The sequence below is a fragment of the Leiobunum rupestre genome, chromosome 7 (genome assembly GCF_980474605.1).
Source record: "Leiobunum rupestre chromosome 7, qqLeiRupe1.1.hap1, whole genome shotgun sequence".
NCBI classification, from domain to species: Eukaryota; Metazoa; Arthropoda; class Arachnida; order Opiliones; family Sclerosomatidae; genus Leiobunum; species Leiobunum rupestre.
In genome coordinates this window covers 47608803-47726133 of record NC_143390.1, presented here as the reverse complement: position 1 = coordinate 47726133, position 117331 = coordinate 47608803, and the positions used below count along the sequence as shown (strand labels likewise).

The 117331-nt window shown below is 36.4% G+C and overlaps 7 protein-coding genes and 1 pseudogene across 11 annotated transcripts; 5 read left to right on the top strand and 3 right to left on the bottom strand.

The window, feature by feature from the left end:
* The first annotated feature begins 1322 nt into the window (after window positions 1–1322).
* Window positions 1323–21366, top strand: LOC149936555 (calcium-activated chloride channel regulator 3A-1-like). 2 transcript variants are annotated; one of them, XM_090181414.1, is made up of 7 exons: window positions 1323–1521; window positions 7599–7883; window positions 10160–10387; window positions 16545–16809; window positions 19036–19221; window positions 19976–20269; window positions 20684–21366. In XM_090181414.1, the coding sequence occupies exons 1-7, from the start codon at window positions 1366–1368 to the stop codon at window positions 21148–21150; spliced, it is 1881 nt and encodes a 626-aa protein (XP_090037540.1). In that variant the 5' UTR covers window positions 1323–1365; the 3' UTR covers window positions 21151–21366. The 2 variants fall into 2 exon arrangements, with proteins under 2 accessions (XP_090037540.1, XP_090037541.1); XM_090181415.1 differs by lacking the exon at window positions 19976–20269.
* Window positions 18173–18275, top strand: LOC149936556 (U2 spliceosomal RNA; annotated as a pseudogene).
* Window positions 21367–55334: 33968 nt separating the features above from the next.
* LOC149936554 (cytoplasmic dynein 2 intermediate chain 1) lies at window positions 55335–58396 on the top strand. The gene has a single exon (XM_090181615.1). It carries the CDS (start codon window positions 55477–55479, stop codon window positions 58324–58326), a length of 2850 nt encoding a protein of 949 aa, XP_090037741.1. The 5' UTR covers window positions 55335–55476; the 3' UTR covers window positions 58327–58396.
* Window positions 58397–58441: 45 nt separating this feature from the next.
* On the bottom strand, window positions 58442–59258 carry RpS12 (ribosomal protein S12). Its single transcript, XM_090181616.1, has 4 exons — window positions 59170–59258; window positions 59006–59066; window positions 58601–58940; window positions 58442–58540 (listed from the first exon to the last, which is right to left on the bottom strand). Exons 2-4 carry the CDS (start codon window positions 59020–59022, stop codon window positions 58475–58477), a joined length of 423 nt encoding a protein of 140 aa, XP_090037742.1. The 5' UTR covers window positions 59023–59066; window positions 59170–59258; the 3' UTR covers window positions 58442–58474.
* An 8472-nt stretch (window positions 59259–67730) lies between these two features.
* On the bottom strand, window positions 67731–75382 carry LOC149936552 (neurensin-1-like). 2 transcript variants are annotated; one of them, XM_090181377.1, is made up of 3 exons: window positions 75242–75382; window positions 68844–69071; window positions 67731–68575 (listed from the first exon to the last, which is right to left on the bottom strand). In XM_090181377.1, exons 1-3 carry the CDS (start codon window positions 75377–75379, stop codon window positions 67943–67945), a joined length of 999 nt encoding a protein of 332 aa, XP_090037503.1. In that variant the 5' UTR covers window positions 75380–75382; the 3' UTR covers window positions 67731–67942. The 2 variants fall into 2 exon arrangements, with proteins under 2 accessions (XP_090037503.1, XP_090037504.1); XM_090181378.1 differs by lacking the exon at window positions 75242–75382 and adding an exon at window positions 70753–70834.
* A 24268-nt stretch (window positions 75383–99650) lies between these two features.
* Window positions 99651–102175, top strand: MFS18 (major facilitator superfamily transporter 18). The gene is made up of 12 exons (XM_090180955.1): window positions 99651–99875; window positions 100045–100171; window positions 100233–100452; window positions 100516–100615; window positions 100687–100760; window positions 100842–100980; window positions 101130–101226; window positions 101300–101387; window positions 101454–101488; window positions 101566–101737; window positions 101810–101839; window positions 101900–102175. The coding sequence occupies exons 1-12, from the start codon at window positions 99838–99840 to the stop codon at window positions 102064–102066; spliced, it is 1287 nt and encodes a 428-aa protein (XP_090037081.1). The 5' UTR covers window positions 99651–99837; the 3' UTR covers window positions 102067–102175.
* On the bottom strand, window positions 102156–104817 carry Elp3 (elongator complex protein 3). The gene is made up of 13 exons (XM_090180954.1): window positions 104683–104817; window positions 104424–104526; window positions 104276–104366; window positions 104160–104207; window positions 104022–104092; window positions 103898–103961; window positions 103527–103831; window positions 103254–103461; window positions 102987–103180; window positions 102763–102919; window positions 102528–102700; window positions 102410–102464; window positions 102156–102351 (listed from the first exon to the last, which is right to left on the bottom strand). The coding sequence occupies exons 1-13, from the start codon at window positions 104702–104704 to the stop codon at window positions 102196–102198; spliced, it is 1647 nt and encodes a 548-aa protein (XP_090037080.1). The 5' UTR covers window positions 104705–104817; the 3' UTR covers window positions 102156–102195.
* A 1212-nt stretch (window positions 104818–106029) lies between these two features.
* On the top strand, window positions 106030–106942 carry bc10 (BLCAP apoptosis inducing factor bc10). 3 transcript variants are annotated; one of them, XM_090152899.1, is made up of 3 exons: window positions 106030–106066; window positions 106210–106293; window positions 106367–106942. In XM_090152899.1, exon 3 carries the CDS (start codon window positions 106405–106407, stop codon window positions 106654–106656), a length of 252 nt encoding a protein of 83 aa, XP_090009025.1. In that variant the 5' UTR covers window positions 106030–106066; window positions 106210–106293; window positions 106367–106404; the 3' UTR covers window positions 106657–106942. The 3 variants fall into 3 exon arrangements, with proteins under 3 accessions (XP_090009025.1, XP_090009027.1, XP_090009026.1); XM_090152901.1 differs by having other exon boundaries at window positions 106064–106082; XM_090152900.1 differs by lacking the exon at window positions 106030–106066 and having other exon boundaries at window positions 106094–106293.
* Window positions 106943–117331: the final 10389 nt, after the last annotated feature.

The following is a 117331-nucleotide window of genomic DNA, read 5'->3' as shown; positions in this document are numbered from 1 at the left end:
GTTATCAATAGCGACAAACTGGAAAATACAACGACAACTGAACCCGCTTTCCACATTGTTCGTTTCGCCGGCAGAAGAATTGTTTTAGTCCTGGATGTCTCTGGGAGTATGAGTGTTAGAATGATTCTGATAAATGTTCAAAGCGTTAACTCCGAGGGGTCGGACATTTACCAAAATCCCGTACACTTTGTCTAAAATCGCAAAATCTTTTAACTCTCTCTATGGTAAATTAACATTGAATTCCCAAAATCACTTCAACAAGTAATGATAAAATCGACAAAATCTCTACGAAATCCCGAAATCCCGTACAAAATAATGGCAAGTGTCCGACCCCTCGGTTAACTCTTACGTGAAACTAATGGACGCTAGGGACGGTTCGCCGACGAGAAAACCGGAGAAGATTCGTCGATAACGGGCTGTTCCGGGTGTTCTTGGCAGCCAGGGAAACGTCATTAAATGGTAATAAAAGGGGCGTGGGTAAAACTAAGAGGCGGAATCTGTTCAAACTTCACCGTGACACTGGCGAAAAGGGGGAAATGTGGCGTGATCTAGTTCAAAGAAAGTCCACCTATGGCGCTGCCGAAGAACGCCAAAGATACTGGCTTTAGTGTCAACTTTCCCGGTGCAGTTTGATTCGGTTCTGCCACGTGGTTTTCTGAATGCCACTTTTGTTGTCCTTGAAGTAAATCGCGTTAAGAGTCTATTCAAAACCGAAAACTAGAGAGGTTGCGTATTAACAGCTACTAACGTAAGGACCTTTTATGGTACGTAGGGGTCTGATGGATGAAAGCTATAAAAGGTTAAAGGCCACGCGAGAGAATTGCTGGGAGGTGAGGGAATTGCTAGGAGGAGACGGATTTTCTAAAACTCTTTTTCGGTCAGGGAAAAGCAACCTGTAACCTAGGAGCAACAAACACGAGGAGAACGCAGCATGCAGTGTTGTATACAAATTTCATTGGACGAGCCTTTACGCTGAACGGTTTACGGGCGGGGGGGGGGGAGACAATTTCAAAATTTTCCTCTTCCGACGGCAGCAGGCGCTAAATCTTTAACCAATGAAAACTGTACACAAGAAAATGCACGACTTTTTACGGGTTGCGTTCTCCTTGTGTGGGGTGCTGTGTTTGTTGCTCCTAGGTTTAACTGAATGGTTTCTGTTTTAATTACTAAATTTAGGAGGGGGGAGGTAAAAAGCGTGTAGGGGTTGGTCACGAGATACAAAATCTACGCCCGCGAAATCGTCTCTAGTTTCATGACTGTAAGGTCCTGATGCGTTTCTGTTGTTGCGTGTAGGGGGATAGAATAAAGAAGTTGGCAAGAGCCGCTGCTCGCTTTATAACAGACCTAATTCCTTGGAACGTGTCGATGGCCATGGTGAAATTTGATACGAGCGCTGAAGAGCTGGTTGGTTTGATAAAAATCAAAAATGAAACGGACAGAAAGCGCCTTTCGGATGCCATCCCGAGGAAAGTGGACGCTGATGGCACAAACCTTACGTCTGGAATACAAAAGGCTTTGAATGTACTTTTTTCTTGCTTTTCGATTCCAAGTGGCGGCGGTAGGATTATGTTAGGTGTTGGCGACCGAAAGCTATCGTTACGCCCTTTATTGGGTGTCCTTAAAAACTAGATATGTAGCGTAATGGCCGATGGTAGGCCTATTGCCGTTGTTTTCGAAAAGCGTAGCGTAAGAAAATTTTATTGTATTATATTTTATTATATTTTCATTTTATAATAATTTTGTTTTGTGTTTCCTCCCCGGTAACACAGAACAATTAAGATTCCCAGATTTGGACATTTGCCCTCTCTTTTCACAATAGCAGACGCTAGATCATAGGCCCAGCCTCGGAAGAGCGTGACGCCTTAGTGTCACCTTCAAATAGGCTTCGTGTTTCGTTTACATATTTGTCACGGGTATCGCCGCCTACTGACCGATTTCGAATGTATGAAAGGCTGAAAGCTTTCTGCAATCTGCTCGTTCTTAATTCTTTCTGTACAATCGAAAGTTTCAGCGTAGACATATTTAAATACAAAAGTCGTCGTCGACGCCAGTACACTAATATATTTGGGTAATTATTTCTGAAATCGACAGGGTTTGTTGCTCGATAGTGGCGGATTTCAACCAATTTTTTTTTGTGGGTTTATATAGCACTCGTATGGAAATGTATGAAGCACGCGGGCCCTAATTGAAAAATTTCAAAAGTTATGAATTTTTAAAATTTGACTTTTTTGAATAGATTTTGCGCACTGTCTTCATATTATATTGAATATCTCAATTGGTATTGGTTTTTTAAATACGAAATTTGGTATCCCAGGCTAAAAGGACCATCTAAAGTCGATTTTGAGGTACATTTTTTTATAGATGTTATAGGTTTTGCAATATGAGCTCATTAGGGGGGTAGTACTTGATGTTTGATTCAGAAAAAGGGTCAACTGGAAATTCATTAAATATTTTAGCTAAAAGCCACTTATAGAGAGAAAATATATGTTAAAATAAAATTGATGGTATCTCGATTATTAAGGTCAAAATATTTTTTTTTAATTTTAAGGTTTATTCATTTTCACACAAAATATTGCTAATAAATTAAACACAAGGTAGGACTTATCATTTATTTACACAAAAAGGGTGTGCTCCAAAATTGATGACATTTTATATTAAACATCTCGGCGCACGTATATTGCTTACCGAAAAATTTTGTGGAGGTGAAATAAAAATTACTAAAAAATTATTTAAGGTGAAACAATACATTCAATAAATAGTTTTTTTTTCTATTTTGAGAAAACCGAGAAGACTTTCTTCGAACATTCTTCATCAAAATAATAGTGTCTTCCCCTAGGGCACGTTGGACGTTTAACCTCGCACGGAATTTGACTCTTTGAAATATAGTGTTCGTCTTTTCTATTTGGCCAAAAATAGGAACTCTGAAAAAATTTCACCAGAGACTCTTCGTATTCTTCATTTGTTTCCAGAATTAACCCAAAATATAACTTCTCGTCTAAAGTAGTCGCGACATACTGCCCAGGGAGGAAGTCTGGTCGTACATCTGATTCGGAGATTTCATCGGAATTCATCGCCAGAGAGACGCGATATTTTTTGTTCTGTTTTACTAATTAGAATGAAAGAGTGATGGCGACGTGTTCCTTGAACAGTTTTAGCCTTCTCCATTCGGGTTTTAATTTTTTCTGCGTGTAAATCGATGTCAGCTTTTGAAACGAAAAATAATGTCATTCCCGTTATATTTTTATTAGCCCAGTTGTATAGATCCAATGGTGTAAGGATCTGTTCGGTGACAGTTTTTTGTAAACTTGCACTTGAATGTATTGTTTCACCTTTAATAATTTTTCAGTAATTTTTATTTCACCTCCACAAAATTTTTCGGTAAACAATATACGTGCGCCGAGATGTTTAATATAAAATTTCATCAATTTTGGAGCACACCCTTTTTGTGTAAATAAATGATAAGTCCTACCTTGTGTTTAATTTATTAGCAATATTTTGTGTGAAAATGAATAAACCTTAAAATTTAAAAGCATTATTTTGACCTTAATAATCGAGATACCATCAATTTTATTTTAACGTATATTTTCTCTCTATAAGTAGGCTTTTAGCTAAAATATTTAATGACTTTCCAGTTGACCCTTTTTCTGAATCAAACATCAAGTACTACCCCCCTAATGAGCTCATATTGCAAAAACTATAACATCTATAAAAAAATTGACCTCAAAATCGACTTTAGATGGTCCTTTTAGCCTGGGATACCAAATTTCGTATTTAAAAAACCAATACCAATATAATATGAAGACAGTGCGCAAAATCTATTCAAAAAAGTCAAATTTGAAAAATTCATAACTATTGAAATTTTTCAATTAGGGCCCGCGTGCTTCATACATTTCCATACGAGTGCTATATAAACCCACAAAAAAGTTTGGTTGAAATCCGCCACTATCGAGCAACAAACCCTGTCGATTTCAGAAATAATTACCCATTTTCTAAATTATGGACCCTTAATAATTTTCTACTTTTTTAATAAATGCGGTCCGACCAATGTACTCGGAGATTTCCTTTTCGGGAGCCACTTCTCCTTAATGGGCACCCAGGAGAAATGAAAAGTAGACTATACTCGGTGTAAACTATCTCTGACGCCGCCACTTCCGGCGATTCTCTTAACCCAACCATGCTTAATAGAGTTCTGGTTGTTCAGCTCCGTTGTTGAAACGTAGGTTTTTCAGAGGCTACTAGGTGGCGACCATAACCGAGGGACTCCGGGGATGAATTGGCACCGCTATAGTCAGGCGGGCCTAATACTAACGAGGAGACGACCCGAGGTGGTTCTCACCGATTTGGTTCAAAGTTGGGGAATTGTTAGACCTAGATGTAACATGAAACCCGTTAAAGGGAAAAGTTACGCTGGGCTTCCCTTTTGCCATGGCAACCAAAAATGTTTTTGACAACATAAAATAAGAAAAAGTTTATGTAATATAACATGCGAAAATGACAAATTCTAAGGGTCCCCCTGTGCAAAACTTCAATAAATCAAAAAAAAAATATTTAAAAAAAAATTAAAAAAGTAGTAAAATTAACATTTTTGGATTACTTTGGACAAATTGGGGGAATAAAAACCATTTTGGGTGAACTCGAGCTAATTTGAATAAATAATTCGAAACTTTAGGTATAAAATAAAATATTTGTAAAACTTATGCCGTGATAACTGCCATATTTTTCGCCGATAAATCTTAAAATTTCTTCATTACATTATCTGAACGATGTAAACAGAATTTTAGATTTCGATAGAAAAACGACGCCATTTTATAAAATGGCGTATACAAATATAAATCATGGTGCAATAAGTTAGGTAATTTGTATCCGATTAACCTAAGATTTTCTACGTTACATTATCTGCCCGAATGAATTCGTACTATAGATTTTTATAGAAATCCGACACCATTTTGGAAAATGGCGGATATCAATAAAACTCATCGTGCGATAAGTTCCGTAAATATTCGTCGATTAATCAGAAATTTTCTACGTTTCATTATCTGCCCGAGTTAATTAGACCAATGGGTTTTCCAATAATAATCCGACGCCATTTTGAAATATGGTGGATATAAATATAACTTATGATGCGATAACTGCCGAAATTATTTGTCGATTTACGTGAAATTTTCTACATTACATTATCTGACCGAATAAATAAGCCCCTTACACTGTGATAGAAATATGACGCCATTTTACAAAATGGCAGATATCAATATCTCATAATGCGATAACTGTCGAAATTATTTGTCCAATTACTTGAATTTTTCTACTTTACATTACCTATTAAAGATAATAAATACTATTAATTTTAATAAAATTCAAGGCCATTTTGGAAAATGGTGGATGTCATATAAGTTCCGTAATTATTCGACGATAAATCTGAATTTTTCTGTTTCAATAAATGATCGAATAAATAAGTCCTTTCTATTTTGAAAGAATTCCGAAGCAAAATGGTGCATGTCTGAGAAGTTCCGTAATTATTCGTCAACCATTCTGAAATTTTCTATTTCTGACCAAGTAAATTAGTCCTATTTCTTTTGAGAGAAATACGCCGTTTTTCAAAATAACGCACATCAATGTATCCCTTGGTGGGATAAATTCTGTATTGTTATTGTTAAAAAATATAGGAAACTTCATATAAAATGGGTTAATTTTAATACATTTCGGCAAAATCCAATAATATTGGGTAAGCTCTTATATCATTGGATTAATAGAAAATAATTATGGTTAAATTTATCATTTAGGCAAAATTTAGGTAAATTGAAATATTATTAAATTAGTTCAATTGGCATTGTAGAATTATTGGTAATTCGGGATATTATTGGTAATTCAGAAAATGATTGTAATTCAGGAAATTTTGGGTAATTTGGAAAATTATTTGTTATTTGGGAAATAATAGTTGATTTTATAAAATGTCTTTACGCTTGCCCAGCTTGTTGAAATGTTGCCCTGGAATAGTTCAGCCAATGCCTAAGAATGAGTTCATAAGCTCTTTAGTGGGAGAGAAAACGGATCCACAGCTGAAGCGGGGAGGCAACATTTCAACAAGATGGCCAAGGTTATTTTATAAAAAGAACTATTGGTAATTTGGGAAATAATTCATAATTTGGGAAATAATTCATAATTTGGGAAATAATTGGTAATTTGGGAATTTATTGGTAATTTGGGAAATAATTGGTAATTTGGGAAATAATTGGTAATTTGGGAAATAATTTGTTATTATGGAAATTATTGGTAATTCTTGAAACTAATGGTAATTCTTGGTATATTCCCATTCGACCGAATTCAATATGTTTCCGAAATATAGATTTATCGGCGAAAAAATATGGCAGTTATCACGGCATATGTTTTACAAATATTTTATTTTAAACCTAAAGTTTCGAATTATTTATTCAAATTAGCTCGAGTTCACCCAAAATGGTTTTTATTCCCCCTATTTGTCCAAAGTAATCCAAAAATGTTAATTTTATTACTTTTTTATTTTATTTTTAAATAATTTATTTTTGATTTATTGAAGTTTTGCACAGGGGACCCTTAGAATTTGTCATTTTCGCATGTTATTTTACTTTTTCTTATTTTATGTTGTCAAAAACATTTTTGGTTGCCATGGCAAAACGGAAGGACAGCGTAACTTTTCCCTTTAACGGGTTTCATGTTACATCTAGGTCTAACAATACCCCAACTTTGAACCAAATCGGTGAGAACCACCTCGGGTCGTCTCCTTGTAAGTTTATTCGTCTACAGCGCCCTCTATTGCAGATAAATCGAATCTCGTGAAAACAATGGTAGGGTCTATTAATTATGTAAATAATTTAAGAAATAAAATTTAGAAAATACATAAATATTTTCAGTAAACATTTAATTAAAATTACGGATATCTTTACTCAATGTAAAGTTAATAAATAGATGATGCGCCCGCGCAATTACGTTAAAAAAGGGGAATTTGGGGAAAGCCTACAGAGTTTCAAATAGGCGCTTAAATAAATCTAATTCATCTTCCCAGGAAATCACTAAAAGGTAATATTTCCGAGAGCCAGGACCCGCAAGGTATTGATTATTATAGTGCTTGTGGAAATAATGGAAACTTTTCACCTGTAAACAGAACGTCAAAATATGTCAAAAAAGCTACCTGTTTAAAAAGGAACGCCATGGGGAACCCTTGTCGCTGTCATAAAGGTGAAAAATGTCAATTCTTTTTTGCAAGCACTATATAAACAGTGACTTGCAGGTCCTGGCTCTTGGAAATATTACATCTTGGCGATTTCTTGGGAGGATGATTTATTGAAGCGTCTATTGTAATTAGTGAAAACAACTGAAACTTTCAGCACAGAAACATTTAAATCCAAAAGTCGTCTGCTATTTCATCACGAGTATTAAAGTAGATGATGCTATACGAAAATATTAATAAGAAACGGTGCATGTCCTGGGTTTGTTTAAAAGTCTGAACACCCGTCTGTTGCGAAGGAAAGCGCGCCCTCATTTTTACGCGGGACGTTTCACAAGGAGCTGGTCAACCATTTGTACTCTAATAACCCTGCTCTTTACTAATTTGAATCCTTAAGATTTTAGAAAAAAACGGTACCACAGAAGGAGCGACGATAATTCTCATCACGGATGGAGAATACAAAAATATTGACAAAATAATTGTACCGATTACAAAAGCCAAGGTTATAGTGAATACCATCGCTATAGGAGCGACCACGTCACAAATATTGGACAGTTTGGCACTTGCGACTGGCGGACGGAGTTTTTATTTCCCAGACTCAACAGAGGAAACCATCGGCTTGGATGTCGCCTTCCAGTCCTCCATTACTTCCCAAGTAGACGTTGAACTTCAACCAATTATTGTAAGACAAGTAGTATAAAACAGAATTTCACATAAGGAAGAAGATATTTACTCTGACTATGTTGAAGATGGCGCTATGAAACATTAAGGTTTTCCCCCTTCATTTCAATAACGGTGTGCGACGCACGCTCGATCGCACGAGTTAATTGAAGCGTGCCACGAGCATTCATAGTGTGCCGTTAATAAATACAAGCGGGAAAGTGTTTTACAGTGGCTTCATATTCAGCAGAGTCGGAGTATAAATTTTCCACAGTGTGTCAATTCCCTATTTTCCGCGTGTTCAATTCTTGTATTGTATTGAGTGCGGTAGACAATCCAAGTACTTCAACCCCTAAATCTATAAAGTCGGGTTTAAGCGATAAATTGAAAAATCCGCTTAACCCAAATGTTAGACAACTTATTTGTGTCCATTTGTACATGTCAAGATGTTCAAACGTTTGAGCCGACTAATTAACACAGAGACATAGGACGTGACAGCAAGTTTACTCATCATCAAAGCAGGTCCTACATTTGACTGCCTGTTGAGTTGGCAATGTGCTGTTAACAGACCAGTTACTAATACCAGTGTTATTCAACTTTAGGAGGTTAGATTACTGATATTTTCAGTAAAAACCAACCATACCAGTTTGGCAGTACATTCGACGCGATAATGAATCTTAGAACCATCGGTGAACCTCGTCGTCATAGATAGTGAGCGCGCTCAGGAAGCCATGATAGGACGTTGAACCTTCGCGTGATAATTTGTTTTTAAGTCACGTATTTTCTCGCTAGACGTCAATTCAAAGTTTTTGCAATTATCTAGACTAAAGGCACACTTATGAAACCTAATTAAAGAATGCGGATGTAAGAAGGAACTTTCGCCGATAGTGGCGATACTGTAGTAGTCTTGTCGATGCGTGTTTAAAAAAAAACATGCATCTTCTACTCAGAGAACCTATAGCTCGGTCATGCCATTAGCGGCGAAAGTTCCTTCTTACATCCCCATTATGCTAAGACCATATGTAACATAATCACTCATAAGTATGCTTCTGTATAACATTTCCATAGAAAAATTTCATGAAACCTTGAGCATACAACAAGCGGACCCCAAAATGCGAAAGAAAATTATAATTCGTGACCTTTTGAAAAAGTTACCAGGAAAATAAAATCTTATGATCTCGAAGCAAGAGCTAAACTTATAGATTGGCAAAATCAGACAAGCATGAGGATGTCTCACTAACTTCGGTTTCCCATCAGTAAATTTTATGACGCATATTTCGACATGGAGTTGAAAGTGACGTAACATTGCATTATCAAGGTTTCATTAAAGAAAATATTTTTATGCCACACTTATGAGTGATTATGTGACATATATGCTAAGACAGGAGACATGACTAGGAGTTGACAGCGGTTGCCGCGGTGAATGGACCCCGGCGTCGTGAACACAAAAACCCGTTTTTAGTCTTACACGAACCGTATAGGCTCTTTTAAGACTCGTGGTCTCGCTCCGTTGTCGGGCGTCCGCCGCCGCCGCCGCCGTAGGCATGACACGGCACGGTAGAAATCATACTAAACTTAGAAGAATCCTAGCACGCGATTGCGAATAACAGCCACGCGAGGAAATCAGCCTCTAGAAGTAACAATCAAAAGCTAGATTCTAGAAGAATCTTCCTACAACTCTTAGAGAGGACGCGGGAATCGTCATTACGTCTAGACTGGCGCTGGGGTAGAGCTGTACCACGAAATGGCTGGGGAGAGGACGCGGGAATCGTCACTACGTTTAGAGTTTAGACTGGCGCTGGGGAATAGTAGTTTAATAAATATATGTACACTCAAATAAATCGTCGTGCTTATTTATTTTTGGCTCAGTTTAACTCACAAACTCGATACAGTAAGCTCGTGTAAGACTATTATTTGGGTCACGTGACCCACTTGTTCCCAATAACCCCCGCTTTCTACCCACCCCTCGAATTTTCTCTCTGCCGTTTCCTTTTATTCTTGGCCGTCGCGTGAGATACTTAATTACTATCAACAGTGGCGGCTCTAAAACCCAGTCAGAACTGGTTTTTTCTTCCCACAATACTCGCTAGAGAACGCCACTAAAATATTTCATCTTGGGTCCGTCTCCGAGACTGGAGATACCAAGGTTTGGGGGGTAAAAGTTAGAGAAGGGAAAGACACGTTTTTCGTTAACAGCGCGCAATGGGAAAATCGCCCGGCTGTGAACTCCTAGTCATGTCTCCTGCTAAGACTAATAGTATTTGATTGATATACAACTTTTTCTTCAAAACCTCCGAGATTGTTGAAGAAACGGTAAACGTATCTACGGTCGCAATAGTCAAAGACCTCGTCGTCGACAAAGAACTCGGGAAGAACACTGTCTTCACTTTCATAGGGTCCGATTTGAACAGTACTGAAATAAGTTTGAAGTCTCCAACGGGAAAGCGGTACTTCGAAAACTCCTCAAGTTCCGACGTCGATTTGAAAATCAAGAAACGGAAGAAGTTCGTGTTTCCACAAGCGGGGGTGACTCCTTTAGTCAAGAAGATGAATTGTATAGCCATGAATATAGAACGTCTCTGTCGTATGACGCTCTAAATGCCTCTCTCCAATTAGCCTGTGCAGTTTACATGGCGGCCAATGCTAGAAGTTCATACACTGCTGGATTTTTGTCTGCTAAGCGGACGATTTGTTGTTTATACAAAACAGTGTCTGCTTAGCAAACTAAAGCTACGTTCTCACGTAAGCGCTAGAAAACGGTTTGAATCGGGTAAAATCATTTAGCTTGGTTCAAACCTCAAAGACTATATAAAGCTAGTCTTTGGTTCAAACATAGAGGAATAGCCCTGGAGTGGTATTGATAGTTCTGATTGGGCTAAGCACTGACGTTCCTCTTCAGAAATCGCGTAAAGGGGGATGTAGAAACGGCGGGGGGGGGGGTATGTCGAGGTAGACTTTTATCTATTCATACATTCCAACAAAGGCAGCGCGATCATGGCGCGATCTACCGGTTAGGGTTTGAATTCTTTAAAAAGTCTACCTCGACTTCCCCCCCCCTTCCCCCCCCGCCTCGAACTGGCACTACGCTGTCGGATTTAGCGCCTTCTTTCCTTTCCCCTCCTCTACTATTCCTCCATGGTTCAAACAACTTCTACGAAACGTTTTGAATCGATATCAAGGCAAAGTGTGAAAGATATAAGCTTCGAGCTTAATAAAATCACACCATCTGCAGCAATTCCTGTCACCTAAAAGTGTGAGGAATTTGAGGAAATAGCAGATGACGTTCAGATTTAAATGTTTCTAGGCTGAAACCTTCAGCTGTTATCGAGGTAATTGAGAATGAGCAGGCAGCTTTCACACACACTCTAAGAATTTGGGGTGTTGATTCAAACCTTTTTAACACTATTTGTACACTTTTTCATGAATCGAAATTTAACACTGCTAGGAGCGTTTTATTACACAAATCAAACCCCGTATTAACACCTTCAAGATTTTTGTCTTAAAAATACGGTGTAAAAAATGAGATTTCAAACTCCTTTTCCACACTATTTAAACACTGTTTTATCATTCTTTGTTTGTGACACAAAATATTGCCAATAACCGTGTAATAACACACCTTTAAATAGTCATTTTGCAACTTGTAAGCTTTAAATCATACCTTTAAAGTGGTTAATACACCCATTTCAAGAGTAAAATCACACCCGTGAAGGAGTTAAAAGTAACCTTTAGAGGTGTAAATAAGCCATTTTAAAGAATAAAATAACACTCTTAAAGGTGTAAATTCGCACTTCAAAGATAAAAATTGCACCTGATGAGAGTTGAATCACACCTCAAGAGGTGTAAATAGGTTCGTATAAAGAGTAAAATCACACTTTTAAAGGTGTAAAATCAGACTTTCAAAGGTGGAAAATCAGACTTTCACTTGGTAAGAGATAAATAACACCTATAAAGGTGTTAAAATGCCTTTTTGAAAGGTACATTCCACCTACAAGAGCTCAATAACAATTTTAAGGGTGTTACTATGTCATTTTTGTAGTATTCTAAAAACCTTTAATTAGTTAAAAAACCATAGAAAAAAGTTTTGCAGTTTACCGCACGACAAACCGGGCACAGCGGTAAAATTATGCAGACAATTTACAAAAACGTTAAGTATAGCTTAAGCAACGCCACAATGAACATGCTTTGCCTAAGACGAAATTTTAACTGCGACAAAGAGCAATTATGCCCGGGTGTTTTATACCGAAAACCAAGCGCGACAAAAAGTATTCTTATCTGCTAAAAAACAGAAGGACAGAGAGATAAAATATGCATAAAAAACTACTGATTATTGATAGCTTAAGAACAAATAAGGCCTTCATCTCATTTTTCTTAAGTTATCACCCTCTATGAAAATATTACTTAAGCCTGGTTTCACACGCGACGGAAAATATGCCGGAAAGACGATAATAAACGCGGAGCTGAAAATTGATTCCCATTCGATATACCGCTAACGTTCAACTTTACGCTGCTAGTTTTCCGTCGAGTGTGAAACCAGCTTTAGGCGTAATGGCTGATCGTCTTGGACCAGGTGCTGTTGTATAGAATTCATGGATGTTGATATGCTTTGCGCGATGGGGAAATTCGGGGTTATGGATCATTTCATTGGCCCAGGCGTTGTAGATTTAATATTGTTATTTAACTATTAAAAATGGCGTATTAACACTTTTAAAGGTGTGATTTAACTCTTTAAAATGGCTTATTAAAGTTTTTAAAGGTGTGATTTCACTCTTAATAAAGGGCTTATTAACACTTTTAAAGGTATGATTTAACTCTAACAAAAGGGTGTATTAACACTTTTAAAGGTGTGATTTAACTCTAACAAAAGGGCGTATTAACACTTTTAAAGGTGTGATTTCACTCTTAATAAAGGGCTTATTAACACTTTTAAAGGTGTGATTTCACTCTTAATAAAGGGCGTATTAACTCTTTTAAAGGTATGATTTAACTCTAACAAAAGGGCGTATTAACACTTTTAAAGGTGTGATTTAACTCTAACAAAAGGGCGTATTAACACTTTTAAAGGTGTGATTTCACTCTTAATAAAGGGTTTATTAACACTTTTAAAGGTGTGATTTAACTCTAACAAAAGGGCGTATTAACACTTAAAGGTGTGATTTCACTCTTAATAAAGGGCTTATTAACACTTTTAAAGGTGTGATTTCACTCTTAATAAAGGGCGTATTAACACTTTTAAAGGTATGATTTAACTCTAACAAAAGGGCGTATTAACACTTTTAAAGGTGTGATTTAACTCTAACAAAAGGGCGTATTAACACTTTTAAAGGTGTGATTTCACTCTTTATAAAGGGCTTATTAACACTTTTAAAGGTATGATTTAACTCTAACAAAAGGGCGTATTAACACTTTTAAAGGTGTGATTTAACTCTAACAAAAGGGCGTATTAACACTTTTAAAGGTGTGATTTCACTCTTTATAAAGGGCTTATTAACACTTTTAAAGGTATGATTTAACTCTAACAAAAGGGCGTATTAACACTTTTAAAGGTGTGATTTAACTCTAACAAAAGGGCGTATTAACACTTTTAAAGGTGTGATTTCACTCTTAATAAAGGGCTTATTAACACTTTTAAAGGTGTGATTTCACTCTTAATAAAGGGCGTATTAACACTTTTAAAGGTGTGATTTAACTCTAACAAAAGGGCGTATTAACACTTTTAAAGGTGTGATTTCACTCTTAATAAAGGGTTTATTAACACTTTTAAAGGTGTGATTTAACTCTTAATAAAGGGCTTATTAACACTTTTAAAGGTATGATTTAACTCTAACAAAAGGGCGTATTAACACTTTTAAAGGTGTGATTTAACTCTAACAAAAGGGCGTATTAACACTTAAAGGTGTGATTTCACTCTTAATAAAGGGCTTATTAACACTTTTAAAGGTGTGATTTCACTCTTAATAAAGGGCGTATTAACACTTTTAAAGGTATGACTTAACTCTAACAAAAGGGCGTATTAACACTTTTAAAGGTGTGATTTAACTCTAACAAAAGGGCGTATTAACACTTTTAAAGGTGTGATTTCACTCTTTATAAAGGGCTTATTAACACTTTTAAAGGTATGATTTAACTCTAACAAAAGGGCGTATTAACACTTTTAAAGGTGTGATTTAACTCTAACAAAAGGGCGTATTAACACTTTTAAAGGTGTGATTTAACTCTAACAAAAGGGCGTATTAACACTTTTAAAGGTGTGATTTCACTCTTTATAAAGGGCTTATTAACACTTTTAAAGGTATGATTTAACTCTAACAAAAGGGCGTATTAACACTTTTAAAGGTGTGATTTAACTCTAACAAAAGGGCGTATTAACACTTTTAAAGGTGTGATTTCACTCTTTATAAAGGGCTTATTAACACTTTTAAAGGTATGATTTAACTCTATCAAAAGGGCGTATTAACACTTTTAAAGGTGTGATTTAACTCTAACAAAAGGGCGTATTAACACTTTTAAAGGTGTGATTTCACTCTTAATAAAGGGCGTATTAACACTTTTAAAGGTGTGATTTCACTCTTAATAAAGGGCGTATTAACACTTTTAAAGGTGTGATTTCACTCTTAATAAAGGGCGTATTAATGCTTAAAAGATGCGTCATTACTGATTGAAAGTGCGTTTACATGTTATTGGATTTATTGTTTCACGAACTGTGGAGAGTGTTTAAAACCGGTTTAATTGTTTGGTTAAGGTGTTGAATCTGGGTTGGACTTATCAAATTGAGTGGAAATGGTGTTAGAACGGTGTGAAATTAATCGCAATTTCTTGGAATGTTTCTCTTATTTAAACATTTGTATAGTGTTGTCACACTCTTTTAACACCTTTAAAAAGTTGCTCCGTTTTGGAAGTGTTAAAACGGTGTGAATGAGGTGTAACACTTTCTTAACACCTTTTAAACACCCCTATTTCTTAGGGTGCATTTGTTTTAAACTCGATCAAAATTTAAATTACGAACGAAGCCTAAATCCAAATCTATACTCATGGATGTACAGTATATGCATCAATTCACGCAAGAATGAATTGATGTACCTAAGATAATGGAGTATTGGTCTCTGTGGCCACTTTAGCATACTTCTTACCGTAAGTTCGTCCGTTTTTAATCACACCGCGTAAGCGTATGGCGATAGTCTATCTGAAAGAGTGTATCTAAAAATCTAAAAGGGACCAATAGTCGCTACAAAGTATTCAAGAGTTTCTGCAGTTCCATATTCTTAGGTACCTGAATTTGTTTTTGGTAAAACCAAAAATAAAAAGAAATGATAGAAAGAACCTTTCTATACTTGGGAATAGGACCCGGCCAACTATGGTGGATGTACGAGAAGTATGGGGTCCCAGAAGCCCGCCACACTCACGGTAGTTGACGTGGTCGCTCGTCGGCATATATAATCAAAGTACGATAACTTATACTTTGAACGTAGCTAAAAGTGCTAGTTATTATATTAGACAGTTTCAGCAGTGATGTGCGCCCGCACGAATGTTTTCTACATAGTCTAACACTAATTACCTTTGTTAGGGCGTTCATAGTTCGGCAACGGGGGGGCATTTGCGGGTGCCCAGTCAGCAGCTTATGAAAATGCAAACCGCGAACATTGAGTTCAAAATTTTCCAGACCGTATTTTGGTTGTCACCGACTTTTGAGGAGTAGAAAGTGTAGCCAGGCTTGGAAATAAGGTTGTTTTTTTAAACTGGTCCATGCAAAAAGTGACCCCCGCCCCATTTATTTTTCTACTGGTCCAATAGCATTTTGGCCTCTGTTGTATGGCTGTCTGTCATTCGCCCTCTTATTATGAATTTATTTATTATTATGACTAGTTTCATTCTCACCTAAGTTGACCTAACACTATTACGAAGGCTAATAGATTGTTCAGAAACTAATAGAAAAGTTGAAAGACTCTCCTCGATCATCTTACCTAGTTTAAAGTAACGTTTAGAGCGAATATTTGCTTTTGCTAGGAGTGTATAACCAAATGTTTAAGGAACTAAAATTGCTTGAAAACCTGAATTATTAAACTGGTCCCTCCTCAATTTAAAAAAACGCATTAAAAAACTAGTCCAAGCAAATAATAAACTGGTTTTTGACTAGGGGACCACCGTTATTTCCAAGCCTGAGTGTAGCACTAATGCTCTGCCCTTGACAAATAGTTCAAGGTGTAGAGTAAATTTATACACCAGAACAACCGAGTAGTTTCATTTAGCGTAATACGTTTACACTTTTTGTTCCAGAACAAACGAAAAGTATCCACCTTATTTAGTCAAAATTTGTATCTATATTATGTACGAAAGAGCATCCAAATTTAAAATCGAGGCTTGGTAAATTAAAATCGTAATCATTATATTTATGTTATTTAACATACTTTCACTGACGATATTAATCAAACCTTTTTCTGCAATTTAATGTCTTTCTGGGGTTCATTCGTCTTCTGCTTATTGAAATGCCGGAAACCAGAGTTCCAACGTCAGCCAATTTTTTTCAATATTCGCGCGCACACAATTTGATGAGCTGCTGAAACTGTCTATGGCCTCAAACTCCGGAAATAAAGCTTGAGAAATCCCTAAATATGATTGGAGGAAATTTCTATCATTTCTATTTACTGTTGGTAGAGGAACTTTAAAATCTTATTTATTGGTTTTGAAGACTGGCACGTGGCTAGTAGTTTTCAAGGCTAACCGTACAGTGAATGTCTCTGTTAGCCTGAAGTCGGAAGTCAACGATCCCAATGATCAACCTATTCGAGCTTCATCTTGGTTCGACAAGTCCAACATAACCTACCCTGCCCATCTTAAGGTTTTGGCTAGAATCACGAAAGGCTACAACGCCGTGTTGAACGCTACAGTTAAAACCACTATCTACAGACCAGTTGGGGCAAGCGTTGAAGTACAACTACGAGACAACGGGGCCGGTAAGTGATAAAAATTACAGCAACTACAACTTTTTTTAGGAAATGTTTATGGTTTTAAAAACTTCAAATGTCTATAGATATTCCCATAGTACTCTATAAGTTTTCGAGCTATCCCATCTAGTCATTACAAAAATATGTCTATTGAAAACCCGAGTTTTATCTCTATTAATTTTCCGGGTTTTTTAATGGTTTTTCTTTGGCTTTTTAATATATTTTCTTTAGCTATTTCGGTCAATTTGCTATAACAAAAGATCATTTTGAGTTTTATCTCTATAGTTTTCCTTGGTTTTTAATACTTTTCCTAGGTTATTTTAATGGTTTATCGTTGGCTTTTTAGTAGATTTTATTTCGATATTTGAGTTAATTTCTGAACCTTTTATTAAAGTTATTTATATAGATTTACTAAATGTTTTTAAAAAACTTCACTGGTAATTATAGTTCAATTTCTATAGAATTTACTGTGTTTTTTGTTGTTAAAACACCAGTTTTTCACGGGTATATAGTAAAATTGGCCGTTTTTTAAACAGCAATTATTCATTTGTAAATTTAGTGGAATTTCTACACGCGATTTACCAATTGTTTTTTTTAGAAAACAGCATAAGTAACCGGGTAGCGGGTTCCAGATTTGGCTTGTTGAAATATACATTGCATAAACTGTATGAGCATGATCCTTTAAACACATTATTCGCCTACTTACACGTATCACAACTAACGGAAGAAACGATAATTAATAGCAAAGACCAGTTACTTATTATGTTGCAGACAGTGTGATGCTTTTCAAGAAAATACCCTCAACTTTACGAAATTAAGCAATAAGGTGCATTTAATTGACTATGCACAGTGTTACCGGTCATAGCGTATAAATAGTCTCTGACTACAAGTTGTCGGTCTCTACCGCAAGATATGATATCCAAGTCTCAAGGTCTCATTCGGAATATATGGTCACTTGGGTCTCCAAATCGCCACCGGAAGAACTATTCTCCAAGTCTGTTCTGCAGGTCTGCCGGAAAGTCTGGTCGCCAGGAAGATCATCTTCTGACGGTTTCTGATATCTAATTTCCACTTTGTTCTGGTAACAAGTCTCCGGTCTTTCATCTTAACTGAAAGTCTTGTTTTCTGGTTATTCATTAATGGTTTTTCTAAGTGAAATTTAATTTAATATTTGAAACCGTTTCGATTATTAATAGACTTTGGATCTTCTTAAAAATCAAGCCGGCGAAGGAGATTGTTCAGGCCTAGTATTTCGTATGAAATGTGGATGCCACAGTTCGCCACATATGACGTAATTTTTTATATCTTTTGCATTTTACCGTTTGCATAAATTGAATCATTTGTTATGAATATGAATATCTCAAACTTAATGTCAGCTTCTCGGCCTTTTGGCTACGATCAAAGTGTAGTATCTGTTTTCTAAATACTCTCAATTAGGTTCACTCGGATGTTATTTGTTGTGGCATCTACCCCAAGTTAATCTGAGTTAATCTGAGCTCCTCTGCAAGCTTTAAAGAGAGTTTTCGTAAAAGTAAATTATAATATTCAAAGAATTCTATAACAAACTCTAAAATAATTCTATAAATAAAGCTATAAGAACTCTAATAAAATTCGAAAGTTATACTATAGATATTCTATTCAGTTTTTCTATAGAAACAACAAAGAAAAACCTTTAGTGTTCTAAGATATTGTTAAGAACATCTTTCGATGGGTTATAATGTTTCCTGAAATAACATTCGGTAAATTCTATAGATTTTCTACTATAATTAACAGTTAAAAATTGGTGTTTTCTAAAACACAAATAAGCCCATTCTATAGAATTGCCACTATTTAAAATTGAAAAATTTATATTAAAAAAAACAATCGGTAAATTCTATAGAAATTTCACTATATTTACCAGTACAAAAGTGTTTGTTTCCTCAAAAACCAATCAGATAATTCTATAGAGAAAACTTTAAAAGGGTTTTTTTACAGAAAATTGACCCAAATTTCTAAAGAAAACCCATTGAAAAACCAAGGAAAAGATATAGAGATGCGACTTTTGAAGCCCTTAATTCAGGTGGCCGGGTTACAATGCGTAGGAGGGTGGTGGCAAGCCCTGCATGCCACGAGATCGAGCCAACAGCTCCCTACACTAACTATTACCGTTAACCTCAACAAGTTTTTATTGAAGGGGAAACTGCTCTACTAATGTCTGATGAAAAATCTTGTTTCAATTTACTCCTTCATGATTAGGAGCTGATGTTATCAAAAACGATGGAATATACACTTGCTTTTTCATGGCGTTCTCCGGCAATGGTCCCTACTTCGCCGTTACTACAGTGGTCAACGATGGCCAAGCTCGAATAAAGATCTCCGGGCCCAATTTCTACGGGAAAGTTTCAGGAGCGCCACCGATACCGAAAGCACCTATAAATTTCGGTAAAAAAATATTGTTACTGCAAGAACATAATGGAAATCTAAGAAGAAAGTTTCGCCGCTAGTGGCGTCACCGAGCTAGAGGTTCTGTAAGAAGATGGCCCGTGTTTTTCGTTTTAAAAGCATACGTTGTCAAGACTTCCAACGGAATAAATTATTATTTGCAAGTCTACCAATTGAATAAATGCAGTTTGTCAAGACTACCAATGGAATAAATGCATTTTGTCAAGACTACCAATGGAATAAATGCATTTTGTCAAGACTACCAATGGAATAAATACCTTTTGTTAAGACTATCAATGGAATAAATGTATTTTGTCAAGACTACTAATGGAATAATCAGCTTATATAACCTCTAGCTCTGTCACGCCACTATAGCGGCGAAAGTTTCTTCCTAGATCCTTATTGGAATTTTCAGTTTACATAGATCCACGTAGCGACCAAAGTGAGAAGTACATAAACATTGAACAACCTTTTCCATGCTTGACCTCGAGCTTGAAAAACTTCAACTGCCTAGAATTAGAAGCGAGCCACCAGCCTTAGGTTTACCGTCAAAACTCAAAACGCTCCTACCGTTTAACTACGGAAACCGCACGAATGAATGAACAGGCCTCGGAGGTCCATTGTGTTGTGGAAGTCTACTTAGCAGATGAAAATAAATCAGTTTATGAGGCTCTCGCGTTGGTCGATACGTGTAAAATGATAAGTCTAATTGAATTGTCGCTACCGTTTGATTTCATTTGAACTTTTCTTTCAGGAAAGCCTCCCAAATCGGAGTTTGACTTGAGCGACTTCAGACAAGTGAATGAAATAATTCCCGAAGCTGAGATTGTGACTAACGCAACCGGAAAATTCACCAGAAGCGTGGATTTGGGAAATTTCCAACTGGTTAATTTTGATAACGACAAGCGAGATGCCACAAAACCTAATAGGGTGACCGACTTGGAAGTTGTCCATATTTCGGAGGCTTTACGTCTCCATGGCAGACTTGAGGTCAGAGCTGTCACACTTATTTGGACTGCGGCTGGTGATGACCTTGACGAAGGAATGGGTAATAAAAGAAGGCTAATAAAAAATAACAGGAGTTCATCGAGACCGGATTATTCAACTCTCCTTTCGTGCGAGGGGCTGATCACTCCCCGTAATCGGTGTACAGGCCTGTAGCTTTGACTGCACTAAAATGATTACGTAAATGAGTACAGATTTAGCACTACCAAAGGCTGTACTCATTTTCATAATTATGTAATCGGTGTACAGATTTTCAGAGAGTGGTTAGCCCCTCGCTTTCGTGGTAGTCTTGACAATAAATATTTTTCACAATGGTAGCCTTGGCAACAAGTATTTATTTGATTAGTAGCCTTGACATCACTCTAATTACTGTAGTTATTTTTTAATATAAAAAGTTGAATACTCTTGGAATTAATAATAAGAGCTATTAAATAAATTCAATATATTTTACTTTCAGCGACTTCAGTGGATATTAGAGGTACTCTTAACGGAACCAGGTTTTTCTCCAATTTCGATAACGAGCGTCAGTTGCCTGTGGATACAGTCATGTTGGAAGGTGGTCACCGTCAAACGGCGATATGCTGGTTTACCATGCAATGGAACTCAACTGAAGGACGTAAAGTTGATTTGTATTTCGCTTTGAGAACCGTCGATAAGGCTGGCAATAAGGCCGTTGTATCGAACATTGTGACGGGACATCTTGGCTATACCACGTATGAAGAAACAAGCACTGCTACCTCAACAGAAGAAATTACCATAACCACACGATCTTTGGAAGACAATAGTAGCCATCAACTACCCTTATCCATAACGCCCACTCTACGCGCTGGACCAGGAGTTATCGTGGGCCTGGTATTTATTTCTTTATTAGGGCTTGGCCTCCTCATAGCTATTGTCTTCTATCGCCAAGTACAGCAGGAATGAGAGTGGGCAAATGGTTGGGGTCCTATCTCTGGATTTACTAGAAAAATATTGTATATCTCTTGAAGTATTTAGAAAGTGGACAGTAACCTCGTAAGTCGCGTATACTCCTGATGTTTCAAAATATGTTTTGGAAGAACAAGATTGTGCAAGGCGAAATACATCAAATACGCGATTCACGATATTAACGTTAACTTTTTAAAATCTGGTGAAAAAATACTGTACATATCTATTAAGTACAGTAAAAACTATTTACACGGAGTAGCAGCCCCCTTGATTTCCACATTTAATCCGCGTAAAGAAATTTTCTGAAATCATTACACATGATTTACAAATAAGTAATTCGCCTTATGCAGGCATGGCTGGATTAATCATAAAAGCAAAACCAGTACGTGCTCAGGGTATCAAGGAAAGGGGACTCCACAGAAATGTCGCACTGTCAGATTTACTTTGAACTGGTTGGTATAAGGTTAAAAAACCTTGATTTTTCCCAGGTTTAAACGGGGTTGAGTTTTTCTCCCGGGGTTTTTCTAGATTTAAACTGGGTGAAAACCAACTGTTTGACCACGCTTTTTATCTATTTTCGTTGACTTTTTATTCAAGATATTAACAGCAACTAAACTGATTTTCTTACCAAATTCTTAATTGAAAACCACTAGTATCGTTAAAGTTATAAATAAATTATTAAAATATTTAAATTTCACTTTTGTTTACTTATGGTCAGTTTCATTTAATTTCCATCATACCAAACACCGCTATTTCCGTTTGCGTTTCTATGACTGTTTTGGCAGGTTTTTTCGGAATTTTCAACATTTCACCATATAGTTCAAAACTGCAAGTGGTGTATAAGAAAACACCAAATTTTATGCTCTTGGGACCTCTAATGGTTTAATCCGGCCTTCTATGCGCTGTAATTTTACATTTTACATTGGAAGGTACAAGATTTCTATGGCCAAGATTTCTCTCGTAGGATCACATACTTCCTGAATGACCGAACGAAGCGAGGTCTACTATTAGGCACGAAACCTTTTTTTGCCGCTCTTCTGATGAGTGTGAAAGTAATAGATGCATTGGGTATTAACCTAGCTGATTATTATTATTAATATTATTATTATTATTAAGAAATTCAGTCGCACCGACACATTCCGATATTAATTTCTCTAAGCATTCTGAGTCAGAATTTAATATGCCGGTGCACCTAGGCTTACGGATCATCCCCTATCATCGGTGGTGTCATCATAGTGCCCTGCGCAAGCATCCAAAGCCCGTACGGGTGACCAACAGCAAATGATCCCGGATATGAAAAGAGAACGGGTCTTCAAGTCTGGCATGAACGACTTGGACACCAAGATAAGAGTCACGTAGTGGCAACGTTGAAAAGACGAAGCAACGAAACCAGGAGAACGAAATAATTCCGACCTGAGGACCATCACCGACACCATCTATGAAGGGCAAGCGCTATTACTCTATCTTTAAGGATGAATATTCTGGTATACGAGTCTCATATTTCTTGACGAAGAAATCGACAGTCGTCGAACATTTTAAAGATTTCCTGGCCTTTGTGCAGAAACTATCAGTACATAGTTCGAGAACTGGTCACTGGTAACGGCACAGAGTACATCAATGAGAAGAAACCAGTCGAAGAAGGCTTATAAGAGACTTCTTGTCGGGTACGAAAGCGATGCCGACGGATATAGTCTACGTTTCCGGACGGCCCGCACCGGGTGCCACCCGTATGGGGCCGTTTTGGGGTGACACCCGACCGTGAAAAAAATTTAATTTATAAAAAACATTTTTTTCACATTTTGACTAGAAAGTAGCACACCATGATATCCGCACCGGGTGTCACCTATGCTAGCTACGCCACTGGTTCCGGAGCTTGATGATGTCAGATTTAATTCAGAACGGTGCATCATTGACTCGTATTCGCCTACCTCTAATGACCTGTCGAGTCAGGGCGAGCTGGTTTTCAACTCTGAAGACATCATTAACTATGGTGAGAAGTTATCCGATCCCATCAATGATGACTGCGCCGAAGGTTCCAGCGAAGGCGAGGAGACATACGACGCTACTGATCCCGATCGCCAAGAATCAAAAGGCGTGGAATTCAGACCGTCCATTTACCTCTAGAAGAACAAGAAGGTGGGGCGGCGGAGTGGTTAGCACTTGCGCCTCGCAGCAAGAGGAGCCGGGTTCGATCCCAGCTTTGGGCACTGAAAACTCGGAACAACTTCTTCCGCGTTGAGTTTTCAAGTTATCTCCCCAATGATTGAAGGGGTTTTCCCAAGAGCTCTTCGGTTTCCCCTTTCATAAAAACTTGTTGAGGTTATGGTTAACGGTAATAGTTAATGTAGCATGAAGGGCTTGCCACCACCCTCCTACGCATTGTAACTCGGCCACCTGAATTAATGGCTTTAAAAGTCGCTTGATGACTTAGGTCTAAGGTGGTGCCTTGGGAATTAGCCTAGCTGATTATTATATAAGCTGCCAGACCAGTTCTAAGAGATCGTTCAAAGATAAAGAAAGTCTTCCTGATCTGTGATGCATTGCCACGAACAGCCGAAGAAGCTCGTACAAGTATCGATTCCGCTAAGTGCCCGAAGGCGATGAATTATCGTTCATGAACGAAGTGATCGAATCTCATCAAGGGCGTAAAGTCATTGGGAACAGATTAGTGGTTCGCATTAAGAGGAATGAAAGATGGAACCAGTGTCAAACTTAAAGCGAGACTCGTAGAAAGAGGTCGATTACGATGAAACCTTTGTTGCAGACGTTCAGAATCATTCTCAGCGTTGTTGCCCAGAAACGACTCTATCTTAAGCAATTCGGCGTAAGGAGTGCATTTCTACATGGAAAACTACCAGAAGAAATCTAAAGGAAACACCAGATAGTTTGGACGATAACAGCGGAAGAGTATGGTAATTCCGGTAATGCTAATATGGTCTAAAGCAATCGCCACGCGGTTGGAACGAGCGAATTGACAAAGTTCTAAAACACTTAGGTTTCAAACCCGCGGATCAAGATTATTGCCTATATATTTACTCAAAAGGAGAAGTATCCCTAGTCCTCGTACTCTTCATCGACGATGGTCTTATCGCTGGAAATACTGCTAAAGTTGTCGATGATTTTCTCCTTCGATTCATCAAAGATTTTGAGACAGTAACTTCAGCATACCTTGGCATCAGAATTGATTTCACAAAAGATGGCTCAATATTCCTGCATTTGAGCGCCTATATTGAAAACGTTCTGGAAAGATTCAATATGGTTAAACTGTAAACCTGTTGAGACGCCAGCCATTGCCCCAGACACGAGTGAAGAAGGTCGAGTAAAGTTAGAGTCAGCGACGATATACACTTCAGACATAGGAAGTCTTCGCTACGTAGCCCTGGGCACACGACCGGACATCGAGTTCACCGTCAATCGAGCATCACAATCTATGGAAAAACCAACTGTATCTGATTGGAACGCCGTCAAACGTATTCTCCGGTACCATGTGTCTCTTTTTCAATGCTGATCATACTACAACGACAATTCCCTAGTGCTAGGAAGATTACGGTGGTTGCGAAAAGACTCGACGTTCAACTTCCGGGATAGTCTGTCTGTTGGGATCAACACCAGTTGCGTGGGCCAGCCGAAAGCAGCAGTCTGTCACTTTGTCTACTATGGAAGCCGAGCTGGTCATCGCCACGGAAACAGTGAAGGCGTTGTTTGGATTGAGAGCATCAAACCTGATATGGAAGTCAATCGAGACAACAAATTACCAATAATTCGGATTGACAACGACGGTGTTATAATAGTGAGAGCGCATGGTGATAAATTGTTCTAAATTGGTATACAGCTCTGAAAATTAATATACACGTGCCTTGAACTATACTCTCGACTACCTAAATTTTATTTTTCAAAAAAACCGACTGGAAAAACTTTTATAAGCAAAAAACGCCATTATTGCCGAGGACGCGCGCATCTTAGTTTAATTGTGTTTTTAAAATATAATGTTCTAAGTTGCACCGCATCTCCGCAACTTTAGGAATAAAAAAGGGTAAATCGCGTGTAGCTCGCGTGGTAAAGGTGGTAAAGTTATGAATTGTTTTATGGTAATACGTGTCACAGTGCTACGTAAAACCTGATATGGAACCACATCGAGGTATTTTTTTACTTGACGTTTTTTACCATTTTTCCCCTTAGGGGAAAAATGGTAAATCGCGTGTATCTCGGGTGATAATGGTGGAAAAATTATGAATTTTTTTATGGTGATACGTGTCATAGTACTACTTAAAACCTGATATGCCATTTTTCCCTATGGAGAAAAACGAAAAATCGTTAAAAACGTAAAGTAAAAAAAATATCTTGATGAGGTTCCATATCAGGTTTTAAGTAGTACTGTGACACGTATCACCATAAAAAATTTCATAACTTTACCACCTTTACCACGCGAGCTACACGCGATTTACCCTTTTTTATTCCTAAAGCTGCGGAGATACGGTGCAACTTAGAAAATTTATTTTAAAAACACCATTAAACTAAGATGAGCGCGCCCTCGACAACAAGAGCGTTTTTTGTTTATAAAAGTTTTTCCAGTCGGTTTTTTTGAAAAATAAAATTTAGGTAGTCGAGAGTATAGTTCAAGGCACGTGTATATCAATTTTAAGAGCTGTATACCAATTTCGAACAATTCCGGTATATTTTGTAACCATGCGCCCTCACTATAAATCTCATCCGAAATTCAGAGTTCGACCGCCGTACAAATCGTTTTAGTATCCGACTATCCGACCGTACTACGTCCAAGAGTTGGTGCATCAAGGAGTACTGGATGTGATGTTTGTTCCAAGCGAAGATTAGTTGGCCGATATTCTAACTAAACTGTTATCAACCGAGGTCTTCGTACGTCTTCGCCAGAGATTCAATCTACATCCGCAAGAAAAAGTCTTCATCCAGGGCGAGTGTGGAAGATAAACAACGATATAGACTTTTTATGTTACAAGTAGGTTCTCTAGTAGAAATATATTCGGCCGAACTAACGACGTAAGTCTCATTCGCAGATCTGAGTTCGGGGTTTGATATACCATTTAACAATTTTAACTCTTGTAATTAATTTAAATGTAAAGTAATAAATTATCTTTAATTTTCATTGTCTTACTGACTTGGGTCATTGCTGGTTAAACAATATTCAACACTATTATCTGTGAATTATATTGCCAGGTTACATAGGCAACTTATTCAGAGCTGTATCTTCGACGCTTAAACTTTGCATGTGACTTGATTATTTGTTATTACACCCATAGCTCAAGATGTCTTTTAGCCCCCCCCCCTTGGTTTTTTTCTGTATCCGCCACTGCATATGGCGTGGAACGAAGTTTGGGTTAAAAATTAGCTGATTTAAAAAAGGTGAAAGTTTCTAGTTTCGAAATCACTGTCTTGCGCGTAGTCAATAGCGTTTACCCACTTATTTCCGGAACTCCGAAAATATAAGCAATATAGTTACCATGGTAACCAACTACAGCAACTTAAACGGAGGCCGATTGTTCGGAAGTCATGTGGTGGAAGTGATTAATCGCTTCGTTACAAAACAGTGAATAGAATAACAAGACGTACGACGGTCAGGTCAGAATACACACAATCCTCCTAATGTGTTAAGTTTGTTTGAGCTATTCACAGCAACCTGCAGCGCCGTTATCACAACCAAAATATATCCACGGTCACACATATATACAAATTTACACTTATTTGTTACTTCTAGTCATACTTTGAAATCATCGAAGATACCTTCGAATCTTCGATCAGTGTAACTCTTATTTTTTACTTCTGATAACACTTATTTGTTACTACTAGTCAGCCGTTGAGTGTCACACTTATTTCTTCTGGTTATACGACAAAGACTAGTTCGATTAGTTTCATACTTATTTGTTACTTCTTATCACACTTATTTGTTACTTCGGATCACACTTATTTGTTACTTCTGATCACACTTATTGAGTGTCACACTTATTACTTCTGGTCATACGCCGAAGACTAGGTAGATCAGTGTCATACTTAATTGTACTTCTGGTCATACGTTGAAAGCGCGGCCCACTCTGAACGGCCTTGAAAAACGCCAGAGGGAAATGGGCGCGTAGACCTCTATAAACACGCGGATTTACAATGTTGGAAATTGCGGGGGTCCGTATACGCTGCCCAAAAAACCTTACTTAGAATTAAATTTAAGGAACGTTTTTACAATTCTAGGTTATATGTAAACCACAGCTATTCAAAAATATAACTTTCATGATAATCGGACTTAAATATATGTAGATTTTTAGGCGGAAATATAAAACCACGAAAACTGGGGTCCCGTAAATTACCCTGAAAACTATACTTAAATTTAATATTTACTGATATGACCGAAGTTGTAGGTCCGCTGAATCCTAACCTATCCAATAATATTTTTTTTAACGTTATCGGACTTAATTTTAAACAAAATATCTACCACATAAAGGAAATCACCGAAAATAGTAAATTGGGCAAATTCCCAACTTCTTGGGCTCCGATTTGAAAACTTTATGAAAGGCTATCAATGGTAATATATGTACTTTTGAACGAGATATCATTGACTCTTCTAGTTATAACCGTTGAAGAGGTATGCGTGACACGGCGGCATCGGCGGCAACGGCTACACTGTACGTGAGACTAATACACACAAATCCTTAGGATTGTGTGTAAAAACATCTTAAATTACTTTTTAGACAAACCGAAATTTTGAGTTACCTAGTTTTGGAATATGGTAGCGAACACGTTCATTTAAATTGATTTCCAAACAAACCGAATTTCTCAAGTTACCTGGTTTTGGAAATAAGGTAGCGACACGCGAACGATTTTTTTAGTTAGATGGCGCCTGTATCAATTGGTACGAAATTCAAATATCATAGTAGCGTGTAGGCGGGGCGGTTGGGTCCCGCGAATAGACGCTTCAATAAAACATCTCCAAAGAAATTTCCAAGAAATAATATTTCCGAGAATCAGGACCTGAAAGTTACTGTTTATATAGTGCTTGCTGATAACACTCTTTTGTGAGCGTATTCCCCCCCCCCTTTACAATCTCCCATGTGGCGGCCCCCACGGCCGTACTACCTATGCCTCCACTATTGAAATTTTTTCCCCTAACGGGTCCCCTCCACATGTAGTTAAGCTATGGATTCCCTCCGTAAAAGAATAATAATAATAATAATAATAATAATAATAATAATAATAATAATAATAATAATAATAATAATAATAATAATAATCAGCTAGGCTAATACCCAAGGCACCACCTTAGGCCTAAGTCATCATGCGACTTTTGAAGCCCTTAATTCAGGTTACAGTATTACGGTATACAAAAATTGTTGCCTTATAACCAGATGGCTTTTTTGACATATTAAGGCTTTCAGGGTGACTAGGGAAAGGCTTTGAAAGTTTTACAGGAAAAATAGGAATTTTTGAGGCGAATTATTGGAAAATATAGGAAATAAAATAGGTGAATTATAGGTAAATATTGGCAAATAACTAGGCCTTTCCATAAAATATTTCTGCGTGCTTTCACTGTTTTTATCTACGTCACCCCAGTGGTCACCTACCACCAATTTCCTTCCCCCTCTTACCGTAACCAAGGCTATAGAAAAGCCTTGCCGTAACGAACGTTTTATGGAAAGGTCTATAGGCGAATTATAGGACACTAAATTGGAAAATATAGGAAAAATAATACGGTAATTATTGCATATCGGTATAGTTTGACTCAAATCACAAAGAATATTGATAATTTTTTGTACACTGCCTTCTTGCATTATTCGATCACTTAGCGGATTTACGAAGCCCGCACATTTGAAGATTTTGTTCGAAAGTGGCAGTGTTTTCTTGGTTTTCACTAGATGTTCTATTATGCGTACAAAAAAGTTCTTTTAATTTCAAAAGAACGATAAATAATAGAAAAATACAGCTTAATAGGTGAAAATAAAGGAATTTGTAGGAAGGCATTAAAAATATAGGAAATATAGGAAGTCTGGCCACCCTGGGAGGCTATTCTCTAATTTATCTCGATCTCACTCTCGATGTCGACTCGAAGTCGATCTCGAAGGCGATCACTTCGATCGAGAAGTCATTTCTCGATAAACGCTATTCTATACTTCATCGAAATCGACTTCGAGGTGATACATCTCGACTCTCGACAAGCGAGTAGACCACGTGGGTTCTACATATTTCCGGTTGTAATCGCGCATAGGCTCTCTATTTTCCGACCAATAAGAATACACCATCACAAAAACAGCTGATTACAAACGCACATGTTTTATAGTTTAGAGAAAGGATATTTATTTTCATTGTAATACTGCAGTATACTTAAAGTCCAAAGGATTTATTGTTTAGTAAAAAGTTTTGGTGTAAAGAATTGGTTGTGTTTTTTTAGTGAAATTTCTTTTATTAGCCTAGAATTATCTTCTATAAAGAAATAAATTGATCGCTGAACTAATTTTTTCAATGTCGGAGAGACAAAGTCGTGTTTCAGTTTCCCAGCAAGAGGCAATAGTGGAATTTTTGTCTCATCATGAACAATTCAAGCCGAGCTATAGCAAGCGCCATTGCTTTTTTCCCTAAAAAAGACGGTTTGGGTAGTGGTAGCTTTTTGGCAACACGGGAGAAGGGGGGGGGGGGGAGGTGGTTAAAAAGAACTACTAGCTCTATGATTGGTTGAAACCTCTGTCGAAAGCGATCTCGTAAGCTTCGGACACGTCGAGATCGACTTCGAGAAGTCCATCGAATTCGAGTAGCATTTTTCGACAAATATTTTATAGAATAGCGTTTTTCGACATCTCGTGAGTTGGTTGGTTTTTTTTTTGGGTATTTTTTAAAGCATTAAATAAACGTCAGCTCCTTGTTTGAGTTGGCTTAAGCAAAAAAAAAAATAAATAAAATAAAAAAAATAAAAAAATAAAAATATGAAATATAATATATAGTATTATATTATAAATCTGAAATATAATATATAGTATTATATTATAAATATGAAATATAATATATAGTATTATATTATAAATATGAAATATAATATATAGTATTATATTATAAATATGAAATATAATATATAGTATTATATTATAAATATGAAATATAATATATAGTATTATATTATAAATATGAAATATATTATATTGTATTATATTATAAATATGAAATATATTATATTGTATTATATTATAAATATGAAATATAATATATTGTATTATATTATAAATATGAAATATAATATATTGCATTATATTATATTATAAATATGAAATATAATATATTGCATTATATTATAAATATGGAATATAATATATTGTATTATATTATAAATATGAAATATAATATATAGTATTATTTTATAAATATGAAATATATTATATTGTATTATATTATAAATATGGAATATATTATATTGTATTATATTATAAATATGGAATATAATATATTGTATTATAAATATGAAATATAATATATAGTATTATATTATAAATATGAAATATAATATATAGTATTATATTATAAATATGAAATATAATATATAGTATTATATTATAAATATGAAATATAATATATAGTATTATATTATAAATATGAAATATAATATATAGTATTATATTATAAATATGAAATATAATATATAGTATTATAATATAAATATGAAATATAATATATAGTATTATATTATAAATATGAAATATAATATATAGTATTATATTATAAATATGAAATATAATATATAGTATTATATTATAAATATGAAATATAATATATAGTATTATATTATAAATATGAAATATAATATATAGTATTATATTATAAATATGAAATATAATATATAGTATTATATTATAAATATGAAATATAATATATAGTATTATATTATAAATATGAAATATAATATATAGTATTATATTATAAATATGAAATATAATATATAATACGTTGAACCTCCGTCGAGGTAAGACGTGTGTTTTTTTCGCTCCGTTTTTACGCGCGTTTGTTTACGCCGTATAAGGCTTAGTAGAGTTGCTTTTTCGCTTTTTCCTCAGCGACTATGTCGTTGAGGCCAAATGATCCCTCGAAGGTTTTCCCTTCAAGTAACGACCCCCCGGACAAATCAAGACCAGTAAGACCAATACCACCAGTTGTGACACGGGAGCATGCCGTGGTTTTCAATTCGGTTCCAGAGATTTCAGCAATACAATACGCAATAGCTATCAACAATCAAATTGGTAAGTCAAATACCATATATTGTGGCCGTATTTCCAAAGGTAGAGTGTTAGCCTACCTCAGAACCATCCCCATGGCTGAAGACCTTGCAATGTCAGGGTTCGAAATTAACAACCAGCAAGTAAACGTTGAAAGACTTACTAGATCGTCTGAAAAAATTATTATCTCAAATGTGATGCCCGAAATCCCTGACGAATATATAAATCAGTTTATTTCAAAATTTGGTAAAATTACGTCAGAAGTTTCAAGAATATATGTAAATCCTACCACCGAAGAACAAACATCATTAGAAAGCCCGCTATTTATTTTTAAGAGACAATTCTATATTTTGCTTGAAAAAGAACTCCCAGAGCGTATAAATCTAAAATACGAAAACCAAACCTACGTTATTTTTTTCGAAAAACCAACTAAAAAAATTGTGATTTCTGCGAAAGGAGAGGTCACACCGCCGAAAATTGCTATAAAAAACGCGCCCAAGATAAGTTCAATGAAAATCAACAAATAAAAGATAGGTCTGATGTCGATAAAGCTGTAGAAGAAAACGAAAATTCTTCGGAAGCTTTTAATAACTCCATAAGCAAACGAGTAAACTTAAATATGGCGGCAGGCGCCTCCACATCCACACCGGAAAAAATCCCCAGCTGGGCAGATATTGCCAAATCACCGGAAAAACCTACATCAAACACAAGCGTCATGAATTTAAACATTTCTAATATTGGCTCCAATGAGCTTTTTAGCACACCATACGGTAAAATACCGAATGAAAAAAATGCTTCGTCACCCGAAAATACAGTAAATTTGAAACGAACCACCTCAAAAACTACACCAGTCAAGCCAAATTCCGAATCCAGTAAAAGACCAAGAACCTTATCAGATAGTAGCACCATAACAAATACTAACACTTATAAGCCAGCTTTATCACCAAAATCGTTTAAACTTTTTCTAGAAGATGTCCGGGGAAACAGAAAACAAAAACTGTGCGCCGCCAAATATACAACCAATTTCAGAGACCTAGCTAACCAAATAATTAAAGAACGCCTTAACACTGAAAAAGATAAAAACGAAATTATCAGATTAAAAACCGTAATCGAAAACCTGAGGAAACCCTAATTTTCTAAATTTGAACAAAATACCAAAAAAAAAAATGATGAAAGGCCTTAAAATTATAACGCACAATACAAAAGGACTAAATGACAAAACCAAATTTATCCAAGAATGTAGTATGCTACAGTCCGCCGATTGTACATTGGCTTTTTGGCAAGAAACTTTTTTATTCAAGAATCCGGTTACCGGAAATTTTTTTACCAACAATTACAACTATACTTTTAACGGATTAACTAATCATCAAGCAGGTACCGCAACGTTATACGAAAAACAATTTATACGGAACAACGATATAAAAATCGAAACCCAAATACTGATGCAAGGTTTCCTGCAATGCTGCATTTTAAACTCTCCAAATTCAGATTTTATTTATTTTATCTATAACTGCTATGTACCGCAATCAAACACCGCCGCGATAAATCTTTTTAACGAAATTTCAGAACACATCGACAACAACAACGCGACAAATATAATTTTATTGGGTGATTTTAACTGCACTGACGATTTTAATTTAGACAGAAGTAATACGGTAGAAACTAGGATATCGGTACAAAGAAAACTAAAACAAGTAATAAAGAAATATAGATTGATGGATGTATATCGCACGCTCCACCCAGATGGAAAACAAATGACCTGGAAAAGTTACTCGTATCCGAACCAAAGAGCCCGACTAGATCGATACTATGTCTCGCCAACTATTTGGCCATTGGTCCAAGACATTCAAGTAGTTTTCGGTGGATGTAAGTCCGACCATCAACCGATCATGTTAAATCTAAACTTCGAAGACGTAAGCGTCCGAAGAAATATCAGCGACACCTGGTGTTTAAACAACTCACTTCTAAATGACGTACACTATGAAAATATTTTCAAAAATTTCTGGAAAAAGCGTCTGAATGAATTTCCGATAGAAGAAGAACAATTTTTACCTTGGTGGGAAAAAACAAAGCACTTAATAAAATGTATCACTAAGGAATACACTTACAAATCCAGAGTAAACAAAAACGATGAAGCGAAACTGATAACGCAGAAACTTCTTCGTGAACCACATATATCCGAAGATGAAAAAATTAAATTATTAAAAAGATTACTAGAAATTGAAAAAATAAAAACGGAGGGGATACTTACCAGAACCAAAATTGAATCCACAGTCGCGATGAAATATCCTTCGAAAGAATTGCTAAAACAAGAAAAATATAAAACGGTGAATAAAATCACCAATATAAGAACAGAAAATGGACAAGTAACTAAAACACAGGGTGAATTGTTCACCGAGGTTGTAAAATATTACAAAACATTTTTCGCCGATGAGTCCACTGAAGACTGCCACGAATACATAAAAATTTTACCGCAATTAGATCACGAAGACACTAGTGAATGCAATAGCACTCTAATTAAGGCGGAAATAGACAACGTTATTAAAAACTTACCTACAAACAAATCACCCGGAAAAGACGGGCTCACAAACGAATTCTTCTCGCATTTCTGGCCTCTAATAGGAAACACAATTTTTAAAATTTTTCAAACTATTTTAAACCTCGAGAATATACCAAGTTCTTTTAGCATCGCCATCATCACACTTCTATTTAAAAACGGTGACCCAAAGCTGTTATCCAACTGGAGACCAATTTCACTTTTAAACGCTGATTTTAAAATTTTATCGAAATGTATCGCAAACAGAATTCGGAAAAAAATTGGGAAAATAATAGACGTCGACCAAACATCGAGCATCCCAGGAAGAAACATCTCATCAAATCTAAACGTTTTGAGAGACGTCATACACCACTATAATTTTAGTTCAAGTGAAAATCTCGCGATCATTTCCCTCGATCAGGCAAAAGCCTTTGATCGTGTCAAACATTCTTATTTATTTGAGATTTTAAAACATATTGGTTTCGGAGACATTATTGTAAATTTTATTCAAGCCGTATATACATCAGCCGAAGCTCGTATTAAAGTGAATAACACTTTATCGTCAAAAATTCAAGTTGCAAAGGGCATCCGACAAGGTGACCCACTTTCAAGTTTTTTATTTAACCCGTCCATCGAACCCTTACTCTGCCATCTCAGAAAGCAGCTAGCAAATCATTCAATAAACCTGCCTTTTCTACCAAGACCCTTAACCGTAATGTCTTTCGCTGACGATTTAAATTCATTCGTAACTACAAATATTGGTTTCCACATTTTAAACGAGGAATGTCAACTTTATAGCGCCGTCAGTAATTCCAAATTTAATCTAAACAAAAGCAACGGCCTCTGGTTAGGAAGTTGGAGGGGCAGGACAGACAGCCCAATTAACGTAACGTGGAGTAGCGAACAAATTAAAATTCTGGGTGCTACTTTCACTACCAAGGAAGATAGTTTAAAAGATCACGCCGAGACGCTCGGAAATGAAATTATCGAAGATCTGACGAACTTCTCTCGAACTTCGGAAAAATTGTCATTTAAAATACGCGCCCAATTATGCAACATTTTCCTAAGCAAATTTTATTATATTCTACCTATTGTTATCGCACCAACAACCCTATCAGAAAAGCTTTTTCGTACTTGCATCGATGTCATCTGGTCAAATGAAAAGCACTGGCTCAACCGCGAAGACATTAAACAAAGTACAATCTCAGGTGGTTTTGGCGTACAAACGTTAGCTCTCCAGTGGAAAAACTTTGCTATCACCAAATTAAAAAATTTAATAGCTGGGAAATGTCATCCGGTAGAAGGTGCTTTTGCTAATCATTATCTTCAAAATACGAACGTCTTTAAACTTGGTTACGAAGTTCTAGGAATGCCTAACATTGATTTAAATTATAACTACCTACCGAGGTACTATGCCGATATGTTTGATTTCTGGCGTACTTGTCCGGTGCGCTTGAAAAAGCCAACCAACATCATTGAAATCCTAAAGCTCCCAATACTTTACAACCCGTTTTTGGTATTGGATTTTTACCACCCGAAATGGAAGACCCCTGGATATTCGTTTTACAGTGACATCTTTAACAAAGAAGAAATGTGTTTCAAAAATCCCTTCATAAATGGGAATCTAAGACCACAAACCGAACGCGCTCTATCGAATCAGTGGAAAAAAATTGTTAAACTATGCGAAGAAACCTTTGATTTTATATACGAATCAAATAACCAAAATCAATACTCAAATTACCAATTGAACCTCCAAATAATTTTAGATAATGAATTAATCCCCCTTGAAAAAACATCAAAACATCAAATTAAAAGGTTAATTCTACCCGTATCCGAAAACCTTAAAGATAGAGTCCTTAAAATACTCGACGATAAACAAGGCGTGAATCCAAAACTAAACACTGTATGGCTTTCAACTTTCTTCCCCAAAGAAAATAATATTCTTTGGCGAATTGCAACGGCAAATATTACTACTCCGATTTTAGCAGAAAGACTTTACGATGTCAGTTCGATCTGCCCACTATGCGAAAAACATAGAGGCGACATCAAACATATATTTTTCAAATGCGAAATAACAAAAATGTTTTTAACCGATATTGAAAATTTTATAAGAGATTTTAATACCAATTTTAAATTAGAGAATAAACTTTACTGGGTTTATGCTGGAGTAAAAATTTTGAACTTTAAACTAATAACAATTCTAATTAATATAGCCAAATTGTCAATTTATTTAACGTACCACGCTAAAATGAATTTCCGAGACGGCGACCCAATGTATATGTTAAAGTCCTTTTTTAATAAGAAATTATTGTTATGTATTCTTGTCGAATTCGAGTTCTTTAACAGAAAAGAAAAGTTCGTTTTCAAACAATTTTTAGACACCAAAATATGTTCACTAGAGTGCGGCAAAGTAGTTTTAAAAAAACTGTTGTAAAAAATGTATATATTTTTTGTTTGTTGTTGGTTTTTTTTTGGTGTATTTTTTAAAGCATTAAATAAACGTCAGCTCCTTGTTTGAGTTGGCTTAAACAAAAAAAAAAAAAAAAATATATAGTATTATATTATAAATATGAAATATAATATATAGTATTATATTATAAATATGAAATATAATATATAGTATTATATTATAAATATGAAATATATTATATTGTATTATATTATAAATATGAAATATAATATATTGTATTATATTATAAATATGAAATATAATATATTGCATTATATTATATTATAAATATGAAATATAATATATTGCATTATATTATAAATATGGAATATAATATACTGTATTATATTATAAATATGAAATATAATATATAGTATTATTTTATAAATATGAAATATATTATATTGTATTATATTATAAATATGGAATATAATATATTGTATTATATTATAAATATGAAATATAATATATAGTATTATATTATAAATATGAAATATAATATATAGTATTATATTATAAATATGAAATATAATATATAGTATTATATTATAAATATGAAATATAATATATAGTATTAGAACTTTACCGATTGTCAGCACGGTTTTTTACAAGGATGCTCCGTGGAAACTAACCACGTTGCCTTCTTGAATGATGTGATGCCAACCGTTCTGAGCCAAGGACAAGTTGATGTCGTGTCACTTGACTTGTCGAAAGCATTTGACAGAGTTTCGCACCCGCTTCTTTTAAAGAAATTATCACACTACGGTCTGGCAGGTTCAGCGGCGATATGGGTGGAAGATTACCTGTCCGGGCGCAAAAACATTCTAAAATGCAACGGATGTGTGACTGACGTGTCCTATGCCACTACCTGCGGAGTACCCCAGGGCAGCTCATTGGGCCCCCTTTTTTATAATATTTACGCCAATGACCTTCCATCAGTGGTCAAGTCCTCATCAGTAAAGCAATTTGCTGATGACAACAAAATTTATAAAACCATTACCAGTATTGCGGACTGCAGAGCCCTACAATCGGACCTGGGAGGAATCCACCAATGGTGCGAAAACAATAACCTGCTAATCAACGGTTCCAAAAGCCTAGCCATATCTTTCACACGGAAATGCAATACCATCGCGACCAATTATCATGTCAACAATGAGCATGTACCGAGAACTAAAACACTTAAGGACCTTGGAACTTTTTTCGACCAGGGCCTTTATTTTCATGTACAAATTTCCTGGTCAGTCGGTCGCTCGCGTCGCCTGCTTTTTGGAGTCCTACGCCTGGCGAGGGCACTGCATTCCGCCAAAAGCTTCCGCAATCTCTACCTTAGCCTAGTGCGAACGAAATTAACATTTGACGCTCTATCTTGGGGTGGTTGTGCCAGCTACTTGATTGAGAGGATCGAAGGCGTGCAACGAAAATTTATCGAACTTGCCCATACACACTTTTTCAAGACCAAACCGTATCATTACACTTACCTCCTAGACCACTTAAACTTGGAAACGATCCAGTTATTCTTACACAAACGCGAAATTATTTTCCTTTGGAAATTGATTAAACACTCTAACGTTATTACCTTAACCCCCCACCTAAACTTCCATATACCATCTCATAGCACCCGTCAACAAATTCCGTTTAAAAAGTCAAAACCAATTTCCCCTATTTTGCGTATGCAACAGACATGCAATTCTTATGCCACTCAATTTGACATCTTTTCATGTAAATATTCATCGATTTTAAATCTTGTGTAATTTTTTCTCCTGTCAACCGCATCTATTTCAATTAATGTATCGCTGCATTTTCTAACTTTGTATTTGTAAATATTTTTCAAGTGATTCTTTCTATACCTTGTTTATGTATATAACTAATTTCAGTGTTTTGCCTTGCTGGTCCTTTATGAACTGTTGCAAAGCACTCTAAATAAAGATTTTCATTTCATTTCATTTCATATTATAAATATGAAATATAATATATAGTATTATATTATAAATATGAAATATAATATATAGTATTATATTATAAATATGAAATATAATATATAGTATTATATTATAAATATGAAATATAATATATATTATTATATTATAAATATGAAATATAATATATAGTATTATATTATAAATATGAAATATAATATATAGTATTATATTATAAATATGAAATATAATATATAGTATTATATTATAAATATGAAATATAATATATAGTATTATATTATAAATATGAAATATAATATATAGTATTATATTATAAATATGAAATTTAATATATAGTATTATATTATTAATATGAAATATAATATACACACTTTTTCAAGACCAAACCGTATCATTACACTTACCTCCTAGACCACTTAAACTTGGAAACGATCCAGTTATTCTTACACAAACGCGAAATTATTTTCCTTTGGAAATTGATTAAACACTCTAACGTTATTACCTTAACCCCCCACCTAAACTTCCATATACCATCTCATAGCACCCGTCAACAAATTCCGTTTAAAAAGTCAAAACCAATTTCCCCTATTTTGCGTATGCAACAGACATGCAATTCTTATGCCACTCAATTTGACATCTTTTCATGTAAATATTCATCGATTTTAAATCTTGTGTAATTTTTTCTCCTGTCAACCGCATCTATTTCAATTAATGTATCGCTGCATTTTCTAACTTTGTATTTGTAAATATTTTTCAAGTGATTCTTTCTATACCTTGTTTATGTATATAACTAATTTCAGTGTTTTGCCTTGCTGGTCCTTTATGAACTGTTGCAAAGCACTCTAAATAAAGATTTTCATTTCATTTCATTTCATATTATAAATATGAAATATAATATATAGTATTATATTATAAATATGAAATATAATATATAGTATTATATTATAAATATGAAATATAATATATATTATTATATTATAAATATGAAATATAATATATAGTATTATATTATAAATATGAAATATAATATATAGTATTATATTATAAATATGAAATATAATATATAGTATTATATTATAAATATGAAATATAATATATAGTATTATATTATAAATATGAAATATAATATATAGTATTATATTATAAATATGAAATTTAATATATAGTATTATATTATTAATATGAAATATAATATATAGTATTATATTATCAATATGAAATATAATATATAGTATTATATTATAAATATGAAATATAATATATAGTATTATATTATAAATATGAAATATAATATATAGTATTATACGTGCGATACCAGCCGCTCTTCCGGTAATGGTGACCATTTAACTCCATCTATTCTTTATGAAATTCTCAACGAATTCCACAAGGCTGACAGCCTCACACGGGACAAGGGGTCGGCCCAGACTGCTTTGCAGGATGCAGTTGTCGAAATTCTGAATCGCCTGGCTACTATGCAAACTGACATAGCGTATTTAAAGCAGGATAACGTTGAGCTGAAGCGGCTTTTGCAGAATAAGCCGTCGTCAAATGATCACCAGCTGCAACCCGGCTCAGAAGCTTCCTCCGACAGCAACGCTCCCCCAAATAACCCATGTGCTGTCGTTGCCCGTAGGGACGGCAGGGCCACGTCACTTCCTGATGTCCACCAGGCCTCAAGCGAAGCTGCCTTTGGCAATTCGCGCAGCCAGATGAACAACACTAAGCCACGAGGCCAGATTTCGAGCACAGGCGTCAAGAAGGTCGATCGTCAACGTCATTCTAATGATAAATACATCCTTAAATTAAAGGGTTCTAACACAAACACCTCATTGAAGGCTGTTCCAAAGGTGGTCAAACCTCGTCGTCGAGCCGTTTTTGTCACTCGCCTTCATCCGCTTCTTACTGCTCTAGACCTAAGGGCCTGCCTTGAGTCCGAAAACTCATTGTCGACCCTTATTTGCACTCGTCTTAAAACTCGCTATCCTTCCTATTCCTCGTTTCATGTATCGACCGAGGAATCTGAGTTTGACACGCTGTTGGATGTCAATACTTGGCCGAGCGATTGTCTACTGAACGAATTTGTGGGACCACTACACAAAACGAGGAAGCACGAATCAGAGTCCGCAGCTTCGATCTCCCACCAACAGTCACCCACGAAAGTTCTTCCAGGAACTGGTCCTGGTATGCAAACAGTTCAGACTGCTTCTTCCTCTGCTGGCGTGAGCCCTGCTCTAGTACCATCATCCATTGAACCTACGAATGACAATAATGGGTCGTAAACGCTTTCTCAAATTCGATATTTTCTATCAAAATGTGCGCGGTCTACGAACCAAAACACATGAACTTTATTCCAATATTCTCCTGAATAACTATCCAATCATTTGTTTGACTGAGACCTGGCTAACGCCGAATCACTTCACCAAGGACATTTTTCCGGACAACTATACTGTCTATCGTTCTGACAGGCCTTCAACTGACGGCACTACGCTCGGTGGTGGCGTATTGATTGCCATACACAACACTTTTACCTCTCTGCGCCGTCCCGACCTTGAAACCTCAGAGGACAGTGTTTTTGTACAAATAAAAACTGCCGATACCACCCTATTAATTGGAAATCTCTACCTAACGCCTAAACTTAAATTCGAGACTGCTACCACCGTCCTATTCACCCTATCATCTAACCTCTCCAGCTTAAATTGCGACATAATTCTACTTGGTGACTTTAATGTACCTGGCGTAAATTGGTCATCACTTTCCAATACCAATTGTAATCCCAATGTCCGTGGAAAAGCCCAGGCCGTAATTGACTTATGCTCTGACTGTAACCTGACTCAATCCAATACGGTCCATAATTCACATGGCAACATCTTGGATCTCATCTTGACCAACAACTGTCTGGTCACATCGATGTCACCAGATGTACCACTTGTCCCTGTAGATCGCTTTCACACACCCTTATTAGTCACCTACCACGGTGACATACAACACAACACAGCTCCTCCGTCCGACGCGAAGCTCAACTTCAAGAAGGGAGACTACCATAGCCTATACTCTGAGCTGTCCAGAGCTGACTGGTCATTCCTCTACGAATATAGCGACGTTTACAAGTGTGTTGATTTGCTCAACGTTCGGGTTCATGACGCTATGCATCGTCACGTTCCGAAAGCGTCGCCCAAAACCAAATATCGACATCCGTATTGGTACTCGGCGGAACTTATTACTGCCTTGAAAAGGAAGAATATCTTCCATCGCAAATTCAAACGGTGTGGACAACATGCGGACCGGTTAACATACGAAACGGTTCGTAAGGACGTCAAGCGTCTTCTAAAACGGGACCAAAAAGATCACGCGTCCTTGGTTTACGAAAAATCGATCTCTAACCCTAAGCACCTGTGGGCTTATGTGAATGAGAGACTCAAACCAAAAACTTCCACCATATCTTTAAATTTAAATTCTCTAATGTCTTCAGCACCATCGCTTCTGACAACCTCACCGATTTTAACAATTACCCGTATTCAAATTTGTCCCCGTGTGCCGATAAACTTTCGACACTTTCAATCAGCGAGGCCTCCATTCTGCTAGCCATCAAAAAACTCAAACTCACGAATTCCACTGGCATTGACAATATACCGTTATTCATAATAAAGGGATGCGCCGCTATCTTCGCCCCTATCCTAAAACACATTTTTAACCTATCGCTATCCACCGGCAAGTTCCCCTCGCTATGGAAGCAGACGGTGGTCTCTCCTATCTTTAAATCTGGATACGCCGGGGATGTCAAAAATTATCGCCCGATTTCTCTCTTATGCTGCTTTGCAAAAGTCTTTGACGCTGTGATGCACGCCGCTATATATGATTGGTTTCGACAGAACTTTACCGATTGTCAGCACGGTTTTTTACAAGGACGCTCCGTGGAAACTAAACACGTTGCCTTCTTGAATGATGTGATGCCAACCGTTCTGAGCCAAGGACAAGTTGATGTCGTGTCACTTGACTTGTCGAAAGCATTTGACAGAGTTTCGCACCCGCTTCTTTTAAAGAAATTATCACACTACGGTCTGGCAGGTTCAGCGGCGATATGGGTGGAAGATTACCTGTCCGGGCGCAAAAACATTCTAAAATGCAACGGATGTGTGACTGACGTGTCCTATGCCACTACCTGCGGAGTACCCCAGGGCAGCTCATTGGGCCCCCTTTTTTATAATATTTACGCCAATGACCTTCCATCAGTGGTCAAGTCCTCATCAGTAAAGCAATTTGCTGATGACAACAAAATTTATAAAACCATTACCAGTATTGCGGACTGCAGAGCCCTACAATCGGACCTGAGAGGAATCCACCAATGGTGCGAAAACAATAACCTGCTAATCAACGGTTCCAAAAGCCTAGCCATATCTTTCACACGGAAATGCAATACCATCGCGACCAATTATCATGTCAACAATGAGCATGTACCGAGAACTAAAACACTTAAGGACCTTGGAACTTTTTTCGACCAGGGCCTTTATTTTCATGTACAAATTTCCTGGTCAGTCGGTCGCTCGCGTCGCCTGCTTTTTGGAGTCCTACGCCTGGTGAGGGCACTGCATTCCGCCAAAAGCTTCCGCAATCTCTACCTTAGCCTAGTGCGAACGAAATTAACATTTGACGCTCTATATTGGGGTGGTTGTGCCAGCTACTTGATTGAGAGGATCGAAGGCGTGCAACGAAAATTTATCGAACTTGCCCATACACACTTTTTCAAGACCAAACCGTATCATTACACTTACCTCCTAGACCACTTAAACTTGGAAACGATCCAGTTATTATTTTCCTTTGGAAATTGATTAAACACTCTAACGTTATTACCTTAACCCCCTACCTAAACTTCCATATACCATCTCATAGCACCCGTCAACAAATTCCGTTTAAAAAGTCAAAACCAATTTCCCCTATTTTGCGTATGCAACAGACATGCAATTCTTATGCCACTCAATTTGACATCTTTTCATGTAAATATTCATCGATTTTAAATCTTGTGTAATTTTTTCTCCTGTAAACCGCATCTATTTCAATTAATGTATCGCTGCATTTTCTAACTTTGTATTTGTAAATATTTTTCAAGTGATTCTTTCTATACCTTGTTTATGTATATAACTAATTTCAGTGTTTTGCCTTGCTGGTCCTTTATGAACTGTTGCAAAGCACTCTAAATAAAGATTTTCATTTCATTTCATTTCATTTCATATTATAAATATGAAATATATTATATTGTATAATATTATAAATATGGAATATAATATATTGTATTATATTATAAATATAAAATATAATATATAGTATTATATTATAAATATGAAATATAATATATAGTATTATATTATAAATATGAAATATAATATATAGTATTATATTATAAATATGAAATATAATATATAGTATTATATTATAAATATGAAATATAATATATAGTATTATATTATAAATATGAAATATAATATATAGTATTATATTATAAATATGAAATATAATATATAGTATTATATTATAAATATGAAATATAATATATAGTATTATATTATAAATATGAAATATAATATATAGTATTATATTATAAATATGAAATATAATATATAGTATTATATTATAAATATGAAATATAATATATAGTATTATATTATAAATATGAAATATAATATATAGTATTATATTATAAATATGAAATATAATATATAGTATTATATTATAAATATGAAATATAATATATAGTATTATATTATAAATATGAAATATAATATATAGTATTATATTATAAATATGAAATATAATATATAGTATTATATTATAAATATGAAATATAATATATAGTATTATATTATAAATATGAAATATAATATATAGTATTATATTATAAATATGAAATATAATATATAGTATTATATTATAAATATGAAATATAATATATAGTATTATATTATAAATATGAAATATAATATATAGTATTATATTATAAATATGAAATATAATATATAGTATTATATTATAAATATGAAATATAATATATAGTATTATATTATAAATATGAAATATAATATATAGTATTATATTATAAATATGAAATATAATATATAGTATTATATTATAAATATGAAATATAATATATAGTATTATATTATAAATATGAAATATAATATATAGTATTATATTATAAATATGAAATATAATATATAGTATTATATTATAAATATGAAATATAATATATAGTATTATATTATAAATATGAAATATAATATATAGTATTATATTATAAATATGAAATATAATATATAGTATTATATTATAAATATGAAATATAATATATAGTATTATATTATAAATATGAAATATAATATATAGTATTATATTATAAATATGAAATATAATATATAGTATTATATTATAAATATGAAATATAATATATAGTATTATATTATAAATATGAAATATAATATATAGTATTATATTATAAATATGAAATATAATATATAGTATTATATTATAAATATGAAATATAATATATAGTATTATATTATAAATATGAAATATAATATATAGTATTATATTATAAATATGAAATATAATATATAGTATTATATTATAAATATGAAATATAATATATAGTATTATATTATAAATATGAAATATAATATATAGTATTATATTATAAATATGAAATATAATATATAGTATTATATTATAAATATGAAATATAATATATAGTATTATATTATAAATATAAGAGTGTAGAAACCAACCACGTCACCTTTCTTAACACCTTAGCACCCAATATTGAAAATAGGCATCAGGTTGATGTGATATTTTTAGATTTAGCCAAAGCCTTTGACAGGGTGTCACATCACTACCTTCTAAAAAAGCTCGACAGCTATGGTCTTCATGGAAATTTATTAGACTGGGTTCGTGATTATTTGAGCCAGCGCAAAAACGTCATCAAATGTAATGGAGTCGTCACTGACGTAACATATCCGGTCACTTGTGGAGTCCCGCAGGGGTCCTCACTCGGGCCGCTCCTATTCAATATGTACATCTACGACCTTCAATTTAGATTAAATCATTCGGAACTCTATCAGTTTGCTGATGATAATAAAGTTTGTCGTGTTATAAGGGATGTAGGTGATTGTGACTCTCTGCAAAGTGACTTAAATATAATTAATTCCTGGTGTAAACAAAATAATTTACCAATTAATCCCACAAAATCAGTAGTCGTCTCTTTTTCTAGAAAAACCAATATCATTCGGTATAATTATAGAATTAATAATGATGAAATCACTCGAAAAAGTAGCACTAGAGATTTAGGGGTCATTTTTGACAAAAACCTAAATTTCCGGGAACAAATACAGAACATTATTAGCTCCTGTAAACGTTTATTAGGAGTAATCCTTAAACTTAGCAAAAACATTAAATCTAGTAAACATTTTATTTTATTATATATAAGCTTAATTCGTTCCAAAGCTATGTACGGGTCATTAACCTGTGGAGGTTGCAGTAATTATCTGTTACTAAACATAGAAAAAATTCAACGTAAATTTGTAGATCAACTATATTATTTCTTTCTTCGAAAACACTGCAGATATAATTACAAAAATATACTTAAAGACATTGGATTAAATACCCTATCCACCATTCGTGAGCAAACTGGGCTAATATTTATGTTTAAACTAACAAATAACATTACACTATGCTCAAATCTATTACCCTATATCAATCTATGTGTGCCTAATTATAAAACAAGACATTTTAATTTGTATAAAACCGAAAAAAGCCCATTAAATCCAATTAATAGAGTACTAAACACTGTAAATAAATATAGTGGCAAAATTGATATTTATAATTGCAGAATTGCCCATTTAAAACAAGTAGAATATTAAACCTCTCATTTATATACTCAAAATACACTCAAAATTGTTTAAATTGTTTTAAAATTTTCCTTTTTTTTCTTCCACAAGAAACATGTATAATTTTTTAACTGTGTGTTAACTTGCTGATACAACCCTGTATTGTTTTAATGCACATTAAACTACTTTTTCATTTCATTTCATTTCAAATATAATATATAGTATTATATTATAAATATGAAATATAATATATAGTATTATATTATAAATATGAAATATAATATATAGTATTATATTATAAATATGAAATATAATATATAGTATTATATTATAAATATGAAATATAATATATAGTATTATATTATAAATATGAAATATATTATATAGTATTATATTATAAATATGAAATATAATATATAGTATTATATTATAAATATGAAATATAATATATAGTATTATATTATAAATATGAAATATAATATATAGTATTATATTATAAATATGAAATATAATATATAGTATTATATTATAAATATGAAATATAATATATAGTATTATATTATAAATATGAAATATAATATATAGTATTATATTATAAATATGAAATATATTATATTGTATTATATTATATTATAAATATGAAATATAATATATTGTATTATATTATAAATATGAAATATAATATATTGCATTATATTATATTATAAATATGAAATATAATATATTGCATTATATTATAAATATGGAATATAATATATTGTATTATATTATAAATATGAAATATAATATATAGTATTATTTTATAAATATGAAATATATTATATTGTATTATATTATAAATATGGAATATAATATATTGTATTATATTATAAATATGAAATATAATATATAGTATTATATTATAAATATGGAATATAATATATTGTATTATATTATAAATATGAAATATAATATATAGTATTATATTATAAATATGAAATATAATATATAGTATTATATTATAAATATGAAATATAATATATAGTATTATATTATAAATATGAAATATAGTATATAGTATTATATTATAAATATGAAATATTATATATAGTATTATATTATAAATATGAAATATAATATATAGTATTATATTATAAATATGAAATATAATATATAGTATTATATTATAAATATGAAATATAATATATAGTATTATATTATAAATATGAAATATAATATATAGTATTATATTATAAATATGAAATATAATATATAGTATTATATTATAAATATGAAATATAATGAATAGTATTATATTATAAATATGAATTATAATATATAGTATTATATTATAAATATGAAATATAATATATAGTATTATATTATAAATATGAAATATAATATATAGTATTATATTATAAATATGAAATATAATATATAGTATTATATTATAAATATGAAATATAATATATAGTATTATATTATAAATATGAAATATAATATATAGTATTATATTATAAATATGAAATATAATATATAGTATTATATTATAAATATGAAATATATTATATTGTATTATATTATAAATATGAAATATAATATATTGTATTATATTATATTATATTATAAATATGAAATATAATATATTGCATTATATTATAAATATGGAATATAATATATTGTATTATATTATAAATATGAAATATAATATATAGTATTATTTTATAAATATGAAATATATTATATTGTATTATATTATAAATATGGAATATAATATATTGTATTATATTATAAATATGAAATATAATATATTGCATTATATTATATTATAAATATGAAATATAATATATTGCATTATATTATATTATAAATATGAAATATAATATATTGCATTATATTATAAATATGAAATATAATATATTGCATTATATTATCAATATGAAATATAATATATTGTATTATATTATAAATATGAAATATAATATATTGTATTATATTATAATGGTTTTTCAACAGTTTATACCTTTATACTTTTTGAAAATTTGGTATGAAGAACATATTTTATTTTTGATTAAAAACATTGTGATTTCACAATGTCAATAGTTAAACGTTTGAATATTAATATCAAAATAATTTTATCGCAAAGGTCTTATAGCAGTTGTAGCCCGACATTTTGGAGAACTTTCTAATTAGAACAAAAAAGAAGGAAAATTTATTTATTCATAACAATATTTATAAATAATATTTTAAACGCAAGCCTTAAAGGGAATATAACCTGCAAAGCAATCTTTATGGAAGACAGTGGCGTAGCCAGGATTTTGTTTCGGGGGGGGCACATCATTGAAAAAAAGTAACAAAATAAAAATATTTGTACGTACGACCATACGTTACGGGGGTGGCATGTGCCCCCTGCGGCCCATTTTTAAAGCGAAAGGCAAGAGCTGCAAACGTTGGTGTTCCACACCAAATACCTGAGGTTATATTCCCTTTAAGGGCGAAAACTGATTAACTGAAAGCGGGCTAACTCTCCTCTCGTGTTCCTCACGGAACGCGTTTTTTCTAACCTACTGACGTCACTTAGGAGGGTAGCCCACTCTTTACCCTCCCGACTATCACCTGCAAAGATTCCCTCCGAAAACCGGGTCTATCAGCCAACCTAGTAGCATATGTAACATAATTACTCATAAGAATGCCACTAGCTCTATTTCTTCACTAACGGTTTGTTTCACAGATATTGCGTCATCCGTACCCTACGTAATATTTGATGTCATATTTGACGTCATCGAATCTCAAATGCCGATAATGCCGTCGTATAATTAGCTCTACGTCTGATAAACCAACGGCCATTATTTTAGTAAACAAACCGGTTTGAACAACCAAGGCTTAGGAGCTAAAATGAACTACAATAAAGTGTCAAGTTCTGTCAATGTAATTAATTTTCAAATTAATGAAGTTCTCGGAGACTCACGTTCTAAAATAAATTTGCATTGTCAAATAAAAGAAGCAGGTTTATTGGAAAAATAGTTGAAATTCAGGTTGAGGTTTTCTGGCGCATCCATAGATATAAGAAATGTATATAAAGATCTAGATAAATTTCGGGGCGTCTAAGCCTAACATAAAATACGGAATGGACACCTAGCAGACACCGAGGAAGGCACGTGACCAAGAGCGCGAGCTCTCTTAGCATTTTAGTACTAAGTGCTTTACCTTTCTGCAGGCTGTAGTCTTTAGACACCATCTGTTGGTTACTTTTAGTATAATTTTTAAGCAGGAGACAATGGCTCTCGCGACGATAGCACGAGCTTTCTTACCGATAGATAGCGTCTTATAAGGATAGCCTGCATAAATTACGCGTTTCTGCTAGCTGTCACCTCCGTATTCACTCACTTTGAAATATTTTATCTAGACCTTTATATACGTTTCCTATATCTATGGGCGCATCTATAAGGTTGGAGTCTTTGCAGATTCTTTTGAGCCTAGGCCTAACTCTTCTAGGCTTGATATGGGTTTTAACAAAGATAATCTAGACTACGTTTTAATAACGCTGGTGGAATATCCCACCTCGACGACTTGTTCCATTTTCGGAAAGCGATCACTTATTGGTCATTTTCCCCAACCTTTTATTTTTCTAAGTAACTCATAATTTAACTTCATCCGCACAAACCGAGCGAGTTTTTTTTTTTATTCAAGGAAGAAAGGGCTGATTGAGTCTGAGAAGACCGCGAGCCCGGCGAGACACCATCTGATTAACGGCCAACGGGGGGATATGTGGGGACAGGGGTGGGGACACCCGTGGCGGAAGTATTCCGACCACCAGTTGGGGAATTGGTAGTCGCCCTCACACGACCATCCACAAACTCTGCCTCCTGGACGCCTGGGATTACAGGAGTAAGCCACTACTCCCGGCTAAACCGAGCGAGTTTATAAATTTCAATAAAGCTACATTGGGCTGACTAAAATTCCGACGCAATAAATTCCTTCTCAATTTAGAGGTTTTCCATTGGCTTAAATAAATATGTTATTAGCCAATAGTGTGACTCGCAAAATTACTAGGATGAATGAAAAGGTTAAAATCTAACGTAGTCCACATTTTTACTGGTTCGTGGTGAAACAAACCGTTAGTGAAGATTTTTTAATGGTATAAAGGTACAGTGGCATACTTATGAGTAATTATGTTACATATGCTAGTAGTGCATGCACGATTTAAAAAAACCCTGACACTTAATCACCTGATATTTCACCAGGGCTATTCAACTTGTAGGAGGTTGGATTACGACGCTATAACACTAGTTGATGTCTTTGATGAAGATTCAGACCACGGCCTCCAGGAGATCGCTCGCGCTACTGTTCGCGCCCATGAGTTTGACTGATTGTAGATAAACAGATATTCGTGAAAAAATTTAAATATTTTCATTTTTATTAAAAATTATACGCATGTAATAGCTATAAAAGAAGGGGATTTGAAGAAAACAAATGTGACTTATGAGTTACATTCGAGAAAGTTCACGAAATATAACCAGAGATACTGGCAATATAGAGATGTGAAACTCCGCCTGAAAAGCGATCCCGGAATTTAAAAAAATCCTGAGCGGAGCGACGCCTAACGACTGGAAGAAGGCGCATTTTTCGAAATCCCAACAGCGGATTTCAGACGCAAAAATATATCTACGCCTTTCGTCTCAGAAATTATTATCTTGAGTGTTTGTAGCAATAAAGAAATATGCCTGGAAGTAATTGTTCTGCAAAATTATGTAATAGTTCTAAAGGAAAGCCAAGGATCTCCTTATACAAGTTTCCAAAAGAGAAAGAACGGTGGGAAAAATTAATTAATAGTTTTTGTTAGGCCTATCTTTAATATCATAATAATATGTGGTTTTTCAATAAACTTACCTCTGAGAAATGGCTGATTAATATCGGAAAAAGCGATCTTTATTTGAAAGATGCTACACAATTCTGATACAATTACATCATAATAAAATATGCGCCCTACATTTTGAGGATTCTTGTTTTATGAATAGTAATATTCCAACAATATTTTCAAATAAATTTAGGCCAAAAAGTAAAAATTGAGTTTTAAGTATTGTTTTTTATAAGTTAATTTAAATGAAACTTACCTTTTTCCTAAGGGAATGATAATTTAGCTAGTTGCTCAAACGTAAAGGTTTGTAGAAAGTAGTAGAAAATAATATCAAGGACTGTCATAAAACAACTGGTACGATGAAATATATATGTTATTATTATTATTATTAGTGAAAGGGGTGAAGGGCTTAGGACATGCCCGTTTGCGCACTTCGACCAGAGGTCCATTGTGCAACCCCGAACCTTAAGACTTAAAAAGCCCGATATCCGACACAAAACGGAGAATCCTTTTGGCCGCCATATTATAGAAATCAGAAGCTTCCAGCTGATGCATACCAAGATGCTCTAATCTTTGGGCCGCGTAGTAATCGCACCTACAAAGCACATGAGACGCGGTTTCCTCCTCCTCAGCCTGACATGCCCTACAGATAGGATCATCACTGATTCCAATCAGGTAAGGATGTCTGTTAAGGAGACAGTGACCTGTTAGTAGGCCAACAACCAACCTGATATTAGATTTGGAAAGCGAGAGCAGCTCCTTAGCTCTCTGCCTGGAGGGGCCCGAGATAAACTCTTTAGCCTGCCTTTGGCCATCCATCTCAAGCCAAAGCTTGAGTTGACGGTCAGTCATGGAGTTGGAGATAAGGCCGCGAACTATGCTAGAGGGGATAGGAATGGCAGGTTCAGGACCAAAGAACCCAGCCTCTGCCCCCTTCTTGGCTAAGACATCGGCTTTCTCATTACCATAGTACCCCCGATAGCCTGGAACCCAATAGAGCTGAACTTTATTGTTGGTGCCTATAGCTCCGAGAGGAGATTCAAACAGCTATAAACCAGTTTTGAAGAGATATGAAACTGGTTGAGAGCCTTGAGGGCTGCCTGACTATCCAAATAAATTTGGATAACCTTGCCATGAAGCTTCTTTTCAAGACAAAAGTCAACACAGAAACAGATAGCGGCAATTTCCTCCTGAAAAACACTATCATAAACACCAAGGCTTTCAAAGAAGCCGAGATTGCTAGTAAGCAGTGGTGGATTTACCATAAGGCTGAAAAGGCTGGAGCCTAGGGCGGCAGATTTTAGGGGCGGCAAATTTGGGGACCGAATTTTTTTAGCCGGTTTTCTGATGTCTTGCAACTAAAGAAGTCTACAAGAAATTTTCCGGTGACTTTCAATTTCATTGTTCATTCAACGTACCGCAAATTTATATAAGTACTCTAAGTTCTATGCTAAGACATCCAGTTCCCGGCCCACAACCAGTAATCGGCTTCTGCGTCTCTGCCTGTACTTTGTATGAGTGAGAAGAAAGCAAAATTACAGTACCCCCTGTCATACAAGTCCGACTATAGTAACTGGTCAGGGGCGGCGAAATAGGGTACGCAGGGTACGCAACTGCGTACGGGCGCCAGGGTTTTTTGGGGCGCAAAAAATTCTAGGACTATTAGGTAAGCAAATTTTTTTAGTTGGCCCAGTGGCAGCGTTGGGAAGTTGTTTTAATTTAATTTAAAAAATAGAAACATTTATCCTGCAAAATTTATCTGATACACGTTAAAAAATTAAGTTACGGAGTTAAATATAAATAATAAATAAATTAAATAATAAATATAAATGCATCTGTATTAGTATTATCGAAGATTCCAAATACGAATTTTGTTTTCCTGAGTCAGGCGGCTATTAGTTTTTTGTTTTCTGTATTTTTTATTATGGCATTAATTTTACATGGCATTGATATATATAGGTATTTGTTATTGTTAACCAAGTTTATTCACTATTCATATCGAATTAACCTTTGAAATCGAAAATTTTACATAACCGAAACGCCCGAAAGTAAAACTAAACTAAAATATATTTTTAACACCTTTGTAGTTATTATCTATATTCTTTACCGAAAATTCAAACACGTGTAAACAATTTTATTCTCTTAAAAATTAAAAAAGCTTAATCAGTATCACATGTGCACTTTAGGTATTGTAAGAACTTTCATAGCTTCATGCAATTTGTATTTTTTTTAACTGTTTGTAAGCAGGGTTCGAAATAAAAAAACCCATACAAAAAACCCGCGTTTTTTTTTAAAACCCTGAAAATTGCGGAGTTTAACGGTTAAGTGTAGCATAGCCGGCTGTATTAGAGAAGGCCAGGAAATAGAATTTTCGGAGGCGGCGACATGAGTAATTTTTTCCTGCCGCTAGATGGTACTTATTGGAGTAGTAACTAAAGGCGCGCGATTCAAATATTATATATATTTATCTTTCCTGTAAGTTTTTGAACAAGCTATTTGAAACCCATTTAGGAATACTATTTTCGTCTATCATATTGTTAGTGTTGTTCTACTTAAATAATGAAACAAAATAATTTTATTTTGAACTTATTTTAATAAAACCATTTAATTTTTAAGGAATTTATTATTTCTTTATAAAGTTTTAGCATATGCAGCTTTTTCGCTATTATATTAAACTTTAAGCCCATTCTAGGGACAGGAACTTTGTACTTTACAAAATCACATATCACAAACCTTAATTTAAAGTTTAAGATATTTTCTAGATAAAGGCTTTTTCTTATAGTTTACATAACAATGAAAAAAATATCTCGGTATAATCTCAAAAAAGGAAGATATAAATATTACATTATGAAACGAATTATTACAAAACTGTACTTACATTTTTTTGTCGGTACTTATAACAATTAGACAGCTGACACCGCCGCCTAGCTAGCAGACGCTCACCGTGGAAGAAAAATTGTAAAAATCAAAAAGCAATGACATCATTAAATATTTCCTACTCCAATAAGCACCATCTATCGGCGGTTCGGGTCTGGCCGCGTGCCAGTAAATATTTTTTCAACCGCCGAGATTTCCCGGCCTTCTCTAATACAGCCGGCTATGAGTGTAGGGAGCTGACGGTAAGCTCGCGTGGAATGAAGGGCCACTCGTAAATAAGGCAATAAAAGTCGTTTTTTTTATTAAAAAAAATATACCCAAAAACTATTTCCTGTGCAATTTTAACCAAGTTGTTGTATTGTAAAAAAAAATGGGAACTGACAATTGTAAAGGTAAGGGCGGCAAAATGTGAACAGCCTCCTTTTGGGAAATGTCTAAATCCGCCACTGCTAGTAAGACAATACATCCCCGAACCAGAACGAGAGCGGGTCTTAGACCCATCGGTAAACCAGACGATTTCTCCTCTGGCCCCGAGGGTACTGGTACTAAGGTCGGCCCACTCCGTAAATAAGTATTGAAAGACTTACTAAAATGTAGCTCCGTAGCCATCATATCAGAACCCATTAGGTAGACAGGTAACTGACATGAAATTTTCCGATAGATCTTGGTGTGGCTATTATCCCAAATATATATGTTAGTAAAGGCAGGAGCTGGTAACGGGGTCATGAGTTCAAACTTAAATTTCAAATAGAATCTAGTAAACGGTTTGTAGAAATGGTGGAAGAGCGCAACATTAGACCTACAAAAAGGAGCTGTTTTCAGCGAAAATATATCTACAGAACCATAGAAATCTTATACTCCTAACTAGATTTTAAAGTTTCATTTGAAACCACTATTAAATTTTAACATGATTTTCTTTATCAGTGGAAATTCCTACAATTGTAATTCAAATGCAAATAAAAATATTCAAGCAGAAGATGGCAAAACATACGAAAACCAAAAGGTTCAAGCCGTTGGATTTAAGACCAAAAAGGAAACATCATATTTAAGAAATATAAGCAAACAGAAACCTTAAATAAAAAGGTTGCAATTGAAAATTAAAAAAACTAAATGAAAAAGGATTACTAGAATTATTTCAAGAACAATTAATTTTGATCAATCTTGGTTTATTTCAAAAGATGATATGCATCAGCATCTTTCATGTGTTGATTACTTGAAAGAAATAATAATTTATTTTGTACAACTTTCCATTCGTAGTACATTGGATTTCATTCAAAACGTAAACCAAGTTAACCAATTAGTCGATAAATAAACCCGTGAAGAAAAACAGCTTTCTTCCGGCCGATAGAAGGCGCCAGCGTCAAAGAAAAAAAAAGGGGTCGCAGCGATGTATAGGGAGTTTCATGGTCAGTATCTCTGATATAACCTCATAGTTCAATAACTCTGATTTCACCATGGTTACTGACTAACAATTTCATAAATGACTGTTTTTAAGCCTTTGTTGGCATTCTGCCGGTAGTTAGAAATACAGTACTACTCCTAAATTCATAAACCAAAAAAGATGTAATTTTTAATTTTGTTCTGATTTATTTACTAAAAAAGATGAAGAAGGTTACAGCGCCATCAAAGAATGTTGATTTAACCAAAAACAGGAAAAAAGAAATAGATCAAAGAGCCAAACCTAAGGCTGTATCACAGGTAAAAGGTAGAGTAGTTGATAAGTCCATAGAAAGAACTGAAATAAAAACACGACCAGATAAATCTATTGAAAGGTCAAAGCCTCGACTAGATAAATCTGTTGAGAGGTCTAAGCCACGAAGTGAATCTCTGAGTAGAAATAAACAACCCCCACCATCTACTAGTAAACCATCTAAACCTCCTAGTAAAAAACAAGAAGTCAATCCAACAAACAGAAAGCCAACAACCCAGATTCAGAAACCTGTTTCCCGTAAAGATAATCCATCAGTGGCAAAAAAGGAAAAAAGTCATTTATCCAGTAACAATTTAGATGTTAATAAGAAATTAGTAACCTCAATAAACGCAAAATTATCCCCTGGCCACAATACAAACACCACCAAATCAACTGTGAAGAATCAAAGTAAACCCAGTAATGGCATAGCAGAATCTAAACACCAAGATGTGGTGCCTAAACCACTTCGCTCAGAGACAGCTAATCTGAGGGAGGGAAGAACCCATCATTCTCAATTGTCTGATGGACAATCTCCTAAAAAATCAACTTTAGAAAGGCCACGAACAAGCAAAGTGCGCAGTAGAAGGGAAAATAATGAGCCAGTGAAGGCGGAAGCTATTTATATCCCTCTTGATTTGGAAGATGAAGTTGTGGAAGACATAACTGCCGAACAGCAGCAGTCTTCTGATGCCATTGATGAGTATGAGGATGATTTTGAAGATTACGAATCGGACTTTGAAGAATTAAGTGAAGAATCGGAAAACTCTGTTGAGGAGAATAAAAGTGAAGACGACGAGGAAAGTAGTAGTGATGAATCTGCTATCGTGGAGGTGGAAGAGAAAGTCAAAGCTCCACAGTTAAATAGTTATAATGAGAGACCAAGGACAAGCACCATAAGGAAACACGTACCCTCCAGTCAATATGTTGAAGGACTATCTGTAAAAGTAAATGATAAAATATCAGTAGAGAGTGAATCTGAAAAGGAAATTATTCCAAAAGCTTTAACTCCGAATGATAGTCATCAAAGTGGAATTTTGAAGAAAAGTTCTAGTCAATTTTTTAATTTTGCAAAGGCTGAGAAAGAAATAAGAAATCAAAGCAAACTAGCTAAGGCTCAAAGTCGCGGTACGCAACTTTTAGATCTAATCACGTTGGATAAACAAACCTTTGGCATTTATGACGCACCACCAGCCAATTATGAAGTTTTCATTGAAATATTTGGGCAATCAAATAGGAAACAGGTTTTTGTTGAAACTGAACCCAAAGAAGATGAAACCATTCAAACAGAAGCTATTGACTCGCTGGAGAAATGGACTCAAATGCCCGCTTATGGACAAATAGCTGTTGGTGGTGATAACATTGATGAAAAAAAGAAATTTGACACTAATACCGACTGGATGAAAATGAACAAATTCCTGAAAAATTCTTCACAATTAATAAATGACATTCTGGAAGAAGAAGCTAATGAAATTTTACAAAGCAATTTAAATAGGAACATATCAGAAATAAATTTTAGTGATGGATATCTGAAATTACAGTTACCACAGTTTTTGAAAAATTCCACTGTCATTGAGGTTATATTTTCATCTCAAAGCAATTATCTTTTGACTAGCCATGATATGCAATTTAGTGATTCTGATGGATCGGAGCTGGAGGGAAAATCCGTAGTCTGCATCTGGAATTTAAGAAATATTTCAAATCCAGAATCACTTTTAATAACTGATGGGAAAGTTACCAAAATAGCTTTGAACCCTGGCGTACCATCTATAGCATTTTCCGGCATGCAAGACGGTTCTTTATCAATGTGGAATCTTAGAGATCCCACCCAGCCCCATCTGAAACACAAGCTTTCGTTCGATGGGAAGGAGTTTCCAATTCGCATATCTACTTTCAGTACAGCTACTACAACTTCTAGTCACCAAAGCGCAGTTGTAGCTTTGAAAGCGATCATCTATGGTTCAAATGTTCATGAGGATTCTCAATTTTGCCATTTGATTAGCTTGGAAGATTTAGGAATGGTTAATATTTGGTCAGTGGTTCAATCAAATAATATGGAACCAAGTGGCTATTACGCAGATTTAGGAATGGCACCTGGAGGGAGTTTAAAACTAGTCAAAACATCATCATTTGATATATCTCAAGCCCCAGGATTGAAATTAACACAGTCACTCGGAGTTCGTACTTTTTCTGTGAGTGCTTTTCCTCACGACCCTAACCATATTTTAGTCACCACAGATTTAGGTCTGATTTATCACTTAACAAGACACGGAGGATCAATTAGCCCACGTTTCTATCGGGAAGAAAATTTACTTTTCCCTTTCAAAATTTTAACTCTGTCAATCAATCCCCATATGACCTCAATTTTTGCAACTGGTAGTGAAGACGGCTATATTAGAGTTTTCAAGGAAAGTACTCAATATCCAATTGCAAAAATGGTTTCAAATGACAAATCAAATCCAATTATTTGCCTCGCATGGTCTTCATCGCATCCCACTTTATTATTCGCTCTCAATGATTCTTCCACTTTAAACATTTGGAATATATCTAACGAAGCTTCACCCTTAATTCAACATGAATTTAACGAAGATAGACTGAAATACTTCTATTTACATGATGGAAAACTGGAAGAAACAGTTTGGTCAAATCACATTGCCATCTTACTAGAAAATGAAGGGGTTCTCATTCATAAATTAAGTAACAATTTGAGTTCAGTTGATGAAGAAGAGTACCAAAAACAAATTGAATTTTTAAATTTTCTCTGAATTTGTACAAATAAATTATGCCTAAGATACGAAATTATATTTTAGTAACTTATCTTATTCCACACACACTGTGATATGTATAGTAGATTGAAATTAAAGGAATACTATGTTTGAATCAAGTGTCAAAAATAATTTATTGAACACCCTCTTAACCTCGTTTCGATTTGAAATATTCATTCAATACATCATGAGCTGGAGTTTCTTTACCATAATCCTGAAAGGAGGTATTCTTTTAGAAATAAGATTACAAGGTAATTATCCCAATGAAACTGACCTTAACAACTACGCAGCTGCATCCAACTACTTTCCTGGCTTTCCCTTCCTTGTCAATCTTGCAAAGTCCAGACCATTCTCCCAGTTTCTTGTTGCTGTCCACTTTAATTAAGTTGATCTGATGTTCAGCGCAAAGTGCTTCAACCAACTTTACATACATTGGCTCGTTGCAATTGCTGGCCAAAACACACAAGTGGGCCTGACGTTTATCTAAAGCTTTCGCAGCTTCGTGAAGACCTCTTGCCAATCCATCATGAATTAGGGCGATTTTCAGGACCTCTTGCAGGGCGGTGTTAACATCCATGGTGCCCGCATCTCCGACAGCCGTTGGAACTTCCTCTCTACGTAACATATAACAACATGTTAATTTTTCCAGTGCCGACACGTGTTGTTTTACAAGGCTTACCCTTCACCGTCAGACATAATTATTTTTGTTATTAAATTTGCGTTCTGTAACTCGACGTTTCCTTAAAAGAAAATTTAATATAATTAAAACTTAACTCCCTATTCGAAATTGTGAACATTTAGTTAAAAAATAATTTGAAAATTAAAAGATTAAATAGGATTTACCGTGGAACGCGTCCTCGATACAAAAGCGCTGCTCTCGGTTGGATTTTTACAACAGCGAATGGAATCAATGGTTTGATGAATATTCATGCTATGCAGCTTCCAACCAACTTTTGTAGTCGGTATCTAGCGACCTCTGTTGTCGAGAACGTAAACTACTATTTTGTTTCATTTTTCAAACTAGCAGGCTAAAGTCAATAAGACTTCGTAGTTCTTACAATGAATAACTGGTAGCTCTATGAGCCATCAATAGCCTGTGTTATGTTACGCATTTAAAGTAGTAGCCTAACCTTATGTACATAGATGGCAATAGTGTCTCCATCAACTATGCTCTTTGGAATAAGCTTCATGCGCTACAGTTTAAACTTTGGTCAGAAGTATCGCCGCCTACCGAGTACGACTGAGTTTTAAATCGAATGTGTGAAAGCTGTCTGCTCCAGGTTTGGAAATTAGGTTTATTTCTAAACTGGTCTATTTGGACATGGACAGTGACTCCAAACTCTTGAATTATTTAAGTGGTCACGTAGACCAGTTGGTTAATAATACGGTAGATAATTTTGAATTAATAAACTGGACACTGGACCAGCGAACCCCTAGCTTTTGAATAAAAAAACTGGTCCGAGCAATTAGTAGGTGGTTTTTTTTCGCCTGTTCTGTTTTTTTTGAGCAGGTTAAAAAGTGTAGCCATATGACGTCATTTTACTACAATTCTGTCTTGACGAAAAAAACGAGTTGGAGTAGAAAGGGAGTAGTTAAAGGTTAAAGGTTATTTATAAAAAGTTTCCCATCATATTTTCGTGAAACGAAATTTAAGCAGACGACAAAACTAGATTACTCCCTCTACACCTCCTTTCGAGGAGGAGTATAAACTTCCCACATATGCTCAAGCTGTTCTTATGATAAGGTGCAGTCTGTGGATCATCTTCTTTTCACTTGTGAGAGTGGTAAAAAAATTCGACCTAGGCTTCTAGGTTCTCTAGTCACCGGCAAATATGATACAAATAGAAATGGTGTAAAAAAATCAGTTCAGCATGGAGACCTGGCGATTATTAACGATCTTTGTGACATTTTTAAAGTGGCGAAAATCAATTAATGTTAAGTTCCTACCTTTGTTTTGCCTAGTTTTTTAATTGGCTGACATTAGATTTCGTCTGTTGTCAGTTTTTTCTATTTTCGTTTTTGTTTTTTAATTTTTCCTCTTCTTTGTTCTGGTGCTAAGTCCTTTTATGTAATTTTGGAGTGTGTGGTGCGAAGACCCCGCTGTCATAGGCACCAAATAAATATCTTTCTTATTTTGAAAAAAAAAAAAGTGTAACCCTAATACTCCGGAACAAGCGAACAAAATTCGGGACAGGGTAAATCTTACCCCGAGAACAGGCGAATAACACCTTTTAGGGTAAAAACTTTACACTTTTTGTCCCCGGACAAGCGAAAAAAAACCACCTATTAAACTGGTCTTTGACCCAGTGACCACCACTTATTTCCAAGCCAGGGGCGTGATTCTACTCTTATCGTTAGGAGATAACGAAAGAAAATTTTCGTTGGCTCCATTGAAATTATATTAGCTAACGAAAAATTATTTTCGTTGAGTAGCTAACGATAAGAGTAGAATCACGCCCCTGGTCTGCTCATTCAAAATTATCTCGATATAAAAGCAGAACGTTTCAGTTAAAGAACATTCATATTCAAAAGTCGTCTGCTATTTCTCCATGCTATCTTTTCTAAGCTCGAAGCCTTCACGAAATGCAGTTGTCAGTCATTATTAAGATTATTTAATCTAGTAAGTTAAATAGTAGAAACTATAACATAACAGTCTGCACCATAATGCGGAATATTAGCTGAAAACTATTCGTGAGTTCTGAACCGTTAAGAGAACTGCTTAGGACTAGGCTGTGACGTCACGCAAAAGTTCTGGATAGTTCAGAACTTTTGTACGAATAGTTGTGATTCGTACGATTTGACGTACGCAGCCCGATGTGCAGACGAATTTTAGAGATTTCAACCTTGAGTTCCGGCCAGTACTTGCTCTTGAGCAGGTACCATTTAGAACGGTTCCGAACGGTTCAACAAGAGGTTCTTGTCTGTGAATAGTTTGCATTTGGGTAGTTCTAGAATTTTTTTGCCGAATAGTGCGCATGGGGACTAGTTGAACGGTTCAGAACTCACGAATAGTTTTCAGCTAGTGGCATAGGAAAAAGAGGCTTGCAACAATGGCCTCATCCTGAAGTGCAAGTCACTCGTCGTTTAAATATTAAAACTTACAACCTAAAATTTCCATCTAAACAAAAACTAATGTGTATTATTGTTTTTTGTATTCCATTTTAGGTATTTTGGTCTCATTTTACTTCAATTTTTATTTTATTTGACTTCTATTTTAGCTGTTATTTTACATTTGAACTATAAACTTCGTGGGTAGTTTAAATTTTGCTCAGAAGTATCGCCGCCTACCGACCTAGTTTTAAAATGAATATATAAAAACTGTCTGCTCGTTCAAAATTCTCTCTGCACAACAGCTGCTATTTCTTCACATATTTAGTTAACAAATATTAAGTTAGATGGCACTTTATTTCCTAAGCTCAAATCTTATAGCTGAACTGATCACAATGATGTGCTCACTTATGTAGAGCCGCCCTGTTTCAAACGAATGTCTTTGGACGGCAACAATAAAACCTTAAAACCTTTATTTTTACCCCGACTCATCATATTGTTATTCTTCTTACCCTACTCCGAAATTACGAAATTCAAAACAAGCGAAAAGTCTCCACCTAATGACGTAACCAGAAACTCGTCAATGGATGGGGTCAGATCAGTAGGCGCTTGTTGAAATATTAGAAAGCTGGAAACTTTTCTCGAACATAACTGTTATGTCATAACATCGGTTCTTTGCTAAGCCTTAATATGCCAAAAAACGTTACCTGGTTAAAACTTGTTGCATACCGTACTGCAAAAGTAATACGTTTAGTTCTAAAGGAATTAGTTTTCATCTTTTTCCAAAAGAGAATTTTATACGAAATGAATTAACTCTGGCTCCATGAGAAGCCTTAAAATTGCCCGGTAATATAAAAATATTCCGTATAATTTTAATTATTTATACCATTATTAAAAGGGTAATAATAATAATAATATTATCTTCTTATACTTAGTTTTAGTAACATTATATATTTTACCTTAAAATATATTATCGAAAATTAACATTAGTATGTTCCTTATACATGTGAGCCGACGCGTTTCTTATCTGACGCAAAATTCTCATGAGGGCAAAAACTCGTCTCCATTTGGCTTAAATATGACTTTTTTGGCTAGCCATTATAACCGTTTAACCGACCACGGCCAACTTTGATCACGCGCTGTTCGCGCTACTACGGCCAACACATTCGTCGAAATTCCGCGAGCAAGGATTTTCCCCCTATAAACTGTACTATAATGTGTAGGAGGTCAGCGCCACGCTCGGTGGTTATATTGTCTTCAATGTAAAAACTATACTAAAAATAATAATCCGCTAGGGGCGCTGACGTCATACACATCTTTTGCTCATAGGTTAACACAGAAACGTCAAGGAATGAGATGGCCGCTGTAGCGCGAGAGATGCGCGAGAAATCAAAGTTGGCCGTGAACCGACCGACCGAAAATAGTTCCTTCCCAAATGAATTTGGAGAGGGGAGTAAAAACCGAGTATCTTTTATTGAAGCGTCCAGGAGGTGGCTAGGTCTACTAGGCACAGGGCTATGGGCCCCCACTAACGGCAAAAAAAAATTGTGTACTGAAAAATCAGTGGACTTTTACTGTAATACCAAGAATGTATTGAAGTTACTAAGAATATTGGACTACAGGATTCTGATTCCCATCCTCGCAGCCTTTGTAGCTTAAATTTGTCTGCTTTCCCATTCAAGTTTGCTATAAGGTATGACTTTGAATGCCCCTTAAATGCAGACGAACTTTCTCCACAAAAGCTGTGAGGATGGTACCAGGGGTTAATGCTATGCTGAAATATTCTTAGTAACTTCAATACATTCTTGCTAATACTGGTTCACTCACTGATGAGTTTAAGGGAAAAACATATCAGGCTTGTTGCTTTATTATTTGAAAAGTAATTATTTTCATGACTTAAGCTCAGCTTCGAGATATGCGCTTATCTTCAGTAAATGCGGCACTCGGTCAGACTATGTAAAAGTTGAAAGGGCACCGTGGACGGGGTGAAAATTTATTACAGGCCCGGGAACCCCTTCCCCTTGATAATATAATAATATTTATTAGTCAGGAAAATAAAGTTAAAAACACTTATTGAGCCCTGAAACACGAAATATACAAATGAAAGAAAACAATGTTAACGAAAGTGACATACAAAAGGGGTATAGAGCATATTTGTTTTTTTACCAGCCACAAAACTTATTAAGGCGGGTCTTGAACGCTGAGGCTGAGGATTTAACCTTCACAATTGTCGGGAGCTGATTCCAATCATTTACAACCCATTGAGTGAAAAACACACACATCTCTTTTTGACAATTGTGGGGGCTTTGCGCCCAGACCATTTGACCTAAAAAACTCATTATATTGGACATTGTAAAGACCATGAATAATTTTGAACGTCTCAATGAGATTATTTCTGGCACGCCTGTCCTTAAGGGACATTAAATTTAATCACTTAAGGCGCTCTTCACAAGAAAGATTACGCATGCCATTAACCAATTTCGTGGCTTTTTTTTTTGTACTCTCTCGATATGCTCAATATCTTTGACTAGATGGGGTGACCAAATACTCGAGCAGTATTCGAGATGAGGGCGAACATAAACATTGTAATATTGCAAACGACTAAACACTGAAATGCGAAAAGGATCGGCGCGCCACAGTGGGGCAAACTGAGCCCAAACCTGGTCAAAATTAATATCTCAAAAACCGTTTCCTGTACTAATTTCAAATTTTTGTGACACTTAACACGTGTTGGGGGACAATTAAAAGGTCATTGAAAAATCATCTCGAGAATCGTTAGATTTAGAAAATTTGTTCCAATTAGAAAGTTGTTCCTCGTCATATTTTATGTCTGAATAACTTTGGCCCGAATTCATTTGATCAATTGAAAGCCGAAAAAGAAGTTGGTCATCAAGTAAACAATGCTAAACTGTTTACAATAAAAATTTAATAAATCCAAAAATTTCATAAGAAATTATCCGAGTTGAATCGACGAACTGTAAAGAAAATAAATTTTCGATTACTTGGCTTTCTTTTTTATAAATTGAATCATATCAAAGCCCATTTAAATGTGGCGAAGAACACTTTTCTAATTGGATTTTTTTTTTAATATCCATTATGGTTCTCAAAATAAATTTTAATAAATAGAATATTCGTGAACAGAACATATGTTATGCCCGATTCATAATAACTTTCCTGTAGTCAGTTTAGCATTATTTACTTGATGACCAACTGGTTATTCAGACATAAATATGATGAGGAACAACTTTCTAATTGGAACGAAGTTTCTAAATCTAACGGTTCTCGAGATAATTTTTCAATAACCTTGAAGAAACTGTTCAAGGTCATCAATGTTATCATTTTTAATTGTTCCCCAACACGTGTTAAGTGCCACAAAAATTTTAAATTAGTACAGGAAACGGTTTTGATGTTATCGCCATGGATCGTTTTTAAATTGGACACCCTTTTTAATTTCATATATCTATTTAAAATCTGTACCAAAAATAGAAAATAGGCAAATATCGGCAAAATGTTTAATCGATATTGTGATAAATAATGAACATTCATGAACTTAAATCAAAAATTGTAACTTAATCTACCTAAATTCATAACTAAAAGTCACATTAATTCTAAAAGGAATATATTAGTTAAAGACCTTTAACTTCGTTTTCCAATTTCGCACGTGTGAACTAAGAATTATCGTAGGCGGTCAAAACTGGAATACAAACAGACCTAAACTGGGTTTTAGGCTCTAGTGTGAACGTGGCTTTAGAGGCGTTGAAACCCATGCTATTGGAAGACACCCATTCTTCAAGAGCTTGGATGTCATTCTGTAGTGACGTCGAGTCACCCAGTGACGAAATTTTGCGGTCTATTTTGTTATCGTCTGCAAATAGTTTCAGAAAGGACTCCTTGACAACCAGGGGCATGTCATTGATGAAGATGACAAAGAGGGTGGGACACAAAACCGAACCCTGGGGGACACCACTAGTCACCTCACACCAAGATGAACGCGCAATCCCCAGAACCACCCGCTGAGAGCGACCAGTCAAGAATTCAGAAATACAATTTACAATCGTAGAGGGGAACTCTAAAAGTTTCAGTTTACGAATGAGTAGAGAATGTGGCACCGTGTCGAAAGCCAACGCGATTTTTAAGGAACGCCGCAATATCTTCGGAATTAAATATGCAACAAATCACTTAGCATCGCCGAAAATTTCAAAAGCCAAAGAGGCGCGAGCGGATAATATTGGAACTCTTCAAATAAAGGGAGTAGGAACTTTCATATTTATGGAGCCTGCAAGCAGGTTTAACAAAAGCTGGAAGTGATTGGCGCTAGTCACGTTAAAAACCAAGTTTTAGCAGACGCTTTAATACTCCCTTTAAGGGGGTGACAGAAATACTAAACTTTGTATTCCTTTTAAAGACTATTCAAATACTAACCTGAGAACACTGGTATAGGCTTCGAGCTTAGAAAAGATAGCGCCATCTACTTTAATACCTGTCAACTAAATGTGTGAAGAAATAGCAGACGACTTTTGAATATGAATGTTCTTTAACTGGAACGTTCAGTTTTTATATCGAGATAATTTTGAATGAGCAGACAGCTTTCACATATTAGATTTAAACTCAGTCGGTAGGCGGTGATACTTCTGAACAAAGTTTAAACTACGCACGAAGCCTATATAAGACTTTTCAGTGTACAGAGAGCCACTTAGCGGCCAACACGAGAAGCTCATAAATGGTAAATTCCATCTGCTATGCAGCAGTTTTAAGAACTTTCCACATTGGCCACTAGGTGGCTCTATGTTAACTGAAATTGCATCCCCCTTAATACTTAAAGGGCCACAGGATCGTTTGAATTTAGAGGATGGTGCTACAGAATCACTAGTTTTTAGCAATCGGGAGGTACATGTATCAAATGATTCTGGGGCCTTTCAAGGAATTTTAAGTTTTGCACTATCACCTTGATCCATTTCGAGATGATTTGAACCCAACCTTAAATACGCCCTTGCTATTAGATATGAAACTTAAACACTAGAATACGTTATATATATATATATTTTATTTCAACAAAAGTAAAATATCCCTGAAATTCAAGAAAAGAAACTGTTTTGATTAGAACATTTCATATAGGCGTGTAATATATATACCATAATAATTGAAATATATGTCTTTTAGTTACGACAATAACGTTCAATACAGGTACAATTTTCTCACAATATAGTTTTACATATCACACATTTTAGGCTGGATTTGTTTAACTTTCCTTGGACCACGTAGGTTATTATTTCTTTTTTGACATATGATCACAAAAACTGTTAAGAAAATGTAGACAGTCAAGTGACACTCCCTTCAGAATGTATTTGAGGATTCCCGATAGCTATCATCGGAGATTTCAACTAGACACATTAAAATTAATATTGGGAAATACTGTATTATTTTCCGTTGAAGTATAGCTACTGTTACATCTTGTTTTGTCTCTGGTGTTTAAGATCATCAAAAATGAATTCAGTTATCTAAGAATAAGGAACTGTAGAGATTCTTACTTTTGGTAAAGAAAGTTTGTACGCTTTCGACCTCAGACCACTTATACCCCGAGGGACTGGTGAAATTACTATTTGTTTCCATAGCGTAAATTAGTAATAACGTAAAATATTAAATATTCTAAGAATTACTAAGAACGGTCGTATTAATTTAAAATTTGTTTTAATATTTGTTGCCACTGTCGTAAGGCTTTTTAGTGTGGCAATCATTGAATTGGGAATAATACTGCTAGAATTACAATTACGATTTCGGTTTCCATGGTTAATCGGGACCTGTTCTGAGAAGACTGTACGAAATTCATCTTTATAATTAGCCATCTATATTTTGTAAAGTTATATGGCTTAAAATAAATAATTATTAGCTAACTCACAGTAACTTGAGTTAAAAAGGATCGTGTTGACAGAATAAAATTATTTTTAAACAACTTCAAAGGTTTGTTTGTTACGAGTAATCACATATTTCAATTTCGCATCAGGGGGCCTATTCTGTAAATATTCGAAATCCAATTTTCGATCGAAAACTAGATTTCGAACTTCGAGATCTCGACGAATGGTATTCGGTAAAGATTTCAAATAAGCATAAATCAATGCAAATTGTCGAAGTCGATTTCGACATGGTATAGGGTATCGAGATCGAATTCCCATTCGATTTTTTACAGAATCCGTCCCCAGATTCGCGAAAAACTTCAATTGCAATATAGTTGCCACCACTAGAGACAGATGCCGCCACGGTAGAACGATAAAGTTGATAAAGTCTCCTTATTGAACGAAATTGGTCCCACACCAGCCAGATTTAGTTAAACCTCTATTTATTCCCAACTCAATGACGACGCCATCTATGTTTACGTTTTGTCTGAAAACGATATTTACGGTACCAGAGGAAAATTGTCTAATATCCTCATGTGCCTGAAATAATTTTTGATATCATTGGACCCAAAATAGGTAAAGAACGGAATTATAAAATGTAAACAATTTCAATCCGTTAACTAGCTAGATTGGTTTCTAGCTAGATTGGATACGTGGCGTATCGGTTGAGGGTTTGTTTAAGGAACTTTACAAAGTCCCGAGTTAGTCATGACCACTTCCCCCTCATCCGATTCCCTCTTTGGCTGGATACTGGAGAGTTCCTCGGTGGCTGGAATTTTCTTTTCCGTCGGGGTTGCCGGAGGTTCCGGGTAACCGTTGACCGAAACTCTGAAAGCTTCGGTCGAAACGATGGTTTCATCTTCGCAGTAGCCGCTGACCAGACTGGGGAATAGGAGGACAGCAACCAAGATGGTGCCACCCAAGCAGAAGACTATCAGACCGACTAATTTACACAGGTCCAAGTTCTTGTTAAATTTGAGCGCAGTCTTGTCAATGATTTCCATATCGGCTTCGTGGCCCACCACCATCGACCTCTTGGGGACCAAGTATCCCACGAGGATCATGACCAATCCGAATGCCAGCAAGTTGACGCCCGAATAGAAGGCGATTCTCCACAGACAGGCAGCCCTTCTCTTGCCGCTGGGAGCGATCAAGTACCGATATTCGGGGTCACCCGACTCATCGTAGGCTCCGGGACTGTTGACGCTGACGCTCTCGTAGAAGGTGTGCAAGTAGGACTTGACTCCGAAAAATTCCGGGCACGTGCGACGTTGAGGTTCATCCGTTTCTCGACGCGTCTTCGTCGAATCCTGAATAGGAACATATACGATTAGAGACGTTTCGATCATGACTCGGTAAAAGATGTCATCTAGAACGTGACTTAAAAGAAAACATTACGCCCAACGATCTAAATTATCCCACCCTAAATAAATTTTATCACGATTTAGATCAAATCACGTGACTAGTTTAAATATTTTCATTGGTCCACCATCCAGGCTAAAGATTATCGATATATTTCCCTGTAGGCAACCGGATTCGTGCCCCATCTCTCGTCGCTTCCTCTTCCGTGATACGTACTTGTTCTACCGAGAGTTCCTTCGCGACTGGAAGCTTGACCGGGCCGAATTTTTGCGAAACATCGACGGACAGCCGTCGTCCTTTGACTTTCTGCTTGACCGCTTGTGGAAGACCAGTGTCGGGTAGCACCTGCGCCATACTGTGAGCTTTCTGTAAGACCTTCCGCCGTTTCTTGCCCTCCTCCAGTTTCCTCATTTTCGGTTTGACTCCGCCGACCGTCGACGGATTCTGAAACGCAAATATACATTTCTGTTAGTCAACACGGATTTGATAACTTCCTCTTTTTGGCAACATCAATTTACGATATTGGTTTTATGTAAATTTCTGGGATTTTCCGGAGCAGAAGTCAATAAAAGTGCCCTTTCGGGGGGAAGTACGAAACCTTAGTCAAATCTTGAAATAACACAGTTCCACCGTAGATCTATATAGCTGTGAGGCGTATGAGTACTAGTTTTTTACGCAATGTAATCTGGCGCGATGTTCGGATAATAGCGGGAGATTTTTCAATTGGACCAAAAGTAAATAGACGGAAACAGAGTTTCTAACCGTGTCCCCCCTTTACCAATGGTTTCCGTGTAATTAGAGATTCAAGCCCCTAGTTTCATCCACATTAAGAGCTCCAGCCAATCAGAGGACACCTCAAAGTTGGATATTTGGGTGGGAATTTGAGAAAGTAGTGTCAGACGATACTAGCGACTCTAGCGGGATTTTGCTTAAGCTCTCTGGTTCGTTTTCTTGGGGCCAGTTTACGCACGTACCTGGTCCAATGCCCCCAACTAGTATCACGCCGCGAACGGGGATAAAGTAGTTACTCAGATTACACGGCTCTGGCTCAGCTTCTAATTAGAGACTTTCTGTTTATGTCTATTTACTTTTGATTGGACCATTAGTTTTCTTTAAAGTTCTTTAAAACATTATTTCGTGATTATAATTATAATTATCTATTATTAAGTTTTAATTATCTGTTTCCACTGGTTACAATAGTTCTTTCTATAAAGTAACATGGCCTTCTTGTTTTAATGTAGCTCTTACGTCACTGCATTTACCTTCTCCAACACTACGAGCGCGCGCTCGCATCACGAGGAGCTTCCTATTTTCTAACGCTCGTGCAAATTGCGCGTGCTAAGATAATTCCACGAAAGCTCAGTCTTGTGACGTAAGAGCAACATGTTATACTTCTACTTTTAACAAGTTGGGTAAGCGTAAAACATTTATAGAAAGAACTATTATACGTTCTATAAAATTTTACTCCGCGGGTGGTATTCAAACCTGCGCTACTCTGTCAGACAAGAGCCAACTACAATCATGAGCAACGGGAGATGTCGCCACTGCGACGAAAGAAAGGTACAACATTTTTATCAACTCCTTATTAGTTGTTAATCCTACCTTCAAAGCTCTGAGTTTTAGTTTCTGTCGGTTATTGTAGCTTTCAAACTGTCATGTGTTAGTTAACTATGGGGAAAATAATGCCGTGTCTCCTCGCCTCCTAGCGGCGGCGTCAGCTACAAATGTGTTTTCTGTCCGGGGCGCCGTTACAAGCCAGCTTGTCCAATACGAAATCAAAACTGAGCAAAACAATTACACCGGGCTAAAGTTAACTTTGCCTTGTTGACCAGTGGAAAGTTCTTTGGTTAATTAAAGGCCCTGTAAAACTCGTTGACATATAAAACAAGGTTGCCACACAAAAAAAAATAAGTTTTAAATTCCCTGACCACTTTTATCAATTTTTTCTGACCTTTATTAAGACCATAATTTGTTATTTTGGAACTTTATATTTAACATTTATCAGATTTTAATCTTTTTACTTTAGGTTTTATTTTAGTTAGGGTGAATCTTCTCTGACTTTTCTCAAATATTTAATATTCCCTGATATTTCCCTCTGTGGCAACTCTGTAAGAAAAATATCAACCTGATTATTTTGTTCATATACGTCGCAAATGAACTTGGCGCTGTGTGTCACTTCCAGGTAACGACTGATAACTTAATCTCTTTCGCCAGAAAAGCTTTTCCTAGAGGCCAAGGCTATTGAAAATTAGAGCGCTTTCATTATAGAAATTGACGCTTAGTTTGGCGAAATGATGACATAATATTGTACCGGTACATCAAATTGAATGTCATAAACACTCGCTTCGTTTCAGAAGGCACTTATTTTAAAATTTGATATCCAAAACACCTATTTACTGGTAATTATTAAGCTGGTTGTCATTCTGCCGACTTTAGCGCGGGTCACAATATCGTTGGAAACCATTTTTCATGGCGACTTTCTCTAATTTTAATTGGCCAAAAATGGAAATCAAACCGACCTAAACTGGGTTTTAACGTCTGGTGTGACCGTAGCTAAAGTGAGATAAACTATAGTAGCTGAATTATAGTGTCGCGTCTATGTAGACCAGGTTTATAGGGATTTTAATCCACGTTTCATACTTACCCCGACGGAGGTGCTTATAGACTTCTGGCGAGAGATTATATTTGGTCGGCAAATACCCGGATCTGTTGCCAAAACGGTTTCTCGCATCGCGGCATCCATTTAGGTCCATTTGCGTTTTATTTTAGCTTTATCGATTTCTTAATTTTCTTCTTTGAAAGAAAATTTTTTTCCCGTCTCAAAAGGTGGAAAATGTTTTAACTCCCTCGAGGAAAACATTCTGTAAAAAGTTGATGTAGTGTGACTAAGAATACGCGCGCTTCTCTGTAAGGCAGATTTATGTCGACGTACGGCTAATATAAGCGAGTTTGTTCGCGTTCTTCTGGCTGACTTCCGTTCTGGGTTGCCAGATTCCCAGCGCTGGATTATCGTATAGAATTTCGATTTGGATTAAGAAGGATCGTACGGCTGGCAACAATCAATTTAGACCAAAAGTTATTTAAAGATAATAAAAAACAGTTTGTTAAACCTTTTATATCGTTTACTTTAGCCCACCTTTATGTACGAAAAGCCTGAGAAAATATTTTATAAATATTTCCGATTCGAGGCGACAATTATCACGTCCCCACCAAACCGCAAGAGCGTATTTGCAAGTGGGAGTTCGGAATCTGGGAGATGACCTTTGCTAAAGATCATTCGTGATCGCAATATTTTGAGATATATGAAATGCTAAAGAGATTTATATAAAGGTTTCAAATCTAAAGAAAACATTTTTTACACGGATCGTACTTTGGATCGTATTTTATCGTAAGATCACATTTTTGCCGTACGATCCAGCCTCCGTATCGTATATCGTACAAATACGATCCGGATCGTACATCTGGCAACGCTACTTCCGTTGCCCCTAACAACGCGTGCATTAGTCGATGCGAGAAGATGGGCGAGATGAATAGTTTACCACATCCGACCTTTCACCTTTCTCCGAAATTCAAAAATAAAAAATTTACCACTTATCTATTTCCAAATTCACGTTAGAAAGAACATGATTATATTTTATTTATTCCCTCAGAAAAGATAATTCAGGTAATGTTTCAAACTTTATCCCTTCTATGGCTTTCTTTGGGGGTGGAAGCGTTGCTGCAAATACAACTCACGAAGGGGGCTAAAACTATATTTGAAAAATATATTCCAAATTATAATTATTAAATAGCTATATTTATAATTTAAAATAACATTTTGAAGTAACATAAGATTCCATATTTCGAATTATATAATATATAATTATCTATTATATTTCAGAAATTATTTATAAGAACTCTTGAAATTTACAAGACTAGTAGTCTGTAGGCTAACTCCTTAAGTTTATGAGTTTTATCTTGGCGACATTATATTCATGAATTCATTTAAAATTAAATATTGAAATCATTATTGAGTGGTTGGGAGTCCAAGGGCAACTAGTTCCCCGCAAACCAATATGGTCAATCAAATAAATTATTACCTTAAAACATATGACAGAGGCATACATTTCCGTAGAAAAAATTTCAATGAGACCTTGTTTCACACGAAACATACAATAAGCGGACCCAAAAATGCTAAAACTCTTATAATCCTCGCGCTATTGAAAAGGTTACCACGAAAACGAAATCACGTGATCGCGTGGCACGAGATAAACATATAACGTTTTCCATTTGACTGCTCGCGAGTGCTCTAGATCGCTCTGATAAACATTTTATGTTCCATTTGCGTGCTCGAATCTGCTCCGATCAAGTTTCGGGTGCTCCGAGATCGCCCAAAACCGACCAGATTCAACCAACAGATCAACAGATCGAGATCGAAATCGAAGCAAATATTTCAGATTTTTTGGCAAAATGGCCGACCAAGACGCGAAAATTCAAATTACTAGCAGACGAAAAACCACCAAGTAAGGAAATATGTTAATTGAATGTTCCATTTGCGGTTTTACTCTAGTCGATTGGGGCGAGATCTATGACGTCAAAGACAGATTCGGAGCGAATCTCGAGCAATCAAATGGAAAACGCTAATAGATTGTTAAAGTAAAAAACGTTCGACAAATTCTGACAGATTTCAAAATCCGCTTCACTAACTTGGGGTGGCGGAGTGGTTAGCACTTTCGCCTCGCAGCAAGAGGAGCCGGGTTCGATCCCAGCTTATGGCACTGGGTGAAAACTCGGAACAACTCCTTCTGCGTTGAGTTTGAAATTTCTTTCCCCGCTGGTTTAAGGGGTTTTCCCCCGAGCTCTTCGGTTTCCCCTTCCATAAAAACTTGTTGAGGTTAACGGCAATAGTTAGTGTAGGGAGCTGTTGGCTCGCGTGGCATGAAGGGCTTGCCACCATCCTCCTACGCATTGTAACCCGGCCACCTGAATTAAAGGCTTCAAAAGTCGCTTGATGACTTAGGCCTAAGGTGGTGCCTTGGGTATTAGCCTAGCTGATTATTATTATTATTATTACTTCCGTTTCCCATCTGTAAAACTGATGACGCATTTTTCGTCACCGACTTGGAAGTGACGTAATTTACGTCAGATCCCGTGAACAAGGTTGCATTAAAGAAAATGCTTTAATGGCAACTTATGATCAATTATGTTACTTATGCTAATAGCATATGTAACATAATTACTCATAAGTATGCCACTGTACCTTTATTCCATTTAAAAAATCTTCACTAACGTTTTGTTTCACCACGAACCAGTAAAAAGGTGGACTACGTTAAATTTTAACCTTTTTATTCATCCTAGCAATTTTGGGAGTCACACTATTGGTTACTAACATATTTATTTAAGCCAATGGAAAACCTCTAAATTGAGAAGGATTTTTTTGCGTCGGAATTTTAGTCAGCCCAATGTAGCTTTATTGAAATTTATAAACTCGCTCGGTTTGTGCGGATGAAGTTAAATAATGAGTAATTTAGAAAAATAAAAGGATGGGGAAAATGACCAATAAGTGATCGCTTTCCGAAAATGGAACAAGTCGTCGAAGTGGGATATTCCACCAGCGTTATTAAAACCCATATCAAGCCTAGAAGAGTTAGGCCTAGGCCCAAAAGAATCTTGTAGATGCGCCAGAAAAACTAAGCCTGAATTTCAACTATTTTTCCAATAAACCTGCTTCTTTTATTTGACAATGCAAATTTATTTTAGAACGTGAGTCCCCGAGAACTTGATTAATTTGCAAATTAATTACATTAACAGAACTTGACACTATATTGTAGTTCATTTTAGCTCCTAAGCCTTGGTTGTTCAAACCGGTTTGTTTACTAAAATAATGGCCGTCGGTTTATCCATGGTCTAATTAATACATTAATTAGTCCATGGTTTATCAGACGTAGAGCTAATTGGGCGACGGCATTATCGGCATTTGAGATTCGATGACGTCAAATATGACATCAAATAAGACGTCAAATATTACGTAGGGTACGGATGACGCAATATCTGTGAAACAAACCGTTAGTGAAGAAATAGAGCTAGTGGCATACTTATGAGTAATTATGTTACATATGCTAATAGTAAACTCCTTCCCCTAAAAAATCTATTCAGCCCTCATTGTCTCCCCAAAGCCTACGTCTTCGAACGCCATGGAAGCGCACGTCGGTGAAGATTTTACTCGCGGGGGGAAGGGTAACAAATTAGACCATGATTTGCTATTATTAGACCCCGACGTCACGCCGCCGCCAACGGTTTGTAATATTTTTTTAACAGGGCTACCAGATTTACCGTTGATATCAGTCTCTTTGCAGCTTAGTTCTTTCTATATCAGGTCTGTTGTTATTTAGTATGTACTCTTAACGTCTTAAGCTCCTAGAAAAGTGATTGCTAAAACGTCCTACAATGAAAATGAAATTTCACCTAAACGCCGCAGCACTCCGCCACCGCCGTTAAATTTTGGTTCATGCCGCGGCCGACAAAAAAAAATTGGTGCGCGCCGTTCGCTCAGCCAACAGCGATGGAAAATCATCGGATCGCCGCCGCTGGTCAAAATTTCTCGTATCGTCACAAACATAATTTAATTTCCTCACCTGAGTTTGTCCATCCTCCGTGTTCTTCTCTTCAATGGTTCTTTCGGCTTCAAATTCGTCCTCGGCGTCGTGGTACTCCTCCACATCCACACTTTTGCCCAACAGACGGTCGGTTTCTACCGGTTCTTCTCGACTCATTTCACGGCTTTGTGGTGTTCAACGGATGGTTGTAAGTAGTCGTGTCCCACGTCGCGACTGCTCCGCCTGTTAAGTTTATGTAACAGTCGCCGTCAACATAGGAAAACTTGAAAAATATGAATTTAAAATAAACATGATTATCATGGCTGGAGTGGAAGGCAAGAAGAGCCAACTCAGGTCAATTTCTTGAAAAGTGGCTAGTAGCACTGCTAAAATTATTTTACCCGCAAGATAACGAGATGGCGCTATGTATTTTTCGTCTGCTCTCCCAATTTTTCAACTACTAAAATATTTAAAAATAACAAATGACCTTTTTTTAAAAAACAAGTTGGCAAGCCAAAATATACCTCTCCTCGGAAGTATGGTCCCTAGTGGTATTAATTTCGCGATACGACCCCCAAAGATATCTCCGCAATTCAGAGTTATTTACGAAAAACGTATTCTCAGTTCAAACCCTGCCCGGTATAAAATTTTAATTTTAATTTAAATAATTGAGACGAAACAATCGAGTTTAATTTATTCAGAATATTATAAATTAAGTAGTTACAACAGCGAGTTAGATTCACTAAAACAATACACAATTGAATTTAACCCTTTTTACAGTACATGTTTATCAGTTGAATATAATACTAAGCTAATTTTAATGAAAGAAACATCTACAGATGGTATTTGTATTTTTCTCGCTTACGAAATACTTGCCGCATCTTTAACGCTCATTTTATTTAAACTTCCAGTTGACGTTGTGACACATACCGCATGAAAAAGACCAATGCCGTCCAATTTCCAATATCATATAATGACTCGCACACCCAAGAAATCATTGACTGCGTTAGAAATCGTAGATATCCAAATATCCACACCAAATATATTTACAAGAAGCAAAAACCTTACCATCAACAAAGCACAGAGAGCCACTTGACTAACCGCCAGCTCTTAAAGCAATTAACGTTAAATTATCTCCTTTGAATTAACACAACTATATATAGGTCGTTAAATAACAAAAAAAACTAACAAAGTGGACCACCCACAGGGTCTACCCTTTAACCCTCTAATCTCGGCTGACTGCGCTAAAACAAGATTTAACCTTTAAAAAAAACCAGATTAGGCCTTCATAAATTCATTAATAAAAAAAGACTTTTACCTATTATGCTTACGATGCCTGTCTTAATTTCAGTGAACCTAAGCAGCTATCGGTGGTTCTGTGGTAGAGCGCTCGACTGCCAAGCCGAATGGTCTGGGTTCGAAACCTGGGTGGCGCATTTGTTTTTAATCAATAGAGAAACGCTAAATTAGAATTTCTTCGATGCAATAATTTCAATTTCAATTCTATTTCAATTAAACCAAAATTTCGTACTCTATTAAATACGCTTCCGATAAAGCTGAAGGTCTAATTTTCAATAATGCGTAACAACTGTCGGTGGTTCTGTGGTAGAACGTCCGCCTGTCAATCAGGAGGTCTCGGGTTCAAATCCCGCCCGATGCGATCGCAAGTTGATACTAAGACGAATACCGTGTACAACTGGTGGAAACCCTGCCATTGGACGTTGAGAGGTAGCATTACACTCAGCACTCGGTCCGTAACAAAGTCATTAAGAAGAAGTTGGAGAGAAAACGCCCATATAAACACAACAGACTCAACATGCACAACCATCAGAACACAAACACAACAAATTCAACACTCACAACCTACGCATAAACATTACAAAAACGTAATACACCAAACCGTCACGACGGTGAGCGAAAGAACACCATCCAAACCAAGCCGCAAATGCATCCGTTAACGCTCACCGTCACACGGTGGTTTTGCCAACCCTTTGAGAAACTGCGTACGCAGTGATTACACTTTGCACCGAAAATGCGAACGCGTTCGCAGGCCTGACAGACCCACAGACAGACACGGTGGTTGTATAACCCCTCCTAGGGGACTTTGGAAAAATTCGGAAATTGTCTTCCCTCGCCCGTAAAACTTCAACGACAAGGCTCGTCCAATGAAATTTGCATTTTTTGCTCCTATGTGTCATCTAGGAGCAACAAACACAAGGAGAACGCAGCTAGCCTTTAAACACGCTAACGAAGGGTTGTATACGAATTTCATTGGACGAGCGTCACGAGCCTTTACGCTGAACGTTTTACGGGCGGAGGGTAAGCAATTTCCGAATTTTCCCCTTCCGACGGCAGCAGGCGCTAAAGCGTCTAGCCAATGAAAAATGTACGCAAGAAAATCCACGACTTTTGACGGGTTGCGTTCTCCTTGTGTGGGGTGCTGTGTTTGTTGCTCCTAAGTGTCATCTACTTTATAGATGGGAAACGGAAGTAAACGCAAAGAATTGCACGCGCGTTTCTGTGAATGAGTATTTTTTAGATGCTATTTGCGGTCCACTAATTGTATGTTCGATGTGAAACTAGCTCTCTTTATTAGTTTAAGTAAACGTGGAGTAGAATCTTTAAATAAATACCATAAACGCTATGCGATAGAGACAACTAAGGCAAAGTAATAATATAATGGACTAAACCGTATATAGTTGGCTCAAGGCTTAAATAACACCAACTACGATGGCGGGGCTTCGGCGGCTATTCAGCCTTATTCCTCCATGCTTCAGCCAAGTTCAGCGTCATCATTCGAAAAAAATAATCGCTACTATTGTTAAAAGGCTGTGGCAATCCTGTATTTAAATAAAATAAGGTTACTCCGTGGGTCATTATTCCCAAAACACGACCCCTAATTTAAATATGAAACGTTTAAAGGAAATTTCCGAATATATTTGAAAAATTTACTCTTTACTTTTCTTTCTGACTTTCGACCTTTTTCTCAAACATCTGATTTTAATATTTCGTTCTTCTTTATATTAATTTTATCCCCCATTTCACTCCACAACGGTTCAATGGTCCAGACGAAAAATATAGTTTCTTTTATAATCGATAAAATTTGTTGGCCTCTTTGAAAGTGTCAACATTTTTGGTTGACAATGCATACATTTGTGAAGGTAGAAGAAACTTTCACACCACTGTGCTGTGTTTGCAGTGGCGTAACGGAAAATTTTGGGCTCCCCTGCAGGATATCAAAAGGGCCCCTTATAAAAAACAATTCTTTTTATTAACTCCATTTTTACAAGTTCTCTGAAAATATTGGGGATATGTGCCAGATTTCTAAATTTTTTCCAATAGTTAAAGCATAATTTTTTTAATTATTTAAAAATTTAAATAAATTAAAAATCTATACTTCAAACGAAAGGGCCCTATATTTTGTGAAAATGTCATGGGCCCACCCGCGGTCGCGGGGTCTGCGGGTCCTTAGTTACGCCACTGTGTGTTTGGTGCTCCTAGGCGCGAAATCCTTCCACCCAAATTCAAAGCAACCGTGTAAAACGTTATATAATAAGCTACAGCAGGAAACTATATAGGTATACACTTGGAATGTCCAAGGAAGATTTTTACAGCCGTGATGAAGCTCGTAGAAATGGGCGTGTCTTAAAGCGGGAAAACTCACGACAAAAACTCTCGCGCCTCGCTACCCTAATTCGACGAAAACTCGTCATTAAGCCTAGTCATGGTTATTATATTATTAGCTTACCTGATTATCTCTTTTATAACCATACAAATACCTGCAATTAGGTATCACAACCCTTCTTTCGCGATGAACATTATAATTACTTTAAAATATTAAGTACGATTGAGGTTTTTAAATCCATTGTTTTATAAGCCTTTTTTGCGCGGGAAGATCGCCTATTTGTTACCATGACGACGCATTCTTTTCACGTCACACCTCGAGCCAATGAAATGTCGCGTTACGTCTTACACTTGACGTAGTTAAGCCCCGCCTTTTTCTCGGCGCGCTTTCGTATCACCGTCCCAATGGAACCTTAGACATTCCAAGTGTATACCTCTATAGTTTCCTGGCTACAGATGTTAGGCCTAACGTTACCCGTTAATTATATTATATTATATTATATTTATTTATTTATTGTCACTACATCATCTACCGGCTCGTGAACGACTTATGTGTAGGTATCAAGATACGTACAAGTATTCAATGCTAAAGAACAAAATAAAATATGACGCACGTGCTTATAATTTGAGTGGAAATCTTTCCAATATTGAACACCGTGGCGCAATCTAGATTCGGGTTTAGTAGTTTGTTTAGCCAAGGTGAAACGATGATTTTTTAGTAACCATCTTGTTTTTTGCGACGCATTATTGAAAGCAAACATTTCCTTTGGTAATAGTATACGTACGGGTTCCAACACAAATCTCCGTTTTTATGGCGTGTGTATCTCGCGGAAGGTTTTTCCGACCAAAACATCTGTCCCTCCCCCTATCTACGAATTTTTTCAATCCATAATATTTCCCAGTTGTGGGCACGCTCATCTCATTTTGAGCGTTTTTTTTAATTTTGAAAGAAATTGAGCGGTCAAATACCATTTTCAAAGAGCGCGAAACGAAAATGAGGAGAGCAGAATTTTAACGGCTCAGTTAAAAGCAAAATGAGAGTAGAGCCAATTTCTATGTTCAAAAAAAAGATTGAAAAGAGAGCAGCACCGATTTAACAGCTCAGAAAGAGCAACAATTTGTACGCTCACAAAAGAGCGGAAAAAAAGGAGAGCCAATTTCTACGTTCAAAATAAGATTGAAAAGAGAGGAGCGTTTTGCCGCTCAAAAAGAGCGAAAAACGAGGAGCGCCAATTCCTACGTTCAAAATAAGATTGAACAGAGAGGAGCGCAAATTTTGCCGCTCAAAAATAGCGTAATTTTCGCAGTTCAAAACGAGTTAAACAATATATTAATGCTCAATAAAGAGCGAAGCATAGAAGAGCGCCAATTTAACCGCTCAAAAAGAGCGAAGAGAGAGTAGTGCCAATTACTGAACTCAAAAAGAGCCAAAAATAAAGGAAATAAATTGTCTACGCTCCAAAAGAGCGAAAATATAGGAGCAACAATTTCACGACTCAAAAAAATGAGCGCCAATTACTGAGCGAAACTAGAGGAGAGCCAATGTCTCCGCTAAAAAGAGTGTAGAAAGAGGAACTCAATTTTATCCACTCAAAAATGAGTTAAAATACGGGAGCGTCAGTTTCACCACTCAAAACAACGAGAGAGCGAGCTGAGCGACTGCTTAAAAAAATGCCCACCACTGAAATCTTCCCTTTGTTTCCCCCTGGCGAAAATATAACCTGCGCGTTTACTCGAAAGATTATGGGGAGGATTTTCTGTTTTTTCTTGTAAAATAGCGCAGATGGTAGATGGAATGGGGGTTAGGGGGGGTCTAGAACCTTACCCCCCTCCCCCACGTAGAGTGTGTACTCTAATCCGAGCGAGCGGAGATCCAATTACCATGGAAACCATTTTCTCATCTACCACCTGTACTCGCCTTCCAACTTCTAAGTACGCCTACATCCTTTTTTAATTCAGCGCTCCGTCTCTACAGGTGTCGCTCCACTCCCACTTCGAACGAAAATAAATCTCCAATATTCCCTTTCGATTTCAGCTGTTTAATTATTCGGGAATAATTTCGACGCGTTTCCCCGAGTTTGCTCAGGGATGTTTTGAATTTAAATAAGGTTTTAATTTTTCATTAGCAGACTACCCGTATTTTCATATTAGAGTCCGACGCCGACCAACTAGTTTCGGCGGCAGCGTACGGTTATTTCTGTTCAGCGGCGGCGGCGTTTGGCGGCGTAAGCCTTGAAAATGCATCAAAGAAAATAAAAAATTGAAATGGTAATTATAAGTAAACACAGGCTAGGACATAGGAACTGAAACACGCATTCTTTATTTAAAAGAAATAGTGCAAAAAAAAATACTAAAAATAAATGTCGCCGGAGATAATAAGCTTTGGAATACTAGAATTGTCTGGCTTTGATATATATTTTTTTTTTTTGGAAATAGAGTCGGATTCTATTACACATTTAACTCTTTCAAATAACCTTTAAGAGAGAATAACAAATAAATTCCCGGTGAACTTGTTTAGCTTCTCTAGAATATCTTTATTTTTTTCGTTTCATTAATGAGGTTCTTGATTTTTTTTTAGATAAATGGGGCCCTTATGGGGGCTGCGCAACCTGTCTTGCGAGGGAAATTTAGACGTAGTAATCCTCCCGAAATATAAATAAATAAATTGTTGCTAAGACTAAATGGGAAAATATAGTTTATAAATAATTAAATATCCCTAGGCAATGTGAATCTTTTGCATTTGATATCGACAGACCTGTGTCGTTCCTTAATACTACCATAAGCCTATCATAAGGTACCCATAAGCAAAGGTCCAAGCCAAATGTTTTACGATCACCAGTCATAGCCGTGATTAAAAGATAGGTATTTATAATCTGCACCTCCTTGTGGCTACGTCCTCAACTCTGAATGCGCACAAGACGTGCGCTAACGTTTTTATTTCGTTGCCCCTAAAGGGGGGGGGGGCGAAATATTGCGTTTACTCAATAGCGGTACAAATAGATGGTTAGCTAGTAGTGCCCGTAAAGGCGGGAGAGAACCGATCGACATTGCAGAGAGGTCTATGGGTAACCTCTCTGAAAGAGAAGTGGCGGAGATAACTGGGAATCAGTCACCTCGTAGTGGTCCCAAAGGCGCGCTTACTGCTCCAAATCCCGAAGAGCAGTATCGGTTAACCTATAAAAAAGTTCTGCTGAGAAAACGGAGGAAGATAAAATGCTAATAATAACGTTAGCTGGTAGAGCTTGTAAAGGTTCGAGGAAGGTGAATTTTCTGGTTGAAATAGTAGAGAGTCCGACGAAGTAACCTCTCTGAATGAAAAGGTGTGGAGAAAAAGAAAATGGGAAACAGTTACCTAGTAGTGGTGACAAAGTCGCACTTCCTACTCTTCCAGGTTCAAATCACGCAGAGCAGTATCGGTTAACTTGAATTAGACGGCACGGAACGAGAGAGAAGCGCCTGCTGCCGTCGGAAATAGAAAATTCGAAAATTGTCTTCCCCTTTTTCGTAAAATGTTCAGCGTTAAGGCTCGTCCAATGAAATGTGTACACAACACTGTGATAGCGTGTTTAAAGGCCTGGTGTGGAACTTTCTTATCGAAGTCGTGTATGTTCAGAAGTAATAAATAAGTGTGGAACTTTTTTTTATCGAAGTCGTGTATGGCCAGAAGTAATATTTCACTGAAATTTAAGGTTTATTACCAATTCATGATTTTCTGCTACCTGCTTAAATGGAATACGGGCACGAAATAATATTATCGCCGTCTTGGCGAACTTATTAAACTTAGAACCACGCGGGAGAAATCTCCGCCGCGAGCCCTTAGCACCGTAGCCAAGGCTTATTCACAATTTTATCGCTTTAAAACATAAAATTCACATTTATCTTTGCAAAATGATTCATCAATGCCTAAAAATAGATTTTAGAAATAAGAGTTGTGTTTATGAAGGTATTTATTTTTCAAATTTGAGATTTAGACGCGTTTTGTGTGGCATTTATCAACCCGAGCGTGGCTGCTCTACCAAGTAAGATAATATTTTAGATGTAGAAATTTAAAAAAAGAAGATGTCGCTACTGCCCTATCGTCGTACGTTAATTTTCAACGCTGTTACCATGATCCAATATGGTAGACCTTTACTTATGGGGGTTTTATGATAGGCTTATGATACTACGCGAGGTAAATTTATTTTGTGACACTGTGTATGCTTCCGTGGTTCGATCATTTAGAATTTGCGTAGCTTTTTGTTAATAAATATCTCGCAAGACATAAATTATAATAGCTTATTTGTTTAGACTAATGGGAAATAGCGATTCACGGATTTGAAGCGAAAGCTGTCAAACACAAGTTTCCGGTGGGAGAAGTAAAGGAGATTTTCCCTGAATTAACTAGCTTTCGGGCCTGTAGGCTGAGCTTTAGTCAGTTGCGAATTAACTAGCTTTCGGGCCCGTAGGCTGAGCTTTAGTCAGTTGCGAATTAACTAGCTTTCGGGCCCGTAGGCTGAGCTTTAGTCAGTTGCGAATTAACTAGCTTTCGGGCCCGTAGGCTGAGCTTTAGTCAGTTGCTAATTAACTAGCTTTCGGGCCCGTAGGCTGAGCTTTAGTCAGTTGCGAATTAACTAGCTTTCGGGCCCGTAGGCTGAGCTTTAGTCAGTTGCGAATTAACTAGCTTTCGGGCCCGTAGGCTGAGCTTTAGTCAGTTGCGAATTAACTAGCTTTCGGGCCCGTAGGCTGAGCTTTAGTCAGTTGCGAATTAACTAGCTTTCGGGCCCGTAGGCTGAGCTTTAGTCAGTTGCGAATTAACTAGCTTTCGGGCCCGTAGGCTGAGCTTTAGTCAGTTGCGAATTAACTAGCTTTCGGGCCCGTAGGCTGAGCTTTAGTCAGTTGCGAATTAACTAGCTTTCGGGCCCGTAGGCTGAGCTTTAGTCAGTTGCGAATTAACTAGCTTTCGGGCCCGTAGGCTGAGCTTTAGTCAGTTGCGAATTAACTAGCTTTCGGGCCCGTAGGCTGAGCTTTAGTCAGTTGCGAATTAACTAGCTTTCGGGCCCGTAGGCTGAGCTTTAGTCAGTTGCGAATTAACTAGCTTTCGGGCCCGTAGGCTGAGCTTTAGTCAGTTGCGAATTAACTAGCTTTCGGGCCCGTAGGCTGAGCTTTAGTCAGTTGCGAATTAACTAGCTTTCGGGCCCGTAGGCTGAGCTTTAGTCAGTTGCGAATTAACTAGCTTTCGGGCCCGTAGGCTGATCTTTAGTCAGTTGCGAATTAACTAGCTTTCGGGCCCGTAGGCTGAGCTTTAGTCAGTTTTGGATTAACTAGCTTTCGGGCCAGTAGGCTGAGCTTTAGTCAGTTTTGGATTAACTAGCTTTCGGGCCCGTAGGCTGAGCTTTAGTCAGTTTTGGATTAACTAGCTTTCGGGCCCGTAGGCTGAGCTTTAGTCAGTTGCGAATTAACTGGGTTTCGGAACAGTAGGCTGAGCTTTAGTCAGTTGCGAATTTACTAGCTTTCGGGCCCGTTGGCTGAGGTTTAGTCAGTTGCGAATTAACTGGGTTTCGGGCCCGTAGGCTGAGCTTTAGTCAGTTGCGAATTAACTCCTACACGGGCCCTTTCGCTTTAATAACGCCACCTAGGCCTTGCCTCGTTTTAATCCGCACTACCCTTGGGAAAGTTCCGGGCCCCTAGACTTAAGTCTAATCAGCTTATTGGTTAATACGCCACTGCTTTTAGCCCAGGAGTAACAAACACAAGGAGAACGCAGCTAGCGTTTAAACAGGCTAACGCAGTGTTGTGTACAAATTTCTTTGGACGAGCCTTTACGCTGAGCGTTTTACAGTTGGGGAGGGGGAGAAAATTTACGGGTTTTTCCCTTCCGACGGCAGCAGGCGCTAAAGCGTCTAACCAATGAAAAACGTACGCAAGAACATCCACGACTTTTGACGGGTTGCGTTCTCCTTGTGTGGGGTGTTGTGTTTGTTGCTCCTAGGTTTAGCAAGGGCCCTCCTGACTCTACTCCACCTAAGCTTAAAAACCTCGTTAATACGTACAAAAAAAATATCATCCTGACTAAGCGCTGTGTGTAACTTCCAGGTAACTGAACTTAATTTAAAGCCTATTTTCCTGATGCAAAAAAGGGTAATTAGAACAAATTGTCGCGCGGACTATCTTGATCACACAAAACCTCTCTTCAAATCCATGGAAATTTTAACCATTTATCAATTATATTATTTCTGTTGCTTAATGTTTATTTATAAATCGTTGACTATTTATAAAAACAATAACTTTATATTAAATAACCCTAAAACTACATTCACAAGGCAAAATAATGTCCTAAGCTTACCAAAGGTAAAAACCGCCAAAAAAATAAAATCTATTTTCTATAAAGGAGTTAATTTATATAATAAATGCATAACGAACGATGTAAGAAATCTAACGCAGTTTAAAAATAAGACGAAAAAATCCATAATAGATAAGCCCCTCTACTAAAATATCTAACTAATGTAACTAATATTATATCAATATTCATTTTTATTCTTTTGTGATTAATTTTTTATTATTTTTGGTATTTTGTATTCTTTTCACCTATATCTGCCTGTGGTTACAGGGCCTAAAAGTCATATCTGACTTGGCATATAATATCAATTGTATATATATTTCTTCTAAACGAAGTCTAATAAAAAGCAATTATTATTATCGTATTCAACTAGTGTTGTTAATTTTCCGGAAAAATAAAATGCGGAAAAATTTCTAGAAAATTTTCCGCAAATCGGAAAAATTAAAAATTGAAACATAAATTACTTCTTAAGGGTTTTTAATGTTTTTAACTTTTTATCGATATAAAATGTCTAATCAGGGCCGGCGGATAATGTGGGTATGGTGGGTAGAAGTACCCACCCTGGAAATTCCGGGTGGGTATTTTACCCACCCGGAATTGATGTCATCAAAGTCGGTACTATGGGGATAGAGCCACGGCCATTGTCACAGAATAGCTAGGTTTCCGCAATTTTCCAAGGACTACGTATTTTTCCTATCCCCTCCTTGATTAAGTTAATTCATTCAGTATAAAAACTGCAGAAGTAAATTTTGTAAAATAGGTTATTAAATATTAGTTTTTAAGCGTGAATAGTGAAATGCAGTCTTCCCAAAAGGGCAAATCACAACTTAAGCATAGACCTTTGACAAGTCTTTTCATTTCCTTCGCGTCCATCCCCTTTCTATTTCTGAAAATACGGTAAAGACTGACTTCTATCGGGAAGTGATGCGGAAGTTAAATACAACACTACCTTTATCTCATGCTTTAAATATCGGTGCTGTTGAAAACTATGCAAGCGGCACTGCCCCGATTGAAATAGATTAAAGTAAATCATCAAAATGTAGGAATTATAAGTGCATATGCACACACTATAAATTTTAGAAGGTAAACGATACTAAATGTATATTACATATATGATATTGAGTTGATTATTTGGTTAGTAGTGGGCTCTAATGTAAGTGTTCAAAAAATAAATAACTGATTCTCCCTAAACTGCTTATTTGACACCAAAGCCATAAAGTCTCCATTTATTTTTTAAATAATTGTAATTTAAATAATCGGTGCCTAATTTTAAGTACTACGTTTTATAACGTTGTCTCTACCTTTCTATATAATTGAGTTTAAATATTAGTACTCAGATCCTTCAAACATCGTTACACGTAGCCATATGAATTTTAATAGCTACAGGAAATCACGCGTCAAAATATTTGGAAAAATTGTTGAATCAGTTCATTTCCGAAAATGCAAAGCGCAGTAGAGTTTTTGCATTGCGCAATTAATACTATGTAATAATAAACTTGAATAATACTAAATTTTTGTAGTTTTTACCTCTATCAATTTCTCTTAATTAGTATTATATAGGCCTATCTTTTTATGTAGGATAACCCAATAAATCCGTCCCCCCCCCTTCTTCTGACTACCCACCCGAGATTAACACGATCCGCCGGCCCTGTGTCTAATAACAGTAAACATACTACAAAACATTAATTGTGTTACATTGTTATTCAGCTTAAACTAGTCTAGAGGTTTAGTTTTACTTTCAGATTCGAAAAAATTAGGCGAAAATCTCGCTTTATTTAAATTTGCAAACAATATATTGGACTAATCATGAAATTAAAACTTTTTTATTATTTTCGGAAAAATATGGAAAATTTTCCGACTTGCAAGTTGTTAGTTACAACACTATCTTCAATTGCTAATTATCGAAAATTAAAATGCTTTCGTCATAAAAATTGACATTTAGTTCGACAAAATAATGATAAATTATTAAATCAGAAGGTAAAATTGACCGTTATAAATACTCGCTTCATTTCTTGAGGTACGTATTTTGAAATATAATAACAAAAACGCGTTTTCACTTGTATTTATTGCCATCCAAGTAACATGGTAGTCCACTAACAAAGAGAGATAAATAGAATTGAATTGAATAGTAAACCATAGGGTTTCGTCTAGGTAATACTTTCGTCGGAACAGACGACGGTATGATGTGAGGGAAGTAAATAGAATTTTCACTTGCTGACTTTCGGAATCGATCCAATGTCTAACGCGTCTGTGGATTTAACGTTTAACCCTTTGGCATTTTCATTTATTATTAAGCTCACCTTTTTCGGAATCGATAATCGTATATTTGATGGGTCAATCTCCCTTTGTATTTGAAGGACTTCCATGTGTTACACGCGACGTCACTGAAAACCTGATCTACGTCAAACGGTATGGGAGAGTCCGCCTCGGGTTACTAGCGACATTACGAAGAATATGGAGTTGCGTTGGCCGATAACACTCAGAGCCGTATTGTGCCAAGTGTGCCATTGCGCAGGAGCCCCCGTTTTCATAATTTTGTTTTTCAATTTTTTAATAATATAATAATAGTATAATCAGTTAGGCTATTACCCAAGTCGGGAGTAGTGGCGTATTCCTGTAATCCCAAGCGTCTGGGAGGCGGAGTTTGTGGATGGCCGTGTGAGGACGACCACCAATCCCCCGAACGGGTGGTGGGAATACTTCTGCCACGGGTGTCCCCACCCCTGTCCCCACGTATCCCCCCGTTGGCGTGGCCGTTACACATATCTCACCCTGATTAATCAGTTATTGTGTGCTGGTGTCTAAGGCCTTGGGTCGACACCGATGTGTGGATGTCAAAAAAAAAGGCTAATACCCGAGGCACCACCTTAGGCCAAAGTCATCTGGCGACTTTTAAAGCCTTTTTAATAGGCGCTAGCATAAATTATTCATGTCTTGTTCAACTTTTTAAAATGTCCACGCGCTCCTTAATATTTTAGCGTAAAAGGCTCGGGCGTTTTTTTATATTTCAGGGAGCACGCGCGAAATCGCTCGAGCACATTTACGCTAAAATATCAAGACGCGCGTGGAATTTTTTAACAATTTGAATAAGACATAAATAGAGTTTATGCTAGCGTCTATTCAGGTGGCCGGGTTACATTGCGTAGGAGGGTGGTGACCACAGCTCCCTACACTAACTATTACCGTTAACCTCAGCAAGTTTTTATAGAAGGGGAAACCGAAGAGCTCGAGGGAAAACCTCTTAAGTCAGTGGGGAGAGAACTTGTGAACTCAACGCGAAAGGAGTTGTTCCCAGTTTCCACCCAGTGCCACAAGCTGGGATCGAACGCGGCTCCTCTTGCTGCGAGGCGAAAGTGCTAACCACTCCTCCACCCCACTTATAATTTCAATATATGTTTATAGCCACATTGGTCTGAATTTTTTAGGGGCCTCAAATTCTACTTTGCACAGGGCCCCCAATACTATTAATCCGGCCCTGATAATACTTTGTTATCGGTACCAGAAGCCCCTTATAAGGAGGAAAGTAATTTCCACCGAAAGGCTCCCTTATTCGTACCAAACAAAATAAAACCTTTGAAGAAAAAGCCGGTCGTCTCAAATAATTTTCGGCATTTCTGGATAAAGTAATAACATTCCTTCGTATGTTCTTATTAGTATTTTAATATTGCTTTTTTAGGACTACGTGAAATTACAAGTTTTAGTGCTTATTTTTGTTTATACAGGGTGTTTCCAAAGGTTATGCAAAAATGTTAAGGAGTTGTAGGGGGTGAGTTGAGAAGTATGCGTGTTTTTTTCCCATTTTCCTACGATGAGTTAAAAGTGTGGTGGAAGTAGGCTGCAACAAGTGCAAAACCAAGCAGCAGGGAAATGCGATTTCAGGGTACGATTAATTTGCGAGATATCACGGTCCATCACGACTTTAAATACTGTTTAAGTTTACTTTTTTACGCTGGTTACCTCGATTTGTTTACAAAATCCTGTTTTACCTATCACACGAACCCAAACCTTAATGTTCGCGTTTCCCTGCTGCTTGGTTTAGCGATTGTTGCAGCCAACTTCCAGGGGCTAGTAGGCCACACTTTGAAGCTCTCTGGCGCTCTTTTAACTCATCGTAGAAAAATGGCCAAAAACAGGCATACTACTCAACTCACCCCCTACAACTCCTTCAAGTTTTTGCGTAACCTTTTGAAACACCCTGTATATTTTGGCAACAACAATCTATAGTCATAATGAGGATCAAAGTAATCCGTATTTAATTTTAAAATTCCAATTAACCTTGGATTAATTAAAATTGTTTTGATTGAAATCGAATCTAGGTGGGTACTCTTCGCCTGTTTCGCATTTTCGTGGTAGAGAAGCTATTGTAATTCATCGGAGTCATTTTACCTCGATTATTTCTTCGCGAATTGTTCGGGTTGATGTATACACTTATCTCTGTCAATTAAAATAGTCGCCTGTCGGCTGTACTTCAAACTCGAGCGTTAATCTGTCATAAGAGCTGTCTGGTCCTTCATGCACGGAAAATTATAATTAGCAATTATTATAATTTTGTACCAGGGGCTCTTCTATAACCCGTTCAAGGATGTATTTGTTTCTACTTATAGGTAGAATGCCTATGTTGAAACGATCATGGTCTAAATTAGTCCAAGATGCGAAATAGATGTCGTGCTGATTGGTCTTAGGACAAAGGGGCATACTCTTCGAGACGATTGGAAACAACGCTAAATATAATATTATATTATATTATCAACAGAAAAACCCTTTATTGGTGAAATAACTGGTTTTTGGTGTTATGCGGTTTTACAAAATAATGTTTATCACTAGAACTAATAATAATAATACTTAAATGTAAAAATAGAATTAAAGGCGCTATTACAAATGCCAAATGTTTTAAACTGTCGGGGTTGTTCAAAATGATTTTTTAACAAAATGAAAAAATGCAAAATACTTTCTCCATAACTCAAAATGCATTTTGAAAATTGGTTTTTAGAAATGCACTCTGTTTACTTTTAATTATTTATATTTTAATAATTAATAGGTTTTTCTATAAAATAAATCAATAAAAAATTAAATGTATAAAATGTTTTTCCCCGCGTCACGAGCTTAAGCTTTTTAGTGCTTTATTGGCACGCGCATTTCGCACGTCGACTTCAAATACCAAAATCTTTATCGACTCAAGCGCGCGCTCTCTATCTTCAACAACTATAGCTAGTGACGTAGAAAAAACATTTACACGTGACCTCCCGTATTTTATAGAAACACCTATTATAATTCTTATTAATTAGTTATAGGTGTTTCTATAAAATACGGGAGGTCATGTGACAATGTTTTGTCTACGTCACTTAACTGTAGCTCTTGAAGGTAGAGAGCACGCGCTGCCGTCGCGAGACCCTTCGGAATCTGAAACCCGCGTGCAAGTAAAGCACTTAAATAACTTGAGCTCGTGACGCGGATAAAAACATTTTATCCTTCTAATTTTTATTGTTTTATTTTATAGAAACACCTATTATTTAATTAATAATAATTACGTAGAGACTAGGAGCAACAAACGCAAGGAGAACGCAGCTAGCCTTTAAACACGGTAACGAAGGGTTGTGTACGAATTTCATTGGACGAGCGTCACGAGCCTTTACGCTGAACGTTATAGGGGGGGGGGAGACAATTTCCGAATTTTCCCCTTCCGACGGCAGCAGGCGCTAAAGCGTCTAGCCAATGAAAAATGTACGCAAGAAAATCCACGACTTTTTACGGGTTGCGTTCTCCTTGTGTGGGGTGTTGTGTTTGTTGCTCCTAGGTAGAGATTTCAAACTATCCTCGCAGCCAGCGTTTGAAATAAAGCGGTGGCACTATACGAATGTTTGTCTGCTTCTGGGTAAGTGAGTAACTGAGTACCGCCATCGATGATTAATTGGGAGTTAATAACAGACGAACTTTCTCTGTGTGTGGCTTCTTTTCGATTGTTCCGGGATTTCGGAGTAGGATAAGAAGAGTAAGGCTATGACATCATTTTACTCCATGTCTGTGGTGGCAAATAGTTTGAGTCGGAGTAAAAACGTTTTTCCAAAATGGCTGCCTGTGGCCTTTTTAGCAGATAAATTCTGGCTAGCAAACGACCAAATCTGATTTACTCCTTTACACCTCCTTTTCAGAAGAAAAGTGTAGCCCTAATACTCTGGAACAAGCGAATAGTTTATGGGCCGGAGTAACTCTTATCCCCGGAACAGGCGAATAAAACGTTTTAGGGTAAAAAGAGTACACTTTTAGTCCGAGAACAGGTGAAAAAAAATCACCTTATAAGAGCTGCGATGATGGTACCAAAATGTTAAATGAAAATAGTTTCCTAGAAACTCAAAATGTAAAATGCAAAATTATTTTTCTAACTCAAAATGCATTTTGAACAACCCTGTAAACTGGATTTCGTAAGTAAAAGTTTCTAATTCCTAAAATTATTTCGATTTTTGGTAAGAACATTAACAGGGCTATAACACTAGCTTTTAAAAAATCGGACTGTTACTTAAAAATATTATCTTTCCATTTTTCCTATTTTAAAGGGTCAAGTTAATTTTTACCAATATCTTAAATTTTTCGCAAAAACCATTCATCTAAGTTTGAAGTATGATAATGAAATTATTTACGTATACACTTGGAATGTTTTTAGTTTTGTGAAATCAAAAGGATGTACAATTAAAATTAAAAGATTTAAATAATGACACTAAATCTCGGTCGTAAAAACCTCCGTTTTTCAAAACCTTTCCAACAAAAATGGTTGTGAAAAATAAAACTAATCCATTCACAAACTAGGCGTCAATTCGGTTTGCAACCCATGTTGGCCAATAATGTTGGCTCTTGAGAATTGGTCAAATTTAAAAGGCCACAAGATCTATTGAATTTCCCTAGTTTCCCGAGCTTGTCTCCGGAAATAGGACAGGAAAATAGTCAAATTTCATTTGTCGGATCTGTCGGAAGGGGAAAGAGTTACCGGAAATGCGGGCTGAAATATTTAAATGATTTTTCGGCCGTTTAATAGTCAAGGAAATCATTTTCGCGCTACTGATTGCTGAATTTACTTTAGAGGCTAGATAATTCTAAAGATATATCATGATATCGTTCAAATCTCGTCTGTTTGAGAATACTAAAAGGGGTTTACCATCTCATTACATTTTTACAGTCTAAAATGAGAAATTGATTCAGAGCCAAAACAAACTGTTCGTCATTCATAGCTAAGGGGCATTATTTGGAGGATAATTGTTGGTGCTCTTTGTTTTCAGTGAGCCGGCTCTTGACTGCAAATATTGGACTCGTCAGAAAGGTACACAAACGGATATGAGAGGCAGCCCCCCGCACGGACAATCTCGTCCGGCTGACTGGCTCGCCCGCAACATTCTCAACGCGACCGTAACGACGTTAAACCTTTAATGACTTTGAAGCCACTCTGAACACTAATTCGAGGTTAATTAGATTCTCGTTAAAGCTGCCTTTCAATGTATTAATTACGTTTTCTAACTTCAATGATGTACTTAACTTCTCTCCGACCACCCTCATCCGGTGTGTCCTTTCCCTCGGCTTCCGTTTTGGGAGGGCGCCCTGTGGAAATAATGGGATTAAGTCCGAATTAGGGGCGTGTAGGAGTTGAGCACTCGTTCCCCATTCTTCCCCATTCTCTGCGCGCAAAGGATGATTTTCATTAGGGCAAAATCGCTACCACGGTGAACGTGGACGCAAAAAATTGTACTAGGCTTAACGAAGGTTTTTTGCGTCAAGGCTTCCCGCCATGGCGTTTTTTGCCTTAGTGAAAACCTGCTCTTTGCGGAGATTTTTTTTACTTCAAATAGTTTTTTCTCTTGGGAAAACAAGCCTTTACAAGCATATCATAACAACCAGATGGTTTTGTATGATCGTGGTAGTGAGTGACTGCGAGACCGGTTTCACTAATCGCTTTCTTTTGGAATATGACCATTTTTAGACTGTAAAACTAAAGAGAGGAACAACGTTGTACAAAGAAACGTTCTAAATATTATTATGTAAAAATAATTAACTTATATTATTGCTAAAGTTTTAAATACTTCAATTTAGTGAACAATCCCTACAGTATACTAGCTTTATTTCGGTATTAGATTCTCTGGGGTACCAAAAAAAGGATTCATAATGTTAAGGGTATTGTAAAAACGTTTTACAGTAACGTTTCCCGTTATTATATCATATTTCATTTAACCCTAAGCATTTAATACCTCAGTTTTACAGTAAGTAACATTATCATAAGTATGAAACTTCCTATTTCCCGATTTCAATATTACGTTTTTGCGCGTGACAGTACCTTTACATTATGAGGTATAGCAGGCTTATTTACCTGCTTTTATACCCTAACATGGCGGCGTATTTTCACGCGCAAAATGAATTTTAAGATCCCCCAATTATCCCAACGCTTATTGGTTCGCCACCATTACATTACTAAGGATTAACAACTCTCCGTGAGGTGTTAGTAGTCTTCGGAAGTCTCAGGTAATGGCACCCGATAATTTGAAGGATCAGCCAAGGCTTATTGAAAATTTAATCGCTATTGGCAACATAATGATTACATTATTGAATCAGAACTATGACCTAAAACGTGTTGTCGTTCGTATTTATGACCGTCACACTAGCCTTGCATTAATTTTGCTAATAGACGCTTCAATAAAACATCCTCAAGGGAATCGCCAAGGAGTAATGTAATGAAAATTAATTTACGCAATTACTACGTGAAAAACTTAATGTATCATGTATCATGTATGTAACCATAAGCCTATCATGAGGTCCCCATAAGTAAAGGTCTGCCATAGGGGCCCATGGTAACGGCGTTGTCCTGGAGAGAAGAAAATAAACGTACGACGATAGGGCAGTAGATACATCTTATTTTTCCAAATTTCTACACCTAAAACATTCTCTTACTTGGCAGAGCAGCCACGCTCGGGTTGATAAATTCCACACAAAACGCGTCTAAATCTCACATTTGAAAAATAAATACCATCAGAAACACAACTCTTATTTCTAAAAGGCAGTTTTAGGTTCTGATGAATCATTTTGCAAAGATAAGTGTTAATTTTAAGTTTTAAAGCGATAAAATTGTGAATAAGCCTTGGCTACGGTGCTAAGGGCTCGTGGCGGAGATTTATCCCGCATTCATAATGCATTTCGCGAAATCTATTTCAGAAATGCATAATCAAGGACGTAGGAGGTGCAGATTTTGAATACCTACCTCTTAATAACGGGTATGTGATCGTCAAAATTTTGGCCTTATGATAGGCTTATGATGTAACCATATGTAACATAATTACTCATAAGTGTGCCTCTGTATATATTAGAAATTTAAATGAGACCTTGTTTCAGAGCCACCAAAGAAAATACGGACTAACGTCGCGTAAAACTGGTTTTAACTTCCTTCCCTCCCCGCCAGAACTAGTTTTGATGACGGTAAAACCGTCATCGACTGGGAAGTGACGTCAATTACGTCTTATCCTTGCAACAAGGCCTCATTGAGAAAAAGTTCTTTCTGGCACACTTATGAGTAATTATGTTACATATGATGTAACTAATAGCGATCAGTGTCATACTTATTTTGTGTATGTTACTTATGCTTACAATATTACTAGACTATTTAATACCTCGATTCAGTTAACTAGAGGCTAGTGAAATTTCGGGACACTGTCCTTATAAGGAGAAAAATAGTGTGTCATTTTCATAATTTCCAAAGGGGGAAAATGTAAAGACAGCTTCTCTCTGAACATCAAAATGTTGCAGCTGGAACACTTCTACAGGCGCTCTTGTCTATTTTTGATCTACTAAAAGATAGCTCCAATATCCGCTACACTTGAGGAAATAATTAACAATTCAAAATATGGGCCCGAAAATTTCTCCACTTTAGTTCTTCCCTTAGGGAACCAATTTTACGAAGCGTACGTGGTTTTAGCGCAGTCACGTCTCCGGAAAATGTCGTTACGATAATATCATAGCGTCCATAAAATTTCCCAATGTTTTTGTTAGGCTCGAAACTTCATTGTGTGTAAAGTTGTTTTTAGAAAGAGGTCCTCACTGTCTCACGTCCGGGATGAAGAGGGAGAGTGGCCATAAAGCTACTGGTCGCGTTCGGACTACCGTACGTAGTTCACTGTAGTTTCGTCCAAACAGCGTAACGGGTCGTCGTGTACTCCGCTCCATTTAAAAATGAAAAAAGACTGCTAAAGCGCTGCCGATAGCCCTGCCATAATCTTTTTACGTAAAAAGACGATAGCCTTGCTTTAAACCATCGAGTTGGGAATATGCTTTAAACAGACAACAGGAAAAGATTGAAATAAAAAATAATATTGTAATCTAAACAAGTTGTTAGTCGGAGCTAGGAGCAACAAACGCAACACCCCACACAAGGAGAACGCAACCCGTCGCAAAGTCGTGCATTTTCTTGCGTACATTTTTCATTGGTTGGACGCTTTAGCGCCGGCTGCCGTCGGAAGGGGAAAATTCGGAAATTGTCTTCCCCCGCCCGTAAAACGTTCAGCGTAAAGGTTCGTCCAATGAAATTTGTACACAACACTGCGTTAGCGTGTTTAAAGGCTAGCTGCGTTCTCCTTTGTGTAGGCTTCTTCCGTAACCATAAATAACATAATACTAATAAATATGGCACTTTCTATTGTTTTAATGCTAATTTTCTTACCTAACCTGATTTTCCTGGCTTATGTATATCAAGGAACAACGTTTATCATTATTTTAGTTCGGGGCTCTATAAAGTACGTTTATGGTCCGTTAAGAATTTCATTAACCGTAGTCAACCAAAAATTTAAATTCGATACAATAAGAATGACATTTCCTATTGTTTAAATTATAAGTAACATAATAATAAAAAAGTATGTCAATTATAGGAAAAATTATCACCGAACTGGTTGTCAGAGCTATTAAGCAATCTAGGTTTAGTTCTCATTTTAGTTAAATATGCCTATGGCGAAATATATTACTAGCAAGGACGATAACACGCTAATCAGTTCGAGTTCAAGCCCAAGTCGGAGCTTGATGAAAATGTCAGAGTCGAAAAAAGGTTCGGTCACGAAATTAGCATTAAAACAATAGGAAGTGGCATACTTATTGTTATTATGTTATTTATGTTTTAATGCTAATTTTACAACTGAACATTTTTTCAACACTGATACTCTCACTAAGTTCCGACTTGGACTTGAACCCGAACTGAATAGTAAATTATCGTCCTTGGTAGTAGTACTTTTCGCCGTAGGCATATTTAGACACTAGGGGGCTCTGCGCTGAACTAGTCCTGCCTATTGCCGGAGCCGTCAATGGGTATAAGTCCAATAGACGCTTCAATAACGATCTTCAAGTAAATCACCAAGAAATAATATTTCCGAGAGCCAGGACCTGCAAGTAACTGTTTATATAGTGCTTGCTAAAATAATCGAAATTTTTCACCTTTACGACAGCAACAAGCGTTCCCTTTTAACCAGGTAGCTTTTTTGACATATTAAGGCTTGGCAAAAACACGACGTTCGGTTTACAAGTGAAAAGTTTCCATTATTTCCACAAGCACTATATAAACAATACCTTGCGGGTCCTGGCTAGAGGTCGGTGGAACGAATAAATTAACCGACAAAATTTCGATTAACCATAAAAGGTTTGGTTAACTGTTTTTTATGAACATTTTATACGAATAAACAACTATATAACATGCAAAAATAATCGGTTTTTTCGTATATATTTTGGATAATTTGCGGTTATGAATAAAAATAAATAATTGGATAATTTCTTATTCAAACGCCGATCTCTAGTCCTGGCTCTTGGAAATATTACTTAATTTAAGCGCCTATGGTCGGAGCCGTCAATGGGTACAAGTCCGATTCGAAAAATGAGGACAATAATTCCCCCCGAAGATTTGAGATTCGAGGAAGAAAGGGGGGAGGGGTGAAGACGCAGTATCACAAGGGTTGATTCGCCCACGCCATTGGAGTGGGCGCGCAAAAGTGTCCGGGAAGGGGGCAGAACCCTTTCAGCTCGATTTTAGAGACTGGCGGTGCGGGGGAATTTATCTAGATTTTGAAAATTCCCTGACATTAATCTGACTGCAGCCGTCGAGGGATTTATTGTTATTACCAACGCCAAGTCCACTTCGTTTTCGTTCTATTTTGTCTTCCTTTTCCTATTGTTATTGTAACGCGAAAAGAGTAACTTTATTTCGGAAATTCAATTAAATTAGCGTAAAGGGGGGCGGAATGGTAGTTATTTTTATACTCTACAAATATTTTCAAAAGGAAGCGTATGGGATTTGTTCGCAATTCTTAAAAAGTTTCGAGCACTCTATCGAACTTGATACATCCCCTATCATTGACGAGGTACTCTCATGAGGGTCGTATAGGTGCACTCGTTCATACTGCGTTCATTTATCATAAGTAACATAATAACAATCTGTATGACAATTAACGAGATTTACAACCAAACTGATTTTCATAGTTATTGCGTAATCAAGATGTTTTCTTAGCACAGAGCCCTCTAGTGTCTAAAATACGCGAGACTTCCTCTAAGCCGAAATATCTGGTTTCATATAGATAGGCGGAATATTAGGCTAAAATGATAAAAATTGAAACTTGAAACTTGAAGTTTTTCTAGCCGCTACGAGCTCATTTTTTTTATCACGCATGATTCGCACGTGGGCTTCAAAACAAAGACAAAGCCCCTCCGGGCCCCAGAATGTGCTCTCCGATATTAGGCTTAAATTTTTATCAAAAAGTAGTCATCCAAAACGGTAAGTCGCGAGTCCAAGTCACAGCTTGAAAATAGTATCAGTGGCGAAAAAAGGTTCGGTTAGAAAATTAGCATTAAAGCAATAGGAAGTGTCACACTTATTGTTATTATGTTACTTATGATTTATTTATACTTAGGAAGAATGAATGCTGCGACCATAATCCACTTTTTCCCCGGCATGAGAAGAGCGCAGCTAAGACGTCACCAGGCGTCACGAAAGACGTAAGGTTTAGGCAACCAATTAGATACTGGGCCGATTTGATTGACTCTTAAGAGGAGGAGCAAAATGGTAGACCATGAGGCGGATTGGGAGAAACTTAAAAAGTCTTCTCAACAGAGTCATTCTCCCGAAGTATAATTAAATACTTCGGTAATACCGTGTTATTCAAAGAGTAAACAGTACACAATAGGCCAACCTGGCCAAACCTATTCGCTCGCTTTGGGACGAAAAGAATGCACCTTTTACCCCAAACTACCAACTTCTTCCATACAAAAACAGACAAACTGTATTTTGAAGTTGCTCGCTATTTCCTAAAAATTACTCGAAAACTAGCGAATTGTTTTCGCCTAATGTTTACAAAGGTACAGGAACCCGCCTCTATATTCATGGCAGGAATATTGAGCCGAGTCATTTTTATCATTAAGTTTGTTAAACGTACGTCAAGAAAATATGATTTGGTCGGTGACATTGTATAATTTCTCTAAACAATTTCTCTTATCTTACGATAAATCGCTTCGCAATTCTCTATTGGTAAGCGCGGAAAACACCTGTTGTCGAGCGTCACTTTTCCCGACCATTCGTTATGCTTAAAGAGAAACCTGCGTAGTTCTATGACGCGGACCAGTTTGATATACCAAAAAGGGAAAAATAGAGCTCACCTCTTTCGGTGGGGTGTCTTGTTTACGGCTCTTGAACGGCGGCAGTGGCGAATGTCCGAAGAGCTGCTGTTCTGGCCATGGCTGTTTTTCTTTGACCTCGGATTGGAACTCCGAGCCTGAATGGAGCCGTTGCCTCGGGTGACGGCTGCGGAATGAAGAGAATTTACAAAGAGAGCCGCTATCAGCGGCTAAGCTTCCTGCCTCCGTTCTCTCATCAGAGTTCTCTCTCTCTCCGGAGTCGCGACCGATTTATCCCGCAACGCCCCCGCAAGAGAACACTGACGCTATTATTGATCGGGAAGAAAAGGGGGTGATACGGGCCTAAGAACGATAGGACTATTGGGTGTAATAAAAAACGCGTTAGTTCATCTACAAAAGTTTGTTCGGAATTTCTACCGTGTTTCTTTTCCTTTCAGTTTAGTTTTGTTTAAATCTTGTGTAAAGGGAATATAACCTGTAAAGCCATCTTTATGGAAGATCCCTTGAATTTTTCAAATTATCTTGTACAGTGGCGCCAAACATTTCTAAAGCCAAAGGCAAGAACGGCCACAGTTGCAAACGTTGGTGTTCGACACCAAAGACCTGAGGTTATATTCCCTTTAAATAAACTTTTATTCCCTAAGTGCTTGGGGAAATTTTTAATTAGGACCAAAATACAAACGAATGTAAAAAATATTTCGACTATTTCTGTAACAATTAGTCTGATAAACTAAAAAAAAAGAATATGAATCCTACTTTGTACATTTTGTCTAGAAGAATAATTAATATAATAGGGATAATCAGAGTACCCTCTAATGAACGATAATATTATACTACTGAGAAAAAAATTAAATACGGGGCTAGGTTTTCTTGTTACGGTTTAAAGAAAGTTGGGCTAGTTTACAAAATATTTTGGACCAGTGTGCGGAAACTAGCCATGAAATCTGACAACACTATGGTCCCTACTCCATAGACCCTAATTGATGGATGAGCTTAATTTTTTAACGTGATCATTCTAGTCTTTTATATATTTTATTATTGTTTTTTAAATATATTAGGTTTATTTATGATGAATCACATAGTCGAAGCTCGTTTTTGGACAATGTAAGATTTCTTTCATATTCATTAATCAAACATGATTAGCAAAGGCTTAATGGATGATGTTAATCATGTTACGTCACTTACGTGTTACTATTTTCCATACTCCATTGAAGAATTTCCGTATTAGTATTACAGTGAATGCATATTAACACTAGATCATTTTTATCTGCAGCAAAGAGAAAAGAGTATGGATGGCTACTTTGTTCTTTGGCACTGTAGCTCTTTATGCTGCTCGAATGTCAATGCCTATAACTGTCTCTAGCATCGCTAAAAAATCTGAATGGTCCAAAACAGAATCTGTAAATAATGAAAGTCGTTACCTAAACTATTAATTTGTTTATAATGGCCCTTTTGCCACAGGGTATGGTTTTATCGGCCTTCTTCTGGGGCTATACGCTTTCGCAAGTTCTTGGAGGTTATTTAAGTGATAATTTAGGAGGGGAAATAGTTTTGCTGCTCTCAGTAACTGGCTGGTCACTCGTCTCATTCTTCACGCCGGAGCTAGTACTTGCTTTTTACGATAGCAAAAAGGCTCTATATCTAACAACAGCAAGTCGAGTACTGTTTGGTGCATTTCAAGGTTGACTGAATCCTATAAATTCTAGTGGTTAATTAGATTTTGAAAGTTTTCTGTAATATTTAGGCGTTCACTTTCCAACTTTGGCAAGCCTAATTGCCAAAAATGTCCATACATCGGAGAAAACATTTTTCTCTAGTGTTATAGCAGCTGGCCCATCTTTGGGGTAATGTAGTCTTTTATCAGTAATACCTACATAATTTGAGAGACTTTATGTTTCATTATTATACATTGTAGTATGCTGCTGAGTGGAAGCATAGGTTCCCTAATTTTACAAGAATGTGGTTGGCCATATGTTCATAGAGCTACTGGTTAAAATTTCAATTTTTTATCTAACAAATTACGAAGTTTGAAAATTCAAATTTAAAATGAAAACTATTGTCATTATGTAGGTGTTTTAGGATTACTTTGGGTAGTTTTCATCCGGTACCGAATCTTAGACAGAAGAAAATCTACATATGGAATGGATAAATCAAAATTAGCGTTTGACCAAGTTCCATGGATGGTATTTTTCAAAAATACCTCATTCTGGTATTCATTTTTTTTAATTAACACAAATGACATGGCATTTCTGCAGTGAATTATCTTAAGAAAGGATTATTATCACACTTTAAGATTTTCACTCTGAGATGGTTTTTTGCACATGATGCTAAATTTTGATCTTTCCAAAACATTTCAAGGTCGGTGATCATTGCACATTACTGCCATAATAACTGCTTTTTTATCCTTTTATCTTGGTTACCAACGTATTTTCATGAGAAATTTCCCAGTGAAAAAGTATACGCACTTTTTATCAATTATAAGCTTTTGCCAAAACATAAGTACTCAAATATTTTTTTCGAAAATTTAGGGTTGGGTTTTCAATTTTGTTCCTTGGCTAATTGTGCCTTTTACTTCAATCGGAGCTGGTTGGCTTTCTGAAAACCTCATATATAAAGGTGATTTCATTCTTCTCCGCTGAAGAGAATAATTAAAGATTAATACTATTTCTTTTGATTTTAAAGGCTGGGAAACCATTAAAGTTAGGAAACTGACAGAAGTTAGTCATCTATACCTGACTTAACCATGTTTAATTATAAAAAAAATTAAAAATATATACATTTTAAAATATTTTAGGTTTCATCAGGAATTATTCTGACCTGCCTCATTACCGCATTCGCTTATATTGATACGTTTAGTTCCTCGCTTATTTGTCTTTGTGTAGCCGTATCAGCTGGTGGCTTACACAGCTCTGGTGCTTTTATGAATGCTCACGACATTGCTCCACAGTACGCCGGATCAATATTGGGTATTAAAATAAATTGGCGAATGCAAGTGAAAAATAATTATTTTTGCTAATAAAAAGTTTTTTTTTTATTAGGAATTATTAACGCAGTTGGTGCAATCCCAGGTGCGAATGGGTTAATATTTTAAATCTTGGTTTTTAATTTATTGTTCTTTGAATTTTCAGGATTTGTGGGAGTGTATATGGCTGGATATATATTAGATCGATGGAAGAGTTGGTCAAGTGTTTTTCTGTTTACAGCTGTGGTGAACATTGTCGGATTTTTATCTTTCTGGGTTTGGGGAAGTGATAAACCTATCGTGCCATTGACTGTTCAGTCTCTAAAGATCTGAAATGCGCATTTTTGATTAAAATTTCTATACACTAATCACCAAAGATATTCTTGTAACAGATATATTTTTACAAAAATTATACACGCAAGCAAATTTAAAATAAATTCGATATTTCATAATTTATTTTTCCTAAAATGTCTTTGACATATAAGGTCCATCCAATTCGTAGCCTAATTTGCGATAGTAATTTCTAGTTCCCACGCCAGATATTACAATAATTTTTGACGACCCATGTTCTTCCTTGGCAATTCTTTCTGCTTCTTCCATTAACAACATACCAAAGCCCTACGAAAAAATGTTTCGTTAGAAAGGTAAATAGTCTTTCATTCTACAAATTTTTTACCTGATGTTGAAACTTTGTTGGATCCCTGGCACTGACTGGTACTACACTTCCATAACTATCAAAATTGAAACGTTACTAGCTTCTTTAACAGAAGGGTAAGATATTTAAAAATTCTTACACATGCAATTCACGAACGATTGAACATTTCCCCTTTAATTCCATCCTGAAAGTTTCTTCACTACATTTGCGAAGCCTCAATAGTCCCACTAAAATATCCTGTTCGCAATCCTCATAGGATAGAAATGTTTCCCACCCTTTGTTAGCAACGTAATCTCTACGGATTAGTTCAACCTAAAAGTAAAAAAGTTCTTAATTACCAAATATATTGGACGTATAACAATTTTGGTTAATACCTCATATGGTTTAACTTTATTGTGAATTTCTTGTAATCCGACTTCTCGAGTTCGTACATCTCTACACTTGATACCCAAATCTTTCATTCGAGCCAATGCTAATTCTCTTAAATTGCCATGTTCAACACCAGAACTGACTAATGGCATCGGAATATCCCTTTATATATGAAAAAAAATATATATTAAATGGAAATTTTCACCATTAAATTAATTGTCGGGCTAACCTCTGAACTCTATAAACCCGGGTCCAAGGTGGCACTAATGCTAGGATTCTGGCAATTAAATCTATAAGCATATTTGGAGGGTAGCTCTTATATCGGCCTGTTTTCCATAATTCATACAAGCCAGTTCCTCTAATAACGAGGGTCGGGTAGATTTTAAGACCATCTGCTCTAAATGCTGGATTTTCAAAGAACTCCTGCAAAATACACATTTAAAAATTTTGAAATATTTCACAGAAGAGCAGTTGTTAATAGAATCTTTTCTGATACCATAAATTGCTCGGTATCTCTTTCAAAATCTACATTTGGCAGATCTGGCATCATGTGGGCGACTACTTTAAAACCAGAGTCCTTAGCCAATTGAAAAGATTCACAAACAGCTTTTACAGTATGGCCCCTATTTGTGTCCCTCGCTACATCCTCGTAGACACTCTGAACGCCAATCTCTAGCCTTGTACAGCCGTACTTTAACATATCACTGTTAATTTGTCTTTTATTATTAACAAAATTTTAAAAAGTCAAAATTTTTACAAAGAAAAGTACCTTAAATGCCTTTTCAAACAATAATCAGGGCGCGTTTCAATGGTGATTCCAATACACTTGGTATTTGACCTTTCGCTATATTTAACGGCTTCATCAACAGAGGAACTGTTATGGCCTGATAAAGCATCGTGCAAATTTCTGATAAAATAATCCCGGTAATCGTCTTGTAAGGCCATGAATGTCCCACCCATCACTATAAATTCCACCTTGTCCACACTGTGACCTAATTGTTTCAATTGTTCCAGTCTGTGTCGAGTTTGTAGATATGGATTGTATCTGGCTCTTATGGCTCTCATAGAAGTGGGCTAAGTAGGAAAGCAAAGTTAGAACAAAACCCTTGAATAAGTAATAATATTGAAAATTATTTTTACTTCATATCCTGTATATGACTGAGTTGAGTATTCGAAATCAGAATCAGGCCCTCCGGGACAATAACTAAAATTATGAAAATTAACAAAAACATTCCAAGATGGTAGATGCAATTTATATACGTACACGCAAACATTTCCAGTCATATTTATATGTGGGCATCTGTGTGGTTTACACATAACTGCAACTACAGCGATCTAAAATTAAAAAAAAAAAACATAGATGGGTAACCAGGGTGTAACACCTTCGTTTTGTAACATTTACCCCACTAGCAGTTCTAACTGGTTTCGCTTTGAGTTTGGGAAGTAATACCTAATAAAGAGAATAAAAGTTTTATGTTTTCTTTTCAAAATTATCATTCTATCATCTAGAATAAGTACTTTTTTATATTCTGACGGAACTGCCGAAATTATGTCGACTAATTTTGGCTGTGATTCTAAACCATGTTTTGATGAAACTGACCCTTTAATTCTATATTTTTTATAAAATTATTAAAAACTCATAAATTTAACTTTTAAAAAATAGTACTTATTAAGGTTGACGTCTCTTCCTTCTTTGTGGGCTTTAACTAGTTCTTGAATTATTTCTCCAACAGTAACAACCATCAATTCTTGCTTTGATAGATTTAAACCTAAAAATATAAGGTTCCTCTTTACTATACAGGTTTCTTTATAGTATACAGTTTTAAATTTTGGTGGTCCTGGTCATGTAAAACCATATCGGTGGCACAAAGCCTAAGGGAATCATATAGAAACTAACTAAACCAAGTCCCCAATACTTAAATTACCTTTTTTCTTCGGTTTTCCCATTATTTATAAGAAGTTAATAATTTATTAAATTTTCTTAGTAATTTGTTAAGTATAACGCGGGTAAATTGCAATTCAAACGCTTATTTAATTTCTTAAATACCCGTGACCCGTCACTTTTTAAGTCATAAAGAAGTAGAAGTAAGCAGACGATTTGTTTTCCAACAAAATAGTTTTATTTTTATTTTTGAGAGTCCCACGATATGGTGTCGGCTAGAGCATTAGACACCAACACAACAAATAAACGTCACAGACAATAGCGGTACCAACGTTAGAAGCGCTTAAGGGATCGCAAAAATCCCGACAACAGGCGGAAGTATCCCGGGCGGGAGCTACCTTACGATAATAGAGAGGTCAGGGTGTTTCCAAAGGAAGGGGGTAAGCCGACCCCCCGAAGCGTTCCGAAACTCCAAGCGGGAAACCCAACAAAATAGTTGGCGGCAGGCTGAGAAATAAGGAATTATTTTAAATTGGACCTGTGGCCAGTAGAGCCTAGGTAGTTTAATTAAAAAACTGGCCACAGTGACTGGTCACTTACAATTTTTAACCTTCAAAATCAGGCTTTCATAATTTATGGTCAAATTATCTATTCTTGACAATAGGTGCTAGGGCATAGGCTTAGTAGGTTAGTTATTATGGGTATTTCAAAATTTTTTTTTATATATCTTTTTGCTAACTGCTAAATTCGCTTCTTCTATACTGTGTGTAGAGTGTAGAGTAGACAGACTCACGACACCCAGTCACCCACCCATACTCACAATTGACACAAGGCCAAGCACACAGCATAGAAGCAAAGACCAAACAATTTGAGGGATAAAATAATACATTTTAAAGAGCTAAAATCTTGAAGGGAAAACTTTGAATTAATTAAGTGGTCACCAGGGCCACTAACATCCCAAGTATTTAATTTTTAAACTGGCGATTGGCCTTATTTCTCACAGTGTGGTAGGCGGTGTTTGAAGGAGAATTCCCTATTCTGGTAACCATGCTACAAACAACGATTGTTAATAACAAAGAGATTGAAAAGAAATAGAGGCACTATTGTATCTGGCGAAGTTGTCCGCGAGTGCCGACCCCCATTCCGCCAATGTAGGAAGCCATGAGATGGGCAGATTACGTGGCGCCATCGATGCACGGTGAAATGAAATACATTATGCCTTTTTGAAAATCAACTGTCATTTGATGTAAAAAAAAGAAAGGATAGATGGCGTTGCAAATTCTGCCCATCTCCGCTTTCATACATGCGCGGGAGGGGAAGAATTTTCACGGTCAAAAACAGGGGTGCCTTAACGCTGTAATCTTCCCTCTATTTCTTTTCTATCTCTATGGTTAATAATAAAGCGTAGCAGGCTGGTAAAAGAAATGGTAATGTGATTAAATGGTGAATTTACTTTTTATCGTTGAGTTTACTTTCGTTTTCGTAATGAAAACTATTTCATGAAAAATAAAAGTATTCCTAAAGTGTTGAACAAGCTAGTATTGATTTAACTCTTTTTTTTTTTATAAAGACTAAGCAACGCGGAAATTATATCGACCAAGGCTTAATGTGCAATTTTTCTTTTCCAAATAATTTTTTTTGGATTTTCCACTAAGTAATTTAATGAAATTACCTTTACCGACATTAAAGAAAAATAGCCCATCGTTAATTTTATCTTCCATAAACAGGGTTGTCATTGGTGACAAGACATTGGACAGTCTCAAAAATGTATTGTTTGCAATGGTTAATTCCAGTGCTACTCATTCCTAAGCCAATAAACGCCGCCCTTCTACAAAATCATGTCATGTTCATGGTTTTATATTTAACTGGATTCTTTCTGGAGAGGAAACCTTGCACAATTTGTAGCATCGTTTTTTTAGTCGCTGTGTTTTTATTGTGTTATAGCGGCATTGGAAACTGTATTTTCTCTCTAGATACAAATTGTGAAAGTGTGCCGTGTGATGGTAATGGAACTTGATACAAGGTTATTAAACAAATTTTCTGTAGAGGATTTGTGAATTTTATATGTCAAGATGAAATGTGACAAAAATGTTTTAGTTTTTTGTTTCTGGAGCTTTGATCGGAATTTTTATACTGTTCGGAAAACCATAATTGCTTAAAATTGGAGCTCCACTTTTAATTAACCTAGTAAGCTAGATGTTAAATTTCTTTGTTCAAACTTTTCATCGGTTTTGATATTGTGTGGAAAAAACTGTGATATAACAAAATTATTTAGATCTTATCTTACATTTGAAATTTATACATGTCTGGCCAAATTAAATAAAATGTATGATTTAAATAAGTTTTAATACTTAAGCAGTCCTTAGTATCTAGTTTGAATTTTTGTTTTGGGCTTTATGGGTTTTTTTAAGATTAAGACTAATTAATTCCTCAGGGGTTAATTTAGAACAACTCTATACTCCAATTTACTCTTAAAGGTTTTTTTCTCTCAAAGAAACCATTATTTTTAATGGTCCATATCAAGAATGTATTTATTTATACTTTCGAAGAATTACTATGTTGAGAGGATGTATGGAAAAACCTCACTGTGCTTCAATGTTGGAAAACATGGTTTCGGGAACCAATGAGATAGTGGCCTGATTTGATCTTTTTAGCCAGCATTAAAAATCATCTAAACATAGCATAGGCTCTAAATACATCATAAATTGTACTAAAACTACTGCCCGGTATGTATTTATCTACGGTACGGGGGTATACAAATCCATTAGTATGCCTGTAGGAGGTGGTGTAATAGACAAATTAAGTCCACGCTATAAAACGCATTAGGGAGAACCATGATCTAAAGAAAGTATATCATCGCGTTCCACTAGAGTAATTTTTTATATAAAATAATCGTGGATCTAAGTGATGACATTTATAACCCCAACTTTCCATAAGATCAACTGTTCGGGTAATTTAAGCTGTTGGCGTTGTGGTCTACTCATAATCCCAACTCAGTTCCCAGTAAAGCTGCGTAGTCTGGGTGATTGGAAATTCATAGGTATAAATTATCAATATTTGTCACTTTAATGTTAATTAATAGTTTTAATATATAATTCCCGTATCTAGAAATCCTGCAAATTATAGAAGATGCGCAAGGAAGAGACCACGCCTGCGCCCTCAATGAGGAAGCAACTCGGTCTAGATTCAGTCCACGACGAAAATAATACGTAATATTTAAAGACTAATTTTAGTCGTAAGTGATGTTAACACAAATTTTTTTTGTAGCCGAATTCCAAACCTTTTGAGTAGACTCGAGAGACTGGAAATTTTTGTGGACGAATTTCTTCAAACGGCCCTGAACTACATAAACCCAGGCGGATTGCATCCGACATTAGAGGCACGCAGATACCTAGCAAACCGTAATATAATTCATTAACTTTTAAAGTTTATATATATTAATGATTTCCAATTCGTAGCTGCACAAAATCGTCGGCAAGTAAGAAGACGAAATGCGGCTCCCTTCCGTCGACCAAGAGTGGCCGCCGCGCACCAGCAGAAAAACTGTCTGCCGTGGGGCAATTACAAGACACCGGACAACTGTCTGCCGTGGGGCAATTACAAGCCACCGGACAACTGCCTGCCGTGGGACAACTACAAGCCGCCGTACAACTACAAGCCACCGGACAACGTCGATTCAGAGTGGCCGACGCCACTGGACGAGCACCAATAGGACAAATAGCTTCCGCTGGACAACTACAAGCCGCCGTACAACTGCCTGTCGCCTCCATCCCACGACAAACCGTCAGATTTAGGTTGGTACTTGGTGCAAATGAAGTGCTTAGGCTGGAACCTGTTGGAGCACCCGATCAACACGCACCCGTAGGCGATCAGAATGCAACGGTAAAGGAGCAGGACGCACCGGTTATCGAGCAGGACGCACCGGTTATCGAGCAGGACGCACCGGTTATCGAGCAGGACGCACCGGTTATCGAGCAGGACGCACCGGTTATCGAGCAGGACGCACCGGTTATCGAGCAGGACGCACCGGTTATCGAGCAGGACGCACCGGTTATCGAGTAGGACGCACCGGTTATCGAGTAGGACGCACCGGTTATCGAGTAGGACGCACCGGTTATCGAGTAGGACGCACCGGTTATCGAGTAGGACGCACCGGTTATCGAGTAGGACGCACCGGTTATCGAGTAGGACGCACCGATAATCGAGCAGGACGCACCGATAATCGAGCAGGACGCACCGATAATCGAGCAGGACGCACCGATAATCGAGCAGGACGCACCGATAATCGAGCAGGACGCACCGATAATCGAGCAGGACGCACCGATAATCGAGCAGGACGAACCGATAATCGAGCAGGACGCACCGGTAATCGAGTAGGACGCACCGGTAATCGAGTAGGACGCACCGGTAATCGAGCAGGACGCACCGGTTATCGAGCAGGACGCACCGGTTATCGAGCAGGACGCACCGGTTATCGAGCAGGATGCACCGGTTATCGAGCAGGACGCACCGGTTATCGAGTAGGACGCACCGGTTATCGAGTAGGACGCACCGGTTATCGAGTAGGACGCACCGGTTATCGAGTAGGACGCACCGGTTATCGAGTAGGACGCACCGGTTATCGAGTAGGACGCACCGGTTATCGAGTAGGACGCACCGGTTATCGAGTAGGACGCACCGGTTATCGAGTAGGACGCACCGATAATCGAGTAGGACGCACCGATAATCGAGCAGGACGCACCGATAATCGAGCAGGACGCACCGATAATCGAGCAGGACGCACCGATAATCGAGCAGGACGCACCGATAATCGAGCAGGACGCACCGATAATCGAGCAGGACGAACCGATAATCGAGCAGGACGCACCGGTAATCGAGTAGGACGCACCGGTAATCGAGTAGGACGCACCGGTAATCGAGCAGGAAGCACCGTTAATCGAGCAGGAAGCACCGTTAATCGAGCAGGAAGCACCGTTAATCGAGCAGGAAGCACCGTTAATCGAGCAGGAAGCACCGTTAATCGAGCAGGAAGCACCGTTAATCGAGCAGGAAGCACCGTTAATCGAGCAGGAAGCACCGTTAATCGAGCAGGAAGCACCGCTAATCGAGCAGGACGCATCGAATTTTGATGATGAAATGGAGGTGAGAAATCTAATTTTATTTCAAAGAAAATTGTTCAGAATATTATAGGATGACAGTAATTGTTTCTTTTGCGTAACAAACACCGCATGCCGCACATGCTTCAGTAGGCCGGACCGCGGTCCTTCGTCAGCCGTTATTACAAACCTACTGAACTTTACAATTATGTATTACACTTTATAATTTTTTACATGTTTTTTATCTAAAACAATATTATCCAATAAATCCAATCAACATTTTATAAAAAATTATTTTTTACATTGAAAACCTCCCCAACCTTTCACGTTAATTTTACCCTCTTCCAAATTTGTCCCCTATAATTAATGTACACTGCCTCTTTAAAACATCTCTTGAACCATGTCGCCTCTTGACAGATAACTTTAGTCGATTCCCAATCTATTTTATAATCGACTAGACTAACATGCATACCTAATCCATTGTTTTTATTACATTTTTTTACACAGTTGTTGTGTTCATATTGCCTTTTCAATTGTCTCTTTGTCTGTCCGACTTAGGTTTTACCCCAAGAACATTTTATTTCATACACCACACCTGTTTTACACAATTCGTCAATTTTAGGTTTATTTTTTAGTTGTCTTTTACATTTTTCCGTTAAACCACTTACATAAGGCAAGGACAATACATTTTTCGGTTTTACTTTCTCCGACATATTTTTAACAACATTATCATTGAAAATTCCATTAATTAAATGTACCGGATATCCACTATTTTTAAATTGTTCAGATAACATTTTTTTATCACCAATTTTATCATCCTTCTTAATGACTTTGGGACGGACCGAGTGTTATGCAACCTCTCAACGTCCAATGGCAGGGTTTCCACCAATTGTACACGGTATTCGTCTTAGTATCTATTTGCGATTTATTGGCGCCGGCTGGGAACCGAACCCGGGTCTGCCTCGTGCAAGAGATTTACTCTAACCACTCAGCCACCCACGCTTGCCAAGTTACGGTGTTTTTCTAAAAATAGCTTTGGCGAATGTCCTTTACAAAGTTATAACGTTAGGTACTATAATTTATTCTACATCATTTTAAATATTTATAAATTATATTAATCTTATATTTAATTAAATATTTATAAATTATATTAATCTTATATTTAATAAAATATTTATAAATTATATTCATCTTATATTTAATTAAATATTTATAAATTATATATATCTTATATTTTATTAAATAATTAAGTATTTTAATGTAAAAGTTGATCGTGATCAAGAATTGAACTCGGGTCGCATTGTTACCACGCGGATAGTTCACCGCCGAGCCATTGACTTAAAGGGCAACGTAAGTGAGCTGGCCAAATGTTTGTAATGTCAGTAAAGTGCGAAATTCACGGTTGACTCTGCCCGCCTCTGCCAAGCTGAGTGAGTGGTTGGGGGGGATGAAAAGCAAGCTGATTTTTCTTTTTTTGCAAGCTCACTTGCGTTGCCCTTTAATTGGGGAAAATGTTAAAGTAAAGGAACCATTATGATAAGGCGGGTTTTTTTACTAAACGGATGAATACAATATCTATGGATATTTTTGATTGAACTTTGTTTTTTTATTTTTGTGAACTTGTTTACGTATGAAATTTTTAAGGTTAAATCTTTTTTAGCGCGGTCAGCAGAGATAAGAGGGTTAAAGGGTAAAACCTGTTGGTGATCCACTTTGTTATTTTTTGTTATTTATTTACGGGTTTTATAATCGTCTTAAATATAGTTGCAATACAGCGAAGGCGTTCATTTAACGTTTATTGAAATTCGAGCTTGCGTTTAGTCAAGTGGCTCTCTGTGCTTTGTTGATGGTAAGGTTTTTGCTTCTTGTTAATACATTTGGTGTGGATATTTGGATATCTACGATTCCTAATACAGTCATTGGTTTCCTGGGGATATTAGAAATTATACGGCATTGGTCTTTTTCATGCAGTATGTGTCACAACGCCAATTGGAAGTCTACGAGTCGTCCACTACCAGATGTCGAAAATAGCTTTTCTACGGTATCTTCATCAAGGGCAAGTGTTGAAATAAAATGACGAGGGGCTAACCACTCTTAGAAAGTCTGTACACCGGATTACACTTAGATTACCACTGCCAAAGGCAGGGACTTCAAAGATTACGCGTAATCCCATTAGTACAGTCAAAGGTACGGCTCTGCACACCGATTACGCGGAGTGATCATCCCCTTGTAAAATGAGCGTTAAAGGTGTGGCTATAGTATTTCGTAAGTGAGAAAAATACAAATACCCTCTGTAGAAATATTTCTTTCATTAAAATTTGCTTCGTATTATATTCAACTGATAAACTTGTACTGTAAAATGGGTTTAATTCAATTGTGCATTGTTATAGTACGTCTAACTCACTGTTGTAACCATAGATATAAGAAATGTATATAAAGGTCTAGATAAATTTCGGGGCGTCTAAGCCTAACATAAAATACGGAATTGACACCTAGCAGACACCGAGGAAGGCACGTGACCAAGAGCGCGAGCTCTCTTAGCATTTTAGTACTAAGTGCTTGACCTTTCCGCAGGCTGTAGTCTTTAGACACCATCTGTTGGTTACTTTTAGTATAATTTTTAAGCAGGAGACAATGGCTCTCGCGACGATAGCACGAGCTTTCTTACCGATAGATAGCGTCTTATAAGGATAGCCTGCAGAAATTACGGGTTTCTGCTAGCTGTCACCTCCGTATTAACTCCCTTTGAAATATTTTATCTAGACCTTTATATACATTTCTTATATCTATGGTTGTAACTAATTAATTTATAATATTCCGAATAAATTAAAATTGGTTGTTCCGTCTCAATTATTTTAATTATAATTAAAATTTTATACCGGGCGGGATAGAACTGGGATAACATTTATAGCAAATAACTTTGAATTGCGGAGATAAATCTGTAAGGGTTATCTCGAGGAATTAATACCACTAGGAACAATTCTTCCGAGGAGAGGTATATTTTGGCTTGCCAACTTGTTTAATTAAAATATGATATATTTTGTAACTTTGGTCCTCATTTCACGAAAACAAAAATAGGCCTTCTTTGTAAAGCATTGCCAAAATACCTTATTTAGTAATAAAATAAGTCCAAAAAAGAAATTATTTTGATTAGATTTAGATAATAAATATTTTCAATGCAAATTATTTCACCATCAAAAATTTGATTGTCATGTGGAAAGTTGGGTAATTAGATTGTTTCCATACTATATTCTTTTGTCATGTGACTGGAGACCTGTCACATTATTTGCTGTTTTGCCCTGGAACCGATGTCACCCGTGATATTTTCCACTGTTCGTCGATGGCCCTTGTAATGCTTCCTGATTTTGTCTCTATATTGTCTGCTATAATCGCTTTTTCGGTTTTTTCTAAGGATCGCCCTTGGCCGGCATATGTTCGTTCTATGGTGGAGCTTCTGGCGGCGCTTCCCAGGTTTTAGTTTGGCTGTCGGTTAATGTTATTAACTTAATTTTTATCTATGTGGCTTGTATTTCCTAATCATGTGGTTGTTCTTTTTACTTATTCTTTTATTTTGGTGTTGGTGTCTAAGGCCTTCGGCAAACACCATAAGTTGTTATTAAAAAAACCTATATTCTTTAATTACCCAGAATAATTAGAGAGGTTAAGCCATTGAGTTGAGAATAATATAGAGCCCCAGACCGGATTTTCTCCATAGGCTTTAAGCTTACCATTAATGGCAACGGGACTGATAATCAAGGTACTTTATCAAAGTACGCCTGGCGCCCCCTACTTGCGATGAACAGAAATAAGTATAGGAAACTAGCGGGAAAAACGCGTCTTTGAAATAGGAGTGACTTTTGCTTCTAAGGATTAATGATCGTCATTTAAAAAGTTTTACTATTCACTATTTTTTATCAACAAAATAAAATGTTTTTGAATATTTTTATAACTTTTTTAATAATTTTTGGCATAAAATCGTCATATAATGGGGAGGAAATGTGCAATTTCCTGTTGTAAAAACAATGGGAGAAACAAAAACATTTCTTGGCATAAGTAGGATTTACATAACAAAACAATAGAAAGTTAGTTTTTAATTTAATTCATTTAAAATTACCAAAAGATTTTCAGGTAAAAAAAAGTTTGTAAAAAAATTGGCTTGAATCCATTGGAAAACCAGAATGGCTACCAAAAGAAGATTTTTTCACGCGACAAACCTCAACAATAACTAGAGGGCACGATCGTAAACTTTTTGTGCCTCGTGTAAATACATCTTATCGAAAACATCATTTCTCTAATAGAACAATATCCAACTGGAATACCTTCCTCAAAAGACTGTGTCTTTAAAATCAAAAAATATTCCTGAATCATTTACGTCACTCCTCTGAGCGCTTATAAGCAGCCCCTGGCGGCTTTGGTGCAGTAATTAAGAAGAAGAAGAAGAAGATGAAACAAGAGTGTCACGAACATGTGTTTCGAGGTCTTTACTGGGGAGACAGGTCAAACTAATAGCTCGAAAATTGTCTACCGAGCAGGAATTGGGGGACTTTTTGATGGCAGTGACATTTGCCTGTTTCCAAATGGACGGCAGCCGACCCGACGCAATAGAGTGTAAATATCGATAACAGAGGCGATGCAAGAATGGCAGCGCCCTCTTTGGGAAGACGGTGATGAAGATCATCCGGCCCAGGGGATTTACTATACCCCTGTAGAAAATTAGAGTCGGGCCGACGTCGGCAAAAGGTACTAAACCTTTGGATTTAGGGTCCAAATGTCCTAGGGGTAAAAGGGTCGGCCGACTACAAAACGTCGACTCTTTACCGCCTTTTAATAGACCTAAGAACCGACTCCGAAACGACGTCATCCCGACTTAGAATGTACTGGATAATTACGTCGAAACGACTTACTTTTTGATATTTTAAGTGACTGAAAATGACCAAATAAAACCGCAAATATAGCTATATAAATAGCTATATACATGTATGTAGTTGGTCAAGTCCCATTAAATGGAGTGAAACAATGAGTTTATTTCCGTCTATCGGAAAGCTCTTGAATCTAGAGTACAGAGTTCTAGAGTTTCTTGGGGCCTAGTAAAAGTGACGAATAAATCTTCATTAATAATACGTTAGCCTAACATATTTAGCTATACGAATGTAACCTACTTGAGCTGAGATATTTTTAATAAGGAAACATTCTCAGATTGAATATATAATCTTTTTCGAAAAAATATAATACCGAAAGGAAGTTATTTTAAAAATATTTCAATTTGTTTTATTAAATCGCCAAAGTTTCACAGTTTTGAGCGATTAATTGGCAAAGCGCGACCTTAAATCGACCCTTTGTGCCATGGGGGTAATAATTAAATGTAAGGTCTATTTTAAGTCGGATAATGGTCGGCATACCGACCCTAAATAGTCCCAAAAAAGGATTTACGGTTTTAGTGTCGAAAAACGTTCGGACGTTTTTAGGTCGGTATTTGGTCGTCGACTATAAAGGTTGTGCGTATTTTTTGCGTTATGTCGTGTTAATATTGTATCTTGCTGGTCCCTTAGTAGTTGTCGGTCCACACTGGTTGGGTAATGTGGGTTTAGCATGTCAGTGTGTGTTGTCAGTGGAGTACTGATGCGGCGACCCATGGACATTTCCGCCGGTGACGGTAATTTACCCTTTGGCGTGGCCCTATATTCCATAAGGATATATGAAAGATCTTTCCAGTTTGACGAGCTTTAATGAGGGCGTTTTTGATGGTTTGAATGGTCCTTTCTGTCATGCCGTTGGACTGCGGGTAATGTGGCGAGGAAGTCACATGATTGACACCCCAGTTTTCCAGAAACTTTTTGAATTCCGCAGAGTTGAAAGGTGGCCCATTGTCTGATATTAAACGTTGTGGGGATCCGTGACGGGCGAAGTGAGGAGCCAAGAATTGGGTGACGCTTTTCGTAGTTGTATTATGTAGTTCCTGCGCTTCAACAAACTTAAGAGTAATAATCTACGAGAAATATATAGTTCTGGGAGTGGACATGGAAAAGGTCAGTACCCGCTGTTTCCCACGGGTATGTAGGAACTGGGTGCGGTTGCATAGGCATGGGAAACTTGGCGCGACCTCTGTTGCTGCAGTTATCACATGCCTGTATGTATCGTGTGATATCATCGCTCATGCGGGGCCAGAAAAGGTGTAACTTCGCTTTAGCAATACAGGAAGTTATGCCCTGATGCGCGCCATGTATTAACGCTAAAGCCTCGCGCTGTAATGAGCGTGGAACTACTAGACTCGAGCCCCTGTATACCAAGTCACCCATAATATGAAATTCTTCTTGGTGTGGCCAGTATGGACGTAATTCTGGGCTAACTTGTTTAGCTATTCGGGGCCATCCCGATTTCAGATATTGCTTTAACTGTTGCAACGTTGGATCAGCGGCTGTGGCTGTTACATATTTGTCGTGTTGCGAAGACGGTAGAGTTGACATGGCATACACGGCAGTAAAAGTTCCATCTAGAAGGTCAGTGTTGATTAGATGATGTGATTGTGGTGCTCGGGAGAGCATATCTGCAATATGAAGTTGCGCTCCTGGTACGTAGGTTAGGTCCATCTGATATCGGAACAGTCGCATCAGTAAACGTTGGAGACGTGGAGAAAGAAGGTGTATAGGTTTTTTGGTAACTGCTAATAAAGGGCTATGGTCCGTTTCGACAGTGATCTTAACACCCGCAATATAAAAGTTGAAATGTTCGCATGCAAACACTATCGCGAGCAGTTCTTTCTCAATCTGTGCATATCGACACTGTGTTGGAGTTAAGGATGTCGATGCATATTCGACGGGTTGACCGCCTTGTAGAAGAACTGCACCAATACCCGTTTGGCTGGAATCTACCGATAGGTTTATTGGTTTTGCAGGATCAAAGAAAACCAATACAGGCGCCGTGGTTGCAAAACGTTTTAATGAGTCGTAGTGCGCCTGGTGGTCTGGTTCCCATCGGAAGACAGCGTCCTTTTTAAGGAGATCGCGTAAGGGAGTGGTGTCAGAAGTAGCCGCTGGGATGAAACGCGTGATGTAGTTAATCCTCCCCAGGAACTTTTGCAATTCAGCTTTGCCTATAGGCGAGTTCAAAGAGCAAATCGCTGTGACTCTTTCCGGATTCACTTCCACACCTTTGGATGAAATGATATGACCAAGGTATTTTACCCGGTCTACAGCTAAAGACATTTTCAGGCGTCCAAAGCAGAGACCAACTTCCTGGGCACGTTGTAAGACGCGTAATAGCGATATTTTGTGGGAGGTGATGTCTTCCGAGGCGATTAGGAAGTCGTCCGTCGAAATATCAACCTTGATACTAAGACGAATACCGTGTACAATTGGTGGAAACCCTGCCATTGGACGTTGAGAGGTAGCATTGCACTCGGTCCGTCCCAAAGTCATTAAGAAGAAGTTGGAGATAAAACGCCCGTACAAACACAACAGACTCAACATCCACAACCATCATAACACAGACACACCACAATCTCTACACCCACAACCGACATAACACGAACTCAACATACACAACCATCAAAACACAAACACAACAAACTCAACACTCACAACCGTCATAACACGAACT

Bases quoted from the DNA above. Each gene is read 5' to 3' on its own strand.
- MFS18 (XM_090180955.1), top strand. From the start codon at position 99,838: ATGATGAATCACATAGTCGAAGCTCGTTTTTGGACAAT. The intron at 100,616-100,686 runs GTAATGTAGTCT...TATACATTGTAG, and splicing joins GCAGCTGGCCCATCTTTGGG to TATGCTGCTGAGTGGAAGCA. The intron at 101,388-101,453 runs GTGATTTCATTC...TTGATTTTAAAG, and splicing joins TGAAAACCTCATATATAAAG to GCTGGGAAACCATTAAAGTT.
- bc10 (XM_090152899.1), top strand. From the start codon at position 106,405: ATGTATTGTTTGCAATGGTTAATTCCAGTGCTACTCATTCCTAAGCCA.
- LOC149936552 (XM_090181377.1), bottom strand. From the start codon at position 75,379: ATGAGTCGAGAAGAACCGGTAGAAACCGACCGTCTGTTGGGCAAAAGT. The intron at 69,072-75,241 runs GTGAGGAAATTA...TTTGCGTTTCAG, and splicing joins CGGAGGATGGACAAACTCAG to AATCCGTCGACGGTCGGCGG. The intron at 68,576-68,843 runs GTACGTATCACG...GTTCCTATTCAG, and splicing joins AGGAACTCTCGGTAGAACAA to GATTCGACGAAGACGCGTCG.
- RpS12 (XM_090181616.1), bottom strand. The intron at 58,541-58,600 runs GTCAGTTTCATT...ACCTCCTTTCAG, and splicing joins GCAGCTGCGTAGTTGTTAAG to GATTATGGTAAAGAAACTCC.
- Elp3 (XM_090180954.1), bottom strand. From the start codon at position 104,704: ATGGGAAAACCGAAGAAAAAAG. The intron at 102,701-102,762 runs GTATTAACCAAA...TTTTACTTTTAG, and splicing joins ATAAAGTTAAACCATATGAG to GTTGAACTAATCCGTAGAGA. The intron at 102,352-102,409 runs GTAAAAAATTTG...ATTTTTTCGTAG, and splicing joins CAACAAAGTTTCAACATCAG to GGCTTTGGTATGTTGTTAAT.
- LOC149936555 (XM_090181414.1), top strand. From the start codon at position 1,366: ATGGCCATGGTGAAATTTGATACGAGCGCTGAAGAGCTGGTTGGTTTG. The intron at 10,388-16,544 runs GTGACTCCTTTA...TTGGTTTTGAAG, and splicing joins TCGTGTTTCCACAAGCGGGG to ACTGGCACGTGGCTAGTAGT. The intron at 20,270-20,683 runs GTAATAAAAGAA...TTTTACTTTCAG, and splicing joins TGACCTTGACGAAGGAATGG to CGACTTCAGTGGATATTAGA.
- LOC149936554 (XM_090181615.1), top strand. From the start codon at position 55,477: ATGAAGAAGGTTACAGCGCCATCAAAGAATGTTGATTTAACCAAAAAC.